The sequence below is a fragment of the Folsomia candida genome, unplaced genomic scaffold (genome assembly GCF_002217175.1).
Source record: "Folsomia candida strain VU population unplaced genomic scaffold, ASM221717v1 Fcan01_Sc031, whole genome shotgun sequence".
Taxonomy (NCBI): domain Eukaryota; kingdom Metazoa; phylum Arthropoda; class Collembola; order Entomobryomorpha; family Isotomidae; genus Folsomia; species Folsomia candida.
This window is the reverse complement of record NW_019091223.1, coordinates 60,850-203,981: the sequence shown is the minus strand read 5'-3', so window position 1 is coordinate 203,981 and position 143,132 is coordinate 60,850. Positions and strand designations below refer to the sequence as shown.

At 36.9% G+C, this 143,132-nt stretch overlaps 14 protein-coding genes and 1 long non-coding RNA gene across 18 annotated transcripts; 5 read left to right on the top strand and 10 right to left on the bottom strand.

The window, feature by feature from the left end:
* Window positions 1-2,096: 2,096 nt before the first annotated feature.
* On the bottom strand, window positions 2,097-5,197 carry LOC118439165. The gene is made up of 3 exons (XM_035860252.1): window positions 5,007-5,197; window positions 4,302-4,508; window positions 2,097-3,971 (listed from the first exon to the last, which is right to left on the bottom strand). Exons 1-3 carry the CDS (start codon window positions 5,052-5,054, stop codon window positions 3,240-3,242), a joined length of 987 nt encoding a protein of 328 aa, XP_035716145.1. The 5' UTR covers window positions 5,055-5,197; the 3' UTR covers window positions 2,097-3,239.
* A 9,903-nt stretch (window positions 5,198-15,100) lies between these two features.
* Window positions 15,101-18,589, bottom strand: LOC118439132. 2 transcript variants are annotated; one of them, XM_035860175.1, is made up of 3 exons: window positions 18,377-18,589; window positions 17,207-17,461; window positions 15,101-16,561 (listed from the first exon to the last, which is right to left on the bottom strand). In XM_035860175.1, the coding sequence occupies exon 3, from the start codon at window positions 16,475-16,477 to the stop codon at window positions 15,266-15,268; it is 1,212 nt and encodes a 403-aa protein (XP_035716068.1). In that variant the 5' UTR covers window positions 16,478-16,561; window positions 17,207-17,461; window positions 18,377-18,589; the 3' UTR covers window positions 15,101-15,265. The 2 variants fall into 2 exon arrangements, with proteins under 2 accessions (XP_035716068.1, XP_035716069.1); XM_035860176.1 differs by lacking the exon at window positions 15,101-16,561 and having other exon boundaries at window positions 16,952-17,461.
* Window positions 18,590-38,505: 19,916 nt separating this feature from the next.
* On the bottom strand, window positions 38,506-41,077 carry LOC118439133. Of its 2 annotated transcripts, XM_035860178.1 has the most exons (3): window positions 40,928-41,077; window positions 40,210-40,626; window positions 38,506-40,108 (listed from the first exon to the last, which is right to left on the bottom strand). In XM_035860178.1, exons 1-3 carry the CDS (start codon window positions 40,973-40,975, stop codon window positions 40,094-40,096), a joined length of 480 nt encoding a protein of 159 aa, XP_035716071.1. In that variant the 5' UTR covers window positions 40,976-41,077; the 3' UTR covers window positions 38,506-40,093. The 2 variants fall into 2 exon arrangements, with proteins under 2 accessions (XP_035716071.1, XP_035716070.1); XM_035860177.1 differs by having other exon boundaries at window positions 38,506-40,626.
* Window positions 41,078-63,430: 22,353 nt separating this feature from the next.
* LOC118439203 lies at window positions 63,431-64,932 on the bottom strand. The gene is made up of 3 exons (XM_035860314.1): window positions 64,286-64,932; window positions 64,167-64,215; window positions 63,431-63,894 (listed from the first exon to the last, which is right to left on the bottom strand). Exons 1-3 carry the CDS (start codon window positions 64,466-64,468, stop codon window positions 63,611-63,613), a joined length of 516 nt encoding a protein of 171 aa, XP_035716207.1. The 5' UTR covers window positions 64,469-64,932; the 3' UTR covers window positions 63,431-63,610.
* A 421-nt stretch (window positions 64,933-65,353) lies between these two features.
* On the bottom strand, window positions 65,354-70,173 carry LOC110860286. The gene is made up of 2 exons (XM_022109333.1): window positions 69,297-70,173; window positions 65,354-69,195 (listed from the first exon to the last, which is right to left on the bottom strand). The coding sequence occupies exons 1-2, from the start codon at window positions 70,171-70,173 to the stop codon at window positions 65,354-65,356; spliced, it is 4,719 nt and encodes a 1,572-aa protein (XP_021965025.1).
* Window positions 70,174-70,575: 402 nt separating this feature from the next.
* Window positions 70,576-72,788, bottom strand: LOC118439202. Its single transcript, XM_035860313.1, has 6 exons — window positions 72,287-72,788; window positions 72,141-72,209; window positions 71,569-71,813; window positions 71,386-71,476; window positions 70,925-70,951; window positions 70,576-70,866 (listed from the first exon to the last, which is right to left on the bottom strand). Exons 1-6 carry the CDS (start codon window positions 72,603-72,605, stop codon window positions 70,727-70,729), a joined length of 891 nt encoding a protein of 296 aa, XP_035716206.1. The 5' UTR covers window positions 72,606-72,788; the 3' UTR covers window positions 70,576-70,726.
* Window positions 72,789-82,877: 10,089 nt separating this feature from the next.
* On the top strand, window positions 82,878-85,322 carry LOC110860285. The gene is made up of 3 exons (XM_022109332.2): window positions 82,878-83,097; window positions 83,804-84,058; window positions 84,657-85,322. Exons 1-3 carry the CDS (start codon window positions 82,878-82,880, stop codon window positions 84,746-84,748), a joined length of 567 nt encoding a protein of 188 aa, XP_021965024.1. The 3' UTR covers window positions 84,749-85,322.
* Window positions 85,160-87,257, bottom strand: LOC118439191. Its single transcript, XM_035860287.1, has 2 exons — window positions 86,956-87,257; window positions 85,160-86,510 (listed from the first exon to the last, which is right to left on the bottom strand). Exons 1-2 carry the CDS (start codon window positions 87,051-87,053, stop codon window positions 85,637-85,639), a joined length of 972 nt encoding a protein of 323 aa, XP_035716180.1. The 5' UTR covers window positions 87,054-87,257; the 3' UTR covers window positions 85,160-85,636.
* Window positions 87,258-88,270: 1,013 nt separating this feature from the next.
* LOC110860284 (zinc finger protein 853) lies at window positions 88,271-91,031 on the top strand. Its single transcript, XM_035860245.1, has 2 exons — window positions 88,271-88,417; window positions 89,316-91,031. Exons 1-2 carry the CDS (start codon window positions 88,331-88,333, stop codon window positions 89,991-89,993), a joined length of 765 nt encoding a protein of 254 aa, XP_035716138.1. The 5' UTR covers window positions 88,271-88,330; the 3' UTR covers window positions 89,994-91,031.
* A 4,666-nt stretch (window positions 91,032-95,697) lies between these two features.
* On the bottom strand, window positions 95,698-98,729 carry LOC110860332 (oxidoreductase HTATIP2). The gene is made up of 3 exons (XM_022109377.2): window positions 98,423-98,729; window positions 97,011-97,334; window positions 95,698-96,596 (listed from the first exon to the last, which is right to left on the bottom strand). The coding sequence occupies exons 1-3, from the start codon at window positions 98,528-98,530 to the stop codon at window positions 96,300-96,302; spliced, it is 729 nt and encodes a 242-aa protein (XP_021965069.1). The 5' UTR covers window positions 98,531-98,729; the 3' UTR covers window positions 95,698-96,299.
* Window positions 98,730-99,812: 1,083 nt separating this feature from the next.
* LOC118439147 lies at window positions 99,813-101,926 on the bottom strand. Its single transcript, XR_004837255.1, has 3 exons — window positions 101,445-101,926; window positions 100,498-100,851; window positions 99,813-100,014 (listed from the first exon to the last, which is right to left on the bottom strand). It is a non-coding gene; the product is annotated as an uncharacterized LOC118439147 (long non-coding RNA).
* A 1,401-nt stretch (window positions 101,927-103,327) lies between these two features.
* LOC110860331 lies at window positions 103,328-104,674 on the bottom strand. Its single transcript, XM_035860206.1, has 3 exons — window positions 104,075-104,674; window positions 103,858-103,998; window positions 103,328-103,522 (listed from the first exon to the last, which is right to left on the bottom strand). Exons 1-3 carry the CDS (start codon window positions 104,076-104,078, stop codon window positions 103,365-103,367), a joined length of 303 nt encoding a protein of 100 aa, XP_035716099.1. The 5' UTR covers window positions 104,079-104,674; the 3' UTR covers window positions 103,328-103,364.
* A 1,735-nt stretch (window positions 104,675-106,409) lies between these two features.
* LOC110860330 (microfibril-associated glycoprotein 4) lies at window positions 106,410-109,779 on the top strand. Of its 2 annotated transcripts, none has more exons than XM_022109376.2 (10): window positions 106,410-106,554; window positions 106,966-107,031; window positions 107,119-107,319; window positions 107,897-107,956; window positions 108,023-108,184; window positions 108,280-108,357; window positions 108,447-108,585; window positions 108,647-108,811; window positions 109,242-109,363; window positions 109,423-109,779. In XM_022109376.2, the coding sequence occupies exons 1-10, from the start codon at window positions 106,489-106,491 to the stop codon at window positions 109,561-109,563; spliced, it is 1,200 nt and encodes a 399-aa protein (XP_021965068.1). In that variant the 5' UTR covers window positions 106,410-106,488; the 3' UTR covers window positions 109,564-109,779. The 2 variants fall into 2 exon arrangements, with proteins under 2 accessions (XP_021965068.1, XP_035716098.1); XM_035860205.1 differs by lacking the exon at window positions 106,410-106,554 and adding an exon at window positions 106,650-106,801.
* Window positions 109,780-117,253: 7,474 nt separating this feature from the next.
* On the top strand, window positions 117,254-118,964 carry LOC118439146. Its single transcript, XM_035860204.1, has 2 exons — window positions 117,254-117,819; window positions 118,139-118,964. Exons 1-2 carry the CDS (start codon window positions 117,333-117,335, stop codon window positions 118,306-118,308), a joined length of 657 nt encoding a protein of 218 aa, XP_035716097.1. The 5' UTR covers window positions 117,254-117,332; the 3' UTR covers window positions 118,309-118,964.
* Window positions 118,965-135,268: 16,304 nt separating this feature from the next.
* LOC118439145 lies at window positions 135,269-139,534 on the top strand. Its single transcript, XM_035860203.1, has 3 exons — window positions 135,269-135,381; window positions 136,057-136,274; window positions 136,993-139,534. Exons 1-3 carry the CDS (start codon window positions 135,340-135,342, stop codon window positions 137,237-137,239), a joined length of 507 nt encoding a protein of 168 aa, XP_035716096.1. The 5' UTR covers window positions 135,269-135,339; the 3' UTR covers window positions 137,240-139,534.
* The last annotated feature ends 3,598 nt before the right edge of the window (window positions 139,535-143,132 follow it).

Sequence of the window (143,132 nt, the reverse complement as noted above, 5' to 3'; positions counted from 1 at the left end):
ATTTGTTGGAATTATATGTTTGAACTTGTGTAATTACTTTCAACAGCCGCTGAACCAAGGAGACAATAGAATTGTAAGATAGAAACACTCTTAAAAAATATAGCTCTTTTAGAACGTAAATGCATGTAGTTTCAGCTTTAAAAGATATAAACTAAATATATATGACATCCAAAGTAATGCCAACTTTATAACGAGTTAAATTTAGGGATCAATCCATTAAGAAACTATGATTTAATCGATGGCTATAGGATAAAAAACAAATTTTGTGTGAATCTTAACTGGGACTGCGCGCCAAAACTTCTGGAAAAACTTATTTTAGACATTTGAGCTTTTTATTTTACTCCGTATGAGGTATGTGGAATTATAATTCACCTAATATGCGAATTTCTGTTTAAAAAAAGTAAGACTATTTTTAGAGTGTTAAGGAGTTTAATCTTGTCCCAATCATATATAGTAAAATCTAATCTATGTTGAGACACTAGTCCCAACGGTTCAGCAGCCATTTCACATGTACCTCTGGATATAGGAGAATATTCGCGATGGAAATGGTGCTTCCAAAAATTACAATTTACCTGGAATTGGGACCTGACAATTCAAAAACAAATGAGTGTCTAAATATTAACATTAGTGATTGCTAAACAATTGTACCTATTTATCCAAGGCAAACAATGATCACGAGAAATGTTACAGCGACAATGAAATCAAAAATGGCACTAGATATTTATGCTGAAATTGTATTCAATGTATATTATCCATTTGTGTATCTATATGTTTGAATTAGTAATGCACGAACGTGTGTAGATTGTAAATATTTACGTTCGAAGCGAACATACATTACACTGTTTATCTAGTATATACAAACTATGTATTTAGCTTCACAGAGAATCTAATAAATATTATGTGTCCTACTTCTCATGCATAAATAAAGTCTTAAATATAATGCTACCATTTTTAAAGTAAATGCATACCACATTCAATATCAAACTTAATATTATTTACTTTTTATATTTAGAATGCAGATTGCGTCTACAGTTCAAAAGGTACATATATTTTTCAAAGTGTACCTACAATTGTATACGTCAATTTATAGATTGATAATTTATATTAATAGAAATTGTTCATCTTGGCATATATACATTATATATGTATCATTTTCAGTATTATTGCAATTGTGTACTAAAATTTTAATTATTATTATTTTGTTTACTTATTAGCTCACCCTGCGTAGCACGGGAGCTATTGAATTCCTCTTGTCCGTCCGTCTGTCCGTCTGTCCGTCCGTCTGTTAACGACCTTTTTGCATCAATTGATGCTAATTAAAATGTACCAGGTCCATTTTATTATAAATTAATAGCACCATTGGTGTCTAACAATTGGTAACACAAAATGATGCGAAATAATTGGGGGAAGCGATGTAAAACGCACCAATAGTGCAGAATATCCGGAAAAGATAATCCTACAATTTTGACATAAACTTTTCAAAGTTAAAAATAGCACTTGGTCGCTCATGTTGCGCAGGTGGTGCATACTCATTCGGTTTTTCTTCCTTTTTCCATTTATTTTGCACCCTTGGTGCAAGAATATATAAAAATTACGATCTCTTTTTTCGGCTTTTTCCACACCTTTGGTGCAAATTTATCTTTAAATCATTATGAACCGTATTTTGTCGCCTTATTTCTACACTATTGATGCAAAAAATTCAAAATTCTACATCTAGATATTCCGATTATAATACACCATTGGAACCAAATTATAGAGTTTCATACTTATTTTGTGCACTTATTCGGCACCATTGGTGAAAAATTATATGCATCCTAATTTATATTGCAGGGTGAGCTACTTCTAACGTTACTACGGTTTATTATTAGCTCACCCTGCGTAGCACGGGAGCTATTGAATTCCTCTTGTCCGTCCGTCCGTCCGTTGACGAGTTTTTTGCATCAATTGATGCTGATTAAAAATCCCCTTGTCCATTATAGACTTGTTTGGTCCCACCATTGGTATAGAACAATCCGAGCGCAAATGGTGCAAGTTAATTCAGCAAATAGATCGAGATAGGACTATAATTTTGGAATAAGTAGTACCGTTCGTACCGAGCAATTGGTTATTAAAAATGATGCGTAACAATTGGGCCATCTATTTCCCCCCAAAAATTAATGATGCATAACAATTGGGCCGTCTATTTCCCTTCCAAAATCATGTCCATTTGTTCGATTATTCTGCACTATTGACGCTAAAATATATACATTTGATAATACATAATTGGGAAAGGGATGCCCTATGCACCAATGTTGCAGAATGTCGGGAGAAAAAACCATACGATTTTTTCAAAGTTTTCAAAACTTTGTATCCCGTTGGTCGCTAATGTTGCACTAGTGGTGCAAACTAATTCCGGATTTTAAAAATATATTTTTCCGTTTATATTGCACTATTGGTGCAAGAATCTATGAGAGTGATAATCTATTTTGTCGGCTTATTCCGTACCTTTGGTGGAAAGTTATATGCAAATCATTATGACAGGGTGAGCTACTTGTAACGTTACTACGGTTTATTAATATTTTAAAGCATGTTTTATATATAGTGGAATTCGCTTAACGTCAAACCATGAACCACTTATTAAAAAACTTGCCCTACTTATCCTAATTCTACGGAAATTTCTATTCCGCCTTATCAAACTTCAACATCTCCTCGAAATCTTTATCCTCCCTAAAAATCCCCCACTTCATCCCGATTTCCTTAACTTTCTGAATTCTCGCCGCTCTCACATTCTTCCTTCCCTTCTCCACCACATCATAGTCAAGATTAGGAAAAACTGTCGAAATCCTCCCATAAAAATCGGTAATCTCGTCCTTCCACCCCCAACACTGACAATTAACATCTTCACACCCACACCTCCTCGTCATCAGCATACTCCCCACCTTGCCCCCCGTGGGGAACGAAACGTCCAAATTTCTCACCGTCTCACACGGATCGATCCCATCCGCCAAAAAGTTTTCACACAGTAAAAGCATGGTCGCTTCAAAATCCAAATGTTCTTCACACGGGTTTCTCTTCTCCCCAAACCACCCCGGAACCACATGCACCCTTAACTTCTCCAGGACCGGGAACTGTCTCGCATAAACTAACTTGACCGAATCCCGACCACTTTCAAACTCCAAGCACAGCTCGGGTCGAAACCAGCTTATCACCGGACTACGTCTCCCGTAAGTCATTCTTTGGTCTCGTGAAACTTCGAAAACCTATAACCGTGGGAGAATCGGGACTACGTGAGGGATAAGTTCCTGCGGGGCACAACTTTTCACGGAGGAGATGCAAACCTGCTCCAACTGTGGGGCTAGGAAACGAAATAGCTCGAACTGATTGATACAGTAATCATTACTGGGAACGTTGAACTCGTACCGCGTAACATTTTCAAAAGTTGAGTTAAGCTGTAGATTAAATTTGTAAAATTTCTTGATTTCCTCATTTCGCCCATCCTGATGCTCCAAACCCCAATATTTTTTCAATGATAACGCCCGCAGGTTGGGCAAGCTGATACCACTCTGCTCGAAAATCCCACCCGGCATGGCCGACATTTTTAGGTTAGCCACTTGCCGGAAAACCGCGAGAACTCGGGTGGTTAAAGAGACAATTTTACTGAATTTCTGCACCGTGAAAAACGGAATGTATAAAGAACCCATGTCCAAGGTCAAATTAGTCCGGGGTAGGTTTTTTCCCGGGTAGGACATATTTTCTGGAAATATGTCCTTCCATTTTAATTTGGATGAAAAAGCTGGCTCGTAATTGGCCATTCCTGGATGCAGTTGTAGCGATTTCAAATTTTTGAAGGATTCATTTTCCAGGATTTTGATCAAATTACACGCCACATGCCGGAAGTTGTTGTCTACTGGGAAATACAGGTATAATTTTGTCACGGTTTTGAATTTTGCTAAGTTAAATAGGTCCACTAAATTAACCACGTTGTTGGACTCCTGCGCACAGAATGTTAAAAAAAGTCCTTCAGTCCATCAAAATTTGAAAATTAATACTTCATCACTCTTAATTATTATTTTAATCTTAAAATAGTCTTATCAGATGAATTTGTCACGACATCTAATTCATTAAGTATAAAGGAAAAAACTAATAATGAATATTATTATTCGTTTAGGCTTCATAAATATGAAATAAATAAATATTCGCTCAATAATTTTGAAAAAAATCATGAAAATGAATTTTTCACAAAATCAAGCAATTTTTGTGAATTCGTCGAATGAATAATTTTTCATGGTCAACAATGAAAATAAATGAATGTAAACCGGTACCTCATGTGAAAATATTCTGACGTTTGAAGGGGACAAGTTTATCAAGGGGAGTAGAACGTCAGAGGGATCGGTGACATTGCGAAGGTTAATATCGACTGGATTTCGGACCAGGAGATGTTTTAGGGCTGCCCCCTCCCACGCGGGATTGACCATAGAGGCCGACTCAAGGTCTGAATTGGACAGGAATTCCATAATTTTGTGGATTATCTGAAAACCAAGGACACAAATTTTAAGGCGAGAATTGTTAAACTTCAAAAAATACATATTTATAATCACGAGTAGACGTTGCATAAATAGATTTTTAATCCAACTCTACCCATATTCAATCAATATCTTTAACTGCAAAATTCTATCATGCAATTTAAATTTAAATTTATCGTATATTTCGGTTTATGAGTTTTTTAACCAAATTCACCATCTCAATCGTTAAGATAAAGCTACCCAATTTTTCTTTATTACAAGAAAACTATCGATTTAAGAATTTACTAGGCATGAAAATTTGCATTTATCATGAAAATAACATTTTGGTATTTCAAGACTATTGATTTATAAATTTATCACAAAATCTCATCAAATTTTAGAAATTTGTAATTAAACAAATTGATTAAACAGTGGTACATAAAGTGAGATTCCAAATTCTCATACATATATCGGAATCATTCCTTCTTAATAAATATTTGAAAGTCTAGAAAACAATTAAAATACCTCGGGCAGGCTAGTAAGTAGGTGACAAGTCTTGGCAGAATTCTCCATTTTAATATGTATATAAACTTCAAAATAGGACGATTATAAATTGCATCAAAAATAACGGACACACTGAATAATAATGCAAATACAACTTCTCTTAAAACCCTTAAGCTTTGGTTTAAACCGAGGCGAGAAGAGGAATTATTCCATCAGGGAGTTAAATACTTTTATGCGAGAAGGAACGTTTCTTTAAGAATTTTGGGAAATACAAGGCCAACAATAACACTAAAAAGGGTCGAGCCCTTGCACTAATCCTGCATGAGGAACGTTCCTACATTAAGTGTTCAAAAAGGGTGGTATGAATGAGGTTTGGGTTTATCTTACTCAAGTTAAGCTTGACCTTAGTAAGATAGGGAAGGGGTGGGTATGTAGGTTGTTTTAAAAAAACAGCATTTTTTAAAACGTAATGTATGAACGTTCCCACTGGTCACTGGCTGGCTTTTGTGGGTTGATGCCATAAATACACCCTCAAATTAAATGAACTCACCACTTTCAAGTGGGCCAACGTCCATAAATATACGGAGGTTGACCCCTTTATATGTGTGAAAATCATATGTATACCAAACTTGATTTTGTACATAAATTTATCTACTTGCTTCGGGCAGGGAACAAATTAAGGGACAAATCTTGGTCCAATTCACCATTTCAATTTTTTAACCGGCTTTGAAAATCTTCCTTCAAAATTTTACTTACCCAGAGAAGAAAAGAGGGTGATAATCCACAACTAAATTTTAAGTGAATGAAGGGAAAGGACACATTTTTTCATTCTAGAAAAAAATAGGGATACAAATAACTGTCAAAACCATTAGGGTCGTTACTCCCTTCGATTGGGGCAAAGAAACCCATAAGATTTAGACAATGACTAAACTACCAGCCGGCAAAGAGTGCTAAAATCCCTTTTTCATATTAAGAGTAGAAAGCTTGCAAAGTTTATGCACGAAGCGTTTTTTTTTACAAAAAAATGTGAGACGTTCCTACGTAAATACTGTAATTTATCCTTAGCCTAATTGCCACCAAATTGGCCTCATTTTTTTGTATTCACGCATCAATTTTAAATAGATATGCATTACATACTGAAAGAATAAATGATTTATCGGTTCATTTATATATGTAAGCATGGATTTAAAAAATTGGAAAACCTTTTAAGCAATGAAAATCAAAGAGGGTTTGTTGCTTCCCCGAAATAAGAAATGTTTCTTATTTTTTATTAAGGCCCTTGTTACACCATCAAAGAATTTTTTCTTACCTTACCCTTATTCAATGTCTTTAAATTCAAAGTTTAAAATCCAATCAACTTCATGAGTTTTGAAATAAACTCAACTTTTGATACTTTAATGCAGAGCTAATTTTTGGCACTACAAACAAGTCGTTTTGAAAAAAATAACAAATTTATTAGCCATCTTTTAACAATAAATTTCTGCAAAAATGAATTTAATAATTTATTTCAAAACGACTTGTTTGTAGTACCAAAAATTAGATTTGCATTAAAGTATCAAACGCTGAATTTATCTCAAAACTCATTAAGTTGATTGGATTTTAAACTTTGAATTTAAATACATTAGATAGGGGAAAAGTGAGATTACGCAACAACCCGTCATCCAAGATATCTTAAATCTTCCTCTCTTTCATAAAACGGAAATTCTGTGCTGCCATTAATCTTAAGTACACGTATAAACGCAACAAGATATGCACATTTACAACTATATCTTTCATTTATTTGACTCCATATGATGTTAAATAACAATGAATGAGAATGAATTTCCTGTCACTTGAATCAAAATGAGAGAAAGATTTTGTTATTCCAGACGAATGAAAGAAATTTTAACAACTTTCATTTTTCACCCTATCCGTAATAAAATAAATGGCGTGAAGTATGAAATAAAGTTGAATGAAGGGAAATAAAATGAATTTGAAAAAAAAGAGTTTCGAATGAAAACTAAATATTTGAACATGTGTACACGTTTATAACGTAAGTCACATAGTCAACCTTACGACAACGTCACATCAAGATTAATACACTCTTAAAAATAATGTTATAAATAAATATACCCGTTGGAAAAGTGATTTATACAAAGAATGGAATGGATTTTGGGATTAAATAGTGCCAAGAAGAAACTACTCTCAATTTTAGCTTCGAAATAATTATGAAAGATATATTTATTTGAAAACGGTTCTTATGTAAAATGACAAAGAATCAAATACTATGTATAAGGTAAGAAAACGTCATGTCGCAGCTAAAGGAAAACAATACGTAAAGCGAAATTTGTTGTTTATTCGTCTCTTGCTTCGATATATGGAATGTCTAATAATTTTATTCTTGTTTCGTTTACCGGGACTAAAATACTTCATTAATTTTTATTACAAAACCGTGCAGCATTAATATACCTAATGTTTACTTAATAACATGGCACGTTATATGCCAAGACATATCTGCATCTATGTACGTACATACTCACCATAATACCTACACGTGTCAAGGACAAACCGCGTAGGTATCTAAATAATTTAAAAATTGGTCATAGAATAATATAATGATAATAATTTATTCTTAAAAGTCTAACAAGGCTCAAGGCCCATAAAATTACAAGTTATTACAATATTATGAGAGAATTTCTAAAGTAGGGAAGGCTATTTTCATGCATGTTTACATATATTTTTGGGTGAATTATTAATTACTTTATCCTGTTGAAGATTTATGTGACGTGTCATTTAAACTTTGCAGAAAGGTACAGGAATGTGCATAATTCCGAATAAAATTAGAACATTACTGGCAAACCCGATGTCAGGTTCAAATTCGAAATTTTTGTTTGTTATACTACGACTTTTGTATGACATTTTTCTAGAATATACTTAATAAATGATAATACTGTATTGCAATATTACAAAGCTCAACTTGTTCCTAAATTCAATGCAATTTACAAAGAAATATAATATTTTAGTCGATCATATGTTGTACTAAGTTGCAAGAAAATTTGTAAACGAAGTTCGGTTCCGAAGCAGACGCAAGATAATCCAAGGACAATACCACAGAGGACAAATATAGTAAAAATACTTCCGCTCATATCAACACGGTCAGCACCCTGGGGTTCATTCTCCATTAATTTTTTCTCCCGTCTAGCCGAATCCCTAGCCCATTGTTCCTTTTCCAATCTCCTCCAAATTCCAGATTCAATCATAGACTGAAAATACTGGGGAATACTGGATTTGTCCGGATCTACAAATAGCAGTCTTAGTAAAGAGATTCTTAAGAGGTCCCGGTTCCTTTGCCACCTCTTCCAGTAGTAGGTCTTGGATAGGTACATGAATTCTTGTGCCAGCTCCTTCGACCCTGCGCAGTACACAGTTTTTCCACATTTTAAAATTTCGATGGTTACTAAATAGTTCAGATATTTCTTTTTTGGACATGGTTTGGTTCCTTTCGCTCAAGTCGCTCAGTTCTCTTCCGTGTTTTGGACTTAGAAGGTACATTTCGGGAGATGTTGGGATGTCAAGATTGCCTACGCTCAATTCACGTTGAATCTTTTGAAAAACACCTAGTAAAAATTTAAAAAACTTGTTGGGGGGAAACCAGGCCGGGCCTTTAAAATATGAAGGGAATACGGACGGGGCAGAAAGGAGACGAAAACAATTTTCTGATTCTAGTGGATTCCTCAATTTTTTTGGCTTTTCAATCCCACCAGTTCCGTAGAAGAGATATATGTTGCTAACAACTTGGTACCAAAAATCTCGAACTACCGTCGAATTCGTCCAGTTCGTTACATTTCTGATCGACCCCGTCCCAATGTTCCTTTCACATATAATATCGTTCCAACTTTTTATTTCACTTCGTGGGAGAGTAGCGATTAAGTTCTCAATCATGATTCCATTATAGAAATTTGTGAAAACGACAGCAACTATGGCCCAAATCCCAAAGACGAGTCTATAATAGATCTTTTCCTCTAAGACGGACGGAACAGAATTAGTTTCCTCAAACAGGGTAGACAAAACGTACAACCATGGGGAGAACGATGTACTATCTCCTATAGTTGACGTGGCATCGACGTCCTTCCAGTACTTTATGTAGCCGGTCAAGCAACCGACAACCAAAACCAGGGAAATGAGAAAACCCATCCATAGGTGTGGTTGGAATGGGGTAAGATAAAACTCAAAAGTAATAAAAGATTCCGAGTAACATGTCAAAAATTCTTGACCGATAAAACCTAGTGGCAGGCTCTTTTTACCCCAAAGAAATTCAGCGGTGCTTCCAACTTCACCTATGTATGACGGGCGGTTGACTCCAGCTTTCGGAGCGTTGACACAGAGATGTATTTCCCCTGTGGAGAACTTCTCGAAATAGATATTCTTTCGTTGTGGTTGACGAATTTTTTGGTCGATCAAAAGGGTTGGTTGGTCTGTATGAGGATGCTGTTTTCATGGTCAGTCCACTTTCGAAATCGATTAACCAACAAGAGGCTGACTTTGAAGAACGAAGATCATCCAGATTTTTTGTGGGATGAATTTTCTTCTTGTGACAGTTCATTTGCTTTGTGGAAAATTTCTGCCACTCTATAAAGCTGCAGAGTTCGAATTCAGCGAAATTTTCTGAAGCGAATGCCAGAAAAAGGTTTAAGGCACCTTCGTAATTCACCCGTGAAAAATTATAGGTTTGGCCCAAGGCTACGGATGATCCTACCAAAATTAAGGTCGCGTCTTTGGACTCGATATATACCTTGTTGAAGCGTAAAGAATGCCGGTTTGCCGCTGCGAGCCAGTTCAAACCATTGACAGTGTACTCCCAATAGTTGAAAAATAGACTTATTCCACCCTTTCCAATCCGGAGCTGAAGAGTGTTCAGCGTAAAATTAGCCACTTCTCCGGATTCACGGAATCGATGCCATCCCTTGAAATTCTGCAAGAACGATGGCACGTAGATGATGGTTGTCGGATATCCGAAGGACGGAGAAAAACGGAGATGTTCTGACCCATTTAGAAAAAGCTGAACGTCACACTTTGGGCCCCCATCTAGGAATTTGGTCAGGGGAAATTCACCCTGATGGCCATAGCTATGGAAGTAGGACAACAGGGTCGTCATGAGCAGGCAGTAAGGGTTAAAATCGATTGACATGTTTCTATGAAAATGGAAAGTAATGTTATTGGATTTCCTTCCTTTCTGAGCCAAGTCTTACATAATTTTAACCTGTAAATATTTTAATTTTCTTAACCTGATCTTGATTTTACTACGAGGGTGTCAGTAATCGCCAAAGTTTAACAACTGGGGATCATCCATAATCAGTTTGCTTTAAAATAAGTAGAACATCAATACCAAAGGAAGGGTTCAGATACTGTCTTAGCAAGTAGGAGAATACTTTTCTGAAATAAATACTCGGTCCGAAGATATTTTGTTGCTACTATTTCGAAACGAATATCTACATAAAGTGAACTAGTTATTGCTTGGTGTCCTTCATCGATCCAAGGGTTTCCGGTAATTATACTTTTGTTTTGTTCATCGAGGCTGAAACTTCATTAATTTTTGTTAAGCGATCGTGTCTCATTAAAAGAACCAATCTTGTTTGATAACACAGCATGTTCAAACTCATACCTACTCGCCATATTACATACATGTGTCAAGCAGAAGCTGCTTACTACTGACTCAGAATTACTGCACCAAAAATTTGATTCCCGCTTCGTATCCCTACCATACTAATAGCATGGGAAGGATACCAGCGCGGGATGGAAAAGAAAAACTGAGTTGATATTACATTCGATTATAGGTCAAAATAAAATAAAAATGGTATCATGGGTGAATTTCCGAATTATGTTGGGCTATTGTGATGAATGTTTAATGTAATTTTTTTAGTGTATTATTTCAGTCATATCTACATAGGGACCGACAAGTAAGAATGCGATTTTTTTGAGTGGAGTAGGGGGGACGGCATCCTATTCTTCCAATGCCAATTATAACGTGGGTCTAAAAGTCATACGACGGGGTTAGGGGTTAAATCTCCCCGAAAATAGATCATACGACTTATTTACGTACGGCACCTTCCCAACGTTACTACCTTTATAAATGTATTCAAGAGCATAATATCTTTTCCTCATTTCAAAATGCATTTAATTTGCTGCATTCATTGTAACCTATTAAATTGTTTTATCTTTGTAAAGTTCGTGCGCAAAAGGGCAAATTAAAAGTAAATAGACGCCCGGGTTTTACAATAGCTATTATTATTTATGTATTAAAAAAATTCATTCAAGCACCCATCATCCCGATTTCTGACTGGACATTTTCATTCAGAGTCAGTCATTATCTATAAAATCCATTTCATTTCTCTTCATCATACTTCATTCCTTACTTCGCACTATGTATTAATTATAGGGTGAAAATGAAAGATTAAAAAAATCCATTCATTCACAATCATAGTCTAAACTCATTAGATCATTCAGTTATTTGCATGCAAATGGCAGGAACTTTCGCTTATTTTCACTCGCTATCATTGAGTGACATAATTAATCAAATGAATGACAGCGAACAGATATGGAGAAGAGTAGAGCAAAGTTTGGATTTTAGTAAATGAAATAAATACTCACTGACGAGATAATCTCAGAAAACTCGTGAGTAACACAATGTTTAAAGCTTGACGTGAACATCCCCATTATCTACCTGCGTTGATCACCACACCTTCACTCACACCACTGCTTCAAAAGAATTGTGACATTGGGAAGTGGGAAATGCGGGCATCAAATACCTTACCCGGTTTCTCCCCAAATGCTGAACTTTCATTACTTCTTCGTATCATTAGTACAGTTTACGAAGAAAAACTAATAGGCCCAGCTTCGTAAAAATCGTAACGCCATTTTGTCATGGCAACAATTTTCGTCATTAATTTCACGATACGAAAAGCACTATCTTTCTTTTCGAAGAAATAATGAATTCGCTTAAAAATTTTCAAGAGTATAAATTTTACAAAATTCTAATCGGTTTAACCATCAACATATTTAGTAAAACGTCAACCTCTGCGTGTTCTGGATACTGTACAATCTGACCCTTTTCATCTAGGAAATTACCGCGTGGTTGATCATGTTCGCATTCCAATGTACCTCCTGTTTCTCCGCGAGCCGAAAACCTTTATTTCAATCCTGCTCGGAAACCCGTTCTGGGCAGACATGTTCACATTCATTCATTTAATCATGAATGAATAATTTATTCATTCAATATTCAAAAATTGAATGAATATTGGATGAATATTTTGTTCTGATTTTTGAATTAATGAATATTGAATGGTTATCTGCGTAATTCGTGTGAATGAATTATGTATAAATATTTTTTTCTTTATTCATTTTTTACTCAATGCTTAATATATAGGGAAAGTTGGAAAATTAAAATAATACTGTGAATTTTAAATAAAATGAATAATGAAGGAATGGTCAGTAATGAATAAGTGTTGAATAATTAATGAATATTTTTTGCATATTACACTCAAAATAAGGTAGCAATGAATCATTACCATGCGGAATCACTATGTGTCTCTACCACTTCGGTTACGATTTGTCGTAGAAATGGTAATAATAAGTTCAGGGAAATTCAAATTTAATACATAATGGTATTCACTTCCTTAATATTTGGTAATGAATTTGAATTTCCCTGAACTTATTATTACCATTTCTACGACAAATCGTAACCGAAGTGGTAGAGACACATAGTGATTTCGCATGGTAATGATTCATTACTACCTTATTTTGAGCGTATGAATGAGTGAACAAGGAATTAATATTTTTTCAAGGCTTCGAATTGTTGAACTTTGAATGAATAAATATTTTTGAACATATATGGTTCTGGGTCGTTCATCAAGCAGATCGAAAGAGATCGCAGGAACGCGCGGCAAGCTCAAAATTACATCGTTGTGGTCGCGATGGCCGACAATTTACCTAATCTTGGAAACTCATTACCTGCTTGACATGGGGAACGTTTAAATATTACGTTGTCAAAAGCGGGAGGGAGGTTTTCGTCGCTGATCTTACTCGTGTTATGCTTGACATTGGTAGAATAGGGATGGTCAAGAATGGGGGATTTTTACTCAAATGTTTCAAAATCAACTGTTTAAAATTAGGCGAACACATAACTAATTACCTGATCTTGGGACCTGAGGGTTGGGAACGTCCATACGTTAAGTCATCCAAAATGTGGGTTGGTGGTGGTTTCGTGCTGCTAATCTGACTCTTGTCAAGCTAGGATAGGGAAGTGAGTAATAAATCTACTTTCCTTGTAGATGACGTGATACATGGACGTTCCCAATTAAAAAGACGTAGTAGAAGAATACCTAGTAAATGTGGCAACGTATTAATCAATGTTATACGATTAATTGACGTTTAAATAAAATATGTAAAGGAAGCTCTCTTCCTGACTAGAAAAGGCATAAAGAGGTTAAAACTAAGGAGGACAACCCTTCACCGACAGAAAATTAAAAGTAAAATTCGTAAATTTCCTGACCAGGGGTATGCCTTTAAAAAATCAAAATTTAAAAAAATTGAGTTTGCTATTAGATACGATAGGGCAACTATCGAAGATCACAAAAACGCTTGAATTATGAAAATCCAATCAAAATTGGATTTTTGGTGATTTTTTGAATTAACGAAAACAGGGTATTTTTCGTGTTTTTCGCACCTTTGAGTGGGTGTGGCGGTCGCAAATGGGGCCATGGAATGAAATCCTTCTTCAATTTTGCTAGACTCACCTAGGACTACAACATATCCAAAAGGCAGCAAGATCGATGGTTCTGTCAGTGAAGGGTTGTCCTCCTTAGTCACGTTTCTGCATCAAGCACTTTTTAAGCACAGGTGGGCACATCACTTTTAAGATTGTGTTTCCAACTGTTTGAGACGTTCTCATGAATAGTTACAGTAAATCATAAATAGTAATTTCCACATGTCTGTACTCATAGATTACGAGGCGTAGTATGCAGATTTACTATTATTTATGTGCACATATATGTATTTAAATATATTATCTAACAGAAATACAATTCCAAATTCCTACTGCCAAAACTTCTGCTAATCACAACCCAGTAAACCAGAATAAAAATTTATGTTTTTAACCTCTTTTAACTAGATCAAATTCGTCATATAATGTATTCAAAATATATCCCTAAGAGACCAAATAAACAAGTCATACATAACCTGTAAATATTCTTAAAAAATTCAGATTTCTGAAAATGTAAGTGTTTCGTTAGTACATACATAGGTATTTTGTGGAAAACTCAATAGTAAAAAACAGACTTTTTTTGATATTTTATTTATTTATTTAGCACAGCCTACTTACATAATAACGACTTTAGACTGAACTTTTAAGAAGGGTAGAATTATTCTTAAGGGGGTATGAGAATTATGAAGTTAACAAGCACGGTTTTATGGACAATGTGGGAGCTAGAAAATTTTTAGCTCATTAAAAAATCGTACATTTTACGATGGGCGAGTTCTGAAACTGCATTCTCATAAAATAAATTCATATCAACAAGTATATATTAGAATTACTAATATTATAATTAGTAGGTTTAATTTAGCATAAAATTACGTAACTCACAATGCGGAGGTGTGAGGTGGTTATCGCCGATATCCGCCAGACTAGTTTTAAATTGTTCACGTTCAAAAATAAGTAAACCCGTATTTTTTCGTTTTCTTGAATGGGCATGTTTGATGGAATTAAAAGAAGAAATTCAGCCAAACTCAGATTTTTTTTAAATGTTGTAATTTTTCGAATTTTAATGCGATTTCAAAAAATAAACCCATTTTTTGTTCAGAATTACTTCCCTGAAAACATAAAAATTCATTTTAAAAAACTTTTAATTTTCAAAAAATTATCGGTTTTTGGGTTTCTAAAAATTCAGAAATAGCATGGCAATATCAAATGTTTGAAATTCTTAAAAATGAATTTTGGCATTTTCAGGAATGTAATTCTGGACAAAAATTGGGTTTATTTTTTCAAATTGGGTTAAAATTCGAAAAGTTACAGCGTTTTTTAAAATCCGAATTTTGGCCGAATTTTTTTTTTTTGAAAATTCGGCCACGAACGTAAACATCCCCATTCAGGAAAACGCAAAAATACGGGTCAACTCATTTTTGAGCTTGCACAATTTAAAATCAGTCCGGTGGATATTTAAAAGGCTTCTTTCAAAACAATTTTGAACTTAATTTTCCCCAAATTTCTAACTTTCTATTTCTATTTAAATTATTGCGTCTATTTCTATTTATTGTCCTGTCTCGTAGCTCCCCAGCATCTTCTCAAAGTCACCCTCCTCCTTAAAAAGCCCCCACTTGACTCCCATCTCGGCAATCTTTTGAATCCTTGCCGCTCTCACATTTGCTCTTCCCATCTCCACCACATAATATTCAAGATTCGGAAAAATTGTGAAAATCCTCTCATAGAAATTGGGAACCTCCTCCTTCCACCCCCAACACGCACAATTAACATGTTTACACCCACACCGCTTTATCATTTCCATACTCCCCAAATTTCCCCCCTGGGGGAACGAAATGTCCAAATTTCTCACCGTCTCACACGGATCGATCCCATCCGCCAAAAAGTTTTCACACAGTAAAAGCATGGTCGCTTCAAAATCCAAATGTTCTTCACACGGGTTTCTCTTCTCCTCAAACCACCCCGGGACCACGTGCACCCTTAACTTCTCCAGGAGCGGGAACTGTATCGCATAAACTAATTTAACCGAATTCCCTTCACCACTTTCAAAACGCAAACAGAGCTCGGGTCGAAACCAGGTTTCCCATGCGTTACTTCTTTGGTCTCGCGAAACTTCGAAAACCTTTAACCGTGGGAGAACCGGGACCACGTGGATGGGAAGGCTTTTCGGGGTGCACCTTGTCACGGAAAAGATGCAAACTTGCTCCAGCTGGGGGGCGAGGAGACGAAACAAGTCGAACTGGTAGACACTGTCCACTGGGAGGACGTTAAACTCGTAGCGCGTCACGTTTTCAAAGTTTCCGCCAAGCGGTAATTTGAATCTGTAGAGCTGCACGACTTTATCATTTGCGGCGTAGTGAATCGCCAAACGGTCCCATTTTCTCAAGGATATCACCCTCAGTTGGGGCAAGGTGACACTTCTCAGGTCAAAAATCCCACCGGGGACGCCCGACATTTTGAGCTTGGCCACGTGCCGGAAATTCGAGAGAATTCGGGTCGTTAAGGAGACAATTTTACGTAATTTTGTCCCCGAGAAATACGGAATGTATAAATCACCCATGTCTAAGATTAAAATTGTCAGTTTTTTTCCCGGGTAGCACACATTTTCCGGAAAAACGTCCGTCCAGTTGACTTTGGAGGAATAGGCTTCCTGGTAATTCGCCATTGTCGGATGCAATTCCAAAGATTTCAAATTTTGGAAGGATTCATTTCCCAGGATTTTTACCAAATTACACGCCACGTGTCGCAAGTTGTTGTCCATGGGGAAATCGAGGTATAATTTTGTCACGGTTTTGAATTTTATCGAGTTAAATGGATCCACCAAGTTGTCCACGTTGTTGGATACCTGTTCAAAGAAATTTTTCATTCAAAATTCAACCAAAAATATCAACAAGAAATTCCACTGGTATTCATTCATTTTGAAAATAAATATTGATTCATTCTTCATTTTTATTACTAATTAAATCTCAAATTCGCCTGAGAAGTGTTTCGCAATATATCCCGTCTACTGCGTGTAACGCCAAAAATGAATAAAAATACAATTAGTTCATTCGTTCTTAATGATTATCTATAAAACTAGCATATAAGCCCGTCTCCCGCCGGGTGAAATTCTGTAACGCCGACAGAAGTGAAATGAATTTGACGCTTGGAATGCCGGGAAAATTAAAACTTTAAAAATAATCCTCAAACAATTTTAATGCAATGATATTACTAGGAAATACGTAACAATCTTGTATACTTTTTTCTATACATTTCTGTTATTAATAAGCCCACAAAGAGTATCTCACGTTCTGGCCTGTAATTTAATTTATTTTGAATTTTCGCACCATTGTAAACTTGACTTTCCGTACTTTCACTTCCGTTGCGGAACATTTACTTTCACTTCCGTTGCCAACAGACATTTCCAGCTTATAATATAGATGAATAAATATTTATTTAATATTAATTCATCTCAAAATTAAAAAAAAATATTCTCAAATTTGTTCGACACCTGTTTCACTCTCAATTGGAGTTCATGATAACTGTTCGCCTTGGTCCCCTTATGAAAAAAGATTCAGAGGTATGCAGGGGACAGGTTCTTCAGAGGGAGGAGTACATCGGAGGGGTCGGTGACGTCGAGAAGGTGAATGTCGATCGGATTTCTGACCAAGAGATGGTTAAGGGCTTCCTCCTCCCACGTGTGGTTGACCAGTGAGGCCGCTTCTAAGTCGGAACTGGGCAGGAATTCCATAATTTTGTGAATTACCTGAAAATAAAACAATATTTGAATTATTGAACTTCGAATAATTTAAAAGTCACATGCTTGGAAGGGCGATTTATAGTTCTACTTTACCCATATTGAGTTGATCTCATTAAATACCAATTTCTAAGGTGTCATCAATTTCATTAGTGTTGAAATAAATACAATTTTTATCATACCTTAAAGACTTTAAAGATTAAATTTACCTAAGATGTGATTTAGCGAACTTTAACCACCGGTTTTTTAACAAATTTGTCCCCAGGTACACTCTTAGAAATGGGGTTACGATTAGAACCAAAAATTAAATGTGTGACTCTACCGCCGTGGATATGAATTTGTCACCAACTGGTTATAGATAAATTTATTAGCTCTGGTGACAATTTAATACAAAGTTGGTGAAACTTAATTAGGTATGTAGTCCGTAACTATTGTAACCACTCGAGGATAAACTTATTACCACGGCGGTTGACTCACATACGTGGACTTATTGGCTAGAATCGTAACCCCATTTCTAAGACTGTACATACGATGCTTATTTCATAATTACTACTACATAACAGCATTTATAATTTCTTCACTGGTCGGTATAGGAAAAGCAACAAAAATTTAGGAAGAAAAATATTTCAAAAATCTACTTTTTACCATCGACTTTTCAAGAAAATATCAAAGAATTACTTACATTAAATTTGTATATTTAGATGTTTTCGATATTTTGACGCCAGAGTAATTTATGCATGAATTGTATTTAGTTCTAAATTCAATTTTATAACATGAAATTATTTTCAACCAACTACATTTTTTACCATTTGACTATACGAGACCACAAAACATATGTATTCAATTGCGCCATTGGTATTAAGAAATATTTCAGAATCAATTACATACTACTTGTATGATACAAGTCTATTATTATCTACATACCTCGGGCAGGTTAGAAATTAGGTGCCGAATCTTGGTAGAGTTTTCCATTTCGATTATTAGAATATGAACTTGAATATTATACTAGATTAATAATCTGAGATTATTGAAAATTGCGAATATTTGTGTACACTGAAAAGTTCAAGTATAAATTCAATCTTTAATTTTTAAAATCTTCCTCGTAACTTTATTCAACCAGAGGGAAGAACAGGAGAATCCCTTTAACAACTGAGTTTTAAGTGAATGAACGGAAAAGAACCCTTTTTACTTAAACAAAATATGGATAAAAATAATTCGTTGGGTCATTATGCCTTAGGGACCGTCCATAAATTACGTACCGGGAATGGGGACAGGGGGGTGGTCTACTTCTTCAATGATATCGCACTTACGTTGCACATGTTAAAGGGGGGTATAGAAAATCACGATTTTTGCGTTACGAAATTTACGGACGGCCCCTTGCCTGGGACAAATTTAGCCGATAAATAAAGTACCCACCATCAAGGAGTCGTAAAATCCACATTTTTCAAGAGAAAAAAGGACAAAAAGGTTGAGGGCTGGTAGCATTTCTATATCAAGCCCTTTTTCAACGAAGGTGTGACAAACATTCCTAACATACAAAATTTATTTTAGGCTGGGTTCCTCAAAATTTGTCACATTTTTTGTATATAAGAACGCATCAATTGTACGAATTATTGATAGGATGTATTAAAACCTGTTAAAAAATTATTTTCACTGAAAAGTAACTCATCCAGATTTCTGAATGAAAATTTCAATTCAGATTCAGTAATTGTCATTTTAATTCATTTCATTTCATTTCTTAATTAGCTCCATGTAGATAAATATTAAGCATACTAGAGTAGAGGCCCGTTCAAGAACGGGTTCTAGGCCCCCAGAGGGGGGTGTGCCCATAGCGCAAAATCCCTAAACTTTAAATAATTTCCAGTAGAGACTTTGTCCCTTGTCATAGCGCATACATGCATCAAAGTGTCCAAGTCATGCTGTATTTCAATTTCCCTGGTTACGGAACAATCTGATTTCCCCCTGTGGGAGTGGCTGGATAGCTAACCACTTAAATTCTCACGTTCCACGCTCCCATTAACTTCCACAAACCCCGTTGACTTCCACAAACCCCATTAACTTCCACAAACCCCGTTGACTTCCACAAACCCCGTTGACTTCCACAAACCCCATTAACTTACACAAACCCCGTTAACTTCCACAATCCCCTTTAACTTCTACAATTAACGCCAAGCTATTGACGGCGTTGGATTCAGCGTCAAAAATACATTCGAATTGATATGCGACATCACGAATAAGCAATATTTGAACCCCACGGTCACGGGAAGGTCACGGGGGCCTAGCAGGTCAAAACCATTGACGGCGTTGGATTCAGCGTCAAAAATACATTCGAACTGATATGCCACTCGCTGTGGGTGGAGTTTCTCAAACTAAAATAATTAATTAATAGTGTTTATCACGATCACTTATCATGATAACCACTATTGATGAATGATGTATACTGCTCACTCACTGTACATTTTCATGCACGCATTCATTCATGCAATGTGGTGGTGGTGGTGGCTCCGCTTTTTTCTTTGTCTCCTCTACTCCTCTCCTCATTTGCATAATTCTCCACAGGCAGACAGGGATCATACTAACGCTTTATTAGAGTGGATAGTGAAAACTTAAAGGAGTGAGAAATCCATTAATTCACGTTCATTCATCTGAAATGAGCGAAGCTTTCATTAATTTTCATTCATATGAAAAGAAATTCATAGTCATTCAGTATCAAACTGACTAATATGATTGAAAGTGAACAGGTATTTATACACACTTATTTTTAACTCCAACCTGTTCATAAATTTACACAACTTAAAATCCAGAGTGATACACTCTTAACAATAAAGTCACCAGTTTGAAAAGGAATTAGTTTTTTATAGAAATCAAACACTATCAAGCAAGTTTTTTTTTGAATAAGTGAATTTAAAAAAAAGTTGACACATGTACATATTTACTTTCTTAAAAACCCGATGTTAATCGTCACCAAACGGTGTGCATGTCACTTCACCGTGCGGTAATAATGTGTCTCACCTAATGGTGGTAAAATTAACACTAGCCAGTGACAATTTTCCCCCATGCGGGTAAGATTTATCACCAAGCGGTGAACAAGATTATCACCGTTTGGTTAAGGCACATATGCACACCGTTTGGTGACGATTAACACCGGGTTTTTTAGAGTGTCGTTCAAGTGGGAGAATTTTTCAAAATCGTAAAAATACGTTTTTTTCTGTATGTATAGCTTTGGTAATATGTACACTCAAAACAAAAATTTGTCAAATCATCACTGCCGATGTTAATACCTAGTACCCGCTAAAGTTCTGTTATAAGATTTCCCGGGTAAATTAAGCAGGCAAACCAATTTTTTAGAAAGTTGTACTATTTTTTATTGAAATCTCCATGCAATTGTCCGTCAGAAACCATGTTTCAAAAGTTTTTGTGACCCAAGGTGCCAAAATGATCGAGGGGTGAACATGGCCTGTTTCAATTTTTCAGCAACATTTTTGTGAACATAAAACATGGACAATTTTAAATTGTTCAATAAAAATCGGAATTGATTGCAAGATGGTCGAGCGTACCATAAAATGATGCAGTGACGCTGGCAGCGTCGACGACCGCAAAAGGAGTGGAAGGGAACAGCCAAAAAGGTCACCAAAATTCACCAAGGCGTGAAAAAACTGGATTCGCCAAAATCAATCAAGAAAATTTCCCTCGCAAATGAATGGATCAAGTAAAACCATGTCCCGGGCCCTTACACTGGACCTTGGACTTATCCCATCAAGACATGAGGAGAAATACTCCCTAACTACACGGCAAGGAAAAACAGGCCCGACAGAACCCGGGCGCTGATCATGCGGTACGCGTTTGAAAAATGGAAACGGATATTTTCAACAAATGAGCCAAACTTTATGGGTGATGCGAAATAAAATAGCAAAAATACCGTTTCTACACCCCACCAGTCTAGACTATACGTAAAAATTTTTAAAATGTTCATCGTACTTACCATTCCGGTTTTACGATTTTTTTATTGGACATAAGTTGGACTGGGTCGAAAAAGTGAATTTTCTTACTCTGGGGGTGAAATTTGGTATCAAAAATTATTTTTTTCAGTTTTCAAGTGAATTGTGACACCCATGAACCATAACCTGTTAAAAAAGAGCGAAATGACATTCAAGCAGGGCTCAGGTCCTGCTCTAGTGGTCAAGATGGTAATTGGGTGGTTGAAATCCCAAATTCCTGACTTCATTTCGGATCAAGAAAAAAATTCACTGTCGCAGAACCTTAGGCTTCTGAACTATGACATATTTTCCAAACTGGAGCTAGATGTGTGTGTTAAACTCCACACAAGTTTGGAATCCATAAAAAATTCAACTGTATAGAAATGAGCCCACTCTCCCCTGGAACGCGTGGGTACTCCGATCGAATGGTGGATACCAAGACTCCTGGCTCGTGTCGCCTTAAAAGATTGACATCTTGAAAAGTGAATAGTGTGTCTTATACGAAATTTCATTGGCTTTTCACTTATGTACTTATTTTTTCGAAATTCAATAAACTGGACTCGCTACAATGCGTGTTTCTTATAACAGTTCTTTTGCGGGTACTGGGTATATGACTTAACCGCTTTGGTTAAAATGTTTGCCCCGAGTTATGATGATTTTGATACGGGTAGTTATAATGCTATTACCGACTGAAGAATTTCGTTACTAATCTGAATAACAATTATTACCAAGGCAGTTAAGTCATATATTGACATCGGCGGTATTGATTTCACAAATTTTTGCTTTGAGTGCACGAATTTCTATCGATAGATTGGAATTATGTATACGGTTTGGGATTGGGATGTACCTGTGGTTTTGTTCACTACGACTAAAAACCTGGATTAACTTTTATTAAACGACCGTGCATCATTATAAAAACTAATCTTTTTTTGATAATCACATAGCATGTTCTACATACAGGGTGGTTTAAATGTCAGGGGCCACTCTCAGAGCCCCGCTTAAACCAAAAAAAATAGACTTAAACATAATCCGATTTTTTCCCGTCCCAGAAAAAAGTTTAAACTTTTTGCATTGCAAAAATCCGCTTAAAATCTAAGCTAATCCGAAATTGAGCCGGGGCGCTGCACACGGATTGAAATGGTGTCCAGAGAAAAACTTACGACTAAAACTAAGCCAAAAATGCTGCGACTGCTATTTAGTAGTCATAAGTCCGCATCTTTCCCTTTCTCTCACCTGTTAGCTCGCAAGTAAATATTTCATTTCTTTTAGTTTTACGAGGAATTAATTTTTTCTAGTGTTGGTTGCGTATGTGTATAAATTGCAAGTTAATTATCTCCGAGTGACGACCAAGTGCTTCATCCTTGAGTCTCCACCGGGCCTTGACTTGCAAATTATTGCAGTCGTGACTCCTTTGTATGGCGGTTCCTTTATTTATACCCGGTGCAATTAGAAGAAAAGTGTATAAAACAAGACAAACATTTGAGAAACTAAATGAAAGTGAAATAAGGGAACATTGTGGAGTGCCAGCTTGGGGTGCAAGAGAGCTTATCGAACTTTATGATCAGCTTGAAGGACAAATAAGTACCGCCGTCCCAGTCAATACAAAAGTGTTAGTGTTTCTTAGTCAATTAAGGTCAGGGTCGTTTCAGAGAATTGTGGGAGGGGTTTGTGGTGTCTCGCGATCAACTGTGAGTCGGATTATTGAGGAGTGCGCAAATTTTACATTAAACAATTTCGCAACATCTATTAATTTTCCTACTTCAGTCGCTGGTATAAATAAGATAAAGCAGGACTACTACGAAGTAGCTCATCTTCCTAATGTTGTTGGGGTTGTGGACGGTACGCACGTCCCAATAATTGCCCCAACCCGTTCACGAGCCAGTGTTTGTTAATCGGAAACAATATCATTCAATTAACTGCCAAGTAGTGACAAGTAGAGACTACAAAATATTGGACGTAGTTGCCCAGTGGCCAGGTAGTACACACGACTCCTTTATTTGGAGAAATAGCAGTGTTAAAAATAGATTATATAGCGGTGAATTTGGTAACGCATATTTTTTAGGTTAGTAAATTGATGGATTGGTCTTGACTCGTATAACCGTCGTGACTCAATCCTTTTTTAGCTGATAGCGGCTACGCTGCCGAATCAAAGCTTTTGGTGCCTTTTAGAGATACCACAACTGTACCACAACAACAACAATTTAATAGAGCACTGAAAAAAACAAGGAGTGGAGTTGAAAGAACAATCGGTAATTGGAAGTGTAGATTCCGGTCTATGGACAAGTAAGTTGAGTTATAACCAACTATAGTTGAGTTAGAACCAATTAAATTTTATTTTATTTTTGTAAGTTTTGTTTATTGTGATTTGTTTACTAGGACTGGTGGCTACAGCTGTTACCGTCCCTCAAAAGTTTGCAAATTAATAGTAAGCAGCGTCGCCTTGCACAATATATGCGTCACTCATCAAATTCCAATTCTTGAGGAGGACGAGTATTATCGAGACTTTGCTATAATTCCTAATCTACAAGATCACCCACAAGTTCCACCGCCACAGGGCCCATTCAATTCTACTGCTGCAACGACAAGAGACGAAATCGCAGCTTCTTTGCAAAGGTAAATATTCGAGTCGCAACCATTTTATAAATTATTGCATAACCGCAATTTATGAGTTAAGGCCGTTTTTTACCTAGATGAGCCATGTAGTTCCAGAAAAAACAGGGCGACGACCAAATTTCTCGGAAGATGAGCTAATTGCGCTTGCTACAGCCGTGAAGGATAGAGACAATATTATTACTGGACAATTTGAAGGTGCTAAAATCTCAAAAACCACTAAGAACAAGGCATGGGCGGAGTGACGGTTGCAGTAAATGTTGTTGGAGGCAAAAGTCGAACTTTGTCGGAGATACAGACCAAGCATAAAAATCTAAGAACTTCTACAAAAAAGATCGAATCGGAAAACAAAAGAGAAATTCTTAAAACTGGAGGGGGGAAATCTACTTTGAAATTGCTGTCAGAGAGTCAGCTTATTATACTCGAAACGCTGCCAAGCACTTTGCTAAATGGCATTCCCGGTGGAATTGATCTACATGACCCTGCTTTCATATTGTCGACAGGTTAGACATAGTGGTCTTGACTCTAAATTTGGCCTTGACTCACTATATTTTTATTTCTAGTTCCTGAGCCAACTTCTCGAGATGAAGACAGTATGGATTTACTTCACGAATATGAGACACACGACGTACCTCAATCATTGGTCACACAAGAACAGCCCACTGCACCAGACTTGGTACTTGCGGCAGCAGCTGTCGCAGATGCGTCTGAAGCAGCGAATTTGGGAGATGCTGCGGCTCATTACTCAAAGGCACCCCCAGGTTCCACCATTAATTTCGAAACTCCAAAAAGAAAGCATCGGAGGTTGGAAGTGTCACCCACTGAACAGCTATTACGAGAGCAGGTTGGTTTAATGAAAAAACAAGTTGACATTATGTCAAGTATTAAAGAATTAATGATGGAACGAAATCGAATCGAACAAGAGAAGTTGGAGCTCAAGAAACGTAAGTTAGCCGATAATTTATCTGTGCTTATGAGTAACGACTAGATTTATCTAAGTCAATGCCATGTTTAAGTTCGTGTGATTTCGAAAAATATAAATAAGGGAAGGTTGTAACTCACATATGTATGGTTGTAACACTTTATCCACCGTTTAATGAGTTTAATAAATTTACAATTTATTATATTCTAATACATTTTCTCGCAATACTCACACTGACACCCGACTCTAAACTCATTATTTGGCTTACAAAATCGTTCCTGCAATTTATCCATGTCCTTTAATTTGATGGCATCACTAAAATCGACCTCCCCCATGTTATGCCTCACACCAACCAATCCAGATTTTTGCTTTAATGGGATGTATCCTTCCAGAAAAATTCTCATTGTGCAAATGGCGTCTGTAACTGCATTATGTGGCTTTTGAAACTGACAGTCTTCCTTGAAGTGGTAGAAGTAAATATCACGGAGGCTCATTGGCTGCGTTTCACCCGATACATCGGGATTGGGTCGCCGATAATAACATTGGACATCAAAGAGTTCACCGTAGTCGTCACGTTCTATGTCAATACAGGATAAGTCCCCTTGTCCAGCTACCGTAATAATTAATTTCTTATCGATAGCTTTCTTCACTTTACTTTTAACTGTCATCCACTCAGGTGCTTTCTCTAAGGAGTATCTGGTGATTCCACCAGATACTCCTGCGGAATCCTTCTTTCCGTCGAGGAACGTCCCGGGACGATGGTAAACATCACTTTCGAAGATGGTCCCATAATTGCAATCAACGATCCCAATTTTGCCAGGCTTTACACGTGCGACACCCTTGACATTACGTAAGTTTACTTTTTCGACATCCAGTGCCACTACATCACTCTTCCGAAACGCCGTCCACCAAGCCTCCTCACCCCCAGGCCTTAACTCACATTGTGGCTGGGACTCTAGGGGGTGAGACCTGTCCCGGCTTAGACTTTTTATATTCCTCCCACGTCGGTCCCACCCATTGCCGTTTCTTCGTACCACCATTCCTTGCTCGATGTCCGAGAAGATTTTTAAGGTGGTGAATCTCTTCAGAGTTTAGCGTCTGGGAGAATTTTTTTTAGGAAGTCAAGCTTTTGAACCGACTCCCCATAGCTAGCCCAGTTGAGAACAGCATCCTAGCCAAATGAGTCGCCACCATTAATAATGAGTGAAGACCATTTAGAAAATAATAAAACTGACTCACCTGCTCAGCGATGAAGGAGGGATTCATTTTGATGGGACAATGTCGGACGTGGAGTCTATAAAAAACGACAACAGTGATTATTATTATCCGAGAGAGAGAGAGAGAGAGAGAGAGAGAAAATTAATTACCGTTGGTGGTAATTAGAACAACCGTCGCCACCGGTGTGTCAAAAATGTCGTCGTCGTCAGTACAAGAAAAACTGGATAAGGTTCCCCCCGTGAGAATCGATGCTGCTGGACGATTCAAATCTATTTTGTGATGGCAGCAGAATCACAAGGTTGGACGAGGAGTCTATAAAAAACGACAACAGTGATTATTATTATCCGAGAGAGAGAGAGAGAGAGAGAGAGAGAAAAATTAATTACCGTTGGTGGTAATTAGAACAACCGTCGCCACCGGTGTGTCAAAAATGTCGTCGTCGTCAGTACAAGAAAAACTGGATAAGGTTCCCCCCGTGGGAATCGATGCTGCTGGACGATTCAAATCTATTTTGTGATGGCAGCAGAATCACAAGGTTGGACGAGGAGTCTATAAAAAACGACAACAGTGATTATTATTATCCGAGAGAGAGAGAGAGAGAGAGGAATTATAATTACTTACTGAGGATGAAAAGAGAGAGATTTTTAGCAGTCCGGATATTTTATAATGATCAATGAATTTATACTGTAAATGAAGTAGGGTAGGTAATATTCAGCGAGGAGAAAATGATTTTGGGGCTATGGTCGGGCAGGATTTAGTCTCACGAAGAGTTGAGACTGGTTTAAACCTAAACCGGAGATGAGCCGATCCGAAAATAATCTGATCAGGGCTCTGGGATGTTCCAAAAAACGAGCTTAAACCTCGTTCAAAAAAAGATTAGCTTAAGCTGATATTTAAGCGGGGGCTCTGGGAGTGGCCCCAGGTTACACTGGAAAATTTTTCAATGGGAAAAATTCGCAAATCTCCATTACTTACCGAAATTTTGCCGCTGAAATTCAATATTTTAAGAATTTTGTCATCATAAGTTATGAGAAAAGTTAATAAAAATCTCAATCCCAAATCCGTATATAGCTAAAGGAAATTTACGAAATTTTCCCATTAACAAATTTTCCATTGTAACCTGGTATTTAAACCACTCTGTATTTATATTTATGCAGATCTACTAGCCTAATACATACATACATGTATCAAGCAGAAAATGTTTACTATCGATTATGGAGCAATTCATAGGATTGGTGAAATTCTGTACTACAACTGGATGTTTCTAATTTTTGGCTGAATCATTGTAGTCGCTTCAATTTACATAGATAAAAGTCGAAATTTCCGGAACATGCATACATACTCTCCGAAATGCTGTTTTCCATGATTGATGGCGGCAAACTTTGGATTAGTTTAATGCAAAATTAATAAAGTTTGATAGCAGGCGAATTATGCTTTCTTCAACCCGGTTGAAATTTTTTCACACATTTCTTTCCCCACCGTGGGGCTAAAACCGGGCCCATATTTTCTTAATTTCCACCTCCGTGGGGTACCTAATCGATGCAAAGATTAACGAAAATACGTACCGGTCGTAACAAAGGCATTCATATTCATATTATCCGAAAATCATTAGCGGCCCAGCTATGTACATTCATATTTTTATGTCTCTATCGGTACATCATTATGCAAAGTTTAGTTATGTTGTAGTGATAAAAAATTTACCCCTCAGATGCAAACCAATCATACCTGTTCACTTTAGTTCATGTGACTGATTATGATAGAGAATGAAAGTGAATCTCCTGTCGTTTGAATGAAAATTAGTGAAAGAGTCCGTCATTTCAGGTGAGTGACGGTGAATGAAAGTATTTCTCACTCCTTTCATTTTTCACCCTATGCTTATATAATACATGGGGTGAAGAAATGAAGTCAGATGAAGTGAAATGAAATGAGTTTGAACATGTTTATGAAACCAATATGAATCCATTACGAACTTATTACCAAGTCAATACCAGTGCTGTTGAAAATTTATACTAGAAATGCAAATAAAAGCACACAAAATCTGCAATAAATATACCAGACCATAAATAGTACAATAAGTCTTTGCATAATACATACAATCTCAAAGAAATAAAATCATTTCCAAATTTATATTTTCATAAATACAAATATGTAACTGCGGGAAATATGTATCCTAGCATTAGTCATTTTTAACAATTTTGTGTAAGTGCAACAATTCATGATTACGAAAATTGATTTTACACTGACACTCCGATCAAGCATTGCACGAGATACAAAGACATTTTATTCACGGTAAATACATATTTAATCTGAATGTATAAATAGCTCAGAGTTACTAAATATTTAATACTACGGCTAAACACGTTAGAGGGTAACCTATGTATGTATGTACATGTTTGATAACTTGGAAATTCTTATTTGAAATATGCCCCCCGTGCATAAAATTATCAGGGCTAATATAATTGTTAATTTGTAGAATTAATTTACCACAGAATCAAGAAACCTCTTATTCAACGTAAATTAGACCAACATTTTTCCTAAATTTCTAATCCGCCTTGTCGAATCCCAATATCTTTTCAAAATCTTGGTCCCCCCTAAAAATCCCCCACTTCATCCCCATCTCCTTAATCTTTTGAATCCTCGCCGCCCTCACGTTCTTCCTTCCCCTCTCGACCACATCATAGCCAAGATTCGGAAAAATTGTGGCAATTCTCTCATAAAAATCGGTGATCTCCTCCTTCCACCCCCAACACTGACAATTAACCTCTTCCTCACACCCACACCTCCTCGTCATTAGCATACTCCCCACCTTGCCCCCTGGGGGGAAAGAAATGTCCAAATTTCTCACCGTCTCGCACGGCTCCATCCCCTCCGCCAAAAAGTTTTCATACAGAAAAAGTATGGTGGCTTCAAACTCCAACTTTTCTTCACCTGGGTATTTCTTCGAACCAAACCACTCCGGGGCCACGTGGACCCTTAACTTCTCCAAGACCGGGAACTGTCTCGCATAAACTAACTTGACCGAATACCCGTCACCACTTTCAAAATCCAAACAGAGCTGGGGTCGAAACCAGCTTTCCCCCGGACTACGTCCCCTGTAGCTCATTCTTTGGTCTCGCGAAACCTCAAAAACCTTCAACCGCGGTAGAATCGGGACCACATGGGCGGAAAGTTTCTGTGGTGCACAATTTGTCACGGAGGAGATGCAAACCTGCTCCAACTGAGGCGCAAGGAGACGAAACAGCTCGAACTGATCGACACTGTCAAACGAGAGGACGTTAAACTCGTATCGGGTAACGTTTTCAAACTTTGAGTTAAGCGGTACATCAAATCTGTATAGTTTCATGATTTTATCATTTTCCTCGTCCTGATACTGCAAACCCCGATATTTTTTTATTGATACGGCCCGCAGGTTAGGAAAGTTGACACTTGTCCGGGCAAAAATCCCTCCCGGGACGCCCGACAATTTGAGGGTAGCCACGTTCCGGAAAAACGCGAGAATTCGGGTCGATAAGGAGACAATTTTATATAATTTTTTCACCGAGAAAAACCGCATGTTTAAAAAACCCATGTCTATGGACAAATTTGCAAGTTTTTTTCCAGGGTAGGATACATTTTCGGGAAATAAGTCCTTCCACTTTACATCGGAGGAAAAGGTTTCCTGGTAATTAGCCATGATTGGCTGCAATTCCAAAGATTTCAAATTTTGGAAGGATTCATTTCCCAGGATCCTGATCAAATTACGCGCCACGTGCCGTAAGTTGTTCTCCAGGGGGAAATTGAGATACAATTTTGTTACGGTTTTGAATTTCGTCGAGTTAAATAGATCCAGTAAATCGTCCATGTTGTTCAATACCTGTTCAAAATATATGTCTTCATTCAAAACTTAGTCAATTCAATAATTGGAAAAATTATTCATTCATTCCCCCATTATTCAAAATTTGGAACTGAATCTTTCCTCATTCAAAATTCATTCGATTTAAAAATTGTAAAAACATACCTCCAAAATTCAAAATTTGGAAATACAAAAGTATTGATCGTTTTTTGTTCATTTTATCGCTAATTTGATAAATTAGCCGGGTTTCTTAATAAGTTACCAGATATGTAGGCGTACTATCATAGCATACATATGTCGAAAAATGAATAATGATTAAAATTATTTATTCACTTTCAGTGAATATGAAATGAACAATAATCTACTAAATATGCATTCCTTTTCAAACAATGAAAAAAATACATCAATTTAATCAACAACGAATAAATATTCTTTTCGTTCCGTGCTGAATATTCAAACGAGCTTATAATAACTAGCCTTGTTCCTCACTCAGTCATCAAGCGTTAGAAAAATGAGTACTAAATGAATCAAGTTATTTATCTATCTTTCACGAATATATATGAAAGGAACAAAAATTCATTCAGAATTCATTCATTCAAAAATTTAGAAATCAACTTCACTTTCATGAATGCATGAAAATGAACGAATAAGTTTCATTCTTTATTGAATAAATGAAGGAATATAAATAGGTCTTTGTTATATACCTCGTGTGAAAATATTCTGATGTATGAAGGGGTCAAGTTCCTAAGGGGGAGGAGAAAGTCGGTGGGGTCGGTGACGTTGCGAAGGTGAATATCGACCGGATTTCTGACGACGAGATCCTTAAGGGCTTCCTCCTCCCACGTGGGGTTGACCAGAGAGGCCGATTCTAGGTCGGGATTTGGCAGGAATTCCATAATTTTGTGGATTATCTGCGCAAACATAAATATATTTTATCGTGAGAATTTTAAACATGAATTTTAAGGAGAGAATTATTAAACTTTAAAAATTTTTTAGAATCACGAATTGACTATAGATTTTTAACCTCATTCTACCCATATTCAGTCAATCACTTACATAAGTTGCAAATTTCTAAAATGTCATAAATTTCAGTTTAGGTTATCTAGTTTATGGTTTATTGCGGTTTATGAGTTTTTAAATAAATGCAGCTTCTCAATCTTTAAGATGAAGCTACATAAACAGCTTTTTGCACTATAAATAAAGCTATCGATTTCAAAATTTGCTGGGCATGAAAATTGGCATTTATCGTAATATAAACTTTTTGGTATTTCAAAACTATTGACACATATGTAAATTTATCATAAACTCCCATGAAATTGGTGCCATTTTATAAATTTGCAATTAAACAAATTTATTGAACAATGGTACAAATCTTTTGGAGAGATTTCAAATTCTTACAAATTATTCCATCTTAGGAAATATTTCAAAAATGACTATAAAAAAGCAATTAAAATACCTCGGGCAGGCTAGAAACTAGGTGGCAACTCTTGTCTGAATTCTCCATTTCAATATTTATCAACTTCAAAATAGGACGACTATAAATGTATCAAAAATAACGGACACACTGAAAATAATTCAAATACAATTTTTCGTAAAACCTTCTTATAAACCTTTGTTTAATCAAACCGAGGAGAGAAGAGGACTTATTCCACCAGTGAGTTAAATATTTGTATGTGAGAAGGAACCCTTTTTGAGAAATAGATGGCCAAAAATAACACTAAAGATGGTCGACTCGTTGCGCTAATCCTGCATAAGGAACGTTCATATATCACGTCATTAAAAATGGTGATCTTGAGTCTGGATCCATTAAGGTTGACCTGAGTAGGACAGGTAAAATGTAGGTTGGGGTTTTCCTAATGGCATTTTTTACAAGGTAATGTATGAACGTTCCCAGCGGTCAATATAATAGCTGGCTTTTGTGGATTGATTCCATAAATACACCATCTCAAAATAAACGAACTTAACACTTTCAAGGTGGGGAATGTCCATATTTTATGCCATCAAAAAATCTTACAGGGCACTGGTTCCATTTGATAAACCCATCGTAAGCTTAGCACCAGTAAGATAAGTAGGAGACCTAAAACCAAACCTGTTTATTGTCATTCATTTGACTAATTTTGATAGTTAATATTTAATAATGAATTAACATGGGTTTCCTGTCATTTGAGTGAAAATGACTGAAAAATTCCATCATTTCAGATGAACGACTGTGAATGAAAGGATTTTTTTCGATGCTCGTATTTTTACCCTATTCACTGGGCGACGTAAGATATGAAGTCTGATGAAGTGAATTGAAGTAAACTGAATTTAACCGCAAATTACTGAATGTAAATGAAACTCTTCAGTTAGAATTCGGGATGATTCGCTTTTGAATGAAGAGTAAATGGTTGAACAGGGATGCGTAAAACTTCAATTTCGAGTTGAATGTAATATATGGACGTTCCCTACTCCCAAAAATCCACCCTTCATTCTAGGACAATATAAATATGCACTGTCGTTGACTACATCTCAGAATATTTAATTTTGTAAAATAAGGGAGGCTCTCGTCGTGAGCAGAAATGGAATGAAGAGGTTAAAGTTAAGCCATTTTCCCTCTCAAACTCTTTAAACACAGGCGGAGACATACCTTTAGGGGTGTCGGTGCCAACTCTCTGATATAGTGCTCTCATGGGGACGTTCATAAATTATGTAAAGCAAGAGGGGAGAGGGGTTTCGAGAGTTGTGTTACAAGATGTAACAATGGGGGTGGGGCGCCCAAGCCTTGCGTTACGTCAAGCAAACTAAAGTAGACCAAAATCATTAATTGAGTAAAACATAAGCCATGTGGTTTGCCTTTAAGGTTTAAGAAAATTAAGCCCGGCTAAGTTGTCCAAATTTTTAGTTAATAAGAATCCAGAAATTAAATCAAAACGACAAACCCAAATACATAAAGTAAAGACAGCAAGATCCACTATGCACACTATCATCTTGGGTCTTCATTTTTTTGGGAAAATTGAGATTTATGTTACGGGTCTGAAAAAAGTCAATTTCTGCGCTACATAATTTATGAAGGGCCCCATAATCATTTAGAATAAATCATTGCTTAATTTTCGCACATGTGTATACATAGGTACATTCATACAGGTACAGGTATATGTCTGTTTATACTCATATTACACAATAATATTACGTAAATATCTGCATATGTACATATCTAAAATCTAACAGAAATACATTTCCAGATTTCCATCTCCAAATTTCTTCATATCACAATCCAGTCAAAATTTATGTTTTTAATAAATGCATGAATCTGCAAATGTCAATTCTATTTACCAAACCCGGAATTCACGTGTCTTAAGTTTGACGTGAACATGCCGATTCGATCACCACCGCACTTTCACCTCACACCACCACTACATCGAAAGAATAGTGACATGCATAAGTGAGTGACTGAATACGGGGATCAAATATCTCACCCGGGATCTCCCCAAATGCCGACACTCAATTAAGTGTTTCCGATAGCCATGGTACCGGTACCCGAAAAGCATATATACGACTTCATTATCTCGCCATACGTAATTCCTCTCATTTGTACCTACATACCTACGCACATAAGTAATTCAATCACCCAATCCTACCCCACGTCCAGAATTACACATTAAAAAATATATTTTTTAAAACTAATTTACGGTAATAAACAAATTTCCCTTCTCCCAAAATGGTGTCACCCTGTTGCTGCATAAATTTGCAGAGTGCCGTCAAATTCATGGCGTTCGTTTCCATGGTGAATTGCACAATTGTCTGTAAATATGTCGTGACAATTATTTAATTTACTGTTTAACTTAATTTAAGCTTTTAAATTACAGGCATTGAACGGAATAATGTGTCTCATGTCGGGCGCTGGATTGATGACATTCGTTATCATTGAGCATCAAGCGCATGATAAGTACACCGCGATGGAACTGGTGTTGAAAGGTGAGTGATGTTTTCATGGCCATGCTCACGACAGATTTCGCGAGCCTCGCAAGTACACTATAAATTTGTCAAGCTGTGATAAATTGGAGGGATTTCCATGCGTGAAAAATCTCCTTGTAAATTGGCATGGTTTTATTTGCCAACATTCTACACTCTTAGAAATAATTTTACTTTTTTGAAAAGCAAGTGCACTTTTTACTCCATATGAAGTAAGGTTTACTCCGTATCAAGTAAGCGTTACTCTGGATTTAGTAAACTTGACTTCATATGGAGTAAAAAGTGCACTTGCTTTTCAAAAAAGTAAAATTATTTCTAAGTGTGTATGCAAATATGTTTAGCTTGATGAAATGAGAAATAAATACTCAGGCTCTGCCCGCCGTTGTGACTCGTAAAAATTCCGCGTTTACTATACTTTTACAAATTTTTACAAAATAAGTTTGAAACATAAGTGTGCAAAAATTTGCTAATAAGTTAATTTTTCCTATAAACATTTTTTTAAGCTCACAAGTTCATTGAATTTATTCGCAACGTTAAAAAAGGTGGCGTGAATTTCATCGAGAGTACGTATGAGAAATACATACTTCTTTTACAAACACAGTCCTAAAAACTCATTTTATATAAAAAAAGCTTCATAAAACAATTTCATAAAAAATGTCATAAAAACTAATAATTTTTCAGAACCCGTCGTCGTCAATTTTAGCGACATTCTATTGAAACGTGTCATCCGCCAGTACGGTATTCTGCCTTGGATTTCCTTCTTCATCATTCTCACCATCGAACTGGCCCTCCACTTCTTCGCTGGAGCCGTTCTAATGAGGGCTGGAAAGCAGGTAGATTAGATCTATGTGTGTATCAGTATCCAAAATACATAATTATCCACCCACTTAAAAATAGTGCCATCCTATCGAATAGTAAATAAGTTCATTACGGGAACACGGTTACTGTACTGTACACTCTTAGAAATGGGGTTACAATTATAACCAAAAACTAAACGTGTGTGACTCTACCGCCGTGGTTATAAATTTGTCACCGAGTGGTTACAATTGTCACCCACTAATTATAAAGTTTCACCAACTTGGTATGAAATTATCACCAGAGCTAATAAATTTATAACCAGTTGGTGACAAATTCATAACCACGGCGGTAGAGTCACATACATTTACTTTTAGGTTATAATCCTAACCCCATTTATAAGAGTGTAGTTTACCACAACACGGTATTACTTATGTACCACTTTTCAGTGGCGCAAATAGCACATAGGCAGGGTAGGCAATGCCTAGGGGCCCCCGAGTGGACACAGTATCAAAATCTAACTATCTTGTTTCAAAATAACTTATTCAAAAATTTTGAAATAGAAGTTATTTCATATCATTTTATTAGTTACGTAATTTATGTGAGTAATTAGTATGTTGTACTTGTGGTTTTATTTTTGAGTTGATAGCCCAATTTGGAAGTCAACAAATCCTAAAAATATCAAGTTAGCACGAGTTGGTGACTAATTTTAGTGAATTTAAACCCAACTAATTTAGAACTCATCGGAAACACTAATTAAAGATCGGTCACGATAGTATGACACTGCCCCGTCAAAGGCGCGCTAGACGGGAACACATTAAATATCGAAAAAAAATATTTTTGAATAGACCAAGTTATAAGCTTTCCATTAATATATGTCACCAATTATCCAGTCATGGCTGACACTCGAAAAACGTGGGTTGAAAGGGAAGAGTTGGAAGAAAGAGGAATTGAGTTTCATAAAAATGAAGCAAACAGTGATTCCAAAACTACTTGGCATTTTTTTTAAAGAAGAAGGTATTTCTGAATCCAACGTATACTAATACATAAAAAAGTACGGGGAATCCAAAGACGCCAAATTCAAAGTCCCTACTGGTCGACCTGTAAAGCTAGCGACGACAAAAGTCAAAAATCGGATTAAAAAAACCTTCTAAAATCATCCATCACCGACAATGGCTGCCGCGGCAAGGAAGGTCAAGATTTCAAAAAGCTATTTGAGCAAAATCAAAGTCCATAAACTAGGGATGTTAGCCAGGGCAAAAAAACCAGCACCAAATTACAAACCAACCGAAAAGGAAAGTATTCATACGTGCTGCAAGAAATTGTTGAAGAAAATTCGGGGAAAAGTGGTCATCATGGACGATAAGCCCACGTCACAGCTGACCCTTCAAATCTTCCAGGAAGGCATTTTTTCAATTAAAAAATTGACTTCGAGTTACTACTGTTACTACATACATACATATGTTAATAAAGTTTAAATTTTGACGCATGCCTAGGGGCCCCCAAAAAGTAGTTGCGCCACTGCCACTTTTGTTCAGTCATAGATATACAGGGTGGTTTAAATGTCACGCAGCAGTGGCAAATTTTTCAATGGGGAAAATCCCTAAATCCCTATTATTTACAAGATTTTGGATTAAGATTTTTATAATAATTATCAAAACTGATGACGAAATTCTTAAAACATTGAATTTTAAAGACAAAATTTCGGTAACTAATGGAAATTTACAAATTTTTCCCATCGAAAAATTTTCCATTGTAGCGTGAAATTTTAACCACCCTGTATGTATGAATACCGCTAGGTATTATTTTTAAAATCAGATTTGTAAGAGTGTAAGGTGAAGAAGAAAAATGGATACCATCAATATTTTCGAGAGTTTATTTAAAAATAATTAAATACGATTTAATGGGATTAACTTTCAACTTAGAAAAGTGTAAACCTCTGCGTGTTCTGGATGCTGTACAATTTGACCCTCTTCATCTGGGAGATTACCGCGTGGTTGATCATGTTCGCATTCCAGTGTCCGAACCTCATGTTTCTCTACGAGCCGAAAACTCTAATCCCGTTCCTGCTCGGAAACCTGTACGAGTTCTGGGTTGTGGAAGCCTTCATCAAACACGTGGAAAGGGAACGCAGGGCCGCGCGGCAAAATCAAAATGACATCGTTATGGTCGAGATGGGCGACACCATACGTAGTCCGGGAAACTAATTGTGTACCTGAAATGGGGACCTGAAGATAGAGAACGTTCATGTTATTGGTCATCAAACAGGTGGTATTGGGTCGTACATCTTACTCTTGTTAACATAAGTGAGATAGTTAAGCGGTGGTAACTAAAAATTAGTTTTTTGACGACACAATACGTGGACGTTCCTATAAAAAAATTATAGTACTGAAAAAATACGTACGAAATGTATTAACATCAATGTATGCATACATTATAATCAAAGTTTTAAGATTAATTGAACTAATTACCTAATATGGGGACCTGAGGATAGGGAACGTATTACATAATCAGAAAAGTGGGTTAGTTGGGTGTTTTGGGACGTTAATCTTACTCGTGTTAAACTTAGGATTAACATGGCTAGGATAGGGAAGCTAATAAAAAGAATCTTGTTTTTCAGATGACGTAAAACGTTGACGTTCCTACATAAAATGTTGTAGTAAAGACCACGTGTAGTAATATAACGTACCTAGGTTTTAGACTCATTCTTTAATTACAGACATAACTATTTACCTGATTATGAGACCTGTTAATGTAAGGCGACGCTAACATATTGCGTAGGCGTTCTCACATAAAAAATATTTAGTGGCAAAAATAGGTGTAGCTTTAATCATCAAAGTTTTAACATGATTATTAGAGTACTCCCACATGCGGGACGATATTTAATCAAGAGTTGGTAAGTACAGGGTGGTTTAAATATCACACTGCAGAGGACAATTTTTCAATGGTAAAAGCCATTAAATCTGCATTACGTTTTTGATTTAAGATTGAGAATTTTATTAATTATAATTATTTATTAATGATTAAAGTTGATAAAACCCTGTTAACAAAATTCCTAAAATGTTGAATTTAAGAGAAAAAATTTTGCTGCATAACTAATGCAAATTTACTAATTTTTCGCATCGAAAAATTTTCAATCGAAGCGTGACATTTTAACCACCCTGTACTTACAATTATTAAATGATACATATATTATGAATATGTATCTGGATACAAAATCCAAAAAATACGATTTATATATGTACAAACCTGAAATTTGTACCTGACTGTGAAAAAATATATGTGTTAACATTAGTCGTTTCCAAACAGTTCTAAATATGTATGTGTACACATGTACGTACATTTCCAAGTGGAATAACCATCATTCTTAGGATTTGTAGCAACAAAATCAAGAATGGCACGAGATACATAAATAGTCATTTTATTCAATTGATTTCTTAAAATTAGTAATTTTTTTCTTTGTATTTTCTGTATTATCTGTGTACTTATGTATTTGTGTGTATGAATAATATCGTGATGCATGTGCGTATGCATACGCACATGCATGTATGCCATGGCCGCGGAAGCCGTGGGGACATCTAGGAACATTAGCATTTCAGTATGTAGGATGGATCTGTTTGTATAAAATTGGCATAATAACAGCAACTAAAGAGGTTAGTAGATCATAGTTTGGACATTTTTATTATGTCTCAAAATTTTAATTGTACTTAAATAGTATTTACGAAAGTAATACATACAATTTGTCAGGCATAGCGAGCTTTGTAAAGAAGCAGGCTTGATTAATAAATAATAATAATACAAGTATACTTATGAAAATTAATCGTTTTGTACTTATGCAGTATTTATAAGTGTAAAATGAGTAAACATTATAAAAAATAAAGGGTACGTTTTAACAATCTCAAGAGTGTATTTTAATCAAGTTAAGTTCTTAGTTGAGTAAAAATTCCACAACTTATGGAGCTAATTTCTTCTCAAAGTTATGTAAAAGGATTATGTACTCAACCAGGTTGAGTAAAATTTGCCCAACGGTTGTGTCATCCTCTTTTTTCCCCAACCTTGGACAAAATTTTACACAACTTTGCAGAAATTTTCTACAACTTTCTTTAGAGTGTAGAAAATACAGCTACACAAAAATGTAAATAAATATTAGTAAACTTAAATATAAATATCCTCGCAAATCAGAGTTCCTATTTAAAACTACAGCTAAATGCATGTTAGTTGGTCATTTACATGTGTAATAACTGGAAAATGGTTATTAGCAAGACTTTCGTAAAATTGTTAGAGCTACGTAATAAAATTTTTAACTTGAATTCAACATAAAATCCAGAACTCATTCAACCAAATTTTGACCATAATTTTCCCTATGAAGTTCCTATTCTGCCTTATCGAATCCCAATATCTTTTCAAAATCTTGGTCCCCCCTAAATATCCCCCATTTCATCCCCATCTCCTTAACCTTCTGTATCCTCGCTACTCTAACATTCTTCCTTCCCATTTCGACCACGTCGTAGCCAAGATTCGGAAATATTGTGGCAATTCTCTCATAAAAATCGGTAATTTCTTCCTTCCACCCCCAACACTGGCAATTACCCTCTTTACACCCACACCGCTTAATCATTTCCATACTGCCCACATTTCCCCCCGGGGGGAACGAAATATCCAAATTCCTCAATGTCTCACACGGTTCTACCCCCTCCGCCAAAAAGTTTTCACACAAAAAAAGCATGGTCGCCTCAAAGTCCAAATTTTGTTCATCCGAGTTTTTCCAGGATCCCGGGACCACATGCACCCTTAACTTCTCATGAACCGGGAACTGTCTCGCATATACCAACTTGACCGAATCCCCGCCACTCTCAAATTCCAAGCAAAGCTCTGGTCGAAACCAGCTTTCCCCCGGGCTACGTCCCCTGTAGGTCATTCTTTGGTCTCGCGAAACTTCAAAAGCCTTCAACCGTGGGAGAATCGGGACCACGTGAGCGGAGAGTTTTTTCGGGGCACTACTTTTCACTGAGGAGATGCAAACCTGCTCCAACTGCGGGGCGAGTAGACGAAACAACTCGAACTGATCGACACTGTCAAAAGAGAGAACGTTAAACTCATACCTCGTCACATTTTCAAAATTTGAGCTAAGCGGCAAATTCAATCTGTAGAACTTCATAATCTTTTCGTTTTTTGTGTAGAAATAATCCAGCTGACTGATTTTTATCATTGATACTACCCTCAGGTGGGGTAATGTCACACCTTTCCTGTCAAAAATTCCACCCGGCACAGCGGATAAATTGAGATGGGTCACGTGCCTAAAAACCCAGAGAATTCGTGTCACCAAGGAGACAATTCTACGTAACTTCCCCCTAAAAAATGGAGGGAACAAATAAGTCAAATCAATGGTCAGCTTGGCCAATTTTCTTCCCAGGAGGGGAACGTTTTCGGGAAATAAGTCCATCCATTTTACCTCGGAAGAAAAACTTGCACCATAAGTGGTCATGGTCGGCTGCAATTTTAAAGATTTCAAATTTTTGAAGGATTCATTCCCCAGGATTTTTACCAAATTGCATGCCACGTGTCGCAAATTCTTTTCTAGGGGAAAATCAACCCATAATTTTGTAACGTTTTTAAAATTTCTCGTGTTGAAAAGGTCTATTAAAGAATCCAGGTTGTTCGCCTCCTGTGAGAATATTCGGACGTAAGAGGGGAACAGCATCCTCAGGGGATGAAGGACATCGGAGGGGTCAGTGACGTTGCGAGGATGGATATGAACCGGATTTCGGGCCAGAAGATGCTTCAGGGCTTCCTCCTCCCACGTGGAGTTGACCAAACAGGCGGATTCCAAGTCGGGATGGGGCTGGAATTCCAAAATTTTGTGAATTACCTGAAAAAAAACAATTAAATTTTATTGTGGGAAGAACTTAAACTTGAACTTTAAATTCAACATTCTCTAAATTGAACATAAGAAATGAATAAGCATAAATTCGAAAATTTGTAATGACAATTTGTAATAAGAATTTGGATTGATCTCCAAACTCATGAACTCGATGTACACACATAATTTAAAAAAAATTGCATTCGACATTCAACCGGATTAGAGTCAGATTAAAAATTCCAAACGGAATTATTCCACTTTAAGAAATATTTTAAAATCAAGAGAACAAATGACATAAATAAATACGTACCTCGGGCAGGTGAGAAATTAGGTGCCAAATCTCGGTAGAATTCTCCATATCAATGTGAACTCCAAAGCAGCAAAATTAAACAGTTAACAGGCTGAAGGTTAATACAAATTAAATTTCTGAAAAACCTTCCTTCAAAATTTTATTAAAACAGAGGCGAGCACATTCCACAAGTGAGTGAGGGAACCTTTATTACCATCTCGAGGAAAATGCAGGGACAAAAATAACTCCAAAAAGGTTACTACGGCAAAGGAACGTCCATTTAGAACGTCTTTGTGGTGGTTTCCGGACACCTACATATCTCGCTTAAAAGTAAACATAAATAGGATATGGAAGCGGAGGATGAGTGCTCGAAAAATTGGCGTTTTTATGATGACGTAACGTATGAACGTTCCGATGGGTCATTGACTGTAGGAGATACATTCCATACATATTTCCACCCTTTCACAATAACTGAACTTTGCTAACCATCTTCACGTGGAACGTCCGTATACATAATATTAAAAACTATTCCTGTGCCAAAAACTATCTTTTAAGGGTGGCGTACATATTTGTTGAAATAAATGCATTCAAAAGAGGTTCGAATTTTTATGGGTGAAGTGAAAGTGGTGGGTAGAAATTAGTGTATTTTTATCATCTCTCTCTCTCTCTCTCTCTAACTCGTAAAAACCAATCAATAAATATGCACATACATCGATGAAATTCCAAATATCCGAAACTGGATGTTTCCTAAAGAGTATAACACTCTAAATAAATTGGCGACAAATCGTAGGATATTTTAGTGCTCTCTTTTTGAGTTACGATTAAGCAGACTTTCTGTTAAGTATGTAAGTCAAAACCTCATGTAAACATGTAACAAACGCAAACGCACGTTATTACTTAGATAATGTGCAGCCGTAAGTAAACATGCTTTTCAAAAGGCTAACATTACTTTTAAGAGGGTTGATACATACATATGACTCTATGACTCGTGCAACATATTTTGCAACCCATGACTTCAGTCATCCGAATTTAATCCGCATCCATACTTGCCAATTATTACATAAATATTTATGTGTACCCAGAAGGATAAACGTGAGCTGAATGGATGCCAGAGTTGAGTCGGATACCCGTTTTAATCCGTGGCCCGATCCGATCCGTTTGTATCGGATCGGCTCGGATATTTTTTTTCAGTCCAAAAAACGGATCGGATCGGATATTTTTTAGAACCCAAAAAATGGATCGGATTGGATCGGATATTTTTCAAATCCGAAATACGGGTCGGATCGGATATTTTTTTTAATCCGAAAAACGGATCGGATCGGATTTATGAAAACACGGATCCGACTCAACTATGATGGATGCACCAAAAATAAACATAAATTCATAATCCTTTAAATAATTTGGTGGTAAATCGGTTACCATCGAAGGTACAGAGTACTAGATTATGCCTATTTTTAGGTAATGATTCATAAGCAGACATTTTGTCACCAAGGGAAAGTAAGTTAAAGACTTGTCTACCAAACAGGTCGTTTAAAAAAGTTTAAAATTTTTCTCCTAAAAAATTAAAATTTTTCTCCTAAAAATTTAAAATTTTTCTCCTAAAAATCTTATCTTCAGACGAAAATACATACGCAAGATTTTGTGAAATAGGGGTGTCTTGTCCACCGGTTTTCGACTAATTCCCCGTTGGTGACGAAACGTCTGCTTAATCATTACCCAAAAATAGGGCACCATACATATGTAAAACCTCCGCAGGTGACGATTTATCTCTAAATTATTATTTTTCGTTGACAATTACATTGTCCACATTTATTTAAAATTGTAGCACTTGAAATTATACAATTCGACAAATCCCATGCATTGTTACAAATTGGCAAACTATTTTGAATACTAATTTGACACTTGATATAATTACATAAATTAGTTTATATCTATTGAACTAAATATTATTGAACTAAATAATGATTACAGCCTGGGAATATTGTTAAAGACAATGATTAAATTTAGTAAGTTTAAAATTAGAATTATTAAATTATTAAAAAACCTATCAGTACAGCTTTGCTAAGCCCGAACCAGGATTTATTAGAAACCTCATGTTTCTTAGAATTTTCTATTTAAAAATTTAAACATTCAACCCTCTTAACGTTGACTTAGATGACTCATCGTTTGTGACGTCACAGGTCTAAAAATCTGCACATTTTTACTCATTTCTCGGCTCTGGGAATGTATTTTTAAATTCCATCGGGTCATTTTGTAGAGCAGGTCAGTACCAATTTATTAAAAATATGCACAGTAGATTTTGACCCGTTTTGAAGGAGGAATACCAAAAAGAGCGAAGGCCTTCAGAAAAATCGATATCAACAGAATTGGCTTATCTTCTTTAAAAAAAACTCATCGCTATCCCATTAATCAACTTACTGACTACAAAATGACCCGACGGATTTTTTATTTTTTATTTCATTGTTCCAGAAAACGATTTTGAAATCATGGTGTGCCAAGTGACTTTGGTATGTAGGTAAACTTGAGTTCATCACATGGAGTACATTACCCGAATGAGCCGAATTATTTTATTATTTTACACCAGTTTATTTTATTTTGGCGTTTACATTATTTAATTTCGTATGATTTTTACGCCAAAATAAAAATAAGTGGTACGAAATAATAAAATAATTCGGCTCATTCGGGTAATGTACTCCATGTTAAAAAGCTTTCGCGCTGTGTTTTTTGCCGTGAGATTTTTTGAGACGATGAGTCACCTAAGTCAACGTTAAATTTTAATCCTAACTTACTTTTCAACTCCACACTAAATTTTAGCTGAATATATAAAATCTTAGAAATCGGATTGGGTACTATTGGGTACCCCTTAGTCCCCCTCTGGTTACTTTTTGTTCATCTTTGACTTCATATTATATACCCTGCCGAATTTCAGCTTCTTACGACGATTTCTAAAAATCGGTATGGGTCACCCCTTTTGGTCCCTATACACAAAATATTTATCACTTTCACTTCATATTCCTCCATTAGGAGCCATTAGCAACCTCTATCTGATTCAAAAATCAGATAACAGATCAGATCAGATAAACAATCGTAAAATCAGATATCTGATCTGAATTTTTTTCAGATATCTGATATCTGTTCAGATATCTGTTTTTTGGTAATTTTCGGATTTAATCAAATCAAAACCGCAAATTTTAACACACAAACTGCATTTATAATGTCTATTAATACTGTGCAACTATTTAACTTGAAACAGATCAAATTCTCGATGTTTCTGTTGATTTAAATATTCATAGTTCAAACCAAAATTTCGACTAATACAACTAAAATAATCACAAAATTTTTAGAGTTAGACTGAGGATATCTTAACATCATCGAGGCAATTAACCCCATAATTCTGACTGTTTTTCTTCACATTAGAACTTTAGTTATAATTTGCTAGAGGATTTTGATACTTGTTCAATTTAATGTAAAATTATTGTATGATATTTCTACCTCAAACAATAATATTCCCTATAGTATTTTCACCATTCATTTACCAATGTGTGAAACTTTTGACACGAATTTAAACCGGGATATTTATATTCACTGTTTTATAGCCTGATAAAGATAAGGTCCATCACGATATGCATAATTTACATGTTTGATACAGTATTAACACATATTTAAGACAAACATTTAGTCCAGAATCTGATGCAAACGTTTTCCATAAACCGATTAAATCATGGCAATCGAGAGTCACTGTGTATGGATTCATACGTGTATATGTGCAGTTATAGGCATATGGCTACCCAGATAAGGTGAGGTTTGTGTCGACAGTGTGGTTGGAGGACACTGGAGGGATCCGCGACTTGTTGAACAAGTCGGTTGCCATGGGGAACACGGCGACCAGCATAATCTGTAAAAAGAAGGGGAAACACGCTTACTTATCTTAGTGCCCCCACGATAAAAATTTACTATTTGGGAGATAATGGAATTTATATTTTTTTATGAAATTTACTGTTGGGCGTACTCCTGACTACATGTTTTGATAGATTACAAATTTCTAAATTTTTCCATACCTTCGAAATTTACCTGGGAAATGGGAGTGTGTGCTTATATTTAGCATATTTGCGACATTGGCGAAGTGCAATTGGAAATTAATGGATGACGTGAGCACCCCCATTACTCGTTTTTGTAAGATTTCTAGAACTTTTCAAACTTTTATGGTGTAACTTACACTTATAATTGTGGTCCACACGATGTGTACGTCACCGATGGCCGTAACCACTATGTCCATTCCGGACAGTTCCTGTTGGAAACTTTGGTATCCACTATCAGGGGGAAAGACGGGTAGTCCGTGGCCCCGATGGTTCAGGGCCTCGCAATCCAATATAAACATTTTGGTTCCATTCCACTAAATGGTGGCAAAAACAAATTGTGTACATTAAATTTATTTCCGTACATTTTTTTTCAAATACGAACTTATACATATCTACGACACTTATTCATCTTCCTCGACAGACTTTTCTAATTACTCGTACATTTCCTGCAATTCAATAACATAAAGTTCTCTAATTCCGTTGGGAAAACTGAATTTAAATAATTCACAACATGCAATTCCTAGTTAAACTATTGAGCACGGTATTGTTTCAGACTTATAATGCCCAAGTGACTCATGTTTCCCACACGTTTTCTTAACACCAACTCTAAAAAATATCAAGCAACTAAATACAAAAACATATGTAGTTTGACATTGTGGCACTGCTGCGGAGGCCATGGTGTTACCAAAGGTGTTACTAAATTGACAAAAAGGGAATTTTCCCCGTGCGAAACTTATAGGTGGCGAGCTCTATTAGTTCAGCTTGGTGAAAATTACCAGTTTGGCCAATTTAATACATTCCAAACACTGCGAATTCTGCAGTAATTCACACGTGTTAAATCAACTGTTGATTGTGTTTCGTTACTTGAGTTTTTGGTACTGGTTTTACCGAAATCCGTGAGAGCAATGTCTGACATTAACATTATGATTTATTGTACCTGTCAAGCATCATAAATATTTGTCGCTATAAATTATAGTCTTATAGAAACTATTGTTTCCAAGCTACATATGCCTTCATATATCCATGACGGATACCTATGTCCGTATGAATACAATATATCCAAAAATTATACAACCAGTGCTTACCTTCGTGTTTACTCCAGCGAACAGGGATAATGTGGTTAAAAACACCGCAACATTGAATCCCAAATGCAGATAGGTAGATAGTTCTAACTTTTCTCCGTAATCGGACAACGGTGCATACATCTGAACAGCTGACAGCAGACCGAAAACCAATTGCTGCGTTATTTCGAATGAGTTGTCCTGGGTGATTATGGTGATCAGTCTTCGTAACTGATGAACCATCTCCATCACTTGGAGATGGTCGTGATAACTGCTACCCGGGCGAAGCCGGGCGCGCGTGAAACGATCAACGGTTCTAGCAGCTGTGCTGGCAATAATTGCAAGTTCCAGCGGGAAAATTTGTGCGACCAGTAAGGTGAAAAACTGATAGCAAACATACAGCAGGTGGATAGGGATTCCGACCAATATTAACCAGATTGAATCTTCTGGTGGCTTGCAAACACTGTTGCTTCTGGAGATTGTGCAGAGTGTATCCAGCAGGTCTGTAGTGTAATAATTCCAATCATATTCTTTGTCGTGGTCAAACGTAGTAAAGTAATTGGTGCAATGGTAGACCAACCCGACCAAGATGAAGATGATGTGTGTGATGAACTGATAAATAAGTCCCTGAAAATACACAAATTTGCACAGGCAAATTAGATTTAAATTTTAAAGTTGAAATATTTTCTATTACATTTGTTTTCAGTTATAAATGAAGGCGCGAGAGAGCAATAAATATAGAATGTATTTTAAAGCTTCTTTTATCAATTATCAAATATAAACTAAAATTTCGAGAGTGCTCTCCAGTTAAAAATCTATACCAGTGCACAATGGTTTCAAATGGGATTTTCATTCTCAAAAATAAAATTTTGAGAACTTTCAACTTTTTTTGCATATTTCGAACGAGTGAGGCACAAGGAGCAATGGAAAAATAGTTTCACACTGCCACACCCCCAGGGGGAGGAGTTTTTCCCCCAGCCCCCCCTGGACGAGTTAGGTGAAAATGATGACGGCGTTGTATTCTGCATAATTTTTTATGACAACAATGAAGATATACTTTTTTCGAAATTCCGCATAGTTTCTGAGATATTGGGGTGCAAAGTTTCCCCGCATATGACCTTTAGGTCCATTTTTGACCTTGTTGCGACGCACTTGGAAGTTAGCTGAGTATGACATCTAATGCAACTCTTCGTAGACTACGAGGATCAAAAAGAAAATCGCTGCGAGCTATTCAAGTTTCAAAAATATTGGCTTGGAAAAATATTGTGCGAAAACTAGCACAGAAAATAGCCGAATTTTCTAAAACTTCTGCAATACTCACCAATTTCGATAGAATCAATTCTCCAACGTCTCTACATAATTTTTTAAATTATTCGGGACAGTTTTTGACGTCTTACACTTACCGTTCTTTGACGTCTTACATGTCGAACAGTGGCGAAGCTAGGGGCAAGCTTTGCAGAAGGTCCTTAAAAAATCTAAACTAGTTCAAATTATGTTAAGAAATTCTGCTAAATTTTATTTTATAATTTCCAGTTCAAAAATGCGGAGATGGGAGTCACCACTATGACATAACCAATTATTTTTCTACAGGCTTTGCACGCATCTCCGAACTTTATCAATAGTTTTAAATATTGTAATTGTGGCAACTTGAATCCGAAAAGACGAGGAAATGACACAAATCGTATCAGGGTGATCCTGGCCTTGATTATAGCTGGTTTAAAAATGATAAATTTACTTTGGTCATTTAGCTCAATTAGTCGTAAAGCAAATGCAAAAACTGAAACTCAATGCAATGACGCCAGGGGCCTCGCTCCGATTTTGAAGAAACAATGATAACTAGATAACCTTAGATAAAAAATTAAACACGTGTTTAAGGATTTTTCATAGTTTAGACCAAATTATGACAGAATCTATGCGTGAGAATTTCCATGTTTGCTGCATAGATCGAAGTACTCCGGCCTCCGGAGGCCGGAGTACGCGAATTTTTCCGGAGTACGGAGTCGGCGGAGGCCGGAGTACGCAAAATATCCGATCTATGGTTTGCTGTGACATTTTTCTCTCTCGCGAGAAAAGTACAGATTCTCGCTTATGTAATCCGTCATAATTTCGCTTACACTTAAAATGCATGGTGTTTCTTCGTGTAACCTAACATGAAGTTTTTTTTTCGATTGTGACCAGGCAAATTTCAAATTGTTCACACAAGGAAATACGCCATAATTTTCCATTTTCCTCAAGGCACGGATCTTCACCATGTTTTCACGTGGCGGAATTTTTGAAAAAAATTTCATCAAAAATAAGGAATTTTCAAAATGTTGTAAATTTCCCAATTTTTTTTCGATTTCAAAAATGAAAGAACATTTTTGCACAGAATTACATTAATTTATGCTAAATCTGTACATACTTACCAAAAATTATAATTTTTCAAAATTTATTGTTTCTTGCTTTAAAAGTTTTTAGAAAAGTATATCTATTTACACTTTTATGGAAGTAATTGTGAGTTCTTGGAAGGATCATGGAAGTTTTATGGAATCATTTTTATGTTCTGTCGCGTTTGTAATAGCATCAAAACTGCAAAATTTATAACGTTATGAGAAATCCTAATTTTGACTTAAAATGTATTACAAATTTAGAAAACACGCGCCTCTATGAAAAGGCTAGACAACGCTAGTTTCAGTGTGGGAGCAAATTTAAAATCGGAAAAAAAGATTCATGTCCACTTATTTATGATGGACTCTGTAAGCGAGAATCTGTATTTTTGTCCCTCGCGAGAAAAAATTCGGAATAAAAACGGAAATTCTCGCTCATGGATTCCATCAATTGAGCATTATGAAAAATCCTGAAACACGTGTTTAATTATTTACCCAGGGTTCCCTAATTATCAAGGTTTCGTCAAAATTGAAGCGAGACCGCTTGAATCTACTCATTGTGAGTGTAATCTGCCCGTTCTACATTCAATTGTTGAAATTGTGATATTATTGAAACGATATTTTAATTAAGCCCTTGTCGTTTAACCAGACAGCACACAATTACCTTGCACTGAATCAAATTTATGGTTGCCAAAAAACGACAAAATTTTCCTATTTTCATAATTCTCGTCAAATCTGTCAGGGACAGGGGCCCCCAGCGAACTTGTGCCTACCGGCCCCAAATTTATAATTCCGCTAGTGGTGCACCATATGTACGTGTATTGTTGTGGTAAATTAAAGAAAAGAAAATGGTTTTCCATTTTTGCAAAATTTCGTAAACTTGATGAGGTAAGTACAGTTAGAGGAAAAAGTTTGCGTACGAGATGTTTCAAGAATTTCAATCCGTTGTCATTTATTCATTTTTTGGAGTATGATGTCCAAATTTTTTGGTAGCATGCTAAATTTATCTGGAATACTAACATCGTAAAAAAAGGTTCAAAGAAATTATCAGTGGTGGGGCTAAAAATCAATTTCTCCATCAAAATATAAAAGCACGCGGAAAAAGTTTGCGTACGATTTAAAATTAATTTTATCTTCGAAAATATGATCCACAAAAAAATTAACTTAGTATTTTGTATGTCCTCCATTAGCACTGATAACTTGTTCAAGACGTTTGGGCATCGAAGAAACCAAGTTCCGGATGACTTCCGGGTCTAAATTATCCCATACCTCCCGGATTCGTGTTTTTAGCTCGGATTTATTTTTTACATTGGTTTTGCCGACTTCTCTTTTTGTCACGTCCCAGAGGTGTTCAATGGGATTAAGATCAGGTGATTGTGGACACCAGTCTAACACTTTTACCTTGTTAATTTTAAAAAATTCCTTCGCAACCTTGGATGTGTGCTTGGGATCGTTGTCCTGTTGAAAGGTAAAACGGCGACCAAGTCCAACTTTTCGTCCAGATTCAAAAAGATTCCTGTTCAATATCCCTGTGTAGGATACCCCAGTCATATTTCCCTCAATAAATTCCAAGTTTCCTACGCCTTTAGCACCAAAGCAGCCCCACACCATGACTGATCCGCCGCCATGCTTAACAGTCGGACGGAGATTGATGTTTTTTAGGGCTTCCTTTGGTCTTCTCCACACTTTTTGGTGTCCATCGGAGCCAAAAATGTTCACCTTTGTCTCATCAGACCAAAGTATTGATGACCAAAAAGAAGGTGGCTTCAATACATACTTCCGGGCAAAAGCTAGTCTTTTCTTCCTGTTTACTTTGCTTAGGTATGGCTTCTTCCGGGGTATTCGGCCATGTAAACCATTTTTGTTTATAATTTTTCGGACTGTGCTGGGATGGAGGGTTTTCCCTGACTCTTGTACAATCTGTGCAGCCAGCTTTGGAGCACTCAGAAATGGATTCCGCTGCACTTTTCTTACGAGCTTGATCTCCTCTCGTGGTGTCAAGATTTTCTTTCTCCCTGTCCTTTTCTTGGTTTGCAATCCACCGGTCTCCCGATAACGCTGAATTGTCCTCTGAACTGTACTCTTTGGGATTTTGAACTTTTCGGAGATTTTTCCCATTGATAACTTCACAGAGCTCTCCCCTTTCCAGTCCTGAATAATTAAATCCCGTAGTTGGATGGGAATTTCTTTCCGGGGTTGACCCATGACTTAAATCAAAAAGTTTTTGTTGTAAACTACAGACAATAATCTAATCTACAATTTATAAAAAAATTGCTTACCGAAAAAAATGGTCGTCGCGAATATTAAAAATTACATAATTCGTACGCAAACTTTTTCCTCGTGTTTTTCAGCCTTCATGCGGAAATACATTAATGGCGCTAAAAGTGGCAACTTTGTGGGGAAATTTTGTACGTAGTGAGAAACTTAGATAAATTTAGCATGCTACGAAAAAAAATTGGACATCATACTCCAAAAAATGAATAAATGACAACGGATTGAAATTCTTGAAACATCTCGTACGCAAACTTTTTCCTCTAACTGTATGTTACATAGAAATGCGAAGGTTAATGTGAATAGGTAGGTAGGTTTTTATTTAACTGAATTGATGTGGCCATACGACCTTTACCAATTATACAAATAATCTAGATTATTTGGTAAATATCGTACGGTTAACGGGAATAAGTGCTACACATGTACGTATGTAGGTACATACATATACATGTATGTAAATATATATATACATACATACACACCTTTCTCAGTTTGGACACCTTTCCCCACGTGACCTGCAGTTGTCCCGCGTCCACGGAGAATCTCATCACATCCGTGTCCAGGCCCATCCAGAATTTCTCGTAGTTCAGTAAATTCGCCATGAAGCACTCTGAAACGCACCAGGTCACCAGGACGTTGGCAAGCAAGGGTTAAAGCACCCACGCGATTTCGACGCATTTTTTCCTTCAATGACTTCTTAACGTGTTATAGCATGCGGGCTTTGAGTTTGAATTGTTGTGTCTCAACTTTCCCTACTTCCAATGGAGAAATTCAGGCCCGTTCACTGCCATTTTTTTCTTACGATATGAAAATTCTAATTTTGATTTTTTTCCTCAATGAGGAAATATCTATGTAAATATAAAATGGAAGAAAAAAATTACATATTTCCTCATTAAAAATAATAAACTACCCCCTACATAACTTTGTAGAGAGAAAGATTTTTTGATTAAAATCTTGATATTGTAAAAAAACGATGAAGAATAAATAGAATGTAGGTTTCAAAATCCCCATTTGAGGCAACACAATTTAAACTCAAAACCCGCATACGATCAAAATTTTGACAAGCGAATGATTAAGGCTCGATGAGAATGATACTGGTCAGGACATGATTAAATAAATTTCGCATTTGCATACATTCATGTATCGATTGGTTTTTATGAGTTAGAGAGAAAGAGAGGACATAAAAATGTACTAATTTCTATCTCCCAATCGTCCACCAACCACTTTCACCTCGCCCAGAAATATTTTGCATGAGGAGGACAAAGTAAAAGTAGAGTTCTCAATGGTCCGGATCAGCCCTGATCCGAAACCGGACCGAGGCCCGAAAGGACCAATCCGAAACCGGACCGAAAAATTTCCCCTTGGCTCAGAACCGGACCGGGACCGGACCAGGACCGGACCGGTCAATCCGGGCGGACCGAAAAACATATCATTATAGTATAAAGACCCATAGTATACAGGGTGTTAATAAAGTCCGATCCCATTTTTCCTGTAAAAAAGTGAAGGCTAGTATAAAAAAAAACTACCCGTGATACTTACAAAAAATGTTCGACATATTTACCTTAGTATTTGGTCTTGTTACCATTTACTTTAACCATGCCCTCAACTCTTTGTTTAAGGCTCTGTGCTAATTTTTCCAATGTGCCTCTGGAAATCGAATTCCATACATCTTGAACTTTTTTTTACTAGCTCTTCCCTCGTCCGGGGTTGTGGCTCTTTGTATACATTTTCCTTAAGTATGGACCACTGGTTCTTCAGGGGATTCAAATCTGGGCCGTTAGCGGCCCACACCCCCTTGCTCCAGACCGTTGAAACTTGCGTCTTGATGAGACTCAAACTCGCTTTTGCTGTATGGGCTATAGCACCATCCTGCATGAAAACTATTTTTCTTTCATTCGGAAATATTTCCTTGTTCCCCATGCTATCGAAATAGATAGGTAATATTTTTTCCATATAATGCTTTGCATTGACTGATTTGCCTTTTGGTATGATATGTAGAGGGGTCACGCAACGTGCACAAAATCCACCCGCTACCATAACTTTAAGCCCGAATTTTGGGATCGCTCTTGATGGTACATCCGATTTGTTTTCTGTCCTGTAACGAACATTTTGTTGGTTCAATTTTGGATATAGTTCAATAATAGATTCGTCAGTCCAAAGGATGTGACTGCGCAATTCTTCACCAAGTCTTTTTTCACTCAAATGGGCACTTTTCTGAAGGAGTTCTTCAAATTTCAGACGGTCATCGATATATTTTTGTGACATGAGAGGTTTTTTTGGTTAGTTTGTAAGCTGTGTGACCCCACTTCGTAGTTTTCACAAATTTTTGCACGGTCACACAGTTAATTTGCTTCTTCTTCTCTTTATAGCGTTTTGAGTCATTTAACTCCCTTGCTCAATTACGTAATGAGCTACCGGTTTTCTTGCAAAGTCTGTTTTTAATCATTCTTTTTGTGGTAGGTGACACCTTTCTGGGTCGCCCTGGTCGCTTTTTGTCGTGGACAAAATTTTTATTCTTCCATTTCCAAACAGTTCTGCGGCTGCAGCCCAATTTTTGCACAATTTCTGTAGGTTTAAGCCCCTGCTGATGCAATGTTTGTATCTCAACTCTAAGATGCTCATGACTTACACGTTTAGTTGTTCCTCCCATGGTAAAAATTTGAAATAAATAACTTCACTGGTTCAAAAGTTCCAGCTGAATTTGTAACAACCACGCTCCAAAAAATGCATGGGATCGGACTTTATTAACACCCTTTAGTATAATAATTACACATATACTACATATGTATAAGTAGTGAATTGAGATTTATATACATACTAGCGTATAGCCCGGCCAAGGCCGGGTTCTAGAGTACCAGTGGGGGGTGTGCCCAAAGCGAAAAATCCGTCATACTATACTTTAAATAATTCCCAGTGGAGACTTTGTCATACTACATACATACATCAGAGTGAGGGTTTGTCGAAGTTATACTGCATTTCAATTACTCTGGTCACGGTACAATTTGATTTCCCCCTGTGGGAGTAGCTGAATAGCTAATTACTTAAATTCCCACGCTTCACGCTCCCGTTAAGTTCCATAAACCCCGTTAACTTCTACAGTTAACGCTAAGCTATTGACGGATTCGGATTCAGCGTCAAAAATACATTCGAATTGATATGCGACATCACGAATAAGCCATATTTGGCCCCCACGGTCACGGCAAGGTCACGCGGGCGTCGGATGTCAAAACTATTGACATTGTAGCGTTGGATTCGGCATCAAAAATACATTCGAATTGATATGCCACTCGCTGTGGGTGGAGTTTCTCAAACTAAAATAATTTTAATTAATAGTGTTTATCAAGATCACTTATCAGGGTAACCACTATTGATGAGTGATGTATGTATGTATGTATACTGCTCACTCACTCAATTTACTTGCACACTGCAAATATACAAAGACATTTAATTTGAGATTGATGGCAAGCATACGTGAAAGTCACGTGCAGGCGAAGTGAGACTCATGCAGAAAATTCATGCATGCAACCGTTTCTCCGCTTCCTTCTTTGTCTCCTCTACGGGGCAACTTGCATTGAGAGCCACAGGGACCCAGGCAGAACTTAACACTAACGCTTTATGGAAGTAGATATCCTATTACTTAATTCAGCACGACCGATTTGTGTCGACATGAACTCCTCCGTCATCTGACCACTTACAGCAACGTATGATAGCGCATTCGAAAGCTTGGTCAAAGACGGTGGGAGCCGTCATAGTTTCAATAGTAAAGGTCAGGCCATTCAAGGTCAAGGGTTACAGGTCACCAAAATTTCAACCCATAACCCCCAACAAAGGGGGTATCATTCGAAAGGTTTTTTAAATACCTATCAGAATATATGAGACACTTCGGGTCTGTGACCTCACCGTGACCTAGAATAACGGTCAAAAGCTAACTCAAACGCCAGACTACATACAACAACGTATGATAGCGCATTTGAAAGCTTATTTCAAGGCTGTTAGAGAGGTCATAGTTTGATTAGTGTAGGTCACGCCAATCAAGCAATCAAGGTCACAGGTCGCCAAAATTTCAAGTGATGTCACCCATGAAGTGGGGTATCATTCGAAAGGTTTTATAAATACCTTCCATAATATATAAGGCACTTGGGGTCTGTAACCTCACCGTGACCGAGTAGACCCTGGGAATTATTTAACAATATGACGGGTTTCTTGCTTTTCCACGCCTCGTACTGGGAGTCACAGGCCCCGTCCTTGGACGGGCTTTTACTCTAGTTATTCATATATATGTACATAAATGTCTTATGTAATGTAACTAGGTAAATGTACATGAGACATACATATATAGTACATATACATGCATGAATATATAACCAGAATGCCAAATGTTTCAGATTTAAACAGATACGTGTATCGAACGAGGTCTCATAAGTTTTATCGGCCAGTGTGGTTATACATATAATCTCAGGACCAATTTACATTTTCCTTCTCAACAATTAACGGTCTTTTTTAATTTTTAAAATACATTAGAAAGAGAGGGAATTAAAAAAATCCTCCCAAAATCAAGGAGCGTAAAAACCTAAAAAACACGATTTTTATGGATCATTTGGAGAAGTTTGAATACTACAACGTAGAGTTCGAACACAGAAAATTCATGAGTTGGGCAGAAAAAATTCAAAAATTCGAGGTCGAAGCATGCAAATTTTCTTGCGCGCCAAAATATTCGGGCGGACCGAAAACCGGCGGTCCGGTCCGGTCCTTGAAAATCTGATCCGAAACCGGACCGAGGACCGGACCGAAACTTTCGGTCCGGATTGGCGGATGGCCCAATCCGGGACCGAACCGTCGGATTTCGGTCCGGTCCGGGCCAACCCGAAGCCCATTGAGAACACTAAGTAAAAGTGATCAATGTGATGGGCACATTTTTTTACACGGGTAATTAAACTCGACCCCAGAGTTTGATTGACATTTTGTATGTGTGTCATTGCTAGTATGCACACACTCTAAGAAATTTTATTACCATGCGGTTAACATATATGTATGACTCTGGTAGATACTACTATTACTGCACAGTAACAACCCAATTTTGGCGTGAGACTAAATACTGCCTTGCCGCGGTGGTGGACGAATAATTGAGAGCCTCAACCTAACCCGGCTGGTAGTCTTTGCTACAACTTTTTGGAAGAAATGGTAACAGGCCGTTACCATACTACCGCTGATTGTAATACCTAATCTTACCACACAAGCGGTAATACATACGCGGTATTAAGAATTTACATATTCTCGGATTTTTTAGAGTGCAATGTTGGCCTCAAATGCGCTGTTGAAATAATCACCAAAATTGAATTTTGGGACTCATAGATAAATGGTACAGTTCCAAATTAATTAGTACATATTGCATAAATACAAAAGTTGTATTTTTTATATTTTTTGGCAAACCTGATATATTGAACCAGAAGTAAGGAAATAAATCAGCCCTAAATAAATACCTTGTTGCATAAAGATTACATATTTAAAATTCATAATTTTTCATTCTCCTGGAATTTATTTATACTTACATAGTGGGGTCATAAGTTCTCGTGAATGCATTTCCGGTAATAAATCCCAAAGTATTAGAGCTATCTGTTCGAAATTTTTATGGATTAACAAGGTATTAATATTGTTTAGAAATCATAACTTCTTTGTCAAGATTTCGTCCACGGGCAATTAGACAAGACATAACTCGTGACGGCCACGGGTTGATCGTGGTACGCGCCAATTTTCGTGCAAAAAGTATTTCAGACTTTTCACCGTTGGCAAAAAATTTAATAGAAAAAAAGGCCAGATATTTGTTGTACAGAAGTCTGACATCCGTTTAAGTATGCGGAAGTCAATACGAAGTCATCACCGTGGTGTGCATGGGAGCAAGTTGGCTGGAGAAATGAAATCTCTGTTTTTTACCGCAAAGGGTACAAGTTGAAGCCAAGAATTATTTTCAGAGTGTCCTAAAGCCAAACTTTAATAACCTGAACCCTGGACCCTCCGAAAATCGACATTGGACCTTTCAACAAGACCCTGTTCCTGCGCAAGGTGCAAAATTGTCCAAAACTGGCTTCAGACGAATTTTCATCCGTAGAACGGTGCTCAGTATCTGCAGACCTTAATCCCCTAAATTATGACTGGTCGTGAAAATTATAGGTACAAGTATGCTCTAAATTTCACCCAAGTGTGGAAGGGCTGAGGTCGCACTTACTGAAGATCTGGCGCTTTTCCCTGGAAATCCGTGCGTGCCGCGATCGAACAGTTTTCGCCACGACTTATGTCTTGTGTACAAGCCCGTGGAGGAAATTGTGAAAACGAAGTTATGATTTCTAAACAAGATTAATACCTTGTTCATCCACAAAAATTTCTATCAGATAGCTCTAATACTTTGGGCTTTATCACCGGAAATGCATTCACGGGAACTTATGGTCGGACTATGTACATATGTATGCACCAGCATCATAAATTGATATGAAATTATTCACTTTGCCCAGAAATATATGATGGAGGAGGACAAAGGAAAGGGAACGTTCATATGTTACGTCACCATTTTAGTGGGTGGGTGGACTTCCTATTTATCTTTTCCATATTAAAATTCCCTATTCCTTAAGGTTTACGTTTAGTGGGTGCTGCTATAATCGAGAATTGATGACGTAATATATGCATGCATGGCCCCAAAAGTGACCAAATTTTATTCGGGTAATTAAACGTGACTAGAGTTCAATCGAAACGACTACATACGTATCCAGGATACGGTATCCTCGTCCACGTCTTGGGCAGACATACCTGTTCACCTTCATTCATGTGACTGATTATGATGGTCAATAAAAATGAGTGAAAAGGAATTTCCTTTGATTAGAATGAATATGATTAATACATACATGGGGCGAAGTAAGAAATGAAGTCTGATCAAATAAAGTGAAGTGAAATGAATTTGAATGTCAGAAAATAACTGAATGAAGATCTTCAGTCAGAAATTGTGACGACTGACTTTTGAATGAAAGCGAAGTTTTTCAAGAGGTATGATTCAACTCGATTCTAAATAGGTACCCGTTAGACGGGCACTATGGCCTAGTTTCGGATAAATCACCATGAATAAAAAGGGCTTCTCAGTCCTTTATAGTTTTCACCAAACTAAATCAAGTTAATAATTTCGGTAATTCTGGTTAGAAAAATTCTCAAATCCTCCCACAAATAAATGAATCACCCTTCGGTACATAATTTCAAAAAATTTACCACGTAAAACAATTCATGAGAATAATAAAATTGAGGAAAAACAATAAAAAGGGGTTGAGTAAGTATGGATCACGAGAGAAAAAAAGTTTAATTCCTGCGTCTTTTATTATTCATCCCTACTATTTTGTACCCAAGCTTATAAATTGTACATTTACATGAAAACGTGCAAGCAATCGTGTAAAAATTGGGGCAACTTCATAAAGTTGTATGTAACTCTGTATCTATGTATATAAATAAGTGAAACATGGGAGGTTCAATGCGCATTTAATTTAAAAACAATGGTTTCAAAAGATACTTATGTATTTGGCAAATATGCATGTAGATTTCGCAAAATTTTCATTTTCATTAAAGTTTATACATGTAAAAACCAAGCTATCACCTACCCGGAGTATAGTGTCTTTACGTATATTTAATTGTGCTTTGCTCGTTGGAATTGAAGAAAGTGACGGAGTGAATATACGATTATTTTATCTACTTAAACTAGATTTTATTTCCAACAAATTACTAATTGTCAACACAATTCAGAGCTCTGCACCAACACGAGTTGATTGGTGACTTACTATTGACAAATTAATCGTGGACATCAATAACAACGAATTAACAATTCTTACTCTTGATTTCCTACCACGACGACAAAAATCCAAAATGTCTGACTTTGACAACGACTAAAACTCGACTGTCTAGAATTCTTCTACCTACTTACTTACTACGACTTAACAAAGAGAGACGCGCACCCAAAAATCCAACCCTGACGTCACCATGGCAACCACCACCACGTCTCGGGGCAATTATAGACGCGTACTCAACAATTTACAAAAATACATAAAAAATTTCATAAATACATCATTTTACATTTAACAATACACATTGCAAAAAAGTTTTTGTTGCTAATGCCAATGAAATTTCAAGGATTACATACTTACTTCTAATCATTACTAGTTGATATATTTAAAAAATCTCGTTTTTTTTCAGCCGCAATTTTTCGGGTTGGCACCACATCGTCGGTAGCGTGGGTGCATCTCGATGTTGTTCTCTGCCGCCGCCGCCGCCGCCGCCGCCATCCCATCCATCTCCGAGTCAGCTGTAAAGAAAAAAATAATTTAGGATGATATGTATGTACACTCCTAGAAATCTGCATTCCTGGTATTAAAAGTAAACTTGGTAGGGCTTGGGACAGATTGAAATTCTGTAAAAAAAGAAGCGCATACTCTTCATTCGGGCAGGATAGAATTTTTACAGAAATTGAGATTTCTTGCACTGCCAGTCTCAAAGTACCCCGTCAGCGTAATTTAATGGAATTTGACTGACAGTGCCGTAGTTTCTGAGAAACTAGTCTCCAAAGCCCGCGATGCGGGCTCCAGCATAGACAGCATTTTAATTCATAACTAAGCATTTAACATTTAAGCATGGTAAGAGACCAATTGACGACTCTGAGGGGTGTGTCGAGGTCACCTTATGCCTTTAGTGTGTGTCCAAAGTTATGTGCGGACTATAAGTCATTTGCCTGCGTCACAGGTGTAGCAACATTTGCATGCTCCTAGGTCACACGTCATGTGACAAATCTATGTAAAGGTATCGATTCCAGAAGTCACCTATAGGTATGCTTAAGTCACAGGTCAGTTGATCCCTCTAAATCAAAGTTATAGGTTCATAAGCCAACCATAGTGAGTGAGCCCAGGTTATGGGTCTACTGTAGAACTACAGGGGGTGTCAAGTCTAGTGGGTGTGCCCAGGTCATAGGTCAAATGCCAACTTTAGGGGGTGTACCCATGACACAGGTCAAATGCCAAGTCTAGTGGGTGTGCCCATGTCATAGGTCAAATGCCAGCTTTAGGGGGTGTACCCATGACACAGGTCAAATGTCAACTCTAGGGGGTTAGCCCGTTCATTTGATCAAGTCTTGGCAGATCCAAAGGGTGTGTTTCGTGTTGGTCAACGTTTTGGAAACGTTTTGAGACTTGAGCGAAAAACGCCCTCTAGAAACGAAAAATGCAACATAGTGCTTAAACTGCCGCTAGGTGACGTTAGATTAGACAATGTGAGACACATGCGTAATCAAGCGCCAAGTTCAACTGGTAACACACACACACACACACACCACTGCACAATTCTTGGTTTTGATTACTTTTACGGCATGGGCATCTCGCTAACAATTCAATTGGTTGCGAAGCATTGCATTGAAGTGGATATTCATGTTGCGGCATCTAAAATCAGTTTTTGGGGCTGCGCTATTCTGATGCTTGCCGACGTTTAAAGACCGTTTTGAGAACGTATAGAGAACGTTTTTAGAACGTTTTGACTCGATCGGTAGAAAAGCCCTCTAGCGGCAAAAAAAGCAACCTGGTACCTGAAAGTTCCGCTAGGTAGCGTTGGACAGCAAATTTAATAAAGATGGGGCAGTATGATACACGTCATCGAGTGAAATGCTTTGAGAACGTTTTGAGAACGTGTTGATACTTTCTTCGAAAAACGCCCTCTAGCGGAAAAAAAGTGCAACGTGGTACCGGAAAGTGCCGCTAGGTGGCGTTGGCCAGTAATTTAAATAAATATGGGGTAATATGATACACCTCATCGAGTAAAGCGCTTGGTTCAAAAGGTAACACACACACACACAACTTTGCACAATTCTTGTTATGATTTGAATTTCTGTAAAAGTTCTAAAATGTTCCATCCTACGTACACGGTATTTTAATTCCACTTTAATAAATACTACCTAAATACATGAAAACCGCATGGGATTGTAATCCAATACTGGATTTTTTTTACAGAATGTGCAAAATCATGCTGTAATTAATTTCATGAAGCCTAAAAAAATGTGTAATTGTGACAAGTGATAATTATCTGCATACATAAATACATACTTGGCAAAAAGAGGTAGCTTGTTGGAAATAATTTACTATTTTTTGAAATTTGGAGAATTTCTCGTTTTGGTTCAAAATTTCATAAATTTCTATTTATTTTGGGGCCCAGTTTTTAACGTGTTGAACTTACCCAGTCCGACCGGGTCAGCGTTGACTTATCTGAAGCTTCCAGCCAAGAGGACGAGAACGACCACGAAAACCAAGGCCTGGTTGGTGGACTTGTTCATCTTTAAGTTCCCTGTGCGTAAAAAATGAAAGAATTAAGCTTAGTTCACAATTTGGGAAATAGGATTTGTACCGGGTTAAATGAATTCCCCGGGTATTTAAGAATTATTCAGTAGCTGAAGCTACTTTATGCCAACACTTTTTATCCGTCTGTCTGGCTGACTGTCAGCCCGTCAGAAGGATGATGCGGATAAAAGGAATCGAGACAGGTAAATACATAATCGGTACCGGGTTTTCGCATTTTGTGTAGATACATATGTATTACCCCTGGGGGAAGTCTGACTACCCTTGAGAAATAAAGGGGTGTGTTATTTAGTGGTCAGGGGCAAAATGAGATTTTTACGGAATTACAAAGTTTCCCGCTCTCTTTGGTTGGGGTAAAGTGAGATTGGACCAATTTCTTTATTTGTTTGTATCCTAGTCCCGTAAAAGTAGGGAAAAGATGGCACGAAAAGAGGGTGAGTGGGGGAAAGGGGATTTTTGGGGGACGTATTTTTATAGCACCCTCTTTTTGAAGTGAGACTTACTTTCGTTTAAGTTTCCGAGCAAAGGTAGGTAAAAAGCGGGGAAGAAAGGCTGGATATGAATGTGGGCTAGGACCCGGGCTGTTTTTTTTTATATCAGGCCGACAAGGACCCGAGTGACGCGTGGGGAGTGAAAAACAATGGAAAATTAAACCACGCAAAAATTAATGGTCGATCAAAATTTGGCAACTTTGAGTCCAGGGTTTCGAACTTTGTGATTCGGAATATTAGTCAGAAATGGGGCTCGATTTCTGGATTATACCCGGAAAGTAAGAAAATCAGGGAAACACGTCCCACGCTAAAAATGCTCGAAAATTTTTCAAAATTTCCTGAATACTTGGCGGAAACTTTTCAAATTCAGTTATACAAAATGCTCGCTAATTCCCGGTAACTTTTCAAATGCTCCATAAGCCTTGAAGTTTTTCAACATTTCTTAGATTATAAATTTCAGGAAACGTTCCCCGCTTTCCAAATGATTTTGCACGTTCACGCGCCGTAGAGATTCTCTCGTATTAATCTCGTTCTCCATCTTCACGAAGGGCGGGGGGTTATTGGGGGGGGGAGGCTGCGAATTTTGAAATATATACGAATAACTCGGCTCATGTTAGTATCACGACGACGCGGGGATTTACACAGAATTAAGGCCGCATTCCATGCGGGTTTTGAATTTAAATTTTTGTGTCTCAACTTGCCCATCTTATATTTATTAAAATTACAACTTTGAAAAATGCCCATGTCCATGCGGTTTTTTAATGAGGATTTTATGTATTGGATCTAAAAATCGATACTTTTTTAAGTTTGTAAAGTTACGAAAGTAGAATTTTGATTTTTTTCACACACTTAAGTTACAAATTTTAAATTTTCCTGTTGAAAAATTCTATATTTAGATAAAATTTATTCAATAACGACTTATTCCATTTACTAAACTTTCCCACTTATTTCCTATTTTTCACAACCATGTTTTTTTAATATGAAAAAGTGTCTAATTATAAAATACTGATTTTGACAATATGTGACATCACATGCGAAACCCTGTCGACAGCCGTGTGCAAAAATTTTATTTGCAAACGGTACTATTTTTGGAACAATGGAAATGCTTTCAGAAAATAAGCGACGTACGTGCCGATGTCCACGTAATGCAATTGTTTCCAAAATTTACAATTACATAATTTATTTATTTGAGTCACTGCAAATATGTAAATTTGATCAAAAGGGAATTTTTCATATTAATTTGACAAAATTTCGGTTCCATATTTTCCTACTTTTGTCTTAATACCCGACTTGTAAAGTTTTTATTATTAACAATCCATTAGCCAGAGCCTCATTTCATTTGACAAAAAATCTTGTGGGGAGCAAATTTTGGGAATGATTGACACAATATGATTTATGCGATTTGTCGATTGTATGCAAATGAAGTAAGTAAATACAATGGGTTGCAAATTTACATAAATATTTTGAAATTAGTTTGTTCAAAATGTGCAGAATTTTACTGAAAACGAAACATGTTTATGTTTCGTGAAACGAAAATATGAGTGTCATTAAGTGATTCCTAATTTTTGACACAATTCGCTTGAAAAACACTAGAAAAACTAGGATTAGACATGGCATATGTAGGATGGGGTCCCTGAAACCCCCCCCCCCCCTCAGATTTTTGAAAATATTATCACATCTCGAAAGGCAATTTAATAATTCACAGCTGCATAATTCAAATTCTGCCAAATTTTATTTAATAAATTAAATTCCGAAAATTCTGCTGAGATTAGAGTCATCACTGTAACGTTGTGTTTAATTTTTTTCAAAAGCATTTCCGAGAATAATTATAATTAATTAAAAATAAATAATTAATTAATTAATTTGCATATTTATTTTAAATCTACATCCGACATATTTGGGCAAGTTTTACTCCTATGGTTTATTAAACCAAATTTTGCATACAAAATATCAAAATACCATTCTAATTTTAAAATTTTATCCAAATTACACACTTAAAAATTGTGTAAATGCATTCTCAATTTTGTGTAAATTATACATACCAAATCCAGCGTAACGTTAGAGTAAATATAGTTTACTTAATATAGATTAATTTCTTGGCCCCTTTTTTTAGCACGAAGGACATTCTTGCTGTTCAAGTGGCGGAGGAGGTGATCCCGTCGGGAGAAAGTTTTCGCACATATTTTGCACACTACTCGTAATTTTAGCAAATTAAGACGACGGGGGACCGAGCTGATTTCCGAACCAGGAGTCATGATTTCATCGTCATCCTGGGTTGACTCCTCGACTTTTACGAAATATTCCTCCTCCACGTCGTCCAACTGGTCGGCGGCGTCGTCGTCATGGAAACCGCGCCACAATTCTGAAAAAATGAACAAAACGATGATTCATGTATGTAATTCATACTAAAGTACTCAATTATCCGCCTTTTCTACCGTAATTTACAAATTTTCCCAAAATAAAGAAACTCTTATAATCCGAATTATAAAGTATACAAAAAGTTAATTTTTTTCCTACGAAATACATATTTGTAAAAGTTTGTAAGGAATTTGCAATGTTACCAAGTACCGCGTTAATTTTCTTATCTATTCATTAATTTCTTAAATTTCATAGTTTACAAAAAACTGCACTTACCAAGTTCTTTTGTTTTAATGTTTTCAGTCCACGGTGGAGACGACGGTGTCTATAAAAGACAAATTAAACGGGTTAAATTTCCTTAAAAATTTTTGTAAATTATTCCTTGTTTAATTTACTGTATGATTTTCTTCGCATAAACCGAGCGGATCTTTTTCCAGAGTGGAATTCATGTCGTCGACCATGACGAAATCGTCCAGCTCGACTTTCACTTCGACGTCGGGATAAAAAATTTTAGAATTTTTTGCGGGGCCCGAATCGACCCGATTTTCCTCGTCGTTTTGAGCAAAAGATGAAGACATTGTTGTAAAATTGTCCGACCCGATTCCCGGTTCGGGTTTAATACTGGCGGCAATAAAGGCATCGTCTTTTTCTCCAGGAGAAAAAGACGATGCGCGCCCAAATTGTCAAGTTTTACTGAGTGTTGAGGGCAGGGTGAATTCCACAGGAAAACGTGCTCTCTGATGTGGGCCGGGTGAAAAGAGGGTGTAACTCCTACCACCAATGCACAATTACACTAATAAACAATGTTTCCACTTCACAGAATAATTGCCAAGTGTAGTCCAATGGAGATTACTGGTTACTGGGTTTTATGGATTTATTTTAACTTTAACTTTAATTAACAAATCCAAGATTCATCCACTCTTTACTGAATCTGGTGAGAGAATAATATTTGAGTGGCCGTTGATATATATAAAGAGAATGCCAATCGCTATAGTGGGAGACTCAAAAACTCAGGGCAAGATGAAAAGAAATCTCATTGAATCCAACATTCTCCCACTTTCTTTACTGAAAAGGAAAGAAACTACTTTAATTACTACTAATCTAATTGCTCCAATCCCCAAACTTTGATGGTTTGACGACTTTTCTTCCAACTCTGGTATATACTGGAGCTTCCATCTTGTCCACTTCTTCCGTGGCGTCGTCTTCTTCGATCCTCATGAATCGCTTTTTCTGGTTTACAGCCTTGCTTCTCACTTCCGGTTTTAGATTGGGGAGGTCTTCTGGGTGCCAAACTTCTAAAGGGTAGAGCCGCTGCAATGGTCTGAGGAGAAAGCCGTTCGTGGTTTTAACCTTTGCCACCCGAGTCTTGCCATCTTTTCCAGGAAATAGATCTACGATTCTCCCCATGGGCCATGAATATCGCTTGACATTGTCCGCTCCTACTAGCACGACATCTCCAATTTTTAGCAAGGTCGTAGCTTTGATTGATGAACTAACTGGGCCAGATATTCATTCCTGAAGCGTATTTGGAACTGCTTCTTAAGACTGTTCATCTTCTTATAATTCTTCTGCAAATTGCTCGGACTGATGTATTCATTTTCTGGAAATCCTTGCATTGGTAATCCACGCAGAAACATTGACGGTGTCAGTGGTACCAAGTCGTCGAAATCTTCGGTAACTGTGGCGAGAGGTCGACCATTAATTGTATGAGTCACGGCTGCCAAACTCGTTCGCATCTCATCAAAGGTTAATTTGGCTGATCCCAAGGTGCGACGAAGTAGGTCATTAACTGTTCTCACTAGTCGTTCCCACCATCCTCCCCACCACGCGGCAGTGGGGGGGTTAAAGGTCCAGGAAATTGATTTTACATTCATTTCCTCCTTCAGCACGTTCCAATCCAGGGTTTTCAAGAGGTTGGCAGCGCCGACGAAATTTGTTCCGTTATCTGAGAATATGGTATTTGGTCTTCCTTCTGAATAGATAAATCTCTCCAGAGATCTTAAAAATGCTTCGGTACTCAGAGAGTCGACCAGGTCTAGGTGCACACAGCGATATACTGCGCACGTGTATAGAACAATCCAAATCTTTGTTCCATCTTTTAGGTAGAGGGGGCCAGCCAGGTCCACGCCCTTGGTTTCAAATGCCTCGGAGATCGTTACTCTCTTCTCCGGCAATGCTGCTGGATCTACTTCCGTCTTCTTTGCGTCCCATCGGCGACACGTCACACATTTATGCAGGATGGAGCGAATCGTCCTTCTAGCTTGTGGAATCCAGAACTTTTCGCGAAGTTTCCCCATTAAATACTGCACTCCCGCATGACAGTATGTACGGTGTAGTTCTTCTACAAGTTGAACTACCAGCGGATTATTTTTCGGGAGGAGAATTGGGCGTTTGAAATTCCACTCTTCCTTCACATGTGTTAGTTTCGTGGTCACTCGATAAAGTCTCTCAGTTTTCTCTACTGGAAGTCCCCATACTATTTTCGAATTAACCGGCATGGTCTGTTGTTGAATTTCATATATTAAGTCGAGTTCAGCCAGTCGCATCTCTTGAATGGATAAAGGCTCCAAATCTGCAGTTTTCCTCGAGTTATTCTTCTTACTGCGACAAGCGTTTATAAATCTTCGTATCCATCCATAAACTCGTACATTCTTTGAGTACACAGAAAATCGTGGCTCAAATTTGTCAACTTGTGTGGAGATAACTTCAGGGGGTGTCTTTCTTAACTCCTGCTGAATTTCCGTCTCATCATATAGGGGTAAACTTGATGGCCATTTTTCAATAGGTTCCTTTAACCACGCTGGTCCCTCCCACCATCTCGATGCCAATAATTCAGTTGGGCTGCATGGATTATGAATTCCTGGAATATGTCGCCATGATTCCACAGACGATAATTCAATGATTTTCTTGACTCGATTCCCCACAAATGTTCCCCAGTGGTCATTTCTTTTAATCCACGCCAGGGCTGTCGATGAGTCTGTCCAGTAGAAGGTCAAACTGTCGCCTAAAGCCTCCTTTACTGTCTTGGTAAGATTAGCTCCCATCCAACACCCAAGTAACTCCAATCTTGGAATAGTGGCTTTCTTCAGAGGTGCCACTCTATTCTTTGCGTGGATAAGTTGTACTTTGACTCCCTCCGGCGTCTCTGACCTGATGAAAATCGCTGCTGCATAGGCGTCGCGGCTGGCATCGCAGAACATGTGAATTTGTCTGGCACTGGTATTTTCGGTGTAACAAGCTTGCCTTGGAACTTTGATTTCTGCTAAGCTTGGTAATTCATCTACCCATTTGCCAAACGCGGTGGTGATTTCTTCTGGCAAATTCTTATCATCCCACTCACACTTCTGAATCCACGCTTTTTGTAACAACATCTTAGGCTGGAGTAATGACGGACAAAGTTGTCCAATTGGATCAAATACTTGATGAAGGATTGATAGGATTTTCCGCTTGGTTATAATTTCTGGTTTTACTGGAATATCACATTTCAAGGTATCCTCCATTTTGTCCCAAATAATTCCCAACACGTTGGCTTGTTCAGTCTTCTTGTCGTCCTCTGTTCTTCGACTGCACTCCCACAATCTTAAATCCATTCCGGCCTCCAAAATCATCTTCGTCGAGTTTGCACGAAAATCTTCATATTCTTCATAACTCTCCACCGACGTAACACTGTTGTCAATGTAGAGACTGTTTAAGAGTTTCGTCGCAATATTCTTGAGTTGATTTTGATAACTGTTGAGGTGGTGTTCAATTGTGGCTGCGAGTAAGAACGGGCTGCTGTTTACACCAAACAAAACTCTGCAGTGTCGGACAATCGCTAATTTTTCCATCCTCTCGTCCTCCCACCAAAAGAATCGGAGGAAGTTTCTGTCTTCTTCATTGATGGCGATCATCATAAAGGCTTTACGAATATCGAAAATGACGCCGATTCTTTTTTCACGAAACCGCATTAGCACTGATGGTAGGAATACAATCTTGTTCTGGCCGGTGTAGAGACACTCATTCAGTGACGGGTTGCGCCCCACCTTACATGATGCGTTGAAAACTGGTCGACATGGTGTTGTAAGCGACTTCTCATTAAACACTGGGCGGTGTGGTAAATAATGACACTTGTTGCTTTTGTCGTTATCGGCCGCCTTTTCTATAAGTCCTTCCGCCAGCCATGTCTTCAGTACTTCATTGTATTGATTGAATTTGTCTTTTGAAATGAGTCCCTTGGTCATATTTATTGTTCTCATCTCAGCTACATACTTATTTGATGGAATCTCTTGGAGTTGATTCACCCACGGCAGTCCAACTGAGTATCTTCCGTCCGGTGCCCTTTTTAGATTTTTGGCGAAGCTTTTCTTAGCCTCTTCCTCCTTTTCGGCTTCCGTTTCGGTCTCAATGGTGTCGCGAATTCCTAAGGTTTCCAAGTCCCATAATTTTGACACGTTTTCATCCTTTACGTGACTGCACAAAATGGAGCCAATGGTTTCATCTCTTTGAAGTGGTCCCATTATTACCCATCCAAATACAGTTTCAGTTGCAGTCAATCCACATTTTAGATGAAGAACTTTCTTGGTAAGAATTTGTGACATTTGATCTGCTCCAATTAATATGTCAATGCCTGTGGTGTCATCACGGCCGAAGTCACTTAATGAAATCTTATTCTGTTTCAGTTCTTGAATCCATGGTCCGTCTGGTATCGTGGGTAGTTGACAAATGAAGGGCTCCTGCTCTGTCAGCTGCAATATTTTTGAAACCTTCCCCTTCAAATCCCTTATTTTGACCTGGTAGACATTGTACGACTTCCGCTCAATGTTGACTCCTCCCAGTAAGGTTTTTCCGAAAATCTGAGAGCCAACCGGTTGATAACCCATCATTTCTGCTGTTGATTTCTTGATGAAGCTTCTCATCGCTCCTCGATCCAAGAAAATCCTGGCTTTTAAGACTTTGTTATCCGCTCCCACCAATTTTACTAACAATGTTTCAAGCATCACTCCTTTGTTGATACTTAAATTGATGGCGGACTGTACCGGGTGACCTTCTTGTTGTTCGTGAATCTTTGGACACATCACTGTTTGATGCTTCTTCTCACACACCAGACACTTGACGAATGATTTACACTTTCTTGCAAAATGTCCTGGTTTGAAGCAAAGTAAACACGCCTTCCCCTCCATCAATTTTTCTTCTTTTTCTTTTATGGAGAGTTGCTTAGTTCGACCGCAGTCTTTGGTTTCATGACTTGTCTTCCCACAAAATAGACAGCTTCTGGCATTCGCTGCGACGTGTAGTGCTGCTATGGTTGGGACGTCATCTTCAGACTCTTTGGTTTCGACACTTTTTCTTTATTAGGAGTCGTCATTGATACTCCTTGAGCCATTGCTCGCATGTTTTCATTTTGTACTTCTTTCTGCAGAAATTCACGCAGATAATCCAATTCAGATTTAGGTGGATTAGCTTTCGAACCGTCAATTCCATAATTTGAACTCCTCTGCCATGCGACGAGGGTCTCCGACGGTAAACTTGACTCCACCAGTGGGCACAGGAAGTCATCTCTGGTCACATTTCCTAACGACTCGAGTGCTCTTAATTGAGATTCCAATTTGTGGTAAAGGGAGAAAAGGGACACTTTTCCTCTGTTGGGACCATTCTGGATTAAAGCTGTCAGATCTCTCATGTAGTATTTCCACAATACTTTTGAATCTCCAAACTGCTTCTGAAGAATATCGATTGCCTTTGGATAATTTTCGGCGGTGACAGGGAAATTGGCAATTGCAGTAGCGGCCTTGGATCCGGCGGTGACTGATTGGGTGAGAAAGTGAAACTTGTCCCCGTCCTCTATCTGTTTGTCATCGTGGATTTTCTTAAACTGACCCCACCAATTTAACCAGTCCTTAATTTCACCACTGAACTTTGGGAACTCGATCTTCGGAAGCTTAAACTTCTTATTTTCTCCTCCGTCAGCTGTGCTGTACAAACTGGCGGATGGACTTATTGACACTCCTGTTGGATGAATTATTTTCTGAATCTTCAGACGTGCGACCCCAATTTTATCCGTAAATTCTTCCATTCTAGAAGTTTCTTGAGCGTAGTCGTCTTCTGACTGATTCTCATCCAACATCATGTCCTTCACTTTTTGATCAAGGTCGTTTATTTCCTCCAGTAGATTTTCCAACTTGTGAAGTTTGAATTCGAGGACGTCCTTGCCAGGTTCTGGTTTTATCAACTCTGCTTCCACTTCATTCGAGGTCCTGGTGATCGAAGCCCTTACTGGAGTCCTGGCCTTCTTTAGACGGTCCATATCCACGGCGAATCTTATTAATTAGGTGACCCAAGAAACGAAAGGAATTAGAGACGAAAATATTATCTTATAACGAACGATATCGACCTTATCTGCTCCCCGATGCCGGGGATCTGGCCCTCAAAGAGGCAAAATTGGTGATCCGATAAGTCGACACGGTCTGCTCCTCGCCTGGTCTGCAATGCGTCGCAGGTCACAAGGATTCACTTTTCTACGCCGAGGCCCCACGTTGGGCGCCAAATGTTGAGGGCAGGGTGAATTCCACAGGAAAACGTGCTCTCTGATGTGGGCCGGGTGAAAAGAGGGTGTAACTCCTACCACCAATGCACAATTACACTAAGAAACAATGTTTCCACTTCACAGAATAATTGCCAAGAGTAGTCCAATGGAGATTACTGGTTACTGGGTTTTATAGATTTATTTTAACTTTAACTTTAATTAACAAATCCAAGATTCATCCACTCTTTACTGAATCTGGTGAGAGAATAATATTTGAGTGGCCGTTGATATATATAAAGAGAATGCCAATCGCTATAGTGGGAGACTCAAAAACTCAGGGCAAGATGAAAAGAAATCTCATTGAATCCAACACTGAGGATGAAACACCGAGGTCAAAATTTGTACGAATCAGGTCCCTAATTTCAATTTCCGAAGTTCCGCAGAGATTGACTGGAACATTTTTAGGATCGAACTCTGCACAAAGTATAAAATTAGATGACTTATTCTCAAGTTTTGTAAATTTATTACGAACCATTTACTGAGAATGAATTTGATGCCACTGAAAAACCAAAATTTCGTAAATTTTCCTTCCAAAAATACTCGCACAGTGTTTAGTTGTACCATACGTAATTTTACAAAATAAAGTAACCCCAGCAATCTTACGAAGTTTAGAACAATCAAATTAAAAACTTAAGTTCCCTTCGAAATAGTTAAAAAAAATTGTAAAAGTTTGCAAGATTACAGAATTTACCTTGGCAAGAACTGTGTGACTCTATCAGATTAAGTGTAACTTCCGTAAATTTTGGAAAATAATTTTATAAAATCGGGGCAAGCATACAAAATTGTTTAAGCTAATGTCCCTAAATCTGAAAAAGTTTGTAAGTTTACAGAATTTTACAAGGTTACAAAAACCCGCGTAAATTGCCTTAGCGATAAAATAAAAATGCTTGTTTTATTATTTAATAACTGGTTTAAACCAGTTTGGTTATGTACCTTGGATCGAATTGGTGCCGATCAACTTCAATATTTTCGTGGTTTCCGGTTTCAGGGTAGCGGTACTTTGACGCTTATGAGATGATGAAGCCTGAATTTGTGAAAGGAACATGTCAAATTTTTAAAAAAACTTAATTTTTCATTAAAATACATTTTTCAAAAAATTGTCATTGAATTTTCTACCTGTCTGGATGGACTTGGAGGATCGTCGGCGTCATCGGCGAGTTCGAGAATGTCGTTTAAATAGGATTCGTCATCTTCCTCGGGGGGAATTTCGTCCTCTTCTTCAGGGGGCGAATGGTGGTCATCTGCAAAATCCAGATTTTGGGTTTCTTGGTCGACCTCATATTTTATGTCGATGTCAACATCGTCGTAATTTACTCCACGCTTGAAAGGTGATTCCTGCTCCATATTTTCTATTTCCGAATCTACGTAAATTTCGGTGGAATGGAATTAACAATTTTTATCTATGCAAATCTGGATTTTCTTAGAAATTGTGATACATTCGCTTAAAAAATATGAAGATGTAAATGAATAGAGGAGTTAACTAATTAGTAGACAAGACAGAAATATTAACTAATGTTTCTGTCTTGTCTACATTACCAATTACCATCGTGGGATAGGAGGAAGAGGAGGGACTTATTAACATGGACAAGATAGGATGTTGTTAAATTTCTGGGGGGGAATCCCCCTGATTCCGACACCAATGTTCGTAAAGTAAACAAGTAGATAAATAAATTATGAAAAACTCTTACGTAAAATATTGTCTTTATGGTCATAATTTTCCAGGAAATCTTTCCCCGAAGAGATGGAAGTATTAAATCCTACAAAAATATAGTTTTTTTTAAAATTTACATAATTTGTAATTAACAGTTTAATTAACTAATTAATTAAATCTCACGAGAAACGCTTCGCCTCCTCCAAATTTCGAAAATGTTGTCGTCGTCATCGTCCGAATTATGATTCATATTTTGCAACGTTACGCGATAAATGGTGAGCAAATCTTCTCCCAGTTGGTGCACGTGGTGAGCAATCGTTTGCAAAAGGGAGCCACATTTCTGACAAGAATGGAAATTTTCAGGGCAGAAATTTTCAAAATTTTCCACAGGAATATTAATCGTGGCGAGATAAGTTAAAAATTGGGGAAATAAATCGGACCAGGAGGAGGTACAATCACCATTTCGACAAAATAGACACACCGGTAGTCGTGGGGTTGCCATGGTTACGAAATTATTTCTGAATTTTGAATCACAATTTTTAAATTTAAAATTCTAACTCTACATTAACTTTCTTCACAATTAAAACCGATGAATGGGATAGATTTTAAATTCCAGGGTTGTAACAATGTGTCATTATCAATATATTCGATTTTTTAGAAACAAAGTAGATATTTTTGATTTTGTGTCGTGTTTATTATTATTTTGGGAGAGAATAAAATCCATCTCCCCCGAGCACGTGGCATGCTCGCTCGTCTTTGTTCATGAAAAAAAAACATAACGAAATAGCTTCATGATTTTAAATCATAAACATTTCGTTATGTTTTTTTGAAGAAGGAAAATTTTAAAAAAGGAAACAATGAAAATCATCGATTTTAATGATTACTATGGTTTTTGAACGAGACAAATTGTATGAAAACCAACAAATTCACTATTTTCTACACAGTTTGGTTTATCACAGTATTCAAACGTGGTTAAAATGAATTCTAATTTGCAACTCTTGCATGCTTTTTAATTTCATGGAGCAAAACAACTTGGGAAGAGGTCGCGTGACAACCATTGCACCTTAATGTAAACAATGGTTATCATCCGGAGGTCAAAATTTGACCGTCGGCGTCAAATATGCATAAAATAATTATTCTACTCGGTATATTCAGCGTATGTATTTATTTAGGTATGAACATATCTATGAATCCATGTGCTACACACTTTAGATAATAAACACATTTAAAATTGACCTGTATGTACTTGCGAAAAAAAATTGGCAAAAAAATCCGCAAACATTTTTAACATCTTATTCATTCACATATCTAAAATTAGGTCGACTTTCCTATGCGTCCGCCGATGTTTGTAGAGGGCTTCAAAACAGGTGAATTTCCCTTCACAAACACTGCACGAGTACACCTTGTCCGGATGGAGGCGCAGGATATGTTCCACTCTTAAAAATATGTTGCGGCACGCGGCGTTGCAAATTTTACAAACGCACACGGATTCTGCACCCTGCAAAAAAAGAAGAAGTTATAATTACGAAATTCAAGAAAATGTACAGATTTTTAACATAGTTAGGATTCCATGACTCCTCGCCAAAATTGTCGAAATCTTTTTATCCCATTTTTAATAATTTCTATGCTCTGGGAATATACATATTTCAAAATTCTGGACTACAAATTTGTGGACCAGGTCGTCGCCAATTTTGTAAAAACATATACTCCAGATTTTAACACTTTTTTGAAGAAAGAGATCTCAAGTTTAAGGAAATCTTCAGAAAAATTGTAATTTTTTGAAACTGTCTCTAAAAACTCGTCGCCATTCTATTCAACTTACAAATTTGTCGTCTAGAATTTTGAAATAAATTCCCAGAGCGAAGAAATGCTTAAAAATGTGGTGATTTTGACGACAAGTCATCGACTCCTGTGTTCCTACCATTTTTGTGGCGTCGCACCGCTCCAAATGCGCCACCCAGTCCGCCTCCAAGTCAAACTGACCATCACATCCGTATGGACAGACCGTCTTATTCGGGTAGTGGACTATTTCGGAGTGCAAATTGACACCCGTCGTTCGGCTAAAAGTTTTTCCACAGATGTGACACGGATACCGGACAGGCGGGTTTTTCCGGGTGGGGACGACACCATGAACCTTCTCCTTGTGCTTTTTAACCGTTTTTAAGCAGGAGAAGGTGGCCGGACAAATGTCACATTTCCGGGGGCGTTTAATCTTCTCGTGGATCCAGCGCGTGTGCTGGCGTAACGCGTGCTTTGAATCGAACCGTTTCTCGCATGAGGGGCAGGGATGTTGCCTCTTTTCGATGGGTCGGCTGGATTACGAGTAAAAATTTAATTAGAATTACACACTTAAAAATAGTGTGACCCTTTTGAGCAAGAAATGCAGTCTAATTTCTAAATAAAGAAAATCACAGTAAACTTTACTCTTCATCCTGTTTATGTTGGATTTAGTATCTTCTATATTATAAGCTGGATATGTTTGTTGGCAACGGAAGTAAAAGTAATTTTCCGAAACGCAAGTGAAAGTGGAGAAAGTTAAGTTTCGAATGGCGCGAAACAGATATTTCCAGCTAATTACATATGTACATAAATATGTACAATAAAAATTAATTCTGTGGAATTATGAACAATCCCACTCAATTTTCATGATAAACAAATAAGCTCTCGCCCCGCGGGAGACGGGCTTAACTGCTAGTAGGTAATTTACTAACAGCAAAATTCAGACTTGCTCTTAAAAAAAGGGGAACATTATGTTTAAGAGTGTACATAACTAAAAAATGCTGAAATCGAATCTCACCCTTTTTCTTGGTCCGATTTGAGCACGGTTTTTGCTACAAGGAAAAAAATGCATGATTACTTTTGGTTAATATCTTGTTTTTTTTATCTGAATTTGGAATTTCAGGAAATGTTTTTATGAAAACATGCCCTTATGCGGGGGAAGGGGGATGTAGTATCGTTCTTTGTTCATTAGACATTACCTGCAACTTTTTTAACTCGGTGGACTCCTTTTTTAATAAGATCGACTCCCGCAACTTTCCCATTTCCGTGGACATTCTTGTTCTTCAAATGGCGAACGAGATGGTCACGACGGGTGAACGTTTTGGCACATATTTTGCACACGAATCCCTCTTTTTCCGTATCATCGTCACCGGATTCGGAGCATGCTAAGTTTGCATCTGTATCCTCGTCCGGCTCGTATTTCGACCCTGGCGACAGGATTTCAGTGTCGTTGTCATTGAAGTCATCGGGTGGCTCGACTTTTACGATAAATTCTTCATCCACCTCCACAAATCCGGTTAATTCGTGACAAATATCGTTGTACAATTCTGAAAAATTTAATTATGGAATTGCAAATTAAACGCACTAGTGGAGGCCTCTCACCGTACGTGATCTGATTTTGACCATAATCGGAAACAAATTAAATTACTAAGTAAATTTCATACTAATTAATGATTATCATGAAATTTGCGAAGGACACGTCTTGCAGAGATATTTACATTAAGGAGGGGAAAACACGCAGTAAATTTGGAAAGTATAGGACGCGTTTTCTCCTCTTTGTATGCAAATATCTGTGCGGATTAGGAGATATTTGCAAAATTTCGTACTAATTAAAATGGTCTGAGACCTCCATTGTTAGCCGAGCGTCCCCTTTCTGTACCCGATTAAAGAGCCCGTTCCTCCTCGAAATAACGGCACGCAAGGACATGGTCACATTCTGAATTTGCGTCGTCAACCTGGCCAACGAGAGGATCACGGAGGAGCAAATTGCACAAGAAAATATCGCCTCATAGTTTGCAAAATGAGAGAAATTTCCTCCTCGCGGAGGACGAATTTGGTAAGAATTTCCATTTCTGGGAGACTAATTGGACTCAAATTTGTTCATTCGGAGCAGATCGAACAGCAGGTCGAGGTTGAATTATTATCGATAATTTTGGGCGACACGGGGACGACGACGTCATCTTTTTGGCTATTCTCTGTGACCTTTGACCTTTCCAGTTGAATCTGGAATGATTTACATATTATTACGCAATTTTTTTTACTCCCGTTTTGTAATTAACGTTATGAATTAACGATGAATGTATTTGCGGATATGATTTATCTATGTACTTCACTTTTCGGGAGAATTTTCATGAAAATGCAAACTATTAATCTTTATTAGATAAAGTATTATAATCATACATGTTCACATTCATTCATTTAATGATGAATGAATAAATTATTCATTTTATATTCAAACATTGAATGAATATTGGATAAATATTTTGTTCTGATTCGTGTGAATGAATAATGAATGAAATTTTTCTCATCTTTCATTTTTTACTCAATGGTTAATGCACATGGAAAGTTGAGAAATTCATCTAATACGGGGAATTTTTAATAAAATGAATAATGAAGGAATGGTGAATAATGAATAAATATTTAATAATTAAGAAGTAATTTTTTTAAATTACGAATGAGTGAATAAGGAATGAATATTTTTTTTTCAAGGCTGTGAATGAATGAATTTTGAATAAATGCGTATTTTTTGAACATGCATGTATGAAACAAAATTAATGTAACATGCGAATATAACCAAGCAATTTAATCGTGTCAAAGCCAAGCTTTGCATGGGCGTCAAATTTTTCTGAAACACTGACTACTATCATTCGTGTCCCACTTTGAGCTGAATCTGGACTCCCAAAATAAATGGTGGTGTAGACCAATCCCGACGCGTCCAAGTGACCTATTTAAAAATTAATTTAAATTCTATTTATACATATGTAAATATGCAAACACTCTAAATAACAATGAGTAAAATTTACTCAAGATTGAGTAAAACAAGAGGATGGATGGCACAACCAGAAAGTAAAATTATCCAAGGTTTTGCAAAATTTATCTACTCGTTGGACAAATTTTGCACAGTGGTTGGATAAATTTTAGCTTTTTATTGTGTCATCCACCAGCTTTTTAACTCAACCTTGAGTAAATTATATTTACAACGCTGATCTTCGAACTCATCCGTACTTCAAAAAGACGCTGGAGAAAACCACACGTCAATATTCGAAGTTATCGTGGATACAGACGGACGGACAAGACAAGACATTACCATAAAGTGATTTCCCCTTAATAATTACCAGAGTCCGGCTATGTATGTATTTTAAACTTTTTCAATAATAACCCGATCGGTTGAAACTTTGGGATATTGTTCCTGGTCAGGCAAAGGTCACACGGTCAAAAAAATATTTTCACATGTTTTACATATTTCCAGGTTTTGGTACATATAAATATGTTTTAACATATTTCGACGATTTTGCAGAAAATGTGCATTTTTTGATACACAGAAATATGTTTTTACATATTTCGACGATTTTTCTATAAAAATATATTCTTTTAGAGAAACCTCAGAAATTCACTATACATAAAAAATTCCGATCATCGTAGAAATAATACCAGAGCATGTGGAAACGTTGTTAGATTGTCATTTGGAAATGTAAAAGCTTTTTTTCGTTTCTGTAGTAAACAAAGTTAAATTCGAACCAATTTAGAGTGAATTAAAAATATGTTTTATGTACATATTTTGGCGATTTGATTGAACATTTTAAATAAATATTTCGGGGTTTTTAAGAACATATTTACCCGGACTCTGATAATTACCCCTTAATAAATACAAACTCAATCTTACCAACTATTCCACCATTCGAAATTCCTTTCCCCACCTCAAAAAAAGCAAGTGACCCTTGTATAATAACTCCATTGGGAAAATTTGATCCAAGAAGTGCCCAAATTTTTCCCAAGTCGCTCCCTTCTTCTAAAATTAGTAAAAATATTTCAATTCTTGTCAGAAAAATTAGCATTTTTCTCCCTCAAAAACAAAAAAAGAAAACCTTCACGAGAAACAGGCGAATTTTCGGCCACTTATACCATCATAACTTTGTTTAAACTGAGCATTATGCAAAATCCCGAAACATGTGTTCAATTATTTATGTAAGGCTACATAATTATCATGGTTTCATCAAAATCGGAGCGAGACCGCTGGCGTCATCGCATTGTAAGTATGCATTTACCCACCCCAAAAAAGTGACCATCTGCGATATCGCAGTCATTTCTCAACCGATTTTGATGAAATTTTGCACCGCTTATTGTTACATAATTTAGAAATGGGATCTGGTGCGACTTAGCGAATGCTTGATTTTTACGCGAGTAATGGGCAAAAATACCCCTGGAAACGTATTTATATTTATAGCTAATTAATGGCGTATCGTAATGAAAAATGAATTTCACAAATTTTAGAGTAAATTTTTGTGCAAATTTTAAGGGTAGTATGATTAAAATCGGTTCATAAATGACAAAGTTTTTCCTATAAGAGGTGCAAAAAATTGGATGAAGCTTAAGGGGTGGTAAAAAAACAAACGCCATTGACAACAACTAATGGAATAAATATATGAGTTCTACATACTCGAGTTATGTGGCAAAATATTTGCAAACTACATGCAAAATTAAATTTCGGGCATGCGTTGTGTTTAGTATCTAAATAACTCAATAACAGGTATTAAATAAACAAGCCTCCAAAAAAGGGAAATCTTAGTGAGGCTGGGTGCAGCTATCAATATTAAATACATTTTTCGGAACAGCATTTGCATCACCACTCTTAAAACTATCTATTCGTACATTAATTTGTATTGATCAGAATATGGATTCCTGTTGTCTTCAGTCGAAGTCTTTAGTTCAATATATTTAATTGCAGTAATTATTATATAATTATTGTTAATAATTATGTAATTAAGTCCGTCCTGATGACGATCGAGACCGAGATCGAAAACTTGACACCATTAAAAAACAATAAAGTTTTTCATTGGGCGTACTCACGACAACTTCTTATTTCGCATCGCAACTCACTTAGCAAACTTGCGAAGATCAAAATATTTGTGTCGTGAGGGGGTTCGCAAAATATGACTTCGCAAAACTCTCCAATTTCACAAATCTACTGAAAAACACCTATTTTGGTATTGTTTCCATGGATTTCTTTAATTTCCCTTGCTGACGATGGTGAGAATGAGTTTGCGAAGTAATTTTGCGAAATAAGATAAAACTACATTTAAAAAACAGCATTCTTCGGTGAGGGTGCGACTAAAAACTTTTAAACAAGAGCATTGAGCAAATTTTGAAATTTAATATTTACCAAGTTCTACCTCACCGTGGGCATTATTTATATACCAAATCAATTTGGGCCCACGGTGAGGCAAACGTTGGTAAATATTAAATTTCAAAATTTGCTCAATGCTCTTGTTTAAAAGTTTTTAGTCGCACCCTCACCGAAGAATGCTGTTTTTTAAATGTAGTTTTATTTACTGGTTTTTGCGTGGAAATTTTTTTGTTAGTCACTAATAGCAATCAGCTAGGTGCAGTTATGAAAAGTCTTTTAAGCAGCGTAAATGGCTGCAGATACCACCATCAAAACTTTCTCATTTTTCGACCGATTTTTCTCGAACGTGTCTCAAATGATGCGTGATCAGTGCCCGGACACTAAAATCAGCTACTGGCATGGTCATTGTATGGCAAAATTGAATTTCCGGTTCGTTTTAAAGTTTCGAAGGTCCTAAAATTCTTGCAATATTAGACTTTCGTAACGAGAAAGATGAAAAGACACTAGATTTCGTAATTGTCTGATTTTTTTGTTTCAACAATTTTTCACTAAATTCAACCGGTCGAGCTGTAGCGTTGACAGAAGTTTTAGGACCCTGTCTTGAAAGCATACCTTGGCTTCGCCGTAACCATGCGCTTTTCTGTCGTGAGGGTAGCCCTTGGTTACTTTCCTCACCTCAGAAAAAAGCCCAATTGCTGGGTAAATTTGCGAAAAAAAATCTCATGGTTTTCCAGCAAAATTTTTACTTGCCAATTTGGCAAGTAATGCCATTTGCAAATTTCATCGTAATTATATACGTGATCGATTGACGCTAGTTTGGTCCAAATCTGTGAGCATACGTTGGGAGACCTCCATTAAGACCTCCATTGTATGTAAGGTAAGTAAAGTGCAAAATTTAGTGCAAAATTTGTCGAACGGGTGAGTAAATTTTGCGCAGCGTTGGACAAAGTTTACCTCTTGGTTGTGTCATCGTCTTTTTTTTACTCAAGCGTGAGTAAATCTTACTCATTTTTGCAAGCTCTAATTACCTTCTTGTACTCTCGCAATCCATTCTTCTCCTTTCCACTCTTTCGCAATTCGAGAAACCATTTGAACTTTTTTAATAATTTCCCAAGCTGCTCCTTCTCTTTTCCCTTCACTTTTTAAGAGTTCCAAATTTCTAAAAATTTCCTCCTCTTTGCAAAACCCACTTGCAAAATATTTTGCATATTCGTTCACCTCCTGCTCGCCCTCGCTACCCTCGGGCATCTCAAAGAAGAGATAATTATGAAAAAATAAGGCAAACATGACCATCATCGGAGACGCATTTTCTCTCAAATTTACGAAACAAGAGGCGTAAAATGCTTTATCACTGAGCACATTGTGCACCCATAGTTTCAAATTTTTGTGCACCATTTCCTCACAGATTTCTTCTTGTAAGAGGGGGTTGAGCCCGCAATTTATTTTACTGATGGGATCCTGGCAAATAGCAAAAATTGTTTCTTCCAAAAACTCTTTCGAAGACGAGTATAAAAGGAGTGGTGAGTAGTGGGCCAGGGATGGTTTGGATTGAAGGAGAAATAATACTGGTAATAATATTGATAACATGACGGTATTAATTTTTTATTTAGGAAATATTTAGTTTTGGGGAATATTTTATGCACGGTGTCAGTTTCTAAGTTAAATAAGTGTAGACTATGGAATTGTGTAAAAAGGGTTGAATGCAATGTTTACATATTTGGGGTAAAGTATGTATTGTTAGACTAAAAAGGGTACATATGTATGTACTTAATTGGGAAAAGGGTTAGAAAAGGGTTAGTGCATAAATACGGCAAGGTTTATATTTATTTATATTTAGATGCTCTTAAAAATAATGGGACCAGGTTGGAATGTAAATGTGTTATGAATTCTATTTTATGTAATACAGAGTTCGGCGGGGAAAATAATGGATATTAGGGGGTGGGTGGGGGGGGGCACATATCTTGGCCGGATTTGCATTTTGCAGAGCGAGAATTTGGATATTTGGATATTGGAGGGCAATAATTTAATATTTAGAACCTTCACGCATGTTGAATATTTGAAGGTTAAAGGGTGAGATTTTGGCCTGGATGTTTTAAGGTTTTCTCCCCATGCGTACCCGCCGACCCCTCAAGTATAGTATGTACATATGTAAATACACTAAATAAAGTGTGACGTTATTTTTAATAATGAATTATTTTTAAGAATGCATTATATCCAGTCATACACACACCTGTTCACTTTCATTCATTTGACTGATTATGATAGAGAATGATTTGAATGTAAATGAGTGAAAGATTCCGTCATTTCAGAGGAGTGACTGTGAATGAAAGGATTTTTCACTCCTTTAATTTTTCACCCTATGCTTACATAAAACATGGGGTGAATTAAGAAATGAAGTCAGATGACATGAAATGAAATGAATTTGAAATAAAATGACTGAATGTGAATGAAAATCTTCAGTCAGAAATCGGGATGAGTGAACTTTGAATGAAAAAGCTTTTTCGAACAGGTATGGCCCTACATTCAACTTTGATCGCACCTCGAAGGGCGGCTTATTTATTATTTCTGGATATGTAAATATGTACAAAATGGATGCCATTGTGCAAAATAAATTGCACATATTTACATACGTACATACGTTTAGAGTTTTCAATTTTATTACACAATATTCATGGATGAATTTAGCAAATATGCAAACTTTACTTATATCGCAACGGCGACGACGACGCGTCGAAATAAGTATGACTTCCAAAATCTATTAATTAAAAAAACTTCTGCATTTTGGCGACGGATTTGTGTAATCTTCATGACAATGAGTTTTGCGAACTAATTTTGCGAATAAATACATGCCGAGTTGTTGAATCAATTTGAACAAAAAATTCCATTCTGTTTTAGCAAACCTTTTACAAAGTAAACAAGCTTCCAAATTCGCAAAACTTTACAAGTTATCTTGCTTTATGCCCTTATTATTTGCATATGTCGCAAATTGCGACATATGCAAATGTACGAAATTACTTCATTATAACAGGAATAGAGCTATTATTGATTTCCCTTTCTCATTTCTCTCCTCGTGCCAATAAATTATTTATTTAAATGCGACGAATTTGCTCGAAATCGATATGTATACTCTTAAAAATAATGTCGCTCTTTGGCAAAGTATGTAAATGCACCTTAAATTCCAAATTACGTAATTTAAGTAAACGATATATTGAGACTAATTTTAACAAAAGCTGAGAGTAACCACTGCAAATGCAGAGTAAACTTTACTCTTGACCAAGTTAACGTTACACTTTAAATAAAAATAATTTACACAAGGTTGAGAGAAAATTTTACTCAGCCTTGTGTAAATTTTATTTATTTTTATTTTACAGTAAAATAGAGGATGACCCAACCAAAAGGTAAAAAGTACCCATGGGGCAAATTTTGCACAACGATTGAATAAATTTCACATTTTGGTTGTGTCATCCCTTTGTTTATTTACTCAACCTTGAGTAAATTTTACTTATTTTTATTTAGAGTGGGCTTAATACGAATAAATTTTTACTTTTCAAAATAGTGACACAATTTTTAAGAGTGTACCTAACTACGTACGAATCATATCGATTAATCCGCAAGGAAAAGCCACGTATCAGTTCCAGTTTGTTTTCTGCCATGGGAGTATACTCGACTGGGCTTGCTGCGGGGGGTGGATTGGGTCAGGGGTCGGGGGGCGGGTCGTGGTATGGCATTCGACTCGGGGGAATCTTGTGGAGCAGGTCGTCAATTCAGGGCGAGGGTCAAGGTCACCTCAAATTTCTGGACGAACCCGTCCTCCCAAATGAAGGACAAACTTACACGGCCGACATTTACAACACGGAGGAAGCAAGAAGCTGTGAGTTATTCAAATTTATGGTCACGCCGAATTTTGTAACTTTGTAAAAATTCATGAAGCTAAATTTTTACAAGGTGTGAGTATCGCACATAATTGATGTTTATGGTCACGCTAAGCTTCGTAACCTTATAAAAATTTATCAAGTTCTGTCTTTGGTTTAGAAGTAGTTATGACTTACGTAATACTTGATCGATGTTTAGTTTAATTGATATTGAGCCATGCCAAAGTTTTGTAACTTTCTAAAAATTCATTAAGCTAAATTTTGCCGCAGAATTACCGAGATGTTATGTAAAAGTTACAAAGTTTGTGCATAAATTAACTTGTGAAAAGCTTGTTTTGTAAAATTTTTACGTAATAACTATATGTAGATGTACCTTCTTTGCAAACTTTGCAAAAAACTACCAAGAATTTTTTAAAAAATCTTGAGAAAATCTGGAATAACAAAGCAAACTCGTAAACCCAATTTTTCTTAAGAATTTTTGCAAATTTCGTCTAAATATTTAATACCTGTCAGACTATGCGAAAAGCCCTCCCTACTTCGCAAATTTTACAAAATCTACTACCCAATCAAATACTACCCAAATTTTTCATAACCCTTCAGTTCATAAACTCTAACATTTTATTAAACTCCATTTTTTTCATCCGGAGACCTTTATATTTCAAAATTTATAGAATTTCATCATAAACTTTTACATCCATTTTTCAGACCAAATCTCTGTCGCCACCGCGACCTTTTCCGCCATCGCATTTCTCGCCCTCATCTGCGGCATGCTCTTCTGGATGGCAAAACTCTGTCGAAAAATCGACACCAAAAAACGTCCAAATTTCGACACGGTCAAAACACCCGGACTCATCATTCCCATCAGAAAGGATCGATACCTGATCGAAGAAGATATCGAAGCCGGTGGGCCCAACTCGGGTTGCTATGACAACGCTGAGCACAACAAAGACAACCGGAAAGGTATTAAATTTATGAACTTACAGTGCTTCTAATCTTGCAAGTTTGCCAAATTTCTTGCACTACAAAAGAAAAAACGTGAGAAATGCGAAATTCAGGAAATTTCCAAAAAATTACAAAAAATGCCAGAAATATGCGCTGTCTAATAGCGACGAGGGTTTTTGCGCCCCTGCATTTCATGCAGGTCAAAATATTTAGCTGCAAGAAATTACTCTCTTGCGGGTATTTCTTGCAAATGGGTAATTACCAGGGTTTCGCTTCTCACATTTTTGCTACATTTCTTGCACCACGAGATGCAAAAAAAGTGTAATGCGAGAAATTGAAGGTGCAAGAAACTGCAAGAAAGTGCAAGAAAATATGCCCAATCCCGCGAATGCCCTATAAATTAATAGCGGCGGGCCGTAGTTTCTTGCGCCTTCCATTTCTTGCAGAATCAAAATACCCGCTAAAAACCACTTTCTCCCCGCTATTCCTTGCAAGTGGTTATTGCACCAGAAACACTGACATTTTGTATGCACATAGGTATGTGCCTATAAATAATTAAGCTTCCGTCTTTCTACTACATATTTTATGACTTTGTTTTTTTACCACGATTTTTTAGAGGAGGAGAAAGAAGGAGCCGAAAAATCAACCAACTACAAGACGAATATCGTCTTATCCTCGCCATACGTGGACAACTGGCATAACATTTAATACTTAAATCTTATTGAGTCACGCGAATGCAATCATTGCAAAGACACGCGATGACATCAGTATTTATTTACGAGGAAGACAATCACATCATTTACATAAATATGACATAAGCTAAACGCATGTAAAATTTGGGGAAAAATGCAAATTTAAAATCAATCAAGTTTCTAAATTTAAGAAAAACATGTGAATGGATAACCTTGACGTCACAAACATATGAACAAACGCACCTTAAAATATATCAATATATTTTTACAAAATTTTGACCAGTAAAAATGTGCCTGTTATTTATTCTCATTTGTTAGTTTATGCACATCTTGAGCGTTACATCTTTCGAGTTATGCATGTAAAAGGTAAGCCAAATTAATCTTTGTTCAGTAAGTAAAACACTTTTAGAAATTTGAAAATTGAATGTACATTTTTCAAACAATATTCTTTATTTGCACTAATCTATGTAGATAATTCTAAGCAATCAAATAACGTAAGAATTTCTCAGTTTACAGAATATCCATTTATTCACATTATGTAAATATGTCATACTGTTTAAATAAATAATCAGAAAATTTAGGCATGCGTATTATAAAATTTGGCTAAACATTAAACAACGTTAAACATAATTTAATATTTGCTGTCTCATAATTAACGGATAACAAAAAGTTGTCATAATCAGAAAAAATCGAAAACCGGCTTTTCAAAATCCAGCCGTTTTGAATACTAAATACATAAATCGGAAAATTTAAGCTATAAAATCCTGCTAAATATCACATCGTTAAGCTCAAATTACGCCTAATTTGATAAATTATGTCTTATTAAACTATGAACAATGTACTTCACTCTTATTTGCATATTTATCTACCAATCTACTACGTATTTAAATCGTCCCGCCAATTTTTAAATCTTCGTCGCGTTAATCACATATCTCGGCAGAATAAAAACCTTCCTTTCCACCCCCTCATCCCCATCCAACACCTCATCCTCCACGTCCTCCTCGATCTCCTCCCGCGGAATGGAATGCGCCGCCTTCACCGCTTCATACATATCCGCCTTCACCTTTTCCCTCTCCTCCTCCTCCTTCTCATCCAAACATCCCGCCGTCAAATACTTCAAGTACCACGAGGTACAAATTGCCACCAAGTTATGCTCAATTTCCGGCTGCGGAATCTCCCACCTGGTCACGAGCGACTCAATATCGACCCTTCCCACCCCATGGGCCTCCAACTCTTCCCGCCATTTCTCCTTTTGCGCCTCCTCCGAACCGAAACGGTACTTAAACGTGAGCGGGATTCCGTTAAAAGTTTCCCCAATTTCGGCGGGAACGGTTGGATCCGAAAAAGCGACGCCGTACGTGGGCAGCATGGTGGCCACGTTGGCGAAAATGTCGCCACCCGGGCTGAGCAGGTGGGCAATATTCCCGCAGGCGTTACCCACTTCGGGAATCCAGTTAAATACGAGGGACGTAAAGATGAGGTCGATTTGCCCCTCGAACGCGTGCAAAGCGGCGGGAAGGTCGTCCCACGGGCGGGAAAAGTCGGCTAGGATGTATTCCATGGCATGCACGGGGGGTGGCGTGACCCGCCCGAAGATGGGGTGGTGATGATGAGAAATGGGATTGTTTAGGTGGGCGTGGCGACTGTGGTGGGTGCAGTATTCGATCATGTTCGGGTCGATGTCAATCGCCACGATTTTGGCGGTGGGGAAAGTGTCTTTTAGAATGTCGGTGACTTTTCCCGTCCCGCAGCCGATGTCCAGGATGATGTTGAAGGTGCTAAGAAGTATGTGAATTAAAATTGCATACTGATATTTAGAATTAATCAGGTGGATTATTTGTTATCTCAATCGGGTCAGACTGAGGAAAATACATATAGCACATAATTCACCTTAAGGTGTTAGCACATAATGGAATTAGTATTAAGGTGCTAGTACATAATATGTACACTTAAGTCAAATTGCATCTTAAGGTTCATTATGAGCTATCGCAACGTATATATATATTTATATGTGTATTAATGTCCTTAACCAATGCACTGTAAGTCAAACATAGTATGGAAAAGTGCGACTTATTTTGTTAAATTGTACCGAGTGTATCAGGCTTTATAAATCTACAAAAAGACTATTTGTGTAATCTCTTTTTCAAGAAAAGTTACATAATTTCGCCCATTAAGTCGGGAACTTTCTACACGTTTTTAAAATAATTCCTAATTTTTTATTACCGGTCGGGATACTTGTCCTTCACGCGATGAATTACATTTAGCGCATCGCGGGTTTGAAAAGTGTTCGATGCAGCGTAAGCTTGAGGAGAGACTTGCATTTTGACTTTTTTGAAATTATTTTCAAAAACTAAAATGAACTTTTTGTCGAATGAAATCTGGTTGGTTTCTTGCCGTTCTGGAAATTCCGACTGAACTGATTTCTCTACCGGGTAGTTGTGCTAAATACTCGTCCCAAATTCTAGGTCAAGTCAAGGGTCGATCGATACTGTCCGGTAGTAAATAATGATTGCAGAATGGCTAGACTTTTTCGACCATTAAGTGAATTAACCTCATTTTAAGTTCCATAGCGTGCAAAGAAAAGAATGACAAATTAAAGTCTTTATGTAAAAATTGCAATGTCGTGACGTCGTTTGGTCATGAATGATGTAAGTACATGGGACATTTTCGCGAAACCTTATTGCCAATTTATTCAATCATGCACTATTAAAGTTTAAAAATACACCCGTAATTACACCGTCACGCATAGCTTCAGCCACTCGATAAGTTTTGAGTACGACTTTCCCAGCAATGCATGACTGAAAAATTTTTAAATTTCCATTTCATTTTAATTTCCGCGGCTGCGGACATTAATATTGTAGGATCGGGGAGAAAGGGTTTACATTACATAGGTAGATGGGCTGATGATGGAAACATCCTCCGTGGGGACATTGTCTCTCTGTCCTCTCACTTCCACGACCACTGTTTATGCATTTTATGAATATCTGTGATGATAACGGAAGGATGAATTGCTCTCGTCAAAACAAAATAACTCGTTACTTGTCCCGACCATGGCATGGATTTGGTTAATGGGTTTATCCTGTTCGTATTTTAGCGAGATAACTAGTAAACTCGCAACTTGTAAATTATAAATTATGTATGTACATATCCCCCTATATACGGAGGTGGATATAATATGGTATCCAATCCACCTACATTTGTATCCAAGTTATGTATTTAAAGTGCATGGGTAGTTCACACGACTCGGTATTTCTATAACTTTTACTTTAATGTTTACACGATTTACAAATTAGAGATGTAAATATGCACAACAAAAATGAAGGGCGGGCAATGCATTGGACTACTTTTTTACATAGAAGATAAGTTAATATATCAATTATTACGTTGAGAATTTGTGGAAGTGACGTAATGCTGACATTTCCGATATGGAAGATTACTACCGAAAGTAAACCAGGTAAATTTGTCAAGGGCATTTTTACCGGTATAAAATGACACTCAGGACAGGCACAGATGAACGAATGCAATACGGCAGTGAAGAAGTAGAGTTACATAATTTGTTTTACGATCCGCTTTTTTAAGAATTTTTAACCAAATAGGTATGAGGTACCTCTTCAAAATTCCGCTTTTAGTAGGAGCCTTGCTCTTCCTTGCAATAGTTGAGTCAAGCCTGGGTAAAACTTTGGAGGTAATTTAATAATCTAAATTTTTTACCAACTGATTTAAATAAATCTACACTCTTAGGAGGAATACCTCACTAGTTGCCACCCACAGATTTTGATGCCCTTTGGATATATTGGAGCCCCCCATGAGTGTAAAACAACCCCCAAGTGGTTTGATGCCATGGCCACATTTGCGTCCGCCACACCCACGTAAAGGCGCCAAAAACAAGAAAATCACTATCTTCAAACGCTCGCCAAAACTTCAAATTTGGCCGCAATTTCAAAATTTTGCGCCATTATACTCCCAGATAGTTGTTTTATAATATCCGACACCAAAATATATTTTTTAAATTTTTTGAATATTTTCGAAAATTTCCTGACCAGGGGTACGTCTTCGAAAAAATTAAAATTTCAAAAAAGTTGAGTTTGATATTGGATATGATAACACAACTATCTGGGAGTATAATGGTGCAATATTTTCAAAATCCAATGGAAATTGGATTTTTGGCGAGGGTTTTATTGACTTAAAACAGGGCTTTTTTCGTGTTTTTGACGCCTTTAAGTGGGTGTGGCGGGCACAAATGTGGCCATGGCATCAAACCACTTGGGGGTTGTTGTTCACTCATGGGATGCTCCAACATATCCAAGGGGCATCGAGATCTGTGGGTGGCAACTAGTGAGGTTCCCCTCCTTAGAAAGTCAGCCCAGTATTGAAATAATACCAAATGATATTGATCGATTAGTAAGACCCTTCAGTATTTAGTACATATTTAGCTCGGTATTAAAATTTTGTTAAATATATCCGAATCCAGATTTTAGGCATGATAATAATTTTAATACCGCATTTGCAATTTTTTTAAAACTCGCTGCATTTTCTTAAAACTGATTTATTGGCGTGTTTATAAGTTTCTTTTTTGCTTTTAGAATACTCCGTTCAATAATTCGGTTGGAAGAGGTGCAGATTTTCGAAGTGGGAGAGCTCTACCTGGAGGATGGTATTTTGAAAATATTCTAACAAATATTTTCAATGCTGCCAACCCACCACCGGTACTGACAACTCCAGCCCCAGAGACAACTACGACCATGACTACAACTACACCGACAACTACTCCAACTACAACTACTCCGGAAACTATATCCACATCCACTCAAACAACCACTTCCGCTGGTATGAATCAACTACTCCAACAACTACTCCAACAGTTACTTCAACTACTTCCGCCACAACTACTGCAACAAACTCTCCCTCAATTAGTGCAACTACTACCACAGCAACTATTGCAACTACCTCTCCCACAACTAATTCAACAACTACTTGAGCGACTTCCAGCACAAATACTGCAACAAAGTCTCCCCCAATTGGTACAACTACTACCACAAGACTTTTTGCAACTACCTCTGCAACAACTACTCCATCACCTACTGCAACCCCAACCACAACAGCCACGTGTACAACAACTACTTAGTCAACAACTACTTCAACAACTACTGAGTCAACAATTAATACAACAATCTCCCCTGCAACCAAACCCACAATTACTCCAACAACAACTTCTCATGTACCAACTACTCACACAACTATTCCAGCAACCATCCCAATAACTACTCCTTCAACTACCAGAACAACTACATGTGTATTATCACAATTACTATATAAAAAAACGACTCAGAAAAAAACTACAACCTTTCCTCCAACTACTAATCAACTACTCAGCCCCAACTTCCCCATGGTTTTACAGTCCTTTAAAGTGGAAAAATATGACTAACTTATTTACACATTTCTAAAGTATGGGATACATAAGAATTTTTATGTATTTTATGTACCTGCATACACAATTTCTTAATATTTAGAATCGTCACAATTTTAATTTAAGATTTCAACCTACATTTCAAGTTTATTTATGTGGAATATGAATTGATTTATCTACATGATAAATTAATTTAAATTTAGATAAATATTTCCCGGATTTTTTATCAAACATTAGTCTTCATTGATTGAAAATAGATCATGTACACGTGCCAATTCGGGTGAAGAATTTGTCTGAACTTCTCTAAAAACATGTTACCTCGTACCTACCTAAATACATACGCATGTACTGCGGAATTATTTGTGCTTGTCACTAGGGTTGCCGTTTTTATCCGAGATTATCCTATCCGATCGGATAGGATCGGATAATGTCGGATAGGATAAGGAAAAATACGATTCGGATATCCGTCGGATAGGATAATTTTTTAAAATTATCCGACTCGGATTATCCGATGTTGTCCGTCGGATATCCGACGGATATCGGATAATTTAAAATGACGAGTTACGTGTAATTTAGACACGTTGTATGTGCGAACGTAAAGTAAATATTCCATCTCCAATTGTATTTCATTTTCATCCATGGATATATTTAAGTAATTCCAGAAAATCTTAGTAAAGTCATTACCATGTCAGACACAAAACGGTTCCCTTTGTGGTAATATATAAGATTATTTTCCCATTGCTTAGAGAATCAATCTAGTTCTGTGGGTGCTTTAAAGTAATTAACTTGAATATTGACATTGTGATACATTGACCTGATTACATAGTGCGTATCATACTTATTCAAACTAATAAAGAAAAGTGGAGACTTACAAAACTACGTTTGTCAAATACATAAATATGTATCACTTCTAATTCCTACAACTCCCTTAGTAGTTCAGTCTGTGCTCAATGCACTTGACATAATTTTAAGAGAGCATATGTAAATCGAATACCCGACAATTGTTGGCATTATTTGAAATTTGTGTATTTATTTTACTAATTAATTGATTATCCTATCCTATCCGTCGGATATCCGACGGATATCGGATAGGATAGTATTTCTGAAATTATCCGACTCGGATTATCCGAACACTGGATTTATCCGATCGGATAAAAATTATTTTTATCCTATCCTATCCTATCCGATCGGATGGCAACCCTACTTGTCACATAGTTTGCCTATTTTAACGCATTCCCCGGCTACATATGTGCATATTTACACATTAAGAAGTTCTGAAGAAGTTATCGCCGAAAATGGGTATAGTGAGATTTATGCAAATTAGGTGACACGCCAAAGTAAGAGCAGAGTATGTGTGCATACATATGTACATAACTCTACCGAATTCTTTACAATGCAGTTTTCCATGAAATAAAATAACATCTAAATACAATTTAAAATCTTAATTAATTAATTCTTTATTGCTTCCAAAAAGTTGTCATCTTAAAAATTAAAACACATTTTTCTATACGGATGGAAACAAACAAACGAACGTACACGTTCCCGCCGCAGCAAGGCATGCACCTCCCCCAAAAGTGAGGAGACATGCGCACAGAGCGGGTGGAAATGCGGCCACCGCTGCGCACGCACCACCCGCCGCGATCAGGTGGGAACAAACCGTTGCAGCCCATGTAACGCAGGGACCACACGCAATAAAGGACCCCTGCCCCTTGGGAAGATTGTACCCAATGATGATTAGAAGGACGACCCATCCCACCAATTTGGCCTTAGCTCTGGAATCACGTGCCGTCCGGTCAGACTGGTCTTTCACGTAGGCGAGCCAACGTCCTTTTAATCCAGACATCTTTAATGTTCTGGTAGCTATCTGCATATTAACGATAATATTAAGAAGTTAGCAAATCAAAAAATAATTTTGTATTTTTTACTCATTAAGGGTATTCATTAAATCATTATTTTAGTTATTAACCATAACAACTTATGGTGTGAGCATTAATAGGAGACAAATTTTTTACATGTCTAGCTTACAATGGGCAGTACTCCCCATTTAAAAACCACACCATAGCAAATAAGGAAAATAATTTTGTATTTTTTAATCACTAAGGGTATTCATTACGAGTTCGCATGGGGTTAGCGAATAAATAAAATATGCGAAAAGTTTTGGTTTGAAGATCTATGTATTTGCAAACTTGTGCATACTATGGTTCGTATTTTAAAAGTAGACCATTTTCTTCATAAGAAATGTGGACAAGAAGGGGCTAAGTAATTTTAAAATTCAAAGCAAGTATTTTATGCGTAATTTTTCCAAAGTTACGAATTTTCCCCGCAAGGCTTACCCTTATTATTTCACCTCTAGATAAAAATAGAAAAACGAGGAGGGGTTTAGCTAGTTCGACCTGAATGGTTACTATTTGAAGGTGCGATTAATTGTTTTATGGCAAATGATCACCAATTTATATACCGTCGGGTTTCCTGTTTATTAATAAATTTGTGTCGAATAACTAAACACAGTAAAAATTTTTATAGGGCAGGGTTTCACCCTGTTCAAACACCTGCAGGAAAGTAGTGTACAAAATGTCTTAAGCACCTGTTCACTTTCATCTATTTTACTACATAATTATAATACATAATGAATGATTGTGAATGGATATCCTGTCATGTGAATCAACAAGACTTACAGATTCCATCATTTGAGATGCCTGTGAATGAAGGGATTTTTCACTCGTTTCATTTTTTAACTTATTATGTTTCATACCTACATGGGGCGACGTAAGAAATGAAATCCGACAAAGTAAAACGACATTAGTTTGAAAGAAAATGACTGAATGTGAATGAAGATCTTCAGTCAGAAATAGGACTGCCTGACTTTTGAAGGAAAACCTAATTTTTGGATAGGCTCATATGGTCATTAAATTGTACTGATCAAGGAATAACATGTGAATAAATGACTATCAATCAATCAATCAATCAATCATAAATGGGTAAGAACAAACGTTAAAAATTATCTTTCAATTGTAACCATTTAAATTTCCCAACATATTGGAGAATTTGTATGTAGTTTATGCTCTTTAATGCACTCCGCGTTTTTTTTACATAAGATTCAGATTACACTTCATTCATTTTTATACATTTGTGTGCACTTTTATGCTTAAAAATAAGATCGTACACACGAGCAGAAACCCTGTTGCAAGATAATCTCCGAGATAACGACATAATTATTGCTGCTTCATATTACAGCTGCTAAAATATAGATGAAACGTACCGTTTTCATTGAATCTAAAATATATATTTATCACGTTCGTACCTTGTGTCTCTTTCTGGAAATCCGCTATCTTGCACAAAATGATTTTTGGAACTATTGCCGTGAAGGTTATGACATAATTCATTCCCAAAAACGAGGATGGAAAGAATGCCGATAAAATTTGAACGTAGACTCGAACGACTCTCACGGCTTCAGATTCGTCCGCTGCAAAGGGCTCCTTTTGTTTCCCCGTGAAGAAGGGTTTACACAACAGGCCGAAACAAAAAATGGTATGACAGAAGAGGCAAACAGTGCAAAATACTTTGAAACAGCGTCGTTTTCTCGACATGTTTCGAATAAGGAAAAGTTGTCTCATAGGAATGGATACCTTGTAAGGGAGGAGGTACAAATTATCGCCAAACAGCCGTTGAAAGAGGTGGATAAGTTTCCACATTCCAGGCGTGGCCATAACTGTCGAAATACGAAATTTGATGTCAATAAATTCAAATATGAAAATATACGATAAGTTCCATCATGGCCTTACGTATTTACGTGACTGATTGATAAGTAACTATGTATCCCAACTCTATTTCTGGACTTATTCTCATTTATGGATCGCTACAACGAAATTCATAATTTGCAACGGACACTCTTAAAAAATATGTTACCCTTTTCAAAAGTACACAAATATGTACAGTGGAGATTCTAAATTAAGTAAGCAATACTTAATTTAGGGTAGGTCTTAGTTTTTACCAAGGTGTGTTACTTTGGATTTAATATACCTAGTTTACTAAATTGAGAATATTTTCGTTTGTTAGAGGTGAAACTATTTTTAAGAGTATATCAATCAATATAATTTCCTTATTGGATTAGGGCATCCTAAAATCCAAAATGTTTAACTCTGTGGATTTGGAACTAGTTTAAACTGGTCAAATATAAACAGCAGGAAACGCATGCATATAAGTATGTATCTGTAGCTTTAGTTAAATTAACTTCCAAAAATCTGATTTCACGCAAGTCATTTACTTCGTTACATCAAATGCCCCCTAACCCCTTCGCAAATATTTATGCGGCAAACGGATCTCGACTATCCTAATGTGTTCTCGCCTTATCCTGCTGATGGACGGACAGACAAGTTCGTCGCAAGTTCGTCATAAAGTAGCCTAAAGCTATTTAATAAAACGGCTGTCTACCGTACATACAGGCATTTCACTAGACTCCAATAGTAATTGTAAGTTCTTCAGGCTTATATACAAGGTAAGAGGTTTGGAATGTATGTATGGAAGGTGCATAATTGATTAGTTTATAATTTTAAACGTACGAGGTATACATAAACGTATGCGCAAATGTACATTCCTAGCCATATATTTAACTTTCTTGGGGCCGTTCATAAAGCAAGGGACCCATTTTCGCAGGAACTTTACCACTGTGTATATTTCTAATGTCATAATTAACACAAGAAGCATAGGGTACATTCTTTGCCGCGTACCCCCTCAATCAATCACATACTTTTTGCACGTTCCCCTTGGGCATTACATGATTATGGCGTATTGAATACGATCAAACTGGATGAAATCACTCTTACAAATCAAGTGTTCCATAAACTAGAAACAGGAGAATTTCATAGATCTATGAAATTCTTTGGTAGTGTCATCTATGACACTACCAAAATAATATGAATTCCTATTTAGGTAAAAGTCTGTTAAAGCTTTAACATACCCGTAGCAGGATTTCTCGGGTCGGTTAGTTTCAACACCAATGGTGTCAAATTTAATGCCGAGAAACTAAATCAATACCTGGCTAACTTCTTACAGTGTGTCTCCGTAAATCATATTTATAAACTCGTTTCACGATGGTTGATTCCAGCGCCACAGGCAAGGAGCACGAGAATAACATGCTCTTTCCACGTGGCTGTAAAATCACCCATCTTGAAACGGAGTTTAAAACCGGCTTAACCTATAGATATTTATTGATTCGTGATGTTCAGAATGTGAATGGGTGAAGTGTAACCCTCCGATTTGGTAGAAATTTTAAAATTACGTGGTTCAAGTCAATACAAGCAAAGTTTTTAAGGCAGTTTGATCAAATTGGATCATTCTTAAAAATCTGGATGGAATTTCCATGATGGACCTGTTAATTTATGTTTTCGTATTAGTGTCAACTGTTTGTGTCGTAATCTATTTAGATTATTTATATGTATGCTTAAAGTTATAAAGTGTCGAAATAACGTCAAATTTATGTGAAGAAAATCTACATTGAATAATGATAATTTTATGTCGCGATGTTCCTTTTGATTTTTCCTTGATTGATTGATTGATTGATTGATTGATTATGCTTTATTCAAGTGTCTACCAAGTTCACAGTAACAAACCATGCTCTTCCACGAGTGACACATACAATATACAAATATGTTACTAACTAACTATATCTACTTACTAATATATCTTCATTTCGTTATTTTTAAACAATTATTTCTGCATATCTTCACATAAAAATTCTTTAAATTTCCCATATGACATATTTCTTACGTCTAAATTTCTTGGTAACGCGTTCCATAACTTCGTAGTACGAAATTTGACAGATTTTTTATAAACTTGAGAGGAGAAAGTATCCACATTTATAAATGGAAAAATACGTACCTTATTTCTTAATGTGAAGAATGCGATCAATAAATAATGATGATTTATATTGAAATGCCAATTTCTAAAGAATTATGTGAAACGGTAATCATACATTATGTGTAACTTTGATGCCATAAACCGAATAAATAGATGAATTTTATATACACACATATTTAGTTAAATAGCTCTACCAAAAAGCCTTTTTATTTAACATGAATAAAATGTGTGTAAAGTGAAAATTAACAAACTCGCCGGTACGTTAGAAATCAAACAATTCAATAACGTCACTCACAAAGTGTGACTATTTCGTTTGTTGTTTCACCCACCGGTTCATTTCAGCATTCGTAAATGCCTCGACAAAATTATTTTCATCTTTCGGCTTGGTGAAGCAAGTCTGTACTAAAAACTGGCCCACAGTTTCCCCTTCAACTGACCACCATCGAAATCTGTCCAGGTGACGCATAACGGACACCATCCCGGGTCCTATCATCCCTCCACTGTTAAATTCCGTCAGAATGGCGCCCGGTTTATAAATGGATATCCGAGGGTAATTTAATTTCCCTAGGAGGCTGTCAGTTTCTGCGGCGAAGCGGCCAAACTGAAATTATAATTAATGAATATTATGAAATTATAAAAACACGAAAAGGTCAATTACTTGATTACTTTTATGCATGCCGAGCAATTACTCAGCGGTATTACTTATCAATACCACTTTGGTAGATTCATACAGAGTGTTTTATGTACATATATGCAAATGTCACGATACAAAATCTTTCAATGGGAAAAATTCATTAATTCCCATTACTGACGGAAATTTTTTCCCCGAAAGTCAACAAATTGACAATTTTGTCATCAGTACATATTCCACCAGTTTTGAGAATAAAAGTCTCAATCGAAAATCTTGTAACTATTTAATAGATATTTAGGGACTTTTCCCTTCGAAAAATTTATATGAATACCGTGTAGCATTTTATTTTAATACTGAATTTTTAAGAGTGTAATGATTTCATACCTTCAACCAAGAATTTTCATTCCCCAAGGCGCCACTCATTCTATGAAAATGGCGACAACCGCCCTCCCTCGCCAATTTCGCCACGGTCAGGACCCACCCTCTCGCCGCCCGTTGAAACGTCTCCTCATCCTCTTTCAGCGGACTCACTCCCAACGCATAAATCCCGACATCAAAACCTCTCAATTTCTCCGCCAAATATTCCGAATCTTCCGAAAGTTTGGCAAAATCTACGACATCCTGGGTAAATTTGGTAAAATCAGCGGCGGCAGGAATTTTTTTGTCTTTTTCCTCCAAATCCACGATTCTACGGCCGAATAGCGTTACCTAAAAATAAATTATTAAAAATGCCAAATAATTTAATTCAACGTTACTCCTCGTTTTCAACTTTCCCTGAACCCAAAAGAGCTTTGGGGCGAACACGTCGACGTCAAAAAAAGGCGTCCAGGCACGGCGTCCAAAAAATATGTTAGCAGAGTAAGCCGAATTATCCCATTATTAAACACCAGTTTATTTTCTTGGCGTTTAAATTATTCAATTCGTGCCAAGAATTTGAGTAATTGAATGACTGCTACGCCAAAATAAAATAAATTGGTGTTAAATAATAGGATAATTCGGCTTCTCGGCTAATATAATTCTTCGACGTCGTGCCTGGACGCCTTGTTTCGATGTCGACGTGCTCGCCCCGAAGCTCTTTTGGGTGCATGGAAAGTTGAAAACGAGGAGTACCTACTTTATGGGCCATCCATATATTACGCCATCAAAAATTCTTCATTTTAGCACCGAGCCACTCGACGTATATATAATGTGATAGGGAACTTTAACATGGGAAAGATAGGAAGCCCTAAATAATCCACCCATTAAAATGCTGACGTAATATATGAGCGATTCCATATTTATGCAAATTCGTCAAAATATGTATGTATGTATGTAATACCGTAAATACTCTATTTATAACCGGGTCTTGAGCCCAAGTTTCCAAAATTTAGTAAGCTTGTATGTAATTATGATATTGGTTAAATGTCTGTTCTTAAATTCTTGAATTTATGTATAACCGAAAAAAATCACCCGGGTTTCCAATTACACCCTGTTTATAATTTTGTCCGGATTTAGACCGCGCCATAAATTGTGTATTTACGGTATGTACACTCAAAACAAAAATTTGTCAAATCAACACCGCCGGTGTCAGTATATGACTTAACCGCCTTGGTTGCAATGTTGAATCCGAGTTATGATGATTTTCATACAGGGAGTAATAATGTTATGACCGGACGGAAAAAAATTCATTACTACTTGGAATCACAATTGTAACCAAGGCGGTTAAGTCATATATGGACACCGTTTTGTTTTGAGTGTACATAAAACACTCGAAAATATGATAACATCAGTAAATATAATAAAAACATTATTATTACCTTTTTAAATCGTGGTTCTATTGCGAGAGCATTCACGATGCAACGACCCACTCCGCCCGTGTATCCGAACACGAAGGCGGATAAGTTGTTATCCGAGTTAGCCTCCATTTTCAATACGGATAAAAATTCTACCAAAATTAAATCCTAAATTATTTTTCCAACTTTGTCACTGCCAGAATGCACAAGAGAGGAAAGTAATGAAACGTTGCAGAGGCAAAACAGATGACTTTTTTGCTTATCACGAGACTAACGCGACTCCAAGGACGCAAATATTATGTCATATTTATACAGATGATGTTGTGCTGGACAGTGTTGATGAGTAAGCCAGTGCATACAGATGGACATAATGTTGTCCGAAGAGATCTCATCATACGCAATGATCGTGCATATTTATGTACATATGTATTATAAGTTACACCGTGTGTAGGATAGCACGTGTTTTTGCTCAATTGTGTAATAATGTGCAATAACATTTGGCTACTCTTCTTCATATGTATGTATGTACAGATTTATTTGATGTGGTGAAGTTGTACTGATCGGAATTAGAATTAAGTTCATGCCCCTTTCCATGTTGGGGGACGTTCATAAAGCATGTTGCGCGAGCATGGTGACCATCCGTCCCGGTTTAGTCAGGACGTGTCCCGCTTTTATTACTCAACCTTTTGTAAATTTTCTACAACTTTTATTTTGAATATTTATCAATTTGGGCTCCGATAATAATGCAACTTTCTAAATTGAGCATTGCCTGCCCGAATACATTTGTAAAAGCATTCTTTCCTGACACATGGACGCAAACTTGCTATGCAGACAATTTAGCAGTAAATATCGGCTGGATAAAGACAGTTGAATTTATCTAGGTAATTACTTTTCCAACCTACATACATAGTTTTGAATGTTGAAGATATGTTTTACATACTTAAATATGTTGACAATCCGTCGATGCATTATAATTAGATAAGTCCATTTCTGTGAATTTAAAATGAGCTTAATTTTAATGTCTCGACCATATTTAGTCTGGTTTAAAGGTACAGTAGACATTTATCAAACAATAACTGCATGTGTATATCGCATTTGATACTGAATACATTATGTTTGAACATTATACAATTAAGAGGCTATACATAGCTATGGATGCATATTTTTACCATGTCAACAATATTCAAATATTGATTGGAAAATTATTAAGCGTGACGGGGTTTGATTTAAATTTCAACCTGCTCGCAATGCTAATCAAGTAGGCACGTGTTTTTGGCGCGCAGAAGTTCCATCACGCTGAATAATTTTCCAATCAATAGTATCCCCTCGAAAAAATGTGCCGGGCGGGGGCAAACTGAAATTCGATTTACAAATGTTTTTAATAGTTTATTATTACATAACTTTATGAAGTCAAGGTTTTACAAAATTCTTTGGCAATCATAAAATTTATAAAGAATTTTAAATATTACTCGGCTCAGATTTATATACCACCCTAAGGTGACCCGGATAACGGTAGAGGACCACACAAAGGCCGTAAGTCCGAATGGAGACGTATTTTCTCTCGTCGTCCTCCAAAGTTACGCAGCCGCAGTTGAGACCGACATTGGTGGGTTGACCTAAAAATTTTCAGGAAATATATAGATTGACTTTCAGATAAATATTTTTTATAATTTTTTTTAAATGCACGAATTAAATTTTAATGTGAAAATTGATTCTAGAATTCTGCATAATTGCCTTCATAATCGTGTCTGCACTTGCATGATTCTGTGTTGTCTATTCTTCTAAACCGTTTATGCACAATTATGCATAATTGTGCATAATTATTACTTATCGAAAATACGGAGATTTCGGTTGTCAAACTCTGGAACTTTCGTGCGCATCATGTTGTAAGTAAAAAAAATCAGCCTCATTCCTGCATAAAAGTAGCGGAATTTTGTAAAAAAAAATTCAATTTTTCTGCAGAAAAACTAAATACTTTCAGGATCACATAGGTATAATTATGCACAATCTTTCTGGATAAAAAAGGCTAAATTTCGACCAAAATCAGGCAATTTTATGCAGCAAAGACATTGAATTTATCATAACTCCCTCGAACTCACCATAATATCCGGAATAATCCTTGGTGGCATAAAACGTCACCACATTTTTCCCCGAGCCCATTTCTCCCACTTCTGGGTGGATGTGGGGCACTGATTTATTGCAGAATGCCCCGCATCGAGATATAGCCAAGGTTTTGGTAGAATTGTTTCCCAGATTCCATTTAGAGAGGAGGTCAAGTTCTATATATCCGGGTCGAAATTGGATGTATTCCCCGCCTCAGTTGGGCGCAGAATGTAGCTCGATGCAAGCATATGCATCTCCAATGATTGCCATGCTATATCCACGCCAGGCAGCACGTCGTGTTATTAAGGAGCAGCCATTCCCATCCAGCATGACGGAAATTTTTTGTTTCCCTGTGCAGAACAATGCCATTCACTTACTTCACAATCTAAATAAAAATGAGTAAAATTTACTCAAGGTTGCGTAAAAAAGAGGATGACACAACGAAAAGGTCAAATTTGCCCAACGTTGTGCAAATTTTACACAACTTTGGACAAATTTTGCACAACGTTGGATAAATATTACCTTTTGGTTGTGTCATCCCCTTCTAATTACTCGACCTTGAGTAAATTTTACTCATTTTTATTTAGAGTGCACCATCAACCCACCCCTTCATTGTCCTACACATTCATATCGAGCTTAACTCCAGTAAGATTGATAACATCCAAAACTACTCATCGACCTTTTTGATGACGTAATATATGGACGTTCCTTACACTCTTAGAAAACTGGAATTAAACGACAGGAGTACATATGTGACTGTGCCGGCACTGGTACAATTAAACGGAATTTTCGTTCAGTCATGTTATGGTAATAAAACATTTACCACGCAGGAACAAATTACGTACTACCAATCTGGTAGGAAATTATTACCAAATCAATACCATCCCGGAGTATCTAACTATGTGACTCTACCAGATTTTTAACAGTGTATTTATTTACCAACCTGGAATATCAACGCCGTCGTTGAATTTAACCTCAACCTCTAGTTTTTGGTCTCCTCCCCAATTTCTAGGGTCACACCGGTCAAAACAAGGACCCACTGATCCAATTTGTAAATCCCCCTTTTTTAAAATTTCCCATTCCCATTGATAAGTTTTCGGTTCTTGGTAACTGCCACGACGCAAATTGGTCCGAATAAACGACCCGGTGCAATTTTCTTGCGGATAAATATTAAAACATTCTCCACTCGTTTCCAGCTCGGTGACGAATCCCGCTGGAATGATGGGATTGCAATATGACGTGTTATATTTAGTTTTTTGATAAGACGATCCCGTAATTTTGATAATGTTTAAATCGGTGTCACACTTCGTAACAAGTGTTATGGCGAAGTAGTACAAATATAACCAATTTGTGTACACGAGAAGTGGAAATTTTCGCATTTTTGAAGCAAGTCGTGTTGAAAATGTGTTCCAAATCCAGCTGAGATTTAAGGAGAATACTACACTTGCATAAAGTGAATATGAGATGAGGTAGGGATTATTTAGTATAAATTTGTGTATAGACATGCACAGATTTTTGGTGCAAATCAATAAACAGGGTTACTCCGGGCCGCTCATGCTTCACAATTCTTGCTAAAGCCACATCTGAAATTAACCTAGTCGTATTTTTTTTTCGTAAAAACATCAAAACCGAGACTTTTTTGTGCACTAGTATTTTCTCAAAAAGTGACCGTGTGACCTGCTACGGATGCTTAAAATATTGCTTTCTTGCATACTTACATACCTATCTATTTGTAGATATAGTATGCAAAATAATAATATTATAAACATCTACATATATAAATACACAGTCACGTTTTGGAAAAATAAGAGAACACAAAAAAGTTTCTTTTTTAATGTTTTTTACGTAAAAAACACGAGTAGCTGGGTTAATTTCAGACATGGCTTTGGCATTAATTTTGAAGCAGAGTCGGTTCAGAGGAACCCTAATTATACAAATAATCTGGCACAGACTGCATTACGTAGAATGCTCACCGTTGACCATGTGTATATAAGCAGATGGTGTAATTTATACATGTCGCGTCAATTTACATATGTCTACAGATACATGTAAATCAATGTCACAAATTTGCAGTGGGAATCAAATGGTTGGAGTTTTGATACATTTTTTTTCATGGACTTGAACCTGGCTAAATGTGAAATTTCGAGTAAATGTGTCACATCATGGATTACTTTACGCCAACTATTTTTGCAGGATATTTCAAGCAGTATATGTATATAAATTTATGTTTGACTTGCCATTGTATGTATTTTATGACAAAAATGTAGAAATATTTCGTATTTATCACGCTTTTAAATTATCTAGATTAAGCTTAACAAACTTTGCATGCAATACTAACAATGGAGGTCTCCCAAAGTATGCCCACAGATTTGGACCAAATTAGCGTCAATCGATCACAAATTTAATTAGTATGAAATTTGCAAATGGAACTATCTGCCAATGCGCAGGTTTGGCGGAGATATTATATTTACATAAAAAGAGGAGAAAACGCACCCCAAAGGCTGGCAAAATTTTCATTTCCCAAATTTGCTGCGCATTGTTCCCACTTTGGATGCAAATATCTCCGCCAAACCTGCGCATTGGCAGATACATAGTTCCATTTGCAAATTTCGTACTAATTAAATTCATGATCGATTGATGCTAGTTTGGTTTAAATCTGTAAGCATACGTTGGGAGACCTCCATTGTGAGTCATAAATATTTACAGATTGAAGGAAAAAAGGCAGAATCCTGCCTTCTAATTTCCCTCAACTTTCTTATGCAATCAAACTTTTGTAAGTCGTCAATGTGAACAATGACGACTTACAAATCAAATATTTCTTTAAAATATTTCCTTCAAATTTTATTAACAATTTAAATTCTTTCTAATGTGGAGAACCAACAAGGACAAATTTTCTAGAGGAATCTTCCTGCTCGGTTAGCACTGTCAGTTCGACATTATTCCCAGACTGCAATAAGGCATCTCTTTGTTTAATACGACGCTTCCGTTCACGATCTCCTTTGCAATCTGTGATAACTTTGTCTACAAATTAAGTACATTAAAAGTTAGTATTTAACTCACAATTTTTTCAAGCCACACCAGGATTTTCTAGCGAGGTATACCAAAAACTCAAGCCAAAAATTAGGAATTACGTGGCTTTTATCATTCCGTTGAATGACCCTTTTGAAAAAAAGTCGGGTTGCATATTTGTCGCGTTACATATTTGTCTCTGCATATTTGTCGCCTAACCGATGATGAGGGCCACGTGATTTCTCATTTTTGGCTTGATTTTTTGGTATAACTCGCTCCACAATCTCGGTGTAGCTTGAAAAAAGGTTCCATTGGCACAGACAATAAAATGTAGTAGTAAAACTTACGAATAAGGCAACAAAGTACGATTAGAAAAACTGTGGCAAATACGGCGGCCAACAAGATAAGAAAAATTGTGCCGAATGACGAATCATCATTTTCACTCGAGGATGACGAACTCCACACAAACGTCCGGATTCTTATTCGCCCTGCATTTACAGAAATTTCTGTATTTATCCAAAATTTTAAATTTCTTGAGATATGAATTTAAAACTAAAAACTTACCCATTAGCTAAACTTGCACTCTAATTTTAAATTTGATTGTGTATCCAGTAAGATAAGAGACCCACTCAAAATAACGTGGTAGCAAAAAAAAACGTTTTCGAATGGAATAGGTTTAACGTTTCACGCTCTTATGAATAAAACGGGTACTAAATCATTACCGATCGGAGCACATATGTGACTCTAGATATTAACAGGGATTACCTTTCAGTAATGTTGTGGTAATGAAAAATTTACAACTCAGGAACAATTTACTACCAATCCGGTAGGAAATTATTACCAAATCAATATCAACACGGAGTATGCGACTCTACCAGATTTTTAACAGTGTACCGCGATGGTTAGAATATGGCTCATAAATATTCTTTGGAAACCAGACGGTAATAAATTTAAAGCTTGCGTAAATGATTGTTACCACTCGGAATTATCGGGGTACGACGATCATATGTACTGATTCCACACGGTAATTATTTATTACCACTTTATTTTGGGTGAATTAAACGTTTGACACGATTGAATTTATTAGTGAAATTATGTAGAATGTCGCGTCACTTTGTAGGCTGTTTAGTCGTGTATGTATGTATTTAACATTTATTCAATAAATAAATGCCACTCCGCACAGGATATTGAAGTAAAGATTAGATAATACTGGCGATTGACTGTGGAGTCTGGTTATCATTTATCAAACGATAAACCATCCTTCTGATGCATACGTAAAAAGCGAAACTTCTGTAAGTAGGTAGCTAACAATGGAACGTTAACAATGGAACGTTTTTTCAAGCTACATACACCAGCTCCAGCATTATTGTCTAGCGAGTTATATCAGAAACATTGAGCCTAAAATTAAAAATCACGTGGTCACTTTGAATGGCCCCTTTGACGAAAAATATTGGCGGCAAAGCACCCACGCCTCGTGGTGGTTGAAAGGGAAGAAGAAATATTTTCTAAAAAATTGAACTATCCCGCCAATATTTGGGTCATTCAACGGATTGACAAGCGTCACATGATTCCTAATTTTTGTCTTGATTTTTTGATATAACTAGTTTTCAAGAAAGCCCTGCCTAGCTCCAGAAAAGACTTCATTGTATGTACATAAATATCGAATTCAGATTGCATTCACTTTTCAAAAGGGTAACAATATTTTTAAGAGTGTTAAATAACGAGACAAAAATCGTATCGACTATGTAAATCACCCTCTCATTACGGCAGGAATCATGACTTCACGATGAACTTTGTCACTGAACCGACTTCCTGCTAAATATGAGATGCGAAATCGAGGCAAAAGAGTTAGCATAATTTCCAAAATAAAACCGTTGTTATGTATTTGGCACATTTTTAACATGATGCAATAATTTCTCGCAATTTATTTCCGTTACATAAATACATTATGTAAATAAGTAATGCAAGTTATGTATGTACATATGATACATAATTTGCTTTACTCATATCGACGCATATATTTCTCATAAGAATATGCATACAAATGTATTTACATTACAACAAAGCCTGAAGCGAATGGACGTGATCTGACGAATGAAAAGTATCTCAATTGATTGATATTTCCATGTATTTATGTCTGTCTGCGAATGAGAACTTTGACCTACAAATTTCCAACTAATCTCACTCATTTACCAGGAAGAGCAGATTCAACTTCTCATCTTAATACGTATTGATACAGTTCCATACACAAGTTCTTAAGTATTTATATTCATATATGTACATAGGTAGCTGTTTGAGTTGCAATAAGTGTCCACTGTCCACTCTAAATAATGTTTTAACTTATTCGCTACAAATATGTATTGATAATTAGATGTCTAATGCATACTTATCAGGATTTTTTGCAAATTATTCATACGTAGCCATACCTGTTCACTTTCATTCATGTAACTCATTATGATACTGAATGAAAATTAATTTCCCGTGATTTGAATGAAAATGAGTGAAAGATTGAGTCATTTCAGATGAGTGACTGTGAATGAAAGAATTTCTAACTGCTTTAATTTTTCAAACTGCTTAATACATGGGATGAAGTAAGAAATAAAGTCGGATGAAGGGGAATGAAATAAATTTGAGCGACAATGACTCAATGTGAATGAAAATCTTCACGTAGAAATCGGGATTACTTAACCTTTACAGAAACAAGTTTCTTTTGAACGGGTACATATGCGTACATATTTACATACATATGTACGTACATAAACCTTAAGAGACACGAATACATCGGTATCTGTTTTGATACACGCTTTTACATATGCCACGCAAAATTATTACACAATTTGACATGATTGTTTAGTGTGCCAAGATTGATTTGTAAGCAAAGTGAAGCAACCCACAATTTCCAGATAGAAATTTAACCAGATTAATATACATAAATACGATACAGATTTATCTTGTTGGGCAGTATAAATTTCGCAGCGATGAATTCTACATGCTACTTCTTACTCCTAATATTTTTAGGAAGTTGGTCACAATTTTTTAATTTGGTGAGTTGTATTTATAAACCACACTCTAAGAAACCTGGCGATAACTATCACCGCGCGGTGGTCATATGTGACTCTACCGGAACGGTGACAACTGCACCACCGCACGGTGATTGATCATCACTAAGCTGGTGATGGGCATCCACCCTCCGGTGGTCTTCTGCCACCTGCCGGTAGAGTCACATATGACCACCGCGCTGGTGATAAAATTTCTTAGAGTGCAGTTAAGTACGATGAACGTTTTAAATGTGTAAGTACATAAATATGTAGACAATACAAGACGTAGTTAATGTGTTTAAAACTAAAAATAATTTTTAGCCCAGTTTTTCTTTATGAAACATAACGTATATAATTTTCTCGAGTTTTTTTTGCATTAGCACAAACCGTTCGACTAATCTTTCGTTATTAATTCAGGTTGAAGGAGCGGATCTCAATGACGAACAAACGTTTCGACTTAATGTGAATGATATTTTGGAACGTGTGAGAAATCATTTTGAACATATTTACATAATTTTTGTTTTGAATTTGACGATCTAAAAGTAGCAAATAATTTAATTTCTTCTCAAGCTAACCACGCAGTTGTCGAACATTCCAACGAAGGATGAATTTACCGCAGATATTAGAACGATGGAAGCCAGATTCACGGAAAAATTGGAAAGTTTGCAAACTGATATGAGAAATCTGGAAGGACTCGTAAAGTCTGGCATGGAGGGGGGTAATGGTCACAGAGAGCAAACTATGAGGGGAAGAAGTCGAAGGGAAACTGACGTACGTAGCCTCTGTTTTCGCATTGGTATAATCATAAGGATTTTTTAATTAGGGTTCTAATTTACCCATCTTTTGAGCTTAATCCCTAGCCCAATGCGTAAAATGGGGGAAATTGGGGGGTAGCGAGAAAAATAGGTTTGAAGGGTTAGCGTTAGGGGGACCATTGCGGGTAGTTTAATTGGCCACTTACTGTTTATTAAATAAACTAGTCAATTTTTTTATTTGCCTTCAAAATTGTTTCCCCAATTTTTGCCATTGTTCCCATGCAGGTCTGTGGCTTTTAGTTGGGTGGTAAACATCATTTTATCCACTCATTCTATTTTTCCAGATTTTGACATTGGTCAAGTTGACCAATTTTCGAGTTAATATTTAATATTGGTTAGCTACGGTTCGGTCAAAAAATAACGACAAAAGTCCTTAAATTTGTATAAAAGGTAAAACACAATAACGAATCATTGAACATTGTGTAAAAAAATCCTGCTAGATCCTTTTCCAGATTTTTTGTCTGTATTTTTGTTAAATGAATAGTGCTTTTTTAATGGTCAAACAAGTTTGAACTTATGTTTCAACATTTCAGACTCAAGACGCTGTGAACGCCGACTATCGATTGGGAATATTAGCATCAGAAGTTAGAAAGGTGCTTGGACTTTTCTTTGCAGATGTTTGTCGATATATAGTAAACAAAATATTCCCCGTTTTACAGTCTGCTTTCAATGAAACCTGCAAATATGCTGCGCTACTTCTGAAGGTTCAAAGCGACCAGGCTGCAGCTTTGGAAGATATCAGGAATTCAAGCGCCAATACGTCGCAAGGGGTTAATACCATTTTGACCGTGCTGGAAAGTTTCAAGTACTATATTAACAACGTACGGATGTAAAAAGCTTAACCAGTGTTGGGGGAAGTGTTCTTTTAAATTTAATCAAACCAATTTTAGTACTTTATTATTTAAATTTCCACCAGTCATTCGCGGACTTCTACAAGGTGAAGACTTGCAACGATGACTCCAGTCTTACCGACTCAACGTTTCATGATCAACAGGTATGTAATTAAATTATTCCACATTGTGGTCCAATTAAATTTTAACTTGTAATTACGAGTTACAAACAAGCTTATTTGCATATCTTTAGGTAGTCTGTGACGAAGAATGGGTCATAATTCAACGGAGGGGTTCTCCAACTCCTCCAGGCAGAGAGAGAACCAACTTCGAAAGAATTTGGGAAGTCTATGAAAATGGTTTTGGCAGACTTGACGGAGATTTCTGGCTGGGTTACATGTCACATTAATTTCATAGTTGTTGAAAGATTGCATTAATTAACTCTTAATCTAGGCTTGAAAACCATTCATGCACTTACGGTAGAGGGATTCACACAGCTACGGGTCGATCTCGAGGACTGGAGTAGGAACAAGGCGTATGCGATGTACGACGTCTTCAATGTGGCGGGTTCTCTAGAAAAGTACAGCTTAACAGTTGCCGGATACACAGGAACTGCAGGTGAGAGATTTATACTCCGAGAGTATTTTTTTTAATTTTTCGATTTTCCAACGAGAAAGGAAATGTTAAAATTAGTGGCAAAGCCAGTTTCATCAGAAAGCTCATCGACTATGATTTTCATTAAATGCTCGGTAACTTGGATGGCTTGCTCTTAAGCAGTTATGTAGTTAAAACAAGTTGAAGGCATACTTAAATTCTGCTGTCACGTCCAATTTCTGACTTTCTTCGGGCAAAGAAGTAGCAGGACCGATCTGCCAGTAAAGGCATAAGTAGTTTTGAAAATGTAAACAAAAAACTATTTATTTATGCATGGCTAGTCATTAGTTGAATCTTTCTCATTATGCATACGCCTACATATAAGTAAGAACTTAACAATATTATTTGAAAGAATTTCTACGCATGTGTCTGACTTCAATTGTGTATTTTCCAGGTGACGGGCTACGTTACCATAATGGACAGCAATTCAGCACAATTGACAGTGACAACGATATAGCAAACTTTAGCTGTGCCGCGACATACCACAGTGGCTGGTGGTATAAGGATTGCCACAAGGTGCGATAATTTATTAATCTTCAGTAACGGATGGAAAATTGATTTATACGGATTTATAGGTTGCCCTGAACTCCATATATCATAATTCGAGCACCACCGAGAAAAATTGGGTGGGGGTCATCTGGAGTGATTGGAAGGCTGGTAATTATTCCTTGAAAAAAGTTGAAATGAAGGTTCGCAAGCTACCTCGACTTATCTAAAAGTACTGCCGACCTGGATACCACGTATCCAAATTAATTAAACAATTTAATAACAATTTAAACAATAATTACAAACAAAATCTTATGGATAAGTGTTGGAAATTTTATCCGTTACGAAATTAATTTTTATGCACCCCTGGAAACCAGCCATAGCGTTAATTGTTGATTTATTTCGGGTTTTCAAAAATTACATATTAATTACTTACGATAAGTAAATAGTCGTTGTGTACATAAAAATTAAAAACTTTTGCATTAATGAGATTAATCAATTAAATTTATCCTTTTCATCCCCCAAATTACATCTCCACTTTATTTCCCATCTAGAGTTAACAAAGCTCTAAAAATTCCTTTAATCGTTCCTTGCACGAAATTCACCACGCTTATACTCCTCACCTCAAAGTATCCCGGATACCCGAAAAGTATCGGTTTACACGATTTTTTAAACATTTTAAAATATTTCCCCTCAAATCTCCCCTCCCATCTCGCATTTCTCCACGTAACCATACATTTCCTACTGCATTTATGAATAGTTCCCGCATAAATTAAAAATACCACCCAGGTCACTCCCACCAAAACGATGAATCCCGCCAAAACCACCACACTAACCGTGTCCAGTTCGGACTTTCGCGCGCTGCCGTTCGAAACAATCAAGTAGGTCGCCACAATTATAAATTTTCCCAAGATGGCCTGCGCCGGAAGTAAAAATACCCCGACGACTTCCCCCTGAAGCCGCATTAATAGCTCGATGCTGCGCCAAACGATCGGTAAACTTGTCGAAGTCCGCAACCCCGCTAAAAAATTGTTTTCCCGCGATTTGAACTGAATTCCCCGGAAAATCTGGTGAAGTCGAATTACCCCAAACATTCCCGCAATTAGTAAAACTTGAATTACAAACACGACAAAACATGCTCCGTACGTTACAGAAATTGCATATGGTACAAAGAAAATTACAAATAGGGGAGAATTTTTCGGAAAAATGCTAATTATGTGGACCGGATTTGTCGGGACGAGGACAAAATGAAGCAAAATTATGCACGGAAATGCCATCCTGAGATATTTGGTGAAAGCATAAATCCAAATCCAGTAAGCGTCGAAATCTTTGTTTAATTCCCGCCGTTCTTGGCGCGTTAAATAGCGATGATCCAAACACGCGAAAAATTCGAATAGGAAATTGAACAGATAAGCTAACTCGTGGGGGCGATAAGCTACCGGAAATAGGGATACGAACAGCCAAATAATTCCGTATAGAATGGGAATAATGAAATTTAAATGGGTGTAATCTCCCATCATTTTGAAACGTATGGTTTGGAAAAGGACAAAAATTAGCTCGGCGACTAGAAATAGGTGGAGGAGGATGGTATTTCCTTGGAGAAAGTCGGTGACTGATACGCGTTTAGTTTTAAAGTTGAAGGTAAATGGGAGTCCAAAGTAGCGGGATAATTGAATAGTTTGGCCGTAGCATTTGCAAAATAGATCGGTTGCCATGGTTACGGAATAGTTTTTTGACTGTCTTGACTACAATTCCGCTAGGTAAGGAGCTGGAGGAGGTGTACTGTTTGTGGTCGGTTCTCTCGACGATTTTTTCTACGATTGCCCCCCTTTTGCGATTTTTTTTCGTATTTTAGGGACTCTTTTGTTACACTCCTGCGTAGTCAGTTTTTTACGGTATTATAACTCAGTGATAGATTTGTCTGCATAATTTCAATTCTTACTGAATAAATAAAGAATCAATTCGTTTTTTGAGAAACCAAAGAATTGGTAGTATTTCGAAATTATGCATGTAATAGTTGTGCGATGAAGCTCCCTACTCTCACGAGTTACAACTAGATTCGTATCTTTAAATTGCTCCTAGACTAAAGGAAATAAATCGTGATATGATATGCTAATAAATGAAATTCATATATGTATCATACCATTCGGAGGGGAACTAGCATATCTGCCAATAACAGATTTCCATACCCTTTGCACATGAGATATGTAAACGCTAAGAAATTTTATTACCGGACCATCGAAAACTCGAATAAATTTGGGGTTTTAGTACCCACATCAGATACCACGACAGGTTTGGGGGGGCATCGAAATTTGAAATTGGCAAGTACGGAAGCTTTCCTCCTTAGTATCGCCTTAGCCCTTTATAAGATCGTTGCGTCTGTCCGTACTCGTGAATACAACGACAAAATTGTACATACATTTTTAGGCCAAACTCCTAACGTTAAAGGGAAGAAATTAGATGCGTTTTATCGCCAAAGGTCACCCCCTTGAAGGTAAAGAATGTGAAAAGAGGACACCAAATATTAAATTGCATACATATGTATGTGATACATGCTAACAGGAAATTTAACTCCGAATTTAATGGCTACCTTCAGTTTGATCATATTTCCGTCTTCCAGCAACAAGACGAGCCAGTGCACGTACCACCTTCTCTGCTACTAATAGATACTTTTTTGATGTAGAACCCCATACGCATACCATATAATTTAATATTGACAACACCATTGCAGTACCAATCATGGCCAGGGACGCTTTCGAGAAATATTGCCTTATTGCATACATACGTAGGTGTTTTATTATTAATTTTCAAAAGGTATGTTCCGCACTGTTTCTGACCAAAATTGTGATGAAATAACAAACTTCAAATATATTTAGGAGGCTGTGATTTTTTTCAGTTCTTAAGGTTAACGTCAACGCTAGCAATAAATCGGCAAACTTTACCTCGACGGAAAAAATGCTAGATTTGCAAATTAAATATCGTAGTGTGATTTAATTTTTAATGCTGGATAGGCAATACGTGTCGCAGATTTATGGTTGAATGCTTAAAATGTACAATGAAAACTGCCCAACACGAAACACAAATTAAATTGGGTCAATAATTTTTAATTATGGCGAAACGAGGTCTCGGGCAAAAAGTCGCAAGGACGCTCAAAATCCGCTTCTTCCACAGAAAGGCTCCGGAAACTAGAAGAACCAATAATGAGAGATCCGCGATTGAAACTGTCCTATATAGCAGATGAGATGGGTGTTCCAAAACCAGCAATTTGTTCCATGTTAACTGAAGACTTAGGTATGAAAATGGTTTCCGTCCGTTGGGTACCAAAATTGCTTTCGGCATCTCACAAACAGGATCGAGTCGACTTTTGCAATGCAAATTTTAACCTATTAAATGAAAACTGGAACCTGCTCAATATTTTATTGGCTGCATATGGTACTTGGGTTTACTATTATGACCCGGTGACCAAATAATAATTCCCTCATTGGAAGCACGAGGGGTTGCCACCGCCCGTGAATTGAAAAGTGCAAAAATCTGACAAAAAAATTGATGATGACCATTTTCAAGGATACCGAAGGTCCCCTCCTTATAAAATTTATTGCTGGAAATACTGCAATAAATGGGGCCGTGTATGCAGGAACCCCGAAGGAGCTGCGTCCTCCGGTTGAAAAGAAACGTGGGGTCAAAATAAAGAGTTGGCCTTTTTTTAGACGACAACGCGCCACCTAATACCTGGCTTTTTGCGAGGGTTAGTGCAGACGAAAATCGCTTTACCTGCACAAACCACGCCCCGTGCAGTCCAGACTTGTCCCTTAGTGATTATTATTCGTTTCGAAACTTAAAGAAAAACATCAGGGGAAAACGGGTTTCGGATGATAATGAAATCAATCATTGGCATATTTTCGAGGTAAATTTTAATGAGTTATTGCTAGTGTTAATGTTAACCTACAGAACTGAAAAAAATCACAGCATCCTAAAAGTATTTGAAGTTTGTTATTTCATCAAAAGTTTGGTCAGAAACAGTGCGGAACATACCTTTTGAAAATTAATAATAAAACACCCACGTACTCCTTATCCTGAAATACGAGTTCTTTGCAATATTATTTATATGATATTTCCACGTTAAATTAGCATCTATAGTTATACCAACACACTTGAGCTTGTCGCATGGCCTCACAATTACAGTATTGACCGAGATATTGAAGTTCGACACACGTGACAGATTTTGTCTATCTTTATGCAGAGACATTTTATGATCGCTTACGTAGTTCACAACATTATTCATACCAAAATTAACACGACTTTGCAACTCATTCAATTCATTAATCTTTCCAAAAAACACAAAGGACTCATCATCCACAAATTTCATATCATTACCATATACCAAGACCTTACCCATATCGTCAATGTATAATGAAAACAGCCGCCCTCCAATTATGCTACCAGCCGGGACCGCCGTTAACGTTTTCACTACATCCGATCTTTGACCATTTACCTCAACAAATTGCATCCGATTATTCAAAAAATTTCTCAGCCAATGATATATTGTACGTTTTACATAATTTTTTAAGTAAGGGTCCCCTAGGACACGAATCAAAGGCCTTCTGATAGTCAATAGTTACGAGTGCACATACTAGACCTTTATCCACATTTAAACGTATTAAATCCGTCATCGCTAATATAAGATGCTCAGTATTATGTAATTTTCTATAACAAAAAAATCGGAGATTTACACTTCACACCATCACATTGTGAATGTTTATTAACTACCTAAATAAAATTTTTAGGAGGTTTTTCCTACAATGGTGGAAAATACAAAGCAAACGCTTCCACTGCCAAACTTCAGCTTGAAGTTGGAGACCTTGCCGGAATTCAGACCGGGCTCAGCGTAGACAATAAAGTCAAAGCGGAAGTATGGCCACCCCAGGTTGGCGCATATGTTTGTGGGACTGGGCTGGAGACTGGGTGGAAGAAAACCAAGTTTACTATACTTGGAAATGGGTTAACCCTAAGAAATCCGTGGTATCCTAGAAAACCTTTGACAAAGGATTAAATAAGGACAGGGCGGAGAGCTTTGATGTACAAGGTGGTTTCAGGTTACAGTCAATGGAAAAAGTATTGGCAACACCCACGCAAGCTAAATAAAATTGGTTATAACTTTGGCATGCGTTATCAAATTGGCATGAAACTTTGAACACATTTGATAAATCTAATGTAGTGTTGGATTATAATCGTGATTCCGATTTAAATCTAGTAAACATAACGCAATCCTGATTTTGACCTTAACGAGTCAGGTACGAACCTGCAAAAAGTATTGGCAACATGTGGCTAAATTAGTTACTCGACACAATTTTCTTAACCATCTTCCACATTTCCTTACGTAAGGTAATTAGGTGACAAAATATAACGTTAGCGACATTTTAAGTCTACAGTTGTGTTGTCTGGAGCCAAAATGGCGGCACTAAACCAGCTGTATTTGGTGCGGCGAGAAATATTCATGCCTCTTCCATAAAAATGCTTTGTTATCGAAAAATCAAAGAGAAAACATACTTTTCCATATTCACTATTGAAAACGTAGCAAAGAAATATAAAATGACGATCTCAGTTTCTACTTTTCGACGATGCGGAAGAAAAAGGTCACCTACGCCCAAAATCTACTGATGAATCAAGCAACAAATTACTCGAGATCGGAAGATTTTAGCCCCCAAATCCATGTTGAATTGCAGTACCAACTGTGGGGCAAACATATCATTCAATTTGGTGTTCACTAAAAAATTATGCCTTGGGGTTTCAGGCTCCAGTAGCCCGACCGACGAGAGAGTCCCCAAAGCGAACCACCGGAATAAATTGGAATGGGCTAAATATAAGCCTCAATTGACTTCCAATGAATGAAATAAAGTCTACTGGTCCGACATAGGCATATTTTACTTATTCGGAGCTCATTAATTGGTTCAAGTCTGGCGGATGCCATAAAAGGCTCAGAAATACGAAAACGTTCGTATAGCAGTTTAACACATAGGAGGATGGATTATGGTTTGGGGTTAAATGACCAGGTGGCGGCGTGTTTACCTGGTCATTATCGACAAAATCATGACCAGGGAGGTCTAATTAATCATTCCAAACGATAATTTGAAATTATTTGATAAAAACCTGACTTGGGGAGGAATTTTATATTCCAAAAATGCATTGACTCAAAACAGCTACCCCAATTAACGATGCAAGTTTTTGGAGACCGAAAAGGTTACGCTTCTTTCGTTGGCTGCACAGTCTCCTGATGTCATTCTGATTGTTTGGGCTGCGAGAAGAGAGACCGGTGGGAAACCACTCGACGAAAAACGAGCTTGTCAAAAGTTCGAAACAAGTGTGGCCAACCATATAGAAAAACGTTATAAAGAGCCTTGTCGAATCAATTCCATGGCCTATTTCTGCTCTTATTGCGTCGAGGGGAGGTGCCACGCAATACTAGAAGCAGTGTGTCGCAGTAAAATTGGCCTTTCTTTGCTCTATGATTTTTTAAGTTAGAGGGTGCCAATACTTTTTGCGTGTTAATTTTGCAAATTTTCCAGCAAATTATTTAAAAACTGCGTTAATATAATTTTGAGCAGTAAAACATGATTATAATCGAAAACAACATTAAATTAACTAAATGCGTACAAATTTTCATGCTAATTCGATAATGCATGCCAAAGTTATAGCCAATTTTATTTAGCTTGCGTGGGTGTTGCCAATACTTGTTCCATTGACTGTACAATGGAAAATTTGTTAATATGAAAATTCGTAAATTTTCATTAGTCGCGGATATGGGATTGAGATTTTTATTAATTTTTATCAAAACTTATGGAACACTGATGAAAAAATTCTTAAAATATTGAATTTCAGAGACAAAATTTCGCTAACTAATGGAGATTTGCGAATTTTTCCCATTGAAAAATTTTCCATTGTAACCTGACATTTAAACTACCCAGTATGTAGGATAAATTTTATATTTTTTTGAGCAAGATGACATATGTGTGTATGTAGCTGTTACATATTTGTACATACATGTTTCGAATAAATTTATCGCTAAAAGTCATTTTGTTACTTCAGCTTTTTTTAACTGAACTATATTTAACAAATTCTTATTTTACTAACAATGGAGGCGCAAACCATGTTCAGCCCAGATTATTTTTTGACCATATTACATAGTTTGGTAGAGTATGTAAGTCTTCAGAAACAACATTTGGTTCGGCACTTTGGCAGATGCGCAAAATTCAGCAAGTTTGCAAGAACGCATAATTTTGTCCAGCTCGAGTTCACCTTTTTCTTTATCCGTCTCCCTCGTTCGCCCTCTCACCCCCACCCGAGGTCATTGACCCCTCAACCCTTCTTCATTGTCATTTTTCATCAATAACGCAAAATTGTTACATTTTAACTATAAATTTTGGAATTATTTCAAAAATTGGGGGTGAGAGAGCGAGCGTGAGAAACGGAATTAAGATGAGTTGGCGCTGCACGTTGGCACATTAAAACATTAAAAATCATGGTTTTTGCGAACTTGCGGCGCTTATAATGTGCTGAATTTTGCGCATCTGCGCAAGTGCCAAATCAAAGGTTGTTTCTAAAGAGTTTCTCTTCCAAACTAACATGGTCAAAAAATAATCTGGGCTGAACATGTTTGCTCCTCCATTGTGAGTTCATCCATGCAAATATTGCACACATTCATGCACATAATCCTTCACTCGGTTAGAAAAATGTGCAACTATACAGCCAACAAAACTATAGCGATTTATGTCGGGTTAATTAAAACGTTTAATCAAAACATGCACAAATAATTAAGGACGTACATCCTGCCAATGATTGTATTTAGGTATGCGTCTCATAATTAGTCAAAATCAACCAATCCAAACTCCATTACACAGTCCAGTTTCAATTTAACCTCGACAAAGTTAAACATTGAGCAGAAAATAAATATTTATACAAGAGTATTTCGCAACAATACATTTTTTCCAACTTTTTTTGCAAAATGGAACTTACTTTCATATTTGTTGCCCTTGTACAATTTTCCTCATGTGTTTCCTCCATCTCCACGCCACCATTAATCCCCTCCCCCAATGACCCCGATGTTAACCTTGACCTCCCCGACTTTAACAAACCCTGCAACAAAACTACCTGCAAACCCGGCCAATTTTGCACCAATGGCCTCTGCGCATGCGCCAATCCGTCGTATGAAATCTATAACAAGGTCACAGGTCGCTGTGACCGTGTCGTCGGGGCGGTTTGTACGGACCACAACGTCTGCGCGAAGGGAGCGGTCTGTATTCGCAAACATTTCGAAAGGCAAACCCCCTCGTCCGCCAGTTTATACGGGTACAGAGTGACCGAAATAACGGCAAATATTTGCCGATGTCCGGCCGGATGGGTGGAGAATATAAATCACGGATGCGACCTGGCATATGGTCAAATTTGTGGGGGGGAGGATCTTGTTGGGGTTAAATGTGACCGGAATGGTGGTATGTGTTTCCGTGGTTTAAATGTCAGGTTACAATGAAAAATTTTCCAATGGGAAAAATTTGTAAATTTCCATTAGTTATGGATTTGGGATTGAGATTTGTATTAATTTTTATCAAAACTTATGGAATACTGAGGACAAAATTCTTAAAATATTGAATTTCAGAGACAAAATTTCGCTAACTAATGGAGATTTGCGAATGTTTCCCGTTGAAAAAAATTCCGTTGTAAACTCACATTTTTTAAACCACCTTTAAGTTTTCACGGTTCGCAGAAATAACTGAAAACTTTATCTAAAATTCTATCCGTATATTTACCTAGATTTGGTCTGTCGCCAAGGTAAGTGTGGCTGCCCAAACGTATCGGACAAGTATAACGCTCCCGAGCGGAAATGTTTGAAAGGTATCGGGTTAAAATTGAGGCATACTCAAAACAAAAAATTTGTCAAATCAACACCGCCGGTGTCAGTACATAAGGATGGGTGCAACTAAAAGATTGTAGAACGCTGTAAAAAATTGTATTTAGTAAAACGATAAATTAAAACGTATTATAAATCTAAATCTATAATTTGTAAATGCTAAATACATGTCTTATACATAGACGATCGTGCATGATCATTGTGACTACACAGATATAAAAATTGGTCATTTCATTCGGTTCGTGTCTTTAAGTTTTAAGGTTATGTAAAATAATTTTAACAAATAAATTACCTAGGAGTAGTTGATCGCAGGTTGTCAACTCCAGATCTTGATTCCTTTTGCATATAAGTGTAGGAAAAGTGAAGGAGGTTTAAACTCTATGAGCCCTTTTACATACTTTTAAATTTTTCCAAGATCTGAGAAAAGTTTGATTTTTGGCTGTATTTTAAACACAAGAAAATGGATCTTTCGTATTTTTCCAAAATTTGAGTGGGTGTCGGGGTCGCAAATGGCCACACTTTTTCTACACTCATTGAGCCCATAACATATCCAAAGGACATCAAAATCTGGCGTTGACAACCTCTGACTTGCTACTGGCTAGCAATATCAGCTAATTAATGATTTATGTCATGTTAACTTGACATGGACTCCATGATCATACATATGCAAAGTCGATTTTAGAAGAATTTTGTAGCTGGATACATCAAGTAAATAATTTTACATATTTATTTTATGTACATATTTGATACGAAACGTCAATTAAAACTTAAAAAAATCATGCATACATATGCACTCCGGACGGTACCGATTTAATACCAGTTTGCTAAGGGCGTAAAATATAAACCATGTCAGCCCTGGTTTTTAAATATTTCCATCCATAAAGTAAGACACCTTTATTAAGTATTTATGTACATATTATCGTTGTACGGCGCAATAAATCAATGCTGGAACAATTGCAATTGCCGTACAAGAATGGTCGCGATTAAAGGAATACAATCATTTTCGTCACTTCCAGTAATAAAACCTCTCTTCTTACGTAAATACGTAAGTATTTCCTTTCATAATCGTAGATTGCACCTCAGCCCATTGTGCGTTTCTTTATTTAATTTGAAGGATAAGTAAGTAAGTCTGCGTGGCAAATAAGGAGGACGAAATTCACGACCCAGTAAGTGATCTGTTTTATTTCTAATATTTTAAAGTAATTTTGAAAATTTCCTCTCTAATTCCTTAGCAAAAATTGGTTCCCCCCACCACCATGATGACCACGACAAGAGTAAGAACTGTACTCATCCTCATTTCCGCCATGATTTTGACTCAGGCTAAAAAAGAAGGTGAATTATTTAAATATGTTCCAACTGTATAAGAAGATTACTTTGTGGACACTAGAATATTGTGCTAATTCCGTACATACACTCAAAATAAGGTAGTAATGAATTATTACCATGCGGAATGACTATGTGTCTCTACCACGTCGGTTACGATTTGTCGTAGAAACGGTAATAATAAGTTCAGGGAAATTCAAATTTGATACATAATGGTATTCACTTCCTTAATATTTGGTAATGAATTTGAATTTCCCTGAACTTTTTATTACCATTTCTACGTCAAATCGTAACCGACGTGGTAGAGCCACATAGTCATTCCGCATGGTAATAATTCATTACTACCTTATTTTGAGTGTACCTGTTCAATAGAAACGTTTTCATTCAAAAGTCAATCATTGTCATTTTGTACTACCGTTTCAGTCATTTCATTTCATTCTATCTGGCTTCATTTCTTACTTCGTCCCATGAATTAAGCTTAGGTGAAAATGAAACTATTTTATTTATGCCAAAGTAAACCAATTCTTATTCATTATCATTCATAATCACTCATATGTATAAATTAAAATGAATATGATTGCATAAACTCAAAATAAGGTAGTAATGAATCATTAGATATTATGCGGAATCACTATGTGTCTCTACGACGTCAGTTACGATTTGTTGTAGAAATGGTAATAAAAAGTTCAGGGAAATTCAAATTCATTACCAAATATTAAGGAAGTGAATACCATTATGTATTAAATTTGAATTTCCCTGAACTTATTATTACCATTTCTACGACAAATCGTAACTGACGTCGTAGAGACACATAGTGATTCCGCATGGTAATGATTCATTACTACCTTATTTTGAGTGTACCTCCAAAATTCATAACCAAAATTTGAAACTGTCTCACACAGAATTCTGTTCAAACCTGGTAGCCATCTGTAAACGAGACTTTGGGAACATGACGGCCTGTCACGAGAAAGCGAGGACGATTGAGTGCATCGGCCCGATTGGCAAAGATTTTGATGACGCGTGTCACGCTATCGGTGGCTCCTGTACTATTGGGACAGTTCAAAGGAATCACATTTGCAGCTGCGCTTCATAACTTGTCCTTAATATTTGGATAAGTCGAAATTTTCAGAATTTATGAACCTATACTCGGAATAATTCTAATTAAAATGTATCTAAAAATTTGAGATGGTTGTGTAAAATAAAGCTTAAGAGTAAGAATTAAATGATTCGACAAGCAGATCCGCCGACTATTTCAAAAGTAGAAATAAAGGTTTCGGAAAAAGTTTCTCCCCACTTGCTCCTGTTGAAAACCGAAGGCTTATTTCTTAAAACTGAGACGCAACGAACCAAATTTTTTCTTAAAATATACCTTAGTATTTGGTCTTTCGATCACCCAGGTTAACCATGGTCTAAACTTTTTTCTTAAAGTTCTGTGGTCATTTTTCCAAAGTAGTTTTTGGTAGGGAATTGAACGTTGCTTGAACTTTCATTGATATCTCCTCTTTTGTGTGTGGTTTTGAATCTTTGTGCATATCCTAACTAAGTATGGCCCATTGGTTCTCCAAACCACCCACACTCAGATTTTTATATAACCACACCCCCTTGCTCCAAACCGTTTTACCCTGCCATTCAAATAGCGAAATGGTCGTTTTTGCAGTGTGAGTTGTACCACCATCCTGCATGAAAACGACAAACTAATATTTGGAATAAATTCTTTCTTTCTGTTGCTATAAAAGTATTTAGGTTGCATTTTCGCTATAAAATTCTTTGCATTGATATGTGCCATATTTGTATCATATGGAGGGTTGTGACGCCACGCGCAAAAACCTACCCTCTACCATAAGTTTCTATCCACATTTTGAAAAACGCATTGGTGGTACATGCGACTTTTCTTCGGTTTTGTATATTATATATTGTAGGTTCAATTCTCCATATGGCTCATTTGAGGATTCATTAGTCCTAAGGATATGACGCCATAGTTCTTCACCTTGCCTTTTTTCACAAAAATCGCCGCTTTTTTGGAATATTTCTGCATTTTTTAGACGGGCATTAAAGTTCTTTTGAGATAGCAAGCATTCCTGACTTAGCATATGAGCAGTGTGACTCCAATTCGTCAATTTTACAAACTTCAGTAGATAGCTAGATAGATAGATAGTTTATTTCAGATTGATTTGGCGTCAGCCTTTACAATCACAAGATAATTATTTGAAAAATATAATAATTATAATAATTATGATGATGTGTCTTGGTCTGATTTTTTAGGGTGTAGTTATAATCTAGTACATGGATATACTAAAGTTAAACTAACCTATATTAAATCTAAGGTAGCCTAGTTTAACCCATAAATTTAAATATCAATATTCTAAATAATTTATAACGACAGAAAATGAGGTATGGTGCATTCAATTAACAATTTTGAGCATCAGCAACAGATTTAAGGAATAGATAAATGTTTTTCATAGTTGTTTCACTAGGTTGAGACAGGTATACTATTATATCTTCTATTTTAGTATAATTTACAATATTCATAAATTTATATCTATTTTCATCATATTTGGAACATTTGAAGAGGACATGGATGAGATCTTCAGCGTCTCCAGATAGGCAATTTATGCATACTGGATCGACCGAATTATCATAAAAATGGCATAATGCGGCTAATTTTACTGTTGTTCTAGAGCATGTAAATTGTGCCACATTAGCTCTGCATTGAACTGTTGCTCTTACTAAAGACCATGAAGTATTAATATTTAAGAAAACTTGGGGGTTTATGTTTGTATATATAAGTTTGTAAATTGGCATAGATTTACTGTTTTGCATTTTATGAATATCACTTTCAATCGACAGATTATATATTTTACGGATACATGTATTTATTTGTAACATTTTTTGTGAGCATGCATCTAAATTATACAGTTCAGGTATTTCATCTAAAATATGTTTACATTGTCAAGTGTCTAACTTGTGCACAAGTATTTTATACCAGTTTGACTTGATACCAGAACCTGATTTTTGTGAGTGAAGATTCAAAACACTGGCGTAGTAAGGAATTTTTAGGAAATTGAATGATCTTTTTGAAGAAATTTAAAGTATGTTTAATCACTGCTACTTCAATTGAGGTTGTATTGCTCTCTAACCTGAGGAACCACGATGGAGTTTTCTGTGGCAGATAGAAGATTTTCCGTAGGAATTTATTTTGAAAAATATTAAGTTTATCGGTCAGCTCGAGTCCCCAAATTGGTGAGCAATACAGAAGAACTGATTTTACCAAAGAATCAAAAAGTTTCGTTCTACTTTGAAGTGTCTTCAGCTTACTTTTAAAGAAAATGGAATGAAGTTGGTTTTCTGCACCTTGCGCCTTCTTAATAAAATCCATGCCAGTTTCTTTAAAATTTATATTTTCGTAAAAATATACACCAAGGTATTTATATTTATTTACGGATTCAATTTCAACATTTCCTCAGAAAAATTTTGGTTTTGTGTACTTTTTCCTACTATTTCGGAAATACTATTGCAAAATCGCACTTTTGAAAATTTTTTGCGAGAGCTGCACAAAAACGTGGAATTTTTCTATTCCTATTAACCAGGTTCGGAACAGAGGTCAACGCCACCGATCTCACGCCGCCTCGCCGCCATACGCCGATAGAATTTTACGCGCCGCCGCCGCCGATAAATCTAATTCCCTATTCCTTCAACATTGAGGCGCCGCGCCGCGCCGCCGTGCCGAAAACTCAAAATTGGCGCCGCCGCCAAATTGGTCGGCGTTGACCTCTGGTTCGGAAGCATAAAATGAAGTTTATAGAATATTTTTAACTTATATATCTAAACGTCTGCAATTTCATGCTCTCAAAACAAAAATTTGTCAAACCAACACCGTCGGTGTCAATATATGACTTAACCGCCTTGGTTACAATGCACGGACTCCAAAATGGTCATTTTTTTCTTCAAAATTTGTAAGGAGCATATCCTATCATATATATATATATATATTCCTGACCAGGGTGACCCAAGGAATGCGCCAAATTTTTTTGTGAGGTCACACTCCCTGGGGGGCGAACCACCCCCCGTGGGGGGAACTTGAGACTGACCTCTGAATATTGTTAAGCAACTATCTTAGGTGCTATGTGACAAATTTCAGTTTTCTAACCCTCATAGTTTGGATGGTGTATGCGTTTAAAGGTCAGGAAACAGGTGTTTTGGGGCCGTTTCGACCACGCCCCCTGCCTGAAGTGGCAGACATGGGCAGCTACACTAGGTGCAGTTAGACTCACCTTGAAGAGTACTACAAAATCCTGCAAGGGTTCCTTGGAAGTGAGTAGGATTCTCTAGATATTGCACGCTGAAATAGTCCAATTCGTCCAAACCACGTTATCAAAGTTAGTCAAAAAAATTTATAAGAAACGCCAAATAAACTTAGTAACTAGTTTCTGGCGAGTGAAATGAAGTTTCTGATCAATTGTAACATTTTATACGGTTCTGGCTTTGAAACAAACGTTGGAAATCTCGTTCAGCGAGTCCGCTACGTTGTATGGGCGGTCCAATGTCACCGACTCCAAAATGGATATTTTTTGTTGAAAAATATCAAGGGTTGAATCACCCAGAGCGGGCGGTCGATGGCGGCAGCCCATGGAACGAAAGGGCTTGCCGAGACTGCACTGCACCTGAGGCAGCGGGGCCAACCTGAACTGGTGCTATCCAGCCACCATACACTAGATGATAGGGGGTGAGAGTTCTCGTCGTCCCTTGAGAGTGGGGTTGGCTGACCTGAGGCCTTCGGTCACAAAGCTAACCTGAGGCAGGCTTCCTCGTGGTGGCGGGGAATTAGTTTTTTGGGCTAAGATGGGGTGGTTTATTTAGGGTTTCATATGCGTAATGGCTTCCCAAGATTACGTATAATTTTAGAGGTTTTAAGATTTTATTTACTTGTTATGCTTTACTGCGATATTTTGTACAGTCAGGATAACTGAGCGAGTCCACCCCGCTATAAGGGTATGCCTCTTACTGGCTGCACTTCCGCATCCTGGCGGCAAAACTTCAAATATCTCGCACTGAAAACGTGTTGAAGTTCACACAGACCCCATTTGGAAAGTAAACATTGTCGTGTAATGTCTTGTAAAAAAAATATTTAGAAACTTGAAACTATATGTAAGGGGAGAAGAATTGTCCCACAAAAAATACAAAAAAAATATAAAGGGGATAAGAATTGCCTTATAAATAATGGGACAAAAAATATAACGGGGATAAGGATTGACCCATAAATAATGGAAAGAAAAAATAAAATGGATAAGAATTGCCCCTTAAATAAAGGAGAAAAAAATAAAATGGATAAGAATTTCCCCATAAATAATGGAACCAAAAATAAAACGGATAAGAATTGCCCGATAAATAATGGAACAAAAAATAAAAGGGGAGAAGAATTGCCCCATAAAAAAATAGAAAAAATAAAAGGGGAGAAGAATTGCCCCATAAAGAAATAGAAAAAATAAAAGGGGAGAAGAATTGCCCCATAAAGAAGTAGAAAAAATAAAGGGGGAGAAGAATTGCCCCATAAATAATGGGACAAAAAATATAACGGGGATAAGGATTGACCCATAAATAATGGAAAGAAAAATTAAAATGGATAAGAATTGCCCCTTAAATAAAGGAGAAAAAAATAAAATGGATAAGGATTTCCCCATAAATAATGGAACCAAAAATAAAACGGATAAGAATTGCCCGATAAATAATGGAACAAAAAATAAAAGGGGAAAGAATTGCCCTATAAAGAAATAGAAAAAATAAAAGGGGAGAAGAATTGCCCCATAAAAAAATAGAAAAAATAAAAGGGGAGAAGAATTGCCCCATAAAGAAGTAGAAAAAATAAAAGGGGAGAAGAATTGCCCCATAAAGAAGTAGAAAAAATAAAGGGGGAGAAGAATTGCCCCATAAAGAAGTAGAAAAAATAAAGGGGGAGAAGAATTGCCCCATAAAAAATAGAAAAAATAAGAGGGGAGAAGAATTGCCCCATAAAGAAATAAAAAATAAAAGGGGAGAAGAATTGCCCCATAAAAAAATAGAAAAAATAAAAGGGGAGAAGAATTGCCCCATAAAGAAGTAGAAAAAATAAAAGGGGAGAAGAATTGCCCCATAAAGAAGTAGAAAAAATAAAAGGGGAGAAGAATTGCCCCATAAAGAAGTAGAAAAAATAAAGGGGGAGAAGAATTGCCCCATAAAAAATAGAAAAAATAAGAGGGGAGAAGAATTGCCCCATAAAGAAATAAAAAATAAAAGGGGAGAAGAATTGCCCCATAAAAAAATAGAAAAAATAAAAGGGGAGAAGAATTGCCCCATAAAGAAGTAGAAAAAATAAAGGGGGAGAAGAATTGCCCCATAAAGAAATAAAAAATAAAAGGGGAGAAGAATTGCCCCATAAAAAAATGGAAAAAATAAAAGGGGAGAAGAATTGCCCCATAAAGAAGTAGAAAAAATAAAAGGGGAGAAGAATTGCCCCATAAAGAAGTAGAAAAAATAAAAGGGGAGAAGAATTGCCCCATAAAAAATAGAAAAAATAAGAGGGGAGAAGAATTGCCCCATAAAGAAATAAAAAATAAAAGGGGAGAAGAATTACTCCATAAAGAAGTAGAAAAAATAAAAGGGGAGAAGAATTGCCCCATTAAGAAATAGAAAAAATTAAAGGGGAGAAGTATTGCTTCATAAAAACCAGAAAACAGGAAGGAAAGAAGAATTGCCGCACAAAAAATAAAACAACAATGAAATGAATCGGGAAGCATTCATCCAGACCCAATAGCAGAATACGCACATTTTCAATACTGGCGTCAAAGGGTGAAGAGCCCAACCCCGTGATGATTCCTTGCGGGAGGACCGGGAAGAGCCCCAGACCTGTAAAATAATCCCCGGTTCCATTTGTACCCCAAGGCGGAGCAGGCAGGTCTGAGCCATGGTCCCGGCCACATAATTGATAGGGCCGGAAAGCGTGTAGATTTGTGAGAATAAGAGCAAAATAGGCACATTTTATAGATAATCCACAGAGGTGGCGCCTCTTAAAGGACTCTGCTAGTTACACGTCGTAACTTGATTAGCCTTTATCTCGATTAGAGTTGTGGATTCTGCGATTAAAATGAATAAAACTACGCTTGACATGGAGGAGAATAGTGGATTGACACAACCCTTCGTAGGAATGGAGATAGATCCCGTATTGGATGATACAGATGGCATAAAACTAAGTAACCGTCGTTTCGTGGAAATTTTTATGTTGCCAAAGTTAAAAAAGAATGACTCAGCGGAGAAAGAAAAGCAATGTATTGCGCTACTGAAACCATTATTGATAGAATTATCTAGTGAAGATGCATCTGCACTGTTACAATTTTTTACTGTTACTGTTTTTTAATCTACAAAAAGTTCGTAGATTAAAAAATACATTTAGCACTAAGTGGGAAAGTTCGAGTCGAACAACGTCGAAATTTGAAGCAAAGGAAAAGGATTAGCTTGATTTGGAGTTTGAACTAATTCCAAACTGGTTAATTCCTAAAAGCCGAAGTACGAGGCCAGTCGGGCGGCCAACTTTGACCTGGGATGAATCTTCTGGTTCATCTAAGAGAAGGAAAGTTCAAGAAGTTATTGAAGCTACCAAAGATGAACCCCTTGAAAAAATTGTCAAAGCTGCCCAGTTATCAGCAAAAAGGGAAGGCGAGTCCGACATCTCATTTATTTTAAGCCAAGCTTTGGGTAGCCCTCGATCTCGCTCTCAGATTGTGTCCAAGATTAAAGACAAAACTGCCATCACGTCCTACACACCCGAGGAAGCGCTAGCGCTAATAATCGATAATGACATGTCCGTAGCCACCTACAACAACATACGAGAAGGAGCAAAAACCCGTGGTTGTAATTTATACCCACCTTATTACTTAGTGGCAAAGGCCAAAGATAAGTGTCGCCCAACGGTTAAAGCTAAAGCTACTGATACATCCGTACAAATTTCCTTGCAGAATTTAGTCAATCATACAGCATCTAGGGTTGTTGAGTTGCAAGAGGATGTATTTAGTAGATATTCTGATATAGTTCGGTCAAAGGAATTGGACTTAACAATGATCTATTCTTGGGGATTTGACGGTAGCACTGGCCAATCTCAATATAAACAGGCCTCCAATATTGAAGGATTTGATGACAGCTCTCTATTTGCTACCACAATAATACCTCTGCAATTAAGATCAAATGCATCGAATGGTACAGTACTGTGGAAGAATCGAACGCCGCAATCGGTAAGATACTGTCGACCTCTAAGGTTAACCTTCGCGAAGGAGTCGAAGGAGTCAATTTCGAGAGAGAAGGCTGCAGTTGACCTTGAGATCTCTGAATTAGACCCACTTCAATTAGTATTGAGGTCTGGAATACAAGTCTTTGTAAAATTCGAATTAAATTTTACCGTAATTGATGGCAAAGTACTCAGCATCGTTACTGGTACTTCTTCTCAACAATCTTGTCCAATTTGCTCAGAAACTCCCTCTGAGTTCAATCAGTTAAGTCTGCCCTTCCAGCCAATTGATGGTCGACTAAAATTCGGCATTATCTCCCTTCACGCTTGGATAAGAGCTCTGGAGTTTTGTTTGCACTTGGGATATAGGAACTGCGAAGGCTTGAGGGTCGAAGGGCCAAATAAAAAATCTATACTGGAAGCCCGGAAACGAGATATTCAACAAAAATTAATTGTTGAGCTCGGGCTAAGAGTTGATTTTCCTAGGGCTGGAGGTAGTGGAACAAGTAATGATGGAAATACGGCCAGAAGAGCTTTTTCTAATCAAGAAACTTTTGCCCGTATTCTGGACTTGGAGATTTGGTTGATACATGACTTGCATGTCATTCTGTGTGCCATTTCTACAGAACTTCATATAAATCCTGAGAAGTTTGGCAGCTATTGTAGACAGCTGGCTCAAAAGTATGTAAAAGAATATAAATGGTACTACATGCCTGTATCAATCCACAAACTTTTGATTCACGTGGAGCAAATAATAAAAGAGTCAACCCTTCCGTTAGGTATGCTTAGTGAGCAAGCAGGCGAGTCTAGAAACAGACTATATAAATTCTATCGAGAATATCATTCCCGTAAGATAAATCGAACGGCAAACCTATTAGATGTGTTCAATAGATGTATTGATTCATCTGATCCTCTAATATCCAACTATTCACCCAACAAGCGTCTTAAAGAATCAAAGAGGCTGAGTTTTCCATCTCAAGTTATTGAAATGATTGAAGTAGTTGATTCTGAATCTATTTCTCAGTCTCAGGATTTCGACATCTTGGTTAAAAAACCCATTGAGTTCCCCGGGCTCGAAGAAATCGAGTTGGCGAACGAACTTCAGGAATAAGAAAATGTTGGCTAGCGGTGGCCTGATCAAATGTACCGTCCGTGCCAAAAAAGGCCTGCGGGGCAACAAGTGGAGAGAGGTCCTCGTTCCTTTGCCCTGGGTAAGCCAGTGCGAAGGCTTAGCAGACGTCTCCACATGAAATTTCAATTCGTTTCGAAACAACAGAAACATAAATCTCGAGAATTTTCTTCAATTCCAAGTGAAAAATTCACCAGATTTGTAACGTCTGTTTCAAAGCCAGAACCGTATAAAATGTTACAATTGATCAGAAACTTCATTTCACTCGCCAGAAACTAGTTACTAAGTTTTTTTTGGCGTTTCTTATAAATTTTTTTGACTAACTTTGAGAACGTGGTTTGGACGGTTTGGACTATTTCAGCGTGCAATATCTAGAGAATCCTACTCACTTCCAAGGAACCCTTGCAGGATTTTGTAGTACTCTTGAAGGTGAGTCTAACTGCACCTAGTGTAGCTGCCCATGTCTGCCACTTCAGGCAGGGGGCGTGGTCGAAACGGCCCCAAAACACCTGTTTTCTGACCTTTAAACGCATGCACCATCCAAACTATGAGGGTTAGAAAACTGAAATTTGGCACATAGCACCTAAGATAGTTGCTTAACAATATTCAGAGGTCAGTCTCAAGTTCCCCCCACGGGGGGGTGGTTCGCCCCCGGGGGGTGTGACCTCACAAAAAAAATTTGGCGCATTCCTTGGGTCACCCTGGTCAAGAATATATATATATGATAGGATACCCCTTACAAATTTTGAACAAAAAAATGACCATTTTGGAGTCCGTGCAATGTTGAATCCGAGTTATGATGATTTTGATACCGGTAGTTGTAATATTATGACCGCACGGAAAAAATTCATTACAACTCGGAATCACAATTATAACCAAGGCGGTTAAGTCATATATTGACACCGGCGGTGTTGGTTTGACAAATTTTTGCTTTGAGTGTGCTGCTCACCAATATGTAAAAAGTGTTGCAAATATTTGAAAATTTTTGGCCAAAATTGGCGAAATTTTGCAAAAATTTAAATATTTACACAATTTTTAATGAATTAAGATAACATAACCAACCCTGGATTATATTGAGTTTTTTAAATAATTTGTCATACTTATTTTTGCATCGCATGTTATTTGACAAAATTTTATTTCACTTTATCTGTCAATTAAGATAACTTGGAAGTAAATGGAGATGATACAGTAGTTGAGGTTCCCTTATTAGACCGGACTAATTTTTAATTGCTTGTGCACATAAATACACTAATTTTCTTCAATGCGCGCATTTTTGCCAGTGACGGCGTGTATAAAGAAATGTCTAGCTAAAATCTGAATTTTTCAGACAACTGTAAAGTCTTCAATTTTAACCCGATTTCAATTTTACGAAATACATTTGCCCAGGTTAAACTGACAATGTACATTTCCGACATGTTTCTAACAGATCTTCCAAAAAACAGCACTAAAAAATCAGGGGACTAAATACAAACAACAGTTGAGCACTTTTGCAGAATTCACAGAATGGCGAAGGTTTTAAGTTGGTAAAAACTCGAATTTTCACTATGGAGTAGCAATAATGAAAACCAGAAGGGCCACAAAAAATTGATTTTGTTAAGATTTGCACAGTTCGTAGAGGTGATTTTTGTGGGTGCCACAGTGCCAATAGTGCCCCAGTGGGAGGGGTCGAAAGTCGCAAAAACTGCAAACGGGGACGCAGATTTCGCGATGATGGGAAAAGATATCGAGATGCTACTTTCAACAAAAGATTCGAAATTTTTTTCTCTACAACCAAAGTCGAGCGTTTTTTGAAATTCCAAAAATGAAATGTCGAAAAGTAACTTAGAAAAATAAAGGTTAGATAAGAATTATTCGTCCTTGATTGTTTCTTATGATATCCAACACCAAACTTAAGTTTTTTAAATGTCACATTTTTTATTCCATTAACTGAAAATTTCGCCAAAAAATTATTGACATGGGCAGAAAATTTTCTAAAATATTTAAATCCCCTAAAAAGGATGAGATTGCAATTGAATATTATAATGCAACCAATAGTTACAAACTATCTGAAATTTATCTGATTCGTTCAAACATCAAGGAAATCGAAAATAAAGATAAATAATTCAAATCCGGCTTTTAAAATTCGAATTTGGCAGCCATAGTGCTGGCATTATTTGATTAAGGTTTAGTTAATGTTCTGCCAGATTAAAAAAAATAGAAAAAGTCATTCATATTTTTGTGTAAAACTTATGTTCGGGGCAGTGGAGGGGCTCGATATCTTAAGAAAACATCTGAGATATTTTAAAGGCGTTTTCGACAAACCCATATTTCTAAAAGAAGTATGAAATTTTGTAAAAAATTTAAAAAGTGTTTGAGATGTTTGAGAAATTTCACATGCGAAAGTTGAACTCCTTACCATGATTTAGGTTTAAAAATCCAGAATTTCAAATGTTATTTCTGTTTGAATAATAAACATTCAAATTTGTCTAATTTCACCTCGAATGAACCTCAAAGGAATCCTATAATTGCTGCAGATTAATCGAGATTAGAAACTACATTTCAAAAAACTTAAATTCTCATTATTTTGGGGTTAATTTTGAAAATAATAATTTCAGAATTTTTGATTTTTTTTATCTCTTTTCTAATTCTCTTTTTTAAACAATTTATATCTTCTAAAACGATGCAAAGTTAGGGACATTATTTCAAACACGACGTCCTGCAAAAGTTTTTGGAATGAAATTGTGAAAGACATTGAGACGAAAAATATTTTCATAAAATTTTATCAAATACCGTAAATACTATATTTATAGCCGGGGCTAAAATCCAAAACTGAGTGTAACAGACCCGGATACAATTAGAGACCGGTTATAATTAGAGACCCGGCCAAATTTTGTTCTGCGCTAATTTTTAATCTTATAAAATCACTTTTTGTCATGATTAGATGCATTCTTGGTCAAATGAAATTAAAAGCCTTGTAAATTTTGACCATTCGTGGATTCGCCGAATTTACTTCATTTTTTGGATGGGTTATGAACGGGGACAGAGCTGACAAGACAGGCCATAATTAGAGACCCGGCTATAATTAGAGACCCGGCTAAAATTTTGAAATCTTGGTCTTTATACCCGGCTATATTTAGAGACCGGCTGTAGTTAGAATAGGGCTATAAATAGAGGTTTTACGGTAGTTCTAATTTTCCAGTTCAGCCTTCCCAGATAAGTATATGCATGCAAAGTGTAAGGGTCGACCAACCAGCTTTACTGTTTTCTTGTCCACCACGATTATCTCATAATCTCATTATGGTTTGAAAAAAGTTCAATAATATCTACTGTAAAGGGGCACAAAATTTCACGTGGGCACGGGCCCACTTGTGCCCACTACTGGCCCCGCCACTGTGAGCTTGGCACGAGTAAGATAGGTAAAAAGTGGTGGAACGTCCACACCGATATTACGTCATAAAGAACGAAACTTTTACGCTACCCACCCGCCCTCTCCTTACCCTACTCATGTTAAGCTTGACACGGATAAGATAATGGAAACTAAACCACCCATACGCCTTTTTGTTTCCGTAACATATGACTGTTCGCTGGGTGATTAGGTTAAAAATCGGCATTTTTAGATGTCCGTAATACCCGGATATACCCCTTAACTGCATAAGAAAACGTACCACAACGGACAGGACGAGACCCATTGTTTCAAAATGTTGTGGAGAATCTTGCTACAAGTGCGATACTGAGGTCCACTTCACAGGCATTTATGTATATACTTTGGCTCAAGTATTTGCATAAACATATATTTACATTCGATGAATGAATGTAGCTTAAACCAAGGCTGATTTGCTGTTCACCATGTAATGTTTGTATTCCAACGAGATACGATAAAAGGCGAACGAAGTACGAAACATGCCTGAATACATAAATACTATCATTCACAGTCAGTGAGTTTGCTCAAAATATAATAGGGCTGAGGCATGACAATGTCGATGAAAAATTTAAAGTATTTTATAAAATCACTTTGGAGGAGAGGAACAACTCCCAGTTGAAAAAAGTTTAAAAAATCTCTTAACGTAATCAATGAATGATCCCAGGTTTTGAGTTTTAATTAATCTAATGGAGAAAACTAATTTTTCAATAGTCTGGCCAACACGATTCAACTGGAGGAAAAAGTTTTGTACACTCTTAGAAATCCAGTGTTAAAATAATACTACGAGGTATTCCTATATGACCCTACCAACGTGGAATTGATAAATATGTAATACCGTGTAGTAGTAACCCGGTATTAAAGTCTTTATTATTATTAGCAAATTTTTAAACATCATTTTAAGACCCAGCGGTAACAACTTTAATATCGAGGAATCAATACTGGTGACTATCTGTATATCGGATTTCTAAGTGTAAGAAAGCATTTAATATGTAATAGCCGGACTAAATTTGTTTATATCTATGTGATTCAACTGCTTGACAAAGGAACCTGGAGTACTGTACTCACGGATTTCCTTCTGCTTCAAGGAAATCAAATACAAAACCAACATTTAAATATATGCTAATGATACACAGAAATTCGAGTCGAACATGAAAATGCTCAAAATTTCATGCCAAATCCGAAAATTTAATTAAGTAAATTTAATCCAAGTTGTTTAAAGAATCTATGTATCTTATGTCGATCTGCTTCCAAGTTTTTACAAACATCCAGGAAAGCCCCGCACCTACGTCAGAAAACTAAAAAAACACTCACATAAACCATTAAAAATTCATAAAAACACACAATAACCTACCAAAAACCGTCAAAAATCCACAAAATCCGAGGAAAATTTTCGTAAAACTTAGCACGTGATCCCATGAAGTAACCACTCTGCTTGACTTTATGATAAAAATGGTGCTTCTTATTCTCTTAATAAGACCTCTAATCAAGAGAAGATCCATAGTGGTACATACAAAGTCTGAAAATTTGACCTTATCGTCTAGACTGTATTTTATCAATCGGGTACATAGGTATATATGCATAAATACGTCGTTATGACCACAGTTCTACATATATAAGATGTGGGCCAGCAAACGGATTTGTACAATGTATATCGAGTTAAACAATGCGTGCATGTACATATGTAAATATGCAAATTTTATGTATCAAGATAATGTATGTATTAAAATTTGAATTAATATTACCCGTCAGTATTTTATTGCCGTCTCGAAGTGGGTGTGAAATGAACGAAATGTATGGCGACATACAAACCTTAGCAGTTTAAGAATCCATTAATTGAAGTGAAACGAGTTTTGCAATGTTTATGGTGCATCTTGTCTTTGAACAAACTAGTTGTTGACGCATTTGCAGACTTAGTACCAGCGAAATGCTGCATCATTACGTGCAAGGTACTCAATAAGCTTATTTAAATTAGTCCCCGTGCATCCCTCAGGTACCCCAAATCCAGAGCAGGCACTACTTTGTAACTTTTTTTGCAGGATGTCGTAGTGTTTATGTATCGGGTAATATGAAATCACGACCTCAAGCAAAGCGTACATTTGTGTACTCTAAATAATTTGGAGACCAACCATCGAAATTTTTAGTATTTTTAAAATTTAAAATTCTGAATGAGCATTGTTGTAGTAATCAACAACTCAAATTATGCCTGCGAAATAATCATCATCAAAATTGAGTTTGACATTGGATTGAAGAAAGCAACTATCTGGGAGTATAATGGTGAAGGAAATTTCAAAATCCGAGTAAAATTGGATTTTTGGCGTGGATTTGAGTGAGTGAAAACTGGGGTGAAAGCGTTTTTTGGACATTTTTGAGTGGGTGTGGCGGGCGCAAATGTGGCCATGGAGTCAAACTACTTCAGGGTTTTAGTACACTCATGGGTCCCTACCACATATCCAAAGGGCACCAATATCTGTTATTATCAACCTCGCAAGCTCCCCTCCTAAGGGGCGGTGGTCAAGCTGCTTAGTCGTCGCAGTCGTAGCAAATTTGGTAGGTGATATGTCTTGCGAAGAATTTTGAAAATTTTAAAATCCATTGTGAGTGGGAGGAGCGAAAGAAAGTACTCGACGGTCCACCAATGTTATGTATATATGATTATACATACATAAGTGGTACACAGTGAGAGGAGACAGAGGAGAGTATTTATTAGTTGAGAGTTAAAGATGGAGTGATGTACAGATTCATAACTAATTACATATACATATCTACGTAAAGATTTAATACCCGTTTTCTAAGAGTGTATTATTTACCTGATACATGTACCAACATATGTACATATGTACATACTCCACCACTCATGGCCATTAACGTTTATCATGTCGCTGAATCTAAAACAGGTAATTTTTAATCTTATGAAGCGTGGAGTAATTTAGTTTTGATCGACATTTTCAGTCTCATTGTTCCACCCAAGCTGTCAAGTATATTGAAGTTGAGTCGCTAAAAAATGGGAAATTATTTAAGAAGTCCGTCCACAAAAATTTTGCTGGTAAACTTGTGTCTTTGTTCTTTTCTATTGTGCAATTATTTAATTTTTTTCTAACCCAGTAGTTCCATGTTTTCATATTTTTTTTAACTTTCAAGTTTTTATTTTCCTTTGTACGAGACACCTACAGGGTTAATTATGGGCAGTATCCGCGTACATATGTATACAGGGTGGTTGAAATGTCACGTTACAATGGAAAATTTTCAATGGGAAACATTTCCATTACATAGTCACCGAAATTTAGTCTCTGAACGTTAACATTTGACGAATTTTGTCATCATTTTTTAAAATAATTAATACAAATTCTAATCCCAAATCGTGTAGCTAATTGAGTTTTAGGGACTTTTCCCTTTTGCAAAATTTTCCTCTGTAGCCTGACATTTTAACCACTCTGTACTTGCAATCATTTTTTTCATTCCAAACTTAGGATTATCCTAATGTCTGAATGAAGATTTTCATTCACATGGAGGCATTTTCTTTTAAGCTTACTTACTTGATTCCGGCAAATTAAAAAACGCACATTAAAAAATAAACAAAAATTAAGGTAGGATTTCTGTGCGTGAACAATTTAAAATTAGTCGATTCAAAGTGGGGAAAACCACTTTTTGCTCACGCATACCTAATTTGCTCATCTTTAATCTTTATAAATTTCTCATAACTTTGTGTCTTATCAAACAGGTTACTACAATACTTATCCTCTTATCAACTCCAATAGTTTTCTGCGTCCCGATAACACCCGATGCGAACGTAGACATTGTTCGTACAGAATCATCCATTCCAAAGCCACCCACAAATTTGGAGATTTTTCGACCCGAAAGTGAATTAAAGTTACGGACAATGCCACGAACACGAAGCGCTCGTCAGAGCAACTACCCATTCATGATTTACGGGGGATGGTAAGACATGATTTACGGCTCCGTACATATCTTCGTTATGGAGTTTTTAGTATCACCTAACCCTTGTTCAACGTCTTCAAATGTAATTTCTAAGATTTAGTCAATTCCATGAGCTTTGAGATGAATGCAAGTTTTGATAGTTTAATCTAATTTCTGGTACTATAAACAAGTCATTAAAAAAAATATCGAATTTCTTTTTCAGGAAATTTATCGTTAAAAAACGACTTGTATGCTCAAAATGTTGAAAATGTTCAGTATGTTCAAAACTCATTGAATTGATTCAATTTTAGAAATTGCATTTAAAGACATTTGATTGGGGTAGAGCGAGACTACCGCACCATCCACAGTAGCCTTAAGTACTTGATATTTACAAAACTTATGAATTGACATGTTGATATAGGTATGTATTGATTCTGTGCAAGTCTGTGCCCAACAAAAATATAGAAGGAGCAAAGCAAGTGAGGGGCGGTTCATAAACTACGCGATTTTTTAGACGCCCCCTTTTTGCTAACTTTTAGATGGCCTAATTTATGTGTGTCCCCGTAAGAAATGATAAAAAAATTCTATCCGTGTTTTCTAGATTTAGTTTGCCAAACTTTCAAATTTTTCACTTAGTGTCCCACAGACGCTCTTTTGCCTTGCTGCTTCTGTTGTGCCGGACACAGACTTTCTCAGATTCAGTACCCCGTGTTAGTATTTTATCCTGATTTTTGCTCAGCTCCCCTCCAGGACAGACGGGATGGGGGTGGAACCCGAGACCTCCGCGTTACCTCCGCCGTACAACACAATGGGAAGCCAAGAGAGACTTACGTTTGCGTGGCATTCATTGTTTGCGACCACAACTAAAAGACCTTAAGCATCTCAAGTTTGTGTACATATATACCGTAAATATTCTATTTATTGCGGGGGCTATAATTCAAAACGGACAATGGAACATTTATCCAAGCTGCACCGAGATTTTCTAGCGAATTATTTATATAAAAAAATTAAGCTAAAAGTAAGAATCACAGGGCGCTTATCGTTCCTTTGAATGTCCCCATTGAAGACAAATGTTGGCTTAGAAGTACAGTTTTTCAGCAAATTTTCTCTCCTTTTCCCTCCCAGTGCCGAAAACCAAGGCGCTCGTGAGTATTTACCTTGACCCACAATATGTTTCTTCAAAGGGGCCATTCAACGTAATAGTGCCATGTGATTCCTAATTTGTGGCTTGATTTTTTGACATAACTCGTTACATTATCCCGGCATAGCTCAAAAAAAGGTTCGATTGTGAGTGTCACTAACTGCTAACTCAATTTGAGTTTTGCTATTTAGCAAGATACGTCGTGAGTAACACATTCCCCTTAAATTTGCATGTGTCCCTCGTTAAACGAGGGATAGTAGATTTTTTATCATTATTACATAAATGCTATCTTATTAAATTGAAATGAATCGTTTTGACTTGTTCGTTGCTTAACCGAATGTGCACCATTTTTCTATAGTGGGCCAGGGCAGGGGCCTGAAAATGTGGCCATTAAGGCGGTATCTTGAATTGAATATTCATATATTTCAATGTGTAGTACAGACCCAACCTGTCTTCCATGCAAATTATAAAAGCAAACATTACACCCACTCCGGCGTACCAGTGGGGTAAACTTTTCCTAATACATTACGAAGATAGGGCGAATACATTTTCTAAAAACTTCGCGTATGGTGGACTCAAAACGATGCCATTAAAGAGCCCATGGTGTGCTGAGTATACCCTGCTGCGACCCTCTGCGACCATCAAGCTTTACTCCAACCACACCCACATTTAGTAATTGAAGTTAAAAAAATCAAATTTAAGTTGAATTACTTTCACTCAAGTATGCTTAAAGTATATTCACTCATTAGACTTTCTCAGCAAACTGAGATGGTAACAGGAACGTATTTTGGGTGTTAAAACCACACCCTCTGGTACAGGAATCAAAATTAAAGACATTTCTTGCTGAAAGGCTTAATGGCCGATTTTGTCATGCTTAATAACATTGACAATTGAAATTCGGATTACTTTTCTAATTGTTGACCGATTTTCAAGTGGCGACTGTTTTGGAAATCTTGGGTCAATTGACGAAATATATATTTCCAGATTTTTTTAATTCGACCACACCCCGTCGAAATTAAGGTCACAAGGTCAAAGAAATTATAAAATGTCATTAATTAATACCGCTAAATTTCAGAGACTAAAAATCGAACTTCATGTCGAAAAAATACCTCTAAACCGTGGGCACTACCAGCAATGTTCAAATGGTCATATGCCACGCCCCCAGTGGGTGTGGCCCTCGGCGACTTTTCGATTTGAACGGAACCCTGTCATGTGATATATCCTTTTTCTCAGCTCGACAAAGGGGTTTCGGCGAAACCCCATACCTGCATTTTCTTACCCATCCTCCAACTAGGTTGGGAGAACACTTGGCGGCGCTTTGCGCCGCCAAATTTTTTGGTCACATTTTTTTCTTTAAAAAAATTTGAAGAATTTAAAAAATAGAAAAAAGCAAGATCTAATTCAAACAAAGTGACCAAAACACTCAGGTCTTAGACACAAGCAGAACGGAACACTCGAGTCTAAAAAATACTCAAGCAGAACGGATAACTCGGATCTAAAAAATACTCAAGCACAACAGAACACTCTGGTCTTCGAAAGACTAGCAGAACAGAACACTCTGGTCTTCGAAAGACCAGCAGAATAGAACACTTGTCTAAGAAAGACTTAAGCAGAACAGAACACTCGGTCTTAGAAAAACTCAAGCAGAACAGAACACTTGGGTCTTAGAAAGCCCCAACTAGAACAGAACACTCAGTCTTAGAAAGAATCAAGCAGAACAAACACTCAGGTTTTAAGAAGACTGGCAGAACAGAACACTCGGGTCTAAAAAATACTCAAGCAGAACAGAACACTCGGGTCTTAGAAAGACTAAAGCAGAACAGAACACTTATGTCTTAAAATTACTCAAGTAGAACAAAACACTCAGTTCTTGGGAAGACAAAAAATATAAAAACACTCATTTCTTAAAAATGTTAAGGACCAACAAGAAGGAGTAGGGTGTTTTTTTGGGGGCTGGTGGGCCACGGATCTTTTTGCACTGGACTCGGGCTTAACTATTGACTTCCTGGCGCATCTATTTACTACCCGTGTACGTCGAATAAAATAATAACCCCAGGGGTTCCAGTTTTTGAACCAAAAATCTCGAAAGTAAATCAATAAACAAAGTAAAATAAATGAATAAATTTGGCAAATGTTAAAATATGTTGCTTCCACTATTTAAGATAGTGGATTAGGATTGGGTTTCTTATCAACCTTATCTAAGTACCTTCATTACTCAAATTGGTTGTATTTAGCGATTTGTAACCGTTGTGGAAATATTGACCCCGGAAGCTTTAAAAAATCCAGGTACGAGATCTTTGGCTTTCGGTTAAAACCAGTAGTTGTTCGAAGTAACTTTTTTCATCTTTACGAAATTTATTTATTATTACTCTATCCTAACCTTCAAAATAAAAAAAAATTAAAACCAGTTGCCCCCCAGCACCCAAAAAGGACTATTTGGGTCTTACAAACACAAAGGAGGAAGAGGAAACTTAAGTTTGAAAATGGCACTGGAAGAACAAAATTCTTCAGATTTTTGGGAACTTCATTAAATTGGCTTAGAAGGGGAGACGGATATCGTATGGCGTCAGAAATCATGACGAGGACCTATCGTGTATTTACAACCAACATAGCCATCGAATCCTTTGAAACCCCTACAACGACCATTGTTTTTATGGATTGGTACCCAAATCGGATTTAGGGAACGCAGAGATATGGTAATTTCATTGATGAAGTTATCTCCACCCTGAAGATTTCCTAGTTAACATAAAGATTAAAGTACCTTCGAAATCATTATAACCCAGCCGGGATTCTTCAAGTTTTAGCTGCATATATCAGCAAATATTTAAGTAATATCAACATACTTAAACCACAAAAAGGCGAATTGAACAGATGTCGTTTAATAGTGTAAATATGGCACCCGAATATGTAGGGTTTTAATGTTTATTAGATATCGAATATTCGAGAAAAAATTTCTGGCTAACCAGCATTGCCTTGGCGTAAATGTCACTAAATTACTTATGGGTGACCAGAGAACCCAATAATCATTCAAGGAAGTTACCAATGTTGGAAAATAATTAAGGCTTTAACCGATATTTTGTCAATAGCAGCTTTCACATATTCGATGTGACTGTGAATGTCCAAAGTCGATTCCGAGATATGCATAATCGTAAGTTTCGACTACGAATCACAATTTTTGAGTAAAATCCTGTCAAATAAAGAAGGGAACCTGATTTGAATCACCATTCATGCTAGGTAGACAACATCGGTACTGAATTTTCAAACTTTAAAATCTGCCAAAACAATGTCCGATTTTAAAATGTAATTAGCTTAGAGGTATGCATGTACAGTTAGCAAAATTATTGAAGGCACCATTCACGGTGATGGTACAAATCTCAATGTTTTCGCCTTCTAGAAATGTGTAATTGTTGTTAAATATGTCCACTCTACAGGAAATTTAAGAGGGATTCCAAAAATCACAGCATTTTACTGCTAACTTTAACAATTTTCACAATATTATAGATGGAGCCACAAAATTTCGAAAATGCATGCAAAATAATTGAAGGCACCTTTATCAATTTATGATATCCTTGTTTGCTTAAAAGCTCCCAGCTAAAAATTATCATATAACTTTGAGTGTCATTGGTTTTAGATGTACCAAATGCAATTATCCAATTTTTAAAATTGACAAGGTCGAGTAAAATGTGACGGAAAGACTCGGGGGTTTATCAAAGGAAAAATGTCGTCGCTCTCCACCACAAAGGGTTGGGATACTGGAAGAAGTGCTCCAAACCTAAGTTTTCGAAGTGTATTTTGCGAAACATTGTTAGAAATTGGAAAGAAACTCGAACAGAGGGGAAATGTACGAGGCCTGGAACCGAAGAGGACAACCACCGAGCGGAATGATCCAAATATTGTCCGTAAAATTTTGACCCACCGAGAACTTTAAGTCCGAAAATCACTTCAGAAGTTCACAAACAATTTAAAGTATATTTTACACCTCAAATGAATAGGAACAAAATTCGAGAAATTTTATTTAAGGGCCAAGTAGCGCGGAAGAAACCATTCATCCATTTTTAGAATATGAAGGGTCACCTCGGATGGGCAAAATCACACAATTATTGAACAAGCAACGACTGTAAACGAATTATTTTGAGTAATGATATAATATTGAACCTACTTGGGTCCAATGGGAGTGTTCAAATCTAGAGGAAATCTTGGGAAGTCTAGAAACCTCAGCTTATGAGGAAGCCCGTGAAACATGGTGGCGGAAATGTCATAATTTTGGGCCCTTAACCATTGGGTTAAGTTGAAACATTGCACTTTTTTGTTGTAATTACAACTAATGAAGTCCAAAAGATCATTTTGTGCGACAATTTGGTCACTTTATTTTGATACCTGGGTCTTCGGAAGAACTTTGCTTCCCAGCAGTATGGGGACCACCAGAATTCGGCGAGTATCTTGAAGCGGTACTTGGAAGAAACTAGGATTAACGGTCTTTATTGGGTTGCCTAATGTCAGGGCCTTAATTACATCGACTATTCATGGGCCAAATTGGGGCAGAGAATTTTTGACATTAATACAACACACAAAAATTAGTTACGAAGGATGTTCAGCAAGAAATGGTGGAACTTAGGACCGGAAGTGGTCAAAAACTTGGTGGATTCTATTCCACGTCAAATCCAAGCAGTAATTTATGCAAATGGGAGCTTGGCAACGTAATGGTCAAACTTTAAAATCATTTTTTGATGAAAAATTGATATGGTGCCCTTAATTATTTTGCATGCATTTTGAAAATTTGCTGGCTACATCTACGATATTGTGAAAACTGCTACAGTTAGCAATGAGCTGTTGTGATTTTTGAAATATCCATTAAATTTCGTGCAGACTCGATGTATTTCACACTAATGACACATTTTCTCAACGCCAAAATGTTAAGATTTGTACCATGACTGTCAATGGTGCCTTCAATAATTTTGCTAACTGTAGGTCAAGCGGGTTCCTAAATTCGGTGGTGTAAACAGGTGTCCCAAGCTCATTATCTTATTTGCGCTTGAAATGTGAAATGAAAAGTAAACATTGTAGGAAACGATTGGTGGAATTAATTTTAAAATTTAAGAAATCAGATTCGTGGCAATCAAAACTCATGGAACGCTGGAAAATCGGTTTCTATCATATAAACGTTTGAAAATATGAAATATCTAAATCTGCTTATTTCTAGAAAATATACCCCATCAATTCTTACGTTGGACTGTAATCCATGACCTGCATAATTCGACCTGGCAGTTATTTATGAACCCTTTGGGGTAGTGTCGGTGGGAAGCATACCAACAAGTTTTTGCAGCGGAGGATTTATCTTTCTCCATTATTTCCCATCAATCCAACTTTACGCAACAACTATCCAATTTCCCTTTTTTATACCCGCTTGCCAAATTTTCGTGCTGATTTTTTGTAATTAACCTTCGAATTTTTCCAGCTTTTTCGCCTAGGAGCGAACATTCTTTGGCATAAAGCTGAAATCTTACCGATTTCTCGCAAATAGGGACATTTGGAGGGTTTTCTGTTTTAAGAACGCCTTTCCCAATGTTGTTCGTGGCATGACTAATTAATAATTTAACAGTGAGTTTAGTTTTCATAAACAACTTCCGTCGATAATCTACATTCTCAGGGTTGATTGAGTGAAAAAATGTGTTTTTCGAAGTCTTTGAGGGATCAACTTTGTCATAGTTTTGCTTGCAATTGACGATAATTTTTATAAC

What these genes read in the sequence shown, in the direction of transcription:
- LOC110860284 (XM_035860245.1), top strand. Translation starts at nt 88,331, where the DNA reads ATGAGGTACCTCTTCAAAATTCCGCTTTTAGTAGGAGCCTTGCTCTTC. An exon ending in GCCTGGGTAAAACTTTGGAG is followed by an intron (nt 88,418 to 89,315) that starts GTAATTTAATAA and finishes TTTTGCTTTTAG; the next exon opens with AATACTCCGTTCAATAATTC.
- LOC110860331 (XM_035860206.1), bottom strand. An exon ending in CGTACTTTGTTGCCTTATTC is followed by an intron (nt 103,523 to 103,857) that starts GTAAGTTTTACT and finishes CTTAATTTGTAG; the next exon opens with ACAAAGTTATCACAGATTGC.
- LOC118439191 (XM_035860287.1), bottom strand. Translation starts at nt 87,053, where the DNA reads ATGCAAGTCTCTCCTCAAGCTTACGCTGCATCGAACACTTTTCAAACC. An exon ending in AAGGACAAGTATCCCGACCG is followed by an intron (nt 86,511 to 86,955) that starts GTAATAAAAAAT and finishes CATACTTCTTAG; the next exon opens with CACCTTCAACATCATCCTGG.
- LOC118439133 (XM_035860177.1), bottom strand. Translation starts at nt 40,975, where the DNA reads ATGGAGAATTCTACCGAGATTTGGCACCTAATTTCTCACCTGCCCGAG. An exon ending in TAATTTCTCACCTGCCCGAG is followed by an intron (nt 40,627 to 40,927) that starts GTACGTATTTAT and finishes GTTTTTTTTCAG; the next exon opens with GTAATTCACAAAATTTTGGA.
- LOC110860332 (XM_022109377.2), bottom strand. Translation starts at nt 98,530, where the DNA reads ATGGAGGCTAACTCGGATAACAACTTATCCGCCTTCGTGTTCGGATAC. An exon ending in TAGAACCACGATTTAAAAAG is followed by an intron (nt 97,335 to 98,422) that starts GTAATAATAATG and finishes ATTTATTTTTAG; the next exon opens with GTAACGCTATTCGGCCGTAG. An exon ending in ATGAAAATTCTTGGTTGAAG is followed by an intron (nt 96,597 to 97,010) that starts GTATGAAATCAT and finishes TTATAATTTCAG; the next exon opens with TTTGGCCGCTTCGCCGCAGA.
- LOC118439203 (XM_035860314.1), bottom strand. Translation starts at nt 64,468, where the DNA reads ATGTCTTCATCTTTTGCTCAAAACGACGAGGAAAATCGGGTCGATTCG. An exon ending in TATGCGAAGAAAATCATACA is followed by an intron (nt 64,216 to 64,285) that starts GTAAATTAAACA and finishes TGTCTTTTATAG; the next exon opens with ACACCGTCGTCTCCACCGTG. An exon ending in CATTAAAACAAAAGAACTTG is followed by an intron (nt 63,895 to 64,166) that starts GTAAGTGCAGTT and finishes TCATTTTTTCAG; the next exon opens with AATTGTGGCGCGGTTTCCAT.
- LOC110860330 (XM_022109376.2), top strand. Translation starts at nt 106,489, where the DNA reads ATGAATTCTACATGCTACTTCTTACTCCTAATATTTTTAGGAAGTTGG. An exon ending in GGTCACAATTTTTTAATTTG is followed by an intron (nt 106,555 to 106,965) that starts GTGAGTTGTATT and finishes TTATTAATTCAG; the next exon opens with GTTGAAGGAGCGGATCTCAA. An exon ending in GAAGTCGAAGGGAAACTGAC is followed by an intron (nt 107,320 to 107,896) that starts GTACGTAGCCTC and finishes TCAACATTTCAG; the next exon opens with ACTCAAGACGCTGTGAACGC.
- LOC118439132 (XM_035860175.1), bottom strand. Translation starts at nt 16,477, where the DNA reads ATGGACAACAACTTGCGACACGTGGCGTGTAATTTGGTAAAAATCCTG.
- LOC118439146 (XM_035860204.1), top strand. Translation starts at nt 117,333, where the DNA reads ATGGAACTTACTTTCATATTTGTTGCCCTTGTACAATTTTCCTCATGT. An exon ending in TAAATGTGACCGGAATGGTG is followed by an intron (nt 117,820 to 118,138) that starts GTATGTGTTTCC and finishes ATATTTACCTAG; the next exon opens with ATTTGGTCTGTCGCCAAGGT.
- LOC110860285 (XM_022109332.2), top strand. Translation starts at nt 82,878, where the DNA reads ATGGGAGTATACTCGACTGGGCTTGCTGCGGGGGGTGGATTGGGTCAG. An exon ending in CACGGAGGAAGCAAGAAGCT is followed by an intron (nt 83,098 to 83,803) that starts GTGAGTTATTCA and finishes TCCATTTTTCAG; the next exon opens with ACCAAATCTCTGTCGCCACC. An exon ending in CAACAAAGACAACCGGAAAG is followed by an intron (nt 84,059 to 84,656) that starts GTATTAAATTTA and finishes ACGATTTTTTAG; the next exon opens with AGGAGGAGAAAGAAGGAGCC.
- LOC118439145 (XM_035860203.1), top strand. Translation starts at nt 135,340, where the DNA reads ATGGGAAATTATTTAAGAAGTCCGTCCACAAAAATTTTGCTG. An exon ending in CGTCCACAAAAATTTTGCTG is followed by an intron (nt 135,382 to 136,056) that starts GTAAACTTGTGT and finishes CTTATCAAACAG; the next exon opens with GTTACTACAATACTTATCCT. An exon ending in TTCATGATTTACGGGGGATG is followed by an intron (nt 136,275 to 136,992) that starts GTAAGACATGAT and finishes ATTTTTGCTCAG; the next exon opens with CTCCCCTCCAGGACAGACGG.
- LOC118439165 (XM_035860252.1), bottom strand. Translation starts at nt 5,054, where the DNA reads ATGGAGAATTCTGCCAAGACTTGTCACCTACTTACTAGCCTGCCCGAG. An exon ending in TACTTACTAGCCTGCCCGAG is followed by an intron (nt 4,509 to 5,006) that starts GTATTTTAATTG and finishes CTTGGTTTTCAG; the next exon opens with ATAATCCACAAAATTATGGA. An exon ending in TCAGAATATTTTCACATGAG is followed by an intron (nt 3,972 to 4,301) that starts GTACCGGTTTAC and finishes TTCTGTGCGCAG; the next exon opens with GAGTCCAACAACGTGGTTAA.
- LOC118439202 (XM_035860313.1), bottom strand. Translation starts at nt 72,605, where the DNA reads ATGGCAACCCCACGACTACCGGTGTGTCTATTTTGTCGAAATGGTGAT. An exon ending in CCATAAAGACAATATTTTAC is followed by an intron (nt 71,814 to 72,140) that starts GTAAGAGTTTTT and finishes AAATTTACGTAG; the next exon opens with ATTCGGAAATAGAAAATATG. An exon ending in CTCCAAGTCCATCCAGACAG is followed by an intron (nt 71,477 to 71,568) that starts GTAGAAAATTCA and finishes TCACAAATTCAG; the next exon opens with GCTTCATCATCTCATAAGCG.
- LOC110860286 (XM_022109333.1), bottom strand. Translation starts at nt 70,173, where the DNA reads ATGGACCGTCTAAAGAAGGCCAGGACTCCAGTAAGGGCTTCGATCACC. An exon ending in ATCTGAATTGGATTATCTGC is followed by an intron (nt 69,196 to 69,296) that starts GTGAATTTCTGC and finishes TCGAAACCAAAG; the next exon opens with AGTCTGAAGATGACGTCCCA.